Raw genomic sequence first — 144,179 nt, forward strand, 5'->3', positions numbered from 1 at the left:
AACAACTTGTGCACAGCATGCACTTGCAGCAATGTATTCAGCTTCCACCGTAGATAGTACAACTGAATTTTATTTCTTGGAATTCCAAGAAACAAGTGCATGTCCTAAGGATTGGCATGTTTCGGTTTTTCTTTTTCTATCTATCCTGCATCCACCAAAATCGGCATCTGCATAAGCTATTAAATCGAATTTATCAGATTTTGGATACCACAATCCTAAATTTGGAGTTCCCTTAAGATATCTAAATATTCTTTTAACACTCTTAAGATGAGATAATTTAGGATTGGATTGAAATCTAGAGAAAAGTCCTACACTAAACATGATATCCGGTCTAGTTGCGGTGAGGTAGAGTAGACTACATATCATTCCCCTATATGTTTTTTTATCAAAATTTTCACTATTTTCATCCATATCTAATTTAGTCTAAGTACTCATAGGGATGTTTATCGCTTTTGAATTATTCATATTAAATCGTTTTAACAATTCTAATGTATATTTAGATTGGTTAAAAAATATACCATCACTAAGTTGTTTGATTTGTAATCCTAGAAAGAAGGTTAATTCACCCATTAAACTCATTTCAAATTCATGACTCATACATTTGGCAAATGATTCACATAGCGATTCATCCGAAGAACCAAAAATAATATCGTCAACATAAATTTGTATCATAAGAAAATTGTTTTCAAAGTGTTTGATAAACAATGTAGTATCAACCTTGTCTTTGGTAAAATTATTTAAAATAAGAAAGGAACTAAGTCTTTCATACCAAGCTCTAGGAGCTTGTTTCAAGCCATAGAGAGCCTTAGTCAATTTGAATACATGATTAGGAAGAAGAGAGTTTTCAAATCCGGGAGGTTGTTCAACATATACTTCTTCAAAAATAAAACCATTCAAGAATGCACTTTTGACATCCATTTGAAATAGTTTAACATTATTACTACTAGCATAGGCAAGGAGCATCCTAATGGCTTCTAATCTTGCCATAGGAGCGAAGGTTTCTTCGTAGTCGATACCTTCTTCTTGGTTGAAACCTTTGGCCACTAATCTAGCCTTGTTTCTAACCACGATACCGCATTCGTCTTGCTTGTTTCTAAAGACCCATTTAGTACCAATGACTAAATGGTCACTAGGTCTAGGAACAAGCTTCCATACCTCATTCCTCTCAAATTGGTTCAATTCCTCTTGCATTGCTATGACCCAAAAATCATCTTTTAAGGCCTCGTCAATGCAATTAGGTTCAATTTGAGAAAGGAAGGCGGCGTTAGCACAAAAATTCTTGAAAGAAGAATGAGTTTGAATCCCTTTTGATGTATATCCTATAATTAGCTCCTTTCGATGAGCATCTATATACTTCCATTCCTTGGGTAAGAAAATTTCGGAAGAAGATGCCTCCAAGTTGCCATTTTTAGGAGGGGGTTCATTTAAATTCAAATTATCAAAACCAAAATCATCATCAAAATCATTTTTCTTTAAATCAGAAATTTTATTAAAAACTAATGAATAGACTCTTCTATAACTAAGGTTCTCTTGTTGAAAACACGAAAAACCTTAGAAACGGAAGAGTAACCAAGAAAGATGCCTTCATCGGATTTAGGATCAAAATTTCCTGAGGCATCCTTTTCATTCAAAATAAAGCATTTGCAACCGAAAACTTTAAAATAAGAAACATTTGGTTTTTTGTTATTCCATAATTCATAGGGAGTTTTTGATGAAAACGATCTTATTAGAACCCTATTCATGATGTAGCAAACCGTATTCATGGCTTCGGCCCAAAAATACTTGGGTAGACTATGTTCATTTAACATAGTCCTTGCCATTTCTTGTAGGTTTCTATTTTTTCTTTCAACTACTCCATTTTGTTGAGGATTTCTTGGAGTGGAGAAGTTATGCTTGTATCCATTAACTTCACAAAGATTTTGGAAATCACGGTTTTGAAATTCGCCACCGTGATCACTCCGAATTGATGAAATCATGAAGCCTTTTTCGTTTTGACTGAGTTTACAAAAGTTAGAGAAACACTTGAAATAATCACTTTTGTGAACTAAGAAATAGGTACAAGTGTACCTAGTATAGTCATCCACAATTACAAAAGCATATTTGCTTCCTCCTAGACTTGTCGTGTCAATTGGTCCAAACAAGTCCAAATGGATCAATTGTAATGGTCTAGTGGTGCTAATTTGATTTTTTGGTTTGAAACTAGTTTTTATTTGTTTACCTAGTTGACATGCATCGCATACTTTGTCCTTATTAAACTTCATATATGGAATCCCTCGTACTAATTCTCTAGATGAGATCTTAGATATCAGTTTCATGCTTGCATGGCCTAATCTCCTATACCAAAGCCAAGCATCATCATTTAGAGCAGAGAAGCACATCTCATTACTTAGTTCATCAAGGTTGATGGTGTAGACATTATTTTGTTTTAATGCAATCATAGTCATGTTATTGTTTGGTTTTTTAATAATATACATATTTGATTCGAATTTAATGATATAACATTTATCGCATAATTGACTAATACTCAAGAGATTATGTTTCAATCCATCAACTAGTAAAACATCATCAATAGAAAAACTTAATTTGTTACCTATAGTTCCCTTGCTAATGATTTTGCCTTTGTTGTTGTCTCCGAATGTGACGTACCCTTCTTCTTTGCTAGTGAGCATAGAGAAATGAGATGGATCTCCAGTCATATGTCTTGAGCATCCACTATCGAGATACCATCTCTTGCTCCTAGCTTGTGGGTTTGTCTACAAAAGAGGATGATTTTTAGGTACCCATTTGATTTTGGGTGCCTAAAAAATTGATCCACTAATTTTGTTATTCATTATTGAATTATTTATAGTTCCTTTAGGAACCCATATTAATTTATGTGGACTAATTTTCCTAAATGGACATTTGTAGGCAATATGTCCGGATTTGCAACAAAAGTTGCATTTCATATAAGATGAAACATGTAATGTAGGTCCTTTTATGAAAGTGGTAGGATTTTGATGTGATCCTTTTACAAATCCAATTCCACTTCTATTTGCGACGTGACCCTTGTTTGCAAGGATCATGTCTAATCCTTTGCTACCAACCTTAAACTTGTTTAAGGTTTCTTTAAGAAGCAAATTTTTATTTTTTATTGCTTCTACCAACCTTAGAGCATGGAGGAGTTTGAAGACTATCAAACTTATTTTGTAGTAAAACATGCTCTTTTTTAAGATATTTAACTTCTTACTAATAGTTCTACATTCATCAAATAATTCATGAAAAGCGATAGAGAGTTCTTCAAAAGATAAATCTTCATTAATTAAATCACATACCTCTTCTCCTAAAGCCATTAGTGCGAAGTTTGCCTCCTCTTTGTTGCTAGCTTCTTCACTTTCGGAATCACTTGAATCGTCCCAAGTTGCTTTTAGAGCTTTCTTCTTCTTTGGTTGCTTCTTCTTGGCTTGGGGGCATTCATTTTTGAAATGCCTTGGCTTCTTGCATTCATAGCATATCACTTGGTCCTTTTTATGTTCAAGTCTGTTTTTAGTGTTATTTTTAAATTTATTCTTTCTTAAAAAAATTTTAAATTTTTGAGTCAAGAGTGCAATGTCATTTTCACTGTCCTCATCACTTGATGTTCCTTTCAAGTGATCTTCTTGTGATGTGAGTGCCATATCCTTCCTGTTCTTTGGAAGAGGGTTCTCGAGTTCGTCATGATCTTGACACATCATTTCGTAGGTCATTAGAGACCAAATAAGTTCTTCAAGAGGGAATGTTTTAAGGTCCTTAGCCTCTTGAATGGCCGTAACTTTTGGATCCCAACTTTTAGGAAGGGATCTTAAGATTTTAATTACTAGTTCGAAGTTAGAGAAATCTTTACCAAGAGCTTTGAGTCCATTGATGACATCCGTGAAACGGGTGTACATGTCTCCAATGGACTCACTTGGTTTTATTCGGAAGAGTTCATAGAGTGCACAAGGATGTTAATTTTGGACTCTTTCACTTGGCTAGTGCCTTCATGAGTGACCTCAAGAGTTCTCCAAATATCAAAAGCCGAATCACAAATTGAAACACGATTAAATTCATTTTTGTCTAGTGCACAAAATAAGGCATTCATAGCCTTTGTGTTTAAAGCAAAAACCTTCTCCGATTCCTTCCATTCGCTCATCGGAAGAGAAGATTTTTTAAATCCGTTTTCGACAATAGTCCAAAGCTCGAAATCCATGGAAATGAGTAAGATCCTCATACGGGTCTTCCAATATGTGTAATTCGACCCATTAAACATAGGTGGACGTGTGATATAATGACCCTCATGCATGCCGGAGTAAGCCATCTCTCTTGGGTATTAAACCAAATATGAGAGTGAGCCTCGCTCTGATACCAATTGTTAGGATCGGAGCGGCACTAAGAGGGGGGGTGAATTAGTGCAGCGGATTAAAACTTGTAAGTTCGAAAATGATTCCGTACAATGCAAGGAGATTTCGCTTTGATTGTAACTTGAGTAAAGTAAGAAACCGGAAATGATTGCAGAAAGGTAAATACTCACAGATTCAATGAACACGCCAATTTAAAGTGGTTTGGTCAAATGACCTATATCCACTTGCGAAGCCTTCTTCAATGAGGCTCCCAACTTACACTAGCAAATCACTTTGAAGGGGAAGGACTAATACCCCTCTTACAACCTTTACAAGTGGTTCACACTCTTTCAATTTTTTTCAACAAGAAGAAAGGAGGTGAACACTCAAGCAATTTGAAAATAAGACTTGCTAAGACTTTGCTAAGGCTCTTATCTCAAACTATTGCTTTGCAAAAGTTGTATTCTTTGCTGAGAATTGAGGGGTATTTATAGGCCCCAAGAGGATTCAAATTTGGGCTCCAAATTTTGAATTCTCTTGGGTTTCCGAGACTGGCGGTGCCACCGCCTAATCTCGGGTGCTGGGCGGTGCCACCGCCTGACACTTCGGGCTCTGGGCGGTGCCACCGCCTAGTCCGGCGGTTCCATCGCCCGTCCTTAAAGATCTCTGGTTGGGCTTCACGTTCGTCCCAAACCAGGTCATTTTTGGGCCCAATTGGCTCCTGACCAAGATATAGGATTGTCCCTTAATCCTAACCCTAATTACATGTGAACTACATACCTAAAAATATAATCCTAAGCAAGTTTTTAATCGGCCAACGTTGAGTTTTGTTTCGGCGAGCTTTCCTGCGATCTTCTGGTGGACTTCCAATACGCCCTCGGTTTCTTCCGGCGAACTCCCAGCATGTTCCTGATCTTGTGACAAATTCAATGAGTAGCTGAGCCTTCTCGGTGATCTCTGCGAACCTCTGACTATGGGTAGAGTAAACCTATTTTTATTTTATTTGAAATTAACGTCCTCTTCCTTTGCACGTAGGAAATGAATAAAATAAATCAATTAAATCATGAGAAGTGCTTCCATAGAAGTTAAACTTCCATTTATCTACATCTCTTGTTTTTTATTCCCATTCCCATAAGAATGAATACTATGATTCGCATTTCGAATAGGCATAGATATATCATCTTTAAGATAACTTCTATCTTGAGAGTTAGTAACAATCTCACCTAATGTATAATCTAATATATAAATCAATTGATTCTGTCAGGTTAGTTATATGTTGTGTTGTGTCAACTATATCCACATAAGGTGGTGAGATGATATCTGGAGCAGTTATATATTTAGGGCCCTTTATGCAAATGGATGTATCTCTAACTCTATATATATTACTTCTCAATACAATTTCTTTCAAATTTAGTAAAATTTTATGTATCGATTTTTCAATACTTATTATTGTAGAATATTCATGCAATACTTTTTCAGAGTTTGCACATGGGATACATGTTCCTTCTAATTCTCAAGTAAAGCCCTTTGCATTGCAATAGCTATGGTATTGGCTTGACCTTTCGTAAGCGAGGATAGAATGAAAATACTATTATAAAAATATTTATGTCTACTCTTGATTCAACATACCTCTACTGTAGTGTTCTAGTGGATCCTGCTACTTCCTCTCAAATCATACTATACTAATACTATTATTTAATCATATCATTGAATCATTTATTTCTCATGAAATCATTTGTTATATCACGTACAAAACTTAATTATATACCACTTCTACGAATGGCTCGTAATATGACTAGCAATTGCCACTAATCATTATATCATCACATTATAGTTCATGCCTTAATGGTATAAACTATAATGTCTTGATATAAGAAGTGGGGCAAATAATGTTAGTCAAGAAAGCCAGGTAAGAAAGAAAAATAAATTTAAACTAAAACATAAAAATGAACCATGTCATAACTTCTCAACGAAAGTGATATTGCCACAAAGAAAGAAGAAAAAATGCCTATCAAGGAGCAAGAACTTGGGAGATCTAATCTAATCACAAGCTAAGTAAAAGGATCAACATGCAAGGCAGTCTCGCCATTAAAATATATCCTACATAAAACATTATAGAAGTCCAACAAAAAATGAAAGTGTTAAAAGGGTGCAATCTGATGTAAGACGTGGAAAGATGCTATATTATACAAGTCTACTGTATCAGATGATGTGAGCACCAATGAAATATTTTTTTTCACATTTGGATAAGAATTTAAAATGATAATATACATGAATAATTTATGCATCATAAATAAGAAAAGAAAAGATATAAGGTATTTAATCTTAAGAACTTAGGTTCTGATATCAATTGTAAACATAAAATCTGTAATATGCTATATGTAATATGAAAAAAATTTAATTCAGAATTAATATTAAATAATAATATATCGGATCTACAATGCATATCTTTCGAGGTCATTTGGAAAGAACTTTATGAAATTTACAGGGACACCATCTTCAGATCTGAAACCCACTATATATCAATCTAAAAAGAGAATTAGATTCTCTTTTTTCACTCTTTATTTTTTTTTTTCATATGACGACTTAGATTCGGAAGTCCAATAAAACAAAATAAGTATTAAAAAGGTATAATCTTGCAATTTACCCTAGTTGGATGTGATACTAGTTACAAGGCTACTGTATCAGATAATGTAAGAACCAATTAAAAAAGAAATTCACATGATATGGTTCAACGTATTGTTAGAGTAACAATAATTTCAGAAAAAAAAAATGCTAAAAGGTCAAGCCAAAACATTATAATGATAACAAATAGGGCTGAAAATATTATAATGATAACAAATAGGTCTGGTGTCATGATTAAGAAAGTAGCAACCATTGTACAAGCCTATAAGGGCCAACTTGAAACAAATTAATCTTAATATGATGATAATCAATCCATTTAAGTTTATTAGAGCAGAGAGACATATTAATTCATGATAGCTTTTATCAAGTACAAATGGTTAAGACTTTACGATTTTATTATTGTGGTAACAAAAGACTTATGTGTTGCTCAATAATATGTCAACAAAAATATATCATTGGAGTAGGACAAATCACATTTTAAAGGAGAGACCAGACTTGTCTCAACAAACATGCTATTTTCAACCAAGGACAATATAACTATCTAAAGTTATGCATACTCTAGTTTGCAGTATAGGATCAAGACGACCATCGGAAGGGGAGCTTACGTGAAGGACATATTCGTGAGAAGAATGAATCTGCACATGATGAAGTGGGTCTTCTGGATGACGGGCACCTACGAGCAGCACCCGGACGACAAATTTGATCCAAAAGCCATTCCGGTGGTGCAGAATATCAGTTACAGCAACGTGGTGGCCGAGAACGTGACCATGGCCGCGAAGCTGGAGGGGATTCCCGGCGCGCCCTTCACCGGAATATGCATCTACAATGTGACGACGGATGTGGTGAAGTCGAAGAAGCCAATTTGGAACTGCACCGACGTGGAGGGCGTATCGAGTCACGTGGCTCCCACTCCCTGTGCGCAGATTCCGGAATATCCAGATCGTATAACGCATTGCCCCTTCCCTGAAGATGATCTACCTGTGAATGGTGTTGGGCTAGAGGAGTGTGCTTATCAATGAGCCAAACCATGAGTTGAGATGCTTTCTACAACTCATGGTTTAATGGCATAACCTATGATGTCCTGAAGCTTGGCAGATTAAAATGTTTGCCTTGAACAAAGGCAGATGTAATTCATCATATATCATACTTGGGAGGAACAAAGGCAGATGAAATATCCAATAATATTTCATTGCTATAAATATGGATTATTGAAAAAATAAGACATGTTATTTATTTGAATACTTTTCTTCAACTTGGAAGTGTTATATTCTTTATTTGATACGAATAGTTGAAATGAATTTTTCAAAGAGAGAATGACTTATGATTGTCACTAAAACGATTGATTTTATCCCTAACATTTGAATTCATAACCAAATGTATCTTCACTTTGTAAGCACCCTATGTTATAGAGGACAGGTCGATTTATTTGAGGAGAACTTTTTCTATGATCATATCTGAATCATGTTATGCATGAACAGGCTTCGTTAGATCCTATAGAATAAAATAAGTGAGGTGGGATGATTCAATATTCTAATTATTCTACTTCCTTATTTACAGTATGGAAACATATTCATTTCCTCTTCATCGATCCAAATCTATAACACATTCAAAGTGAAATAAGATATCTAAGGAAGAACATAGGTTGGACTTTATTAGTAACAAGTAAATATTTTGTACGTAAAAAAATCAAGATATTAGGGGGATAAACACCAATCAAAAAATATGAGGCAATCCAAAAAACACTTGATTATGATCAAATTTATAAGCCGACTTGGATATCGAGCATTTACCTATAAGAACTAAATTAGTTGCAATAAATAGTTGCAACCCTAGAAAATAGAATTGAGTAAATATTTTCTTACATAGAGTCATTATATACGATATGTGAAGATATGTATGAAAAGTAGATTTTATACGGATCTATTTTTGCCATTCATTTCATTCTTGCTCGAGTCGAATGATGAAAAATTATCATATTTGGTTCCTTCAGGGGGTGGATCCATAAGAATTCACCTATCCCAATAACAAAAAAACTTGACTAGAACGATACTATATTAAGAGGAAGTTCGCAGGGTAGCCATGGAAGGCCTAGGTCGCACGTTGGTGAGGAAGTTCTGCTCGAACTCCCTGGTGAGCTAGTCAAAGGATAAGACCGAAGCTTGGCACAGTCGATTGAACCACGCTCGTACCGATCCCCTTAGGGTGGTCGGAAATGCCCGGCACATCAATACAACGGAGGTGCCATAGAGGGCCATCTGAGCTCGAAATGCGGAGACATGCTCCGCGGGATCCGAGCCGCCGTCATATGTCTCCAATACCGATAGCTTGAAGTTGAGGGGTACCGAATTGTCCTGTACTTCCTGTGTGAAATGGGACCTGCCTGAGCCGCCTTCGCTAGACTCGCTTGGTGATTTTTGGAACTCACGCTAGAACTCGTCCAAGCGTTGGTTGACCCGGGACAGCTGGGCCCTGAGCGAGTCGTCCACCAAGTCAAATGATACGGTGTCAGGCTCAAAGTGAGGTAGTGTGACTTAGCAGGGTGCGGGTATGCTCTGCTCGGGCGAACCTCTCATGTTCGTCTCTTGCTCTCGGGCTTCCCCCATCCCAACTTGCTACCCACTCGGCCTCTGTCGGGTCGAGTCAGTTGGCTCACTTGTTTGAGGAATGAGCAGAGCGAGCGTCTGCATCATGCCCACCATGGCTTGCACTTGTTTGGTCAGGCTGACGAATGCCTCGGGTGTCATGGCCGAGGGTCCCATGGTTAGTCCAATAAGATGTGTATATTGGATCTTTTGAGACAATTATTGGTCTTAGAATGTAATTCTGATCGGTTAATAAAAATACATGTCAATATAAATTTTTTTTTAATTAGTTAATCTATCTTGGAAGGTAAAAATGGGTAGAGTAAACCTATTTTTATTTTATTTGAAATTAATGTCCTCTTCCTCATCATGTAGGAAATGAATAAAATAAATTAATTAAATCACAAGAAGTGCTTTCATAGAAGTAAAACTTCCATTCATCTACATCTCTTGTTTCTTATTCCTATTCCTCCTTCCTATTGCAAGCTTTCTAATCTTTCCTATTGCAAGTGTCCTAACCTTTCCTTACTGCAATTTTATCTCTAAATTTGCTTTGAATATGATGAACTTTGAATTGTTCTAACCTTGCATTTGATATATCTCCTGTTTAGACATATCATTTGAATCTATGAAACTTCCAAGATTCTGATCTTTCTATCTTGTTATGGTTATAACTTTATGCACTGACCTCTGATTTAGACAAAACTTATTTAATCTGAATATAGAGTCATAAACCTTTCTTTCTATAGCTTATATTAAGAATTTGGTGTAAGTTTGCCAATCCAAACTTCTTTTTCAAATAAGCCTACAAATTCTGCAAAACAGGGATCGTAATTTCTGACCTTTTAATACTGAATAGCCTATAAGTCCTTGTTGGAAACTTTTATTTATTCCATACTTATTTCATTTTAAACTAGACACGTAGATCTTTCATTTGATACTTAGATTGAAAGATTTAGAGTCCAAATGCCTGCCCAGTTTTCTGTTGAATCTAACCCTGTGAATTCTAAAAAATTGAGATTTGTTCTTTGATCTTGGGTTACTAAATCTATTGTAACTCTTTTTTGAAAACTTCGATTCATACGAAAATTATTTTATTTGAAATAAGATTGAAATATCTTTCACAATAGCTTTCTTGAGTATATTGGAGCACGATTGATAGTTTGAATCATTTGTTCAATGTGCCTCTTGAATTCTGCTAGAAATCGAGCTTTGGTCGATATCTCATATTCTAGTTTCATTCCTTTAGAAATTTATTTCATTTAGCTTTCTTGTCCAATTGAGCTTTATATTACTACTTTGAATTCTTTTATGCTCTTGTCCATAAAATTATTTGAATTCTTGAAAACTATTGTGTAACGTTTATGCTATATCATATTAACTCAGTTAGGCACATGTATATCCCATTGTTCCACATTTGCTTTCGATATGTGCCTATTCCAGTTTCATTCCTTTGGACATTGAATTCTATATAACCTTTTTATTTGAATTGAGTTATATGTGATTGCTTGGAATCCTTGAATGATCTTGCTTTCATTTCCTTTCAAATCAGAAAACATTTGTGAAAATTTATGCTTGCATCGTATTGACTCGTAAAGTCGCATGTACGTTTTATTATTCCGTGTGTGCTTCCGATATGTGCTATTTAATGTTCATACTATCCTTTTGTACTTTGGTGTTAATGGGATACTGTGAACCTTTGTCAGAAATGGTAAAGAGAGTTATGCATAGAGCCTGCGATGCTTTACCTGCCCCCTCTGACTTCACCTAGACGTGGATGGATGGAGCTCCCAGATGTGGGAGACTTCTGTCTGGTGGTCATTCAGAAATGGATGAAACACATTCTGTTTGTGGTCCACTAAACTTTCTGTATGTTTGATATGATATTCAGAGCTTTGGTTATGTATTTATGTATACGCTTTGGACAAGAAAGATATGACTGCAACGTCAAATACGACGTTTCAGCTTATGTTTCATATTCGTTCTTTGATATGCTCTGAAATGGTTCATATGCCGTTGATATGTTCTGAAATATTTCCTACTCTATTGATATGTTCCAAAATGCTCCCTGTGCCTCTGAAATGTTCCTACGTTAGTGATAAGCTTTGAAATATTCCATATACCATTGATATGTTCCGAAATGTTCCATTTGTCATTTATATGCTCCGAAACATTTCATACGCCGTTGATAAGCTCCGAAATGTTTCATTCGTTATTGATATGCTTCAATGATTCAATATTATATTTATTCCACTTCCTTATTTATAGTATGAAAACATATTCATTTCCTCTTCATCTATCCAAATCTATAACACTATCAGAGTGAAATAAGAGATCTAAGGAAGAACAAAGGTTGGACTTTATTAGTAATAAGTAAATATTTTGTACGTAAAAAATTCAAGATATTAGGGGGATAAACACCAATCAAAAAATATGAGACGATCCAAAAAATCCTTGATTATGATCAAATTTATAAGCCGACTTGGATATCGAGCATTTCCCTATAAGAACTAAATTAGTTGCAACCCTGGAAAATAGAATTTAGTAAATCTTTTCTAACATAGAGTCATTATATATGATATGTGGAGATATGTATGAAAAGTAGATTTTATACGGATCTATTTTTACCATTCATTTCATTCTTGCTCGAGTCGAATGATGAAAAATTATCATATTTGGTTCCTTCAGGGGGTGGATTCATAAGAATTCACCTATCCCAATAACAAAAAAACTTGACTAGAATGATACTATATTAAGAGGAAGTTCACAGGGTGGCCATGGAAGGCTTAGGTCGCACGCTGGTGAGGAAGTTATGCTCGAATTCCTGGTGAGCTGGTCAAAGGACAAGATCGAAGATTGGTGCAGTCAGCTAAACCACGCTCATACCGGTCCCCTCAGGGTGGTCGAAAATGCCCGGAACATCAATGCATCGGAGGTGCCATAGAGGGCCATCTGAGCCTGAAATGCGGAGACATGCTCCGCGGCATCAGAGCCGTCGTCATATGTCTCCAATGCCGACAGCCTAAGGTTGAGGCGTACCGACTTATCCTGTACTTCCTGTGTGAAAGGGGACCTGCCTGAGCCGCCTTCGCTAGACTCGCTCGGTGATTTTTGGAACTCGCACTAGAACTCGTCCAGGTGTTGGTTGACCCGGGACAGTTGGGCCCTGAGCGAGTCGTCCACTAAGTCAAACGATACGGTGTCGGGCTCAAAGTGGGGTAGTGTGATTTAGCATGGTGCGGGTATGCTCTGCTCGGGCGAACCTCTCGGGTTCATCGCTTGCTCTCGGGCTTCCCCCATCTCGACTTGCTATGCACTCGGCGTCTATCGGGTCGAGTCAATTAGGGGAGCCGCTAGCCACACGATCTGAGTAATGAGCAGAGCGAGCGTCTGCATCATGCCCACCATGGCTTGCACTTTTTTGGTCAGGCTGACGAATGCCTCAAGTGTCACGGCCGAGGGTCTCATGGTTAATCCAATAAGATGTGTACATTGGATCTTTTGAGACAATTATTAGTCTTAGAATGTAATTCTGATCGGTTAATAAAAATACATGTCAATATAATTTTTTTTTATAGATTTGTTAATCTACCTTGGAAGGTAAAAATGGGTAGAGTAATCCTATTTTTATTTTATTTGAAATTAATGTCCTCTTCCTCTGCATGTAGGAAATGAATAAAATAAATCAATTAAATCACGAGAAGTGCTTCCATAGAAGTTCAACTTCCATTCATCTACATCTCTTGTTTCTTATTCCCATTCCTCCTTCCTATTGCAAGTTTTCTAATCTTTTCTATAGCAAGTGTTCCAATCCTTTCTATTGCAAGTGTTCCGATCCTTCCTATTGCAAGCTTTCTAATCTTTCCTACTACAAGTGTCCTAACCTTTCCTTACTGTAATTTTATCTCTACATTGGCTTTGAATATGAAGAACTTTGAATTGTTCTAGCCTTGTATTTGATATATCTCCTGTTTAGACGTAACGATTTGAATCTATGAAACTTCCGAGATTCTGACCTTTTTACCTTGTTATGGTTATAACTTTATGCACTAAACTCTTATTTGGACAAAACTATTTAATCTGAATATAGACTCATAAACCTTTCTTTCGATAGCTTATTTTAAGAATTCGGAGTAAGTTTGCCTATCCAAACTTCTATTTCATATAAGCCTACGAATTCTACAAAACAGGGATCGTAATTTCTAACCTTTTGATACTGAACTACCTATAAGTCCCTATTGGAAACTTTGATTTATTCCAAACTTATTTCATTTTAAACTAGACGCGTAGATCTTTCATTTAATATTTAGATAGAAAGATTTAGAGTCCAAATGCCTTCCTAGTTTTCTATTGAAGCTAACCCTGTGAATTCTATAAAATTGAGATTTGTTCTTTGATCTTGGGTTACTAAATCTATTGTAACTCTTTGTTGAAAACTTTGATTTATACGACAATTATTTTATTTAAAATAAGATTGAAATATCTTTCACAATAGCTTTCTTGAGTATACTGGAGCACGATTTATAGTTTGAATCATTTGTTCAATGTGCCTCTCGAATTCTGCTAGAAATCGAGCTTTGGTCGATTTCACATATTCTGGATTCATTCCTTTGGATATTGATTTCATTTAGCTTTCTTGTCTAATTGAGCTTTATATTACTGCTTTGAATTCTTATATGCTCTTGTCCTTAAAATTATTTACATTCTTGAAAACTATTGTGTAACGTTTATGCTATATCGTATTCACTCAAATAGGCACATGTATATCCCATTGTTCCGCATTTGCTTTCGATATGTGCCTATTCAAGTTTCATTCCTTTGGACATTGAATTATATCTAACCTTTTTATTTGAATTGAGTTATATGTGATTGATTGGAATCCATGAATGATCTTGCTTTCATTTCCTTTCAAATCTGAAAACATTTGTGAAAATTTATGCTTGCATCGTATTGACTTGTAAAGTCGCATGTACGTTTTATTATTCCGTGTGTGCTTCCGATATGTGCTATTTAATGTTCATACTATCCTTTTGTACTTTGGTGTTTATGGGATACTGTGAACCTTTGCCAAAAATGGTAAAGAGAGTTATTCATAGAGCCTGCGATGCTTTACCGGCCCCCTCTGACTTCACCTAGACGTGGGTGGATGGAGCTCCTAGACGTGGAAGACTTCTGTCTGGTTGTCATTCAGAAATGGATGAATCACGTTTTGTCTGGGGTCCCACTAAACTTTCTCTATGTTTGATATGATATTCAGAGCTTTGGTTATGTATTTATGTATACGCTTTGGACAAGAAAGATATGACTGCAACGTTAAATACAATATTTCAGCTTCTGTTTCGTATTCGTTCTTTGATATGTTCTGAAATGGTTCATATGACGTTGATATGTTCTGAAATATTTCCTACTCTATTGAAATGTTCCGAAATGCTCCCTATGCCTCTGAAATGTTCCTACGCCATTGATATGCTTTGAAATATTCCATATGCTATTGATATGTTCCGAAATATTCCATTTATCATTGATATGCTCCAAAACATTTCATACGCCGTTGATAAGCTCCGAAATATTTCATTCGTTATTGATATGCTTCAATGATTCAATATTGTATTTATTCCACTCCCTTATTTACAGTATGGAAACATATTCATTTCCTCTTCATCTATCCAAATCTATAACACTATCAGAGTGAAATAAGAGATCTAAGGAAGAACATAGGTTGGACTTTATTAGTAATAAGTAAATATTATGTACATAAAAAAAGCAAGATATTAGGGGGATAAACACCAATAAAAAAATATGAGACAATCCAAGAAAACACTTGATTTTGATCAAATTTATAAGCTGACTTGGATATCGAGCATTTCCCTATAAGAACTAAATTAGTTGCAACCCTGGAAAATAGAATTTAGTAAATCTTTTCTTACATAGAGTCATTATATATGATATGTGGAGATATGTATGAAAAGTAGCTTTTATATGGATCTATTTTTACCATTCATTTCATTCTTGCTCAAGTCGAATGATGAAAAATTATCATATTTGGTTCCTTCAGGGGGTGGATCCATAAGAATTCATCTATCCCAATAACAAAAAAACTTGACTAGAACGATACTATATTAAGAGGAAGTTCGCAAGGTGGCCATGGAAGGCCTAGGTCGCACGCTGGTGAGGAAGTTCTGCTCGAACTCCCTGGTGAGCTGGTTAAAGGACAAGACTGAGGATTGGCGCAGTCGGCTGAACCATGCTCGTACCGGTCCCCTCAGGATGGTTAGAAATGCCCGGCATAATAATGCATCGGAAGTGCCATAGAGGGCCATCTGAGCTCGAAATATGAAGACATGCTCTGCGGGATCGGAGCCACCATCATACGTCTCAAATACCGGCAGCCTAAAGTTGAGGGGTACCGACTTGTCCTATACTTCCTGCGTGAAAGGGGACCTGCCTGAGCCACCTTCGCTAGACTCGCTCGGTGATTTTTGGAACTCGCACTAGAACTCGTCCAGGCATTGGTTGACCCGGGACAGTTGGGCCCTGAGCGAGTCATCCACCAAGTCAAACGATACGGTGTCAAGCTCGAAGTGGGGTAGTGTGACTTAGCAGGGTGCGGGTATACTCTGCTCGGGCAGACCTCTCGGGTCCATCGCTTGCTCTCGGGCTTCCCCCACCTTGACTTGCTACCCACTCGGCCTCTATCGGGTCGGGTCAGTTTGGGGAGCCGCTAGCCACACGATCTGAGGAATGAACGGAGCGAGCGTCTGCATCATGCCCACCATGGCTTGCACTTGTTTGGTCAGGCTGAGGAATGCCTCGGGTGTCACATCCGAGGGTCCCATGGTTAGTTCGAGGGGTGACAACCCCGGGTCATTGAAAAGGTGCCAGTAGCGATCTGGCGTCGAGGTCGGGATCCCCCCATCTCCGAGGGTGGGGAGAGACTGATTTCCAGGCTCGACGGAGGGGAGACTGGTCGGTGGTTCTCCCTCGGGGAGAGCGTCAACGACATGCTTCTGTGACATGGCCCTCCTTCTAGCACTAAAATGTTAGTGAACAAGTATACCATGGCTGATGAGTTAGCACGGTTTGGTCCACGGGTCAATGTCGGGAGCCTTCTATCGAGTGAGCTAGATGACGAGGTGGTCGTGCCCTCGGGAAGGGATGCTTGTTGGCATTGGTCGGGCTCTGGTCGATTGACAGCTCGTCCTTGCGCGTTGGATTGCGACCCCTGGGTTGAGACGCTCGTGGCTCGCGAGTGGTCATTCGCCTGCATAAATGGCCCTCGTCGGGTGATCCCCAACTTTGGCCCCTTCGATGAGCAAGTCAGTAGTGGGTGGATTGTTTTCTATTTTTGTTCCCTCCTCTCCCCTCTGGCCGGATGCTGGCCAGGGGCTTTATACTATTATACAAGGGTTAATAGCATGTCGGTTCGGCGTGGCCGCTGACTCTCGAGGGATGGGACAACACTTATGACCGAGCTCTCTGGATGGGACATGTGGAACAGCTTCTTGGTACGGTTCTGTCTTGACGTGTGGCTTCAATTGTGACGTATCTTGGGCCCAAAATACGCCGTATCAAATAATACTATATTAAGAGCTAAAATGGCTAAAGAGATATGGCATAATTATTATGGAGAACCCGCATGACCCTATGATATTTTATATTTTTTTCAGTAGTAATTCTAGGTACTATTGCATAGGCTTGGTAATTCTAAAACCATCATTAGTAATGTAGGCTTTCAAAATATTACCCAAATGGTACTTCGTTCCCGTATTATAAATACTCCATACAATGCCCAATAAGTTATTAGGTGTTTTTTTTAATGGTTTCAATACCAATGAGATTGTTGACAGAACTTTTTTTTAAGAATATTAATAAATTTTAAAATCGCTAACTTTACGTATTTTTTTAACTTAATTCAACTATGAAATACCTGGATATAAGTATCTAAGAATAGTGACTTCAAAGTTACTATTCTTAGATACATTAATTTGATTATAATTATTTCATGAAAATATATATTGTGCTAAAAAGATTAAAAATAAAATTTCTTCTTTCTTTACAAATTTTTCTTTCTATTTTTATTAGAAAAAGAAGATGAAATAATTGTAATGGATTTAAAATGAAAACTAATTCTTAGGCAAATCAATTGTGAAATGCTTTTGTAGAGTGTCCAATATCTCTTTTACATCTTCTATGTGAACATATTCAATTCTCATAGGTTCTTCTTGACTCTTAATTAAAGGGTCCAATAATATGTGTATATTGGATCTTTTGAGACAATTATTGGTCTTAGAATGTAAGTCTGATTGGTCAATAAAAATACATGTCAATATAATTTTTTTTATTTTTTTTAGATTAGTTAATCTATCTTGGAAGGTAAAACTGGGTAGAGTAAACCTATTTTCATTTTATTTGAAATTAATGTCCTCTTCCTCTGCATGTAGGAAATGAATAAAATAAATTAATTAAATCACGAGAAGTGCTTCCATAGAAGTTAAACTTCCATTCATCTATATCTCTTGTTTTATATTCCCATTCCCATAAGAATGAATACTATGATTCACATTTCGAGTAGGCATAGATTTATCATCTTTAAGATAATTTTCATTTTGAGAGTTATTCACGATCTCACCTAATTTATAATTCAATATCTAAATCAATTGATTCCGTCAGGTTAGTTATATGTTGTGTTGTGTCAACTATATCCACATAAGGTGGTGAGATGATATCTGGAGCAGTTATGTATTTAGGGCCCTTTATGCAAATGGATGGATCTCTAACTCTATATATATTACTTCTCAATACAATTTCTTTCAAATTTAGTAAAATTTTATGTATCGATTCTTCAATACTTATTATCGTAGAATATTCATGCAACGCTTTCTCAGAGTTTGCACATGGGATACATGTTCCTTCTAATTCTCAAGTAAAGCCCTTTGCATTGCAATAGCTATGGTGTTGGCTTGACCTTTCATAAGCGATGATAGAACGAAAAGACTATTACAAAAATATTTATGTCTACTCTTGATTCAACATACCTCTACTCTAGTGTTCTAGTGGATCCTGCTACTTCCTCTCAAATCATACTATACTGATACTATTATTTAATCATATCATTGAATCATTTATTTCTCTTGAAATCATTTGTTACATCACATACAAAACTTAATTATATACTACTTCTACGAATGGCTCGTAATATGACTAGCAATTGCCACTAATCATTATATCATCACATTATAGTTTATGCCTTAATGGTATAAACTATATTGTCAAGATATAAGAAGTACTGTAGGAGCAAATAATGTTAGTCAAGAAAGCCGGGTAAGAATCATGACATAGGTAAGAAAGAAAAATAAATTTAAACTAAAACATAAAAATGAACCATGTCATAACTTCTCAACGAAAGTGATATTGCCACAAAGAAAGAAAAAAAAATGCCTATCAAGGAGAATGAACTTGGTAGATCAAATCTAATCACAAGCTAAGTAAAAGGATCAACATGCAAGGCAGTCTCGCCAATAAAATATATCCTACATAAAACATTATAGAAGTCCAACAAAAAATGAAAGTGTTAAAAGGGTGCAATCTGATGCAAGACCTGTGGAAAGATGCTATATTATACAAGGCTACTGTATCAGATGATGTGAGCACCAATGAAATTTTTTTTTTTTACATTTAGATAAGAATTTAAATCGATAATATACATGAATAATTTATGCATCATAAATCAAAAAAGAAAAGATCTAAGGTATTTAATCTCAAGAACTCAGGTCTGATATCAATTGTAAACATAAAATCTGTAATATGCTATATGTAATATGAAAAAAATTTAATTCAGAATTAAAATTAAATAATAATATATCGGATCTACAATGCATATCTTTCGATGTCATCCGGAAAGAACTTTATGAAATCTACAGGGACACCATCTTCGGATCTAAAACCCACTATATATCAATCTAAAAAGAGAACTAGATTCTCTTTTTTCACTCTTTATATTTTTTTTTCATATGACGACTTAGATTCAGAAGTTCAATAAAAGAAAATAAGTATTAAAAAGGTATAATCTTGCAATTTACCCTAGTTGGATGTGATACTAGTTACAAGGCTACTATATCAGATAATGTAAGAACCAATTAAAAAAGAAATTCCCATGATATGGTTCAACGTATTGTTAGAGTAACAATAATTTCAGAAAAAAAAAATATGCCAAAGGGTCAAGCCAAAACATTATAATGATAACAAATAGGGCTGAAAATATTATAATGATAACAAATAGGTCTGGTGTCATGATTAAGAAAGTAGCAACCATTGTACAAGCCTATAAGGGCCAACTTGAAACAAATTAATCTTAATATGATGATAATCAATCTATTTAAGTTTATTAGAGCAGAGAGACAGATTAATTCATGATAGCTTTTGTCAAGTACAAATGGTTAAGACTTTACGATTTTATTATTGTGGTAACAAAAGACTTATGTGTTGCTCAATAATATGTCAACTAAAATATATCATTGGAGTAGGACAAATCACATTTTAAAGGAGAGACCAGACTATCTCAACAAACATGTTATTTTCAACCAAGGACAATATAACTATCTAAAGTTATGCATACTCTAGTTTGTAGTATAAATAATCTATAATTAGCTAGAATCAACATACTGAAATTAACTAATTACATAACATAATTTATAATTAGCCTTCCTCTCTCTCTCTCTCCATCTCTCTCTATATATAGAACAAGAGCCGAGCTGTGGAAGCATTCTGTTTCCGACACATCTCTCTGACAATGGAGCACTCGCAACCAATATTCTGTGTAACACCTCTTCTCCTTTTCTTTTCTTTTTCCCAGTAATCCTATCTCAAAGCTTTAATCCTTTAAACTCCAACTTTTCTCGGTTACGTGTAGGTGTTGATGATTTTAGTGCTGTGGACGGTGGTAACAGCGGCGTTCATAGGGATCGCTGAGGGCCATCGCCACCACCGGCGGGCAGGTGGTGCGACGGAGCTAGAAACCTTCCACTACGCGGCGGCGGTGGCAGGAGGATGCCGGGCCCACGTGGCCAGGCTGACGGACTTCGGCGGGGTGGGCGATGGGGTGACCTCCAACACGGCGGCCTTTGCGGCGGCCGTGGCCAACCTCAGTAAGGTGGCGTACGACGGCGGCGCGATGCTGGTGGTGCCAGGCGGCCGGTGGCTCACCGGGCCCTTCAACCTCGCCGACCACTTCACCCTCTTCCTCGACCACGACGCCGTCATCCTCGCCACTCAGGTCCGCCTCCCTCCTCCGCCCCCTTCCCCCACCTTCTCCTCCATCTATTTCGATGTAGAGTGCATGTTCATAATCGTTCACGGCTTGTTTGCCATTACCATCGCCTCTATCATCCGCGTTGCCTTCATCCTCGGTGGTGATTATGGCTAGTAGCCCTTCCCATCGAGTCCGTTCATCTGACAGCTCTCGCCAGATGAACGGTGACGATGAAGAATAGATTCGTCACTGGTGAGCCCCACCAGAACGTTACATAGCGAGTGTATACTATTCTACCGTTTCCTTCATCTCATCTCCGAGGAGAATTCACAAGTCTAATCCGATGTGCATAGTCACCGCTTTGGACTGATGAGGGAAAAGAAGTGAACTAAGCCACTACAAATCTAAATTTGTCTTGATAATATTAATTTCTGAAATATTTGCAATTTGTATGGTAGATTTTTGACTATTTAGTATCTCTACTTTGATCTCTCAAAATAAGAAAACAGTAATATTTGTTTTGTTTTATTATTATTATTATTATTATTATTATTATTATTATTATTATTATTATTATTTCTCTTGTATGTCATATCCTTGTATGTGAACATTAATAATCTTGGATTAGAATCCACATAAAAAATTTCCTTTCAAATTTCAAGATCTAGAAGATTACGCTCCAAAATTAATAAGTTTTAATTGAGAATGGCATTCTTTTGTTCAATCTGCATCAACTAAGACAATTCATATCATGGTGATATGCTTGTGCAGGATATCAACGAGTGGCCGATCATTGACCCTTTGCCCTCCTACGGTAGAGGAAGAGATGCGGCTGGGGGTAGATACAGTAATCTCATCATGGGATATAACCTAACCGATGTGGTCATAACAGGTAGTATATACGTTGCATATTTTCAGTACTTCTATCACATTACTTCTAAATTAATAAAGCCTGCGTCGTGTTGTCATTCCATGATCCCCTAAAATTTAGATAAAAAAATTATTTTTAGTCAAAAACTATAACATTTAATTATGTTTTGGCGTGCTTTGATTGACAAGAAGACACATATAACTATATCATCATCTAACTTGTTTGCATCATAGATGGGGAACAGAATATAATTTGATTGTGATGCTAACAAGTTTTATTGTTATTTTTAGGGAATAATGGAACTATCGATGGACAAGGTGAAACCTGGTGGAAAATGTTCCGTAACAAAGAACTCAATTACACTCGTGGATACCTCATTGAATTGATGTACTGCAAACAAGTGCTGATTTCCAACATTACATTGGTTAACTCTCCATCGTGGAATGTCCATCCAGTGTACAGCAGGTTTATATTAATAATCTACTTTCAGAACACTTGAAGGCTTCTTTTGCTTTCCATTCTATTGTTACAATCTGATGTTAACGTGAATGAATGCACTGTGCAGCCACGTAATCGTCTCAGGCATCACAATTCTTGCACCGGTCAACTCTCCCAACACTGATGGGATCGATCCAGGTGGATATCTAACCTACATTTACTTGGGTTGTAGATTCTATGTTGCTGTTTCGATTGATTCTTTTTGGTGGTTTCTCTCTTCTTCGCAGACTCATCCTCCAATGTCCGCATTGAGGACTGCTACATAGTCTCAGGCGATGACTGCATCGCCATTAAAAGCGGTTGGGATGAGTACGGGATTGCATTCAACATGTCAAGCAAACACATAGTGATCAGACGGCTCACCTGCATCTCCCCCACGAGCGCTGTCATCGCCCTGGGAAGCGAGATGTCGGGAGGAATCCAAGATGTCCGGGCCGAAGACATCACGGCCATCCACTCCGAATCCGGCGTCAGGATCAAGACGACCATCGGAAGGGGAGCTTACGTGAAGGACATATTCGTGAGAAGAATGAATCTGCACACGATGAAGTGGGTCTTCTGGATGACGGGCACCTACGGGCAGCACCCGGACGACAAATTTGATCCGAAAGCCATTCCGGTGGTGCAGAATATCAGTTACAGCAACGTGGTGGCCGAGAACGTGACCATGGCCGCGAAGCTGGAGGGGATTCCCGGCGCGCCCTTCACCGGAATATGCATCTACAATGTGACGGCGGAGGTGGTGAAGTCGAAGAAGCCGATTTGGAACTGCACCGACGTGGAGGGCGTATCGAGTCACGTGACGCCCACTCCCTGTGCGCAGATTCCGGAATATCCAGATCGTATAACGCATTGCCCCTTCCCTGAAGATGATCTACCTGTGAATGGTGTTGGGCTAGAGGAGTGTGCTTATCACAGAGCCAAGCCATGAGTTGAGATGCTTTCTACAACTCATGGTTTAATGGCATAACCTATGATGTCCTGAAGCTTGGCAGATTAAAATGTTTGCCTTGAACAAAGGCAGATGTAATTGATCATATATCATACTTGGGAGGAACGATATCCAATAATATTTCATTGCTATAAATATGGATTATTGAAAAAATAAGACATGTTATTTATTTGAATACTTTTCTTCAACTTCCAAGTGTTATATTCTTTATTTGATACGAATAGTTGAAATGAATTTTTCAAAGAGATTGATTTTATCCCTAACATTTGAATTCATAACCAAAAGTATCTTCACTTTCAAATACCACGTAAGCACCCTATGTTGTAAAGGACAGGTCGATTTATTTGAGGAGAACTTTTTCTATGATCATATCTGAATCATGTTATGCATGAACAGGCTTCGTTAGATCCTATAGAATAAAATAAGTGAGGTGGGATGATTCAATATTCTATTTATTCCACTCCCTTATTTACAGTATGGAAACATATTCATTTCCTCTTCATCGATCCAATTCTATAACACTATCAGAGTGAAATAAGAGATCGAAGGAAGAACATAGGTTGGACTTTATTAGTAACAAGTAAATATTTTGTTCGTAAAAAAATCAAGATATTAGGGGGATAAACACCAATCAAAAAATATGAGGCAATCCAAAAAACACTTGATTATGATCAAATTTATAAGCCGACTTGGATATCGAGCATTTACCTATAAGAACTAAATTAGTTGCAATAAATAGTTGCAACCCTAGAAAATAGAATTTAGTAAATCTTTTCTTACATAGAGTCATTATATATGATACGTGAAGATATGTATGAAAAGTAGATTTTATACGGATCTATTTTTGCCATTCATTTCATTCTTGCTTGAGCCGAATGATGAAAAATTATCATATTTTGTTCCTTCAGGGGGTGGATCCATAAGAATTCAACTATCCCAATAACAAAAGAACTTGACTAGGACGATACTCTATTAAGAGGAAGTTTGCAGGGTGGCCATGGAAGGCTTAGGTCGTACGTTGGTTAGTAAGTTCCGCTCGAACTCCCTGGTGAGCTGGTCAAAGGACAAGACCGAAGATTGGCGCAGTCGACTGAACCACGCTCGTACCGATCCCTTCAGGGTTGTCGAAAATGCCCGGCACATCAATGCATCGGAGGTGCCATAGAGGGCCATCTGAGCCCAAAATGCAGAGACATGCTCCGTGGGATCGGAGCCGTCGTCATATGTCTCCAATACCGACAGCCTGAAGTTGAGGGGTATCAACTTGTCCTGTACTTCTTGTGTGAAATGGGACCTGCCTGAGTCGCCTTCGCTAGACTCGCTCGGTGATTTTTGGAACTCGCGCTAGAACTCGTCTAGGCGATGGTTGACCCGGGACAACTGGGCCCTGAGCGAGTCGTCCACCAAGTCAAACGATACGGTGTCAGGCTCGAAGTGGGGTAGTGTGACTTAGTAGGGTGCAGGTATGCTCTGCTCGAGCGGACCTCTCGGGTCCGTCGCTTGCTCTCGAGCTTCCCCTATCTCGATTTGCTACCTACTCGGCCTTTGTCGGGTCAAGTCAGTAGGGGGAGCCGCTAGCCACATGATCTGAGGAATCAGCGGAGCGAGCGTCTGCATCATGACCACCATGGCTTGCACTTGTTTGGTTAGGCTGACGAATGCCTCGGGTGTCACGGTCGAGGGTCCCATGGTTAGTCCAATAAGATGTGTATATTGGATATTTTGAGACAATTATTGGTCTTAAAATGTAATTCTGATTGGTTAAATCACATGTCAATATAAATTTTTTTTTTAATTAGTTAATCTATCTTGGAAGGTAAAAATGGGTAGAGTAAACCTATTTTTATTTTATTTGAAATTAATGTCCTCTTCCTCTACATGTAGGAAATGAATAAAATAAATCAATTAAATCACGAGAAGTGCTTCCATAGAAGTTAAACTTCCATTCATCTACATCTCTTGTTTCTTATTCCCATTCCTCCTTCCTATTGCAAGCTTTTCTATTGCAAGTATTCCTATCCTTTCTATTACAAGTGTTCCGATCCTTCCTATTGCAAGCTTTCTAATCTTTCCTATTGCAAGTGTCCTAACCTTTACTTACTGTAATTTTATCTCTACATTTGCTTTGAATATGAGGAACTTTGAATTGTTCTAGCCTTGCATTTGATATATCTCCTGTTTAGACGTAACGATTTGAATCTATGAAACTTCTGAGATTCTGACCTTTCTACCTAATTATTGTTATAACTTTATGCACTAACCTCTGATTTGGACAAAACTTATTTGATCTGAATATAGACTCATAATCCTTTCTTTTAATTGCTTATTTTAAGAATTCGGAGTAAGTTTGCCTTTCCAAACTTTTGTTTCAAGTATGCCTACGAATTCTGCAAAACAGGGATCGTAATTTCTGACCTTTTGATACTGAACTGCCTATAAGTCCCTGTTGGAAACTTTGATTTATTCCAAACTTATTTTATTTTAAACTAGACACGTAGATCTTTCATTTGACACCTAGATTGAAAGATTTAGAATCCAAATGCCTGCCCAGTTTTCTATTGAAACTGACCCTGTGAATTTTATAAAATTGAGATTTGTTCTTTGATCTTGGGTTACTATATCTATTGTAACTCTTTGTTGAAAACTTCGATTCATACGAAAATTATTTTATTTGAAATAAGATTGAAATATCTTTCACAATAGCTTTCTTGAGTATATTGGAGCATGATTGATAGTTTGAATCATTTGTTCAATGTGCCTCTCGAATTCTGCTAGAAATCGAGCTTTGGTCGATTTCACATATTCTGGTTTCATTCCTTTGGAAATTGATTTCATTTAGCTTTCTTGTCCAATTGAGCTTTATATTACTGCTTTGAATTCTTGTATGCTCTTGTCCTTAAAATTATTTACATTCTTGAAAACTATTGTGTAACGTTTATGCTATATCGTATTAACTCATATAGGCACATGTATATTCCATTGTTCCACATTTGCTTTCGATATGTGCCTATTCTAGTTTCATTCCTTTGGACATTGAATTCTATCTAACCTTCTTATTTAAATTGAGTTATTTGTGATTGCTTGGAATCCTTGAATACTCTTGCTTTCATTTTCCTTTCAAATCTGAATACATTTGTGAAAGATTATGCTTGCATCGTATTGACTCGTAAAGGTGCATGTATGTTTTGTTGTTCTGCATGTGCTTCCGATATGTGCTATTTATTGTTCATACTGTCCTTTTGTACTTTGGTGTTTATGGGATACTGTGAACCTTTGCCAGAAATGGTAAAGGGAATTATGCATAGAGCTTGCGATACTTTACCGGCCCCCTCTGACTTCACCTAGACATGGGTGGATGGAGCTCCCAAACATGGGAGACTTTTGTCTGGTGGTCATTCAGAAATGGATGAATCACATTCTATCTATGGTCCCACTACACTTTCTGTATGTTTGATATGATATCCAGAGCTTTGGTCATGTATTTATGTATGCGCTTAGGATAAGAAAGATATGAATGCAACGTCAAATACGACGTTTCAGCTTCTGTTTCGTATTCGTTCTTTGATATGCTCTGAAATGGTTCATATGCCGTTGATATATTCTGAAATAATTCCTACGCTATTGATATGTTCTGAAATGCTCCCTATGCCTTTGAAATGTTCCTACGCCATTGATATGCTTTGAAATATTCAATATGCCATTGATATGTTCTGAAATATTCCATTTATCATTGATATGCTCCGAAACATTACATACGCCGTTGATAAGCTCCGAAATGTTTCATTCGTTATTGATATGCTCCGATGATTCAATATTGTATTTATTCCACTTCCTTATTTATAGTATAGAAACATATTCATTTCCTCTTCATCTATCCAAATCTATAACACTATCAGAGTGAAATAAGAGATCTAAGGAAGAACATAGGTTGGACTTTATTAGTAATAAGTAAATATTTTGTACGTAAAAAAATCAAGATATTAGGGGAATAAACACCAATAAAAAAAATGAGACAATCCAAAAAACACTTGATTATGATCAAATTCATAAGCCAACTTGGATATCGAGCATTTACCTATAAGAACTAAATTAGTTGCAACCCTGGAAAATAGAATTTAGTAAATCTTTTCTTCCATAGAGTCATTATATATGATATGTGGAGATATGTATGAAAAGTAAGATTTTATACGGATCTATTTTTACCATTCATTTTGTTGAATCTCGGATTTTGATGATATAATCAATTGGTGGGTTAATTGATCTAATCCATATTATTGAGTTAAGTGTGCAGGATTAACTACGATAACCAGAAAACATAAAGCAAGGATACCGGAGTCAAGTTCGATGGACGTTTAAGAGTCCGAAGAATCGTCGGAGATGCTGCCGGAACCAACCGAGAAGAAATCGGGAACCTGTCGGAATTTTCGGAAGTTCGTCGAAGAGATTGTCGGAGGTTCACGGAGATCACCGAGAAGGCTCGGCTACTCATTAAAGTCATCACAAGTTCGGGAGCTTGATGGGAGTCCGTCGAAAGAAGTTCGTCGGAAAGCTCGCCGGAACAAGACTCGACGTTCGCGGTTGAAAACTTGCTTAGGATGTGTTTTGTTATGTAGTTCACTTGTAATTAGGATTAGGATTAAGAGATAATCCTATATCCTAGTTAGGGGCCAACTGGGCCCAAAGTCAGATTTGGTTTGGGCTAAAATTAAGCCAAACCAGTGAACCGGAGAGCCAGGCGGTGACACCGCCTGGCTCGGCGGTGACACCTCCTTGGCTGGGCGGTTGCACCGTCCAGCACCCGAGCGCTGGGCGGTGGCACCGCCAGCATCGGGAACATAAGAGAATTCAAATTTTTGGAGCCCAAATTTGAATCCTCTTGAGGCCTATAAATACCCCTCAAGTCTCAGCTGAGAACACAACTTTTTGAGCAGCAAGTGATTGAGAGAAAAGTCTTAGAAGAGTCTTTGCCTTTCTTGTTTTCAATTTGCTAGTGTTCACCTCCTTCTTTCTTGCTGAAAATCTGTAAGAGAGTGAACCGCTTGTAAAAGTTGTAAGAGGGGTATTTACCCTTCCCTTTCAAGAGATTTGCTAGTGGAAGGTGGGAGCCTCATCGAAGAGGGGCCTCACAAGTGGATGTAGGTCACTTGACCGAACCACTTTAAAAACGGCGTAATCTCTGGTTTGCATTTCAGTACTGCTATTTACATTACTGCAAACCCTCTTACTTGCTTTATTTCCTCATTACATTTACTGCACAGCTTTGTGAATACGCTTTCAAGTTAAGCACTTCCGATTCCGATTTTTATCGTACGAAAGATTTGTCGAAACCAACGTTTTAAGCCGCTGCACTAATTCACCCCCCCCCCCCTCTTAGTGCCGCTCCGATCCTAACAATTGGTATCAGAGCAAGGCTCACTCTCATATTTGGTTTAATACCCAAGAGAGATGGCTTACTCCAGCATGCATGAGGGTCATTCTATCACACGTCCACCCTTGTTTAATGGGTCGGATTATACTTATTGGAAGACTCGGATGAGGATCTTCCTCATTTCTATGGATTTCGAGCTTTGGACTATTGTTGAAAACGGATTTCAAAAATCTTCTCTTTCGATGAGCGAATGGAATGAATCGGAGAAGAAGGTTTTTGCTTTAAATGCAAAGGCTATGAATGCCTTGTTTTGTGCACTAGACAATAATGAATTTAATCATATTTCAATTTGTGATTCAACTTTTGATATTTGGAGAACTCTTGAGGTCACTCATGAAGGCACTAGCCGAGTGAAAGAGTCCAAAATCAACATCCTTGTGCACTCTTACAAACTTTTCCGAATGAAACCAAGTGAGTCCATCGGAGACATGTACACCCGGTTTACGGATGTCATCAATGGACTCAAAGCTCTTGGTAAAGATTTTGCTAACTTTGAACTAGTAACTAAAATCTTAAGATCCCTTCCTAAAAGTTGGGATCCAAAAGTTACGACCATTCAAGAGGCCAAAGACCTTAAAGCATTCCCTCTTGAAGAACTCATTGGGTCTCTAATGACCTACGAAATGACATGTCAAGCTCATGACGAGCTCGAGAACCCCCTTACAAAGAACAGGAAGGATATGGCACTCAAATCACAAGAAGACCACTTGAAAGGAACATCAAGTGATGAGGACAGTAACAATGACATTGCACTTTTGACTCAAAAATTTAAAAAATATTTAAGAAAGAACAAATTTAAAAATAATACAAAAAATAAATTTGAACAAAAGAAAGACCAAGTGATTTACTATGAATGCAAAAAACCGGGACACTACAAGAACGATTGTCCTCAAGCCAAAAAGAGAACATCAAAGAAGAAGGCGCTCAAGGCAACGTGGGATGATTCAAGCACGTCCGAAGAAGAGGAGTCCAACACCGAGCAAGTTGCTCATTACGCGCTAATGGCTTTAGGAGAAGAGGTATGTGATTTATTTAATGAAGATTTATCTTTTGAAGAACTCTCTATCGCTTTTCATGAATTATTTGATGAATGTAGAACTGTTAGCAAGAAGTTAAGTATCTTAAAGAAAGAGCATGCTTTGCTACAAGATAAGTTTGATAGTCTTCAAACTCCTCCATGCTCTAAGTGTGAGCATTTAGAAGCAATAAAAAATGAAAATTTGCTTTTTAAAGAAACCTTAAACAAGTTTAAGGTTGGTAGCAAAGGATTAGATATGATCCTTGCACACAAGGGTCACGTCGCAAATAGAAATGGAATTGGATTTGTAAAAGGATTACATCAAAATCCTACCACTTTCATAAAAGGACCTACATTACATGTTTCCTCTTATATGAAATGCAACTTCTGTTGCAAATCCGGACATATTGCCTACAAATGTCCATTTAGGAAAATTAGTTCACAAAAATTAATATGGGTTCCTAAAGGAACTATAAAGGATTCAATAATAAATAACAAAGTTAGTGGATCAATTTTTGAGGCACCCAAAATCAAATGGGTACCTAAAAGTCATCCTCTTTTGTAGACAAACCCACAAGCTAGGAGCAAGAGATGGTATCTCGATAGTGGATGCTCAAGACATATGACTGGAGATCCATCTCATTTCTCTATGCTCACTAGCAAAGAAGAAGGGTACGTCACCTTCGGAGACAACAACAAAGGCAAAATCATTGGCAAGGGAACTATTGGTAACAAATTTAGTTTTTCCATTGATGATGTTTTACTAGTTGATGGATTGAAACATAATCTCATGAGTATTAGTCAACTATGTGATAAAGGTTATATCGTTAGATTCGAATCAAATATGTGTATTATCGAAAAACCAAACAATAACTTGACTATGATTGCATTAAAACAAAATAATGTCTACACCATCAACCTTGATGAACTAAGTAATGAAATGTGCTTCTCCGCTCTAAATGATGATGCTTGGCTTTAGCATAGGAGATTAGGCCATGCAAGCATGAAACTAATATCTAAGATCTCATCTAGAGAATTAGTACGAGGGATTCCAAATATGAAGTTTACTAAGGACAAAGTATGTGATGCATGTCAACTAGGTAAACAAATAAAAACTAGTTTCAAACCAAAAAATCAAATTAGCACCACTAGACCACTACAATTGATCCATTTGGACTTATTCGGACTAATTGACACAACAAGTCTAAGAGGAAGCAAATATGCATTTGTAATTGTGGATGACTATACTAGGTACACTTGGACCTATTTCTTAGTCCACAAAAGTGATTGCGTCAAGTGCTTCTCTAAATTTTGTAAACTCACTCAAAACGAAAAAGGTTTCATGATTTCATCAATTCGGAGTGATCACGGTGGCGAATTTTAAAACCGTGACTTTCAAAATTTTTGTGAAGTTAATGGATACAATCACAACTTCTCCACTCTGAGGAATTCCCAACAAAATGGAGTAGTTGAAAGAAAAAATAGAAACCTACAAGAAATGGCAAGAACTATGTTAAATGAACATAGTTTACCTAAGTATTTTTGGGCCGAAGCCGTAAATACGGCTTGCTACATCATGAATAGAGTCTTATTAAGACCATCTGTATCAAAAACTCCCTATGAATTGTGGAATAACAAAATACCAAATATTTCCTATTTTAAAGTTTTCGGTTGTAAATGCTTTATTTTGAATGAAAGAGATGTCTTAGGAAAATTTGATGCTAAATCCGATGAAGGCATCTTTCTTGGTTACTCTTCCGTTTCTAAGGCTTTTCGGGTTTTTAACAAAAGAACGTTAGTAATAGAAGAGTCTATTCATGTAGTTTTTAATGAAATTTCTAATTTAAAGAAAAATAATTTTGATGATGATCTTGGTTTTGATAATTTGAATTTAAATGAACCTCCTCCTCAAAATAGCAACTTGGATGCACCTTCTTTCGAAATTTCCTTACCCAAGGAATGGAAGTATATAGATGCTCATCCAAAGGAGCTAATTAGAGGAGATACATCAAAAGGGGTTCAAACTCGTTCCTCTTTCAAGAATTTTTGTGCTAATGCCACCTTCCTTTCTCAAATTGAACCTAAATGCATTGACGAGGCCATAAAAGATGATTTTTGGGTTATTGCAATGCAAGAGGAATTGAATCAATTTGAGAGGAATAAGGTATGGAAGCTTGTTCCTAGACCTAGTGACCATTTAGTCATTGGTACTAAATGGGTCTTTAGAAATAAGCAAGACGAAAATGGTATCGTGGTTAGAAACAAGGCTAGATTAGTGGCCAAAGGTTTCAACCAAGAAGAAGGTATCGATTATGAAGAAACCTTCGCTCCCGTGGCTCGATTAGAAGCCATAAGGATGCTCCTTGCCTATGCTAGTAGTAATAATTTTAAACTATTTCAAATGGATGTCAAAAGTGCTTTCTTGAATGGTTTTATTTCCGAAGAAGTATATGTCGAACAACCTCCCGGATTTGAAAATTCTCTTCTTCCTAATCATGTATTCAAATTGACTAAAGCTCTCTATGGCTTGAAACAAGCTCCTAGAGCTTGGTATGAAAGGCTTAGTTCCTTTCTTATTTTAAATAATTTTACCAAAGGCAAGGTTGATACTACATTGTTTATTAAACATTTTAAAAATAAGTTTCTTATTGTGCAAATTTATGTTGACGATATTATTTTTGGCTCTTCGGATGAATCACTATGTGAATCATTTGCCAAATGTATGAGTCATGAATTTGAAATGAGTTTAATGGGTGAATTAACTTTCTTTTTAGGATTACAAATCAAACAACTTAGTGATGGTATATTTCTTAACCAATCCAAATATACATTAGAATTGTTAAAACGATTTAACATGGATAATTCAAAAGCAATAAACACCCCTATGAGTACTGCGACTAAGTTAGATATGGATGAAAATAGTGAAAATTTCAATCAAAAAACATATAGGGGAATGATAGGTAGTCTACTCTACCTCACCGCGACTAGACCAGATATTATGTTTAGTGTAGGACTTTGTGCTAGGTTTCAATCTAATCCTAAATTATCTCATCTTAAGAGTGTTAAAAGAATATTTAGGTATCTTAAAGGAACTCCAAATTTAGGACTATGGTATCCAAAATCAGATAAATTCGATTGAATAGCCTATGCAGATGCCGATTTTGGCGGATGCAGAATAGATAGAAAAAGTACATCTGGAACATGCCAGTTTTTAGGTCATGCACTTGTTTCTTGGACATCTAAGAAACAAAATTCAGTAGCTCTATCTACGGCCGAAGCCGAGTACATTGCTGCAAGTGCATGTTGTGCGCAAGTTGTCTGGATGAAAAATACACTAGAAGACTATGGAATTCACTTGAAAAATATTCCTATAAAGTGTGATAATACTAGTGCCATATGTCTCACCAAAAATCCAATTCAGCACTCTGGGACTAAACATATCGACATTAGGCATCATTTCATACGTGATCATGTCCTTAACAACAATGTGGTATTAGAATTTATTGACACAAAGCATCAATTAGCAGATATTTTTACAAAAGCCTTAAATGAAGACCAATTTGAATTCATCCGAAGGGAATTAGGCATGTTAAATTGTCCCTAAAATGAGCTTCACGAAAAATGACTCGTCCTTTTCCTTTCTTTTATGAATTTGATTTCTTCCTTCTTCTTCAATTCAAAATGATCCATTAAAGTATAACTTATTATCTTGAGGGAAGAAGCTAAACAAAAGGGAGGAAGAAAATTTTTTTTTCTTCCTCCGCGGGATGCCAGCGGTGGCACCGCCTGAGCGCTCGAGCGCCAAGCGGTGACACCACTCGGTTTGGCGGTGGCACCGACCGAGTGACCCTTATTAACCCGAGGGGTTAGGGCCGGCGGTGACACCGCCCCCAACCCGACAAAAAAGCTCTCAAAACCCTCTCCCATTCCCTCTAACCCTCATTCTAACTCTTAGAAGCATTGGAGAAGGATTCTTGGTGGTCCAAGCTCTCCATCTCTCAACATAATCTCCATAAGGTAACACTTGAAATCCCTCTTTTCTTTTCTCTTTCCCTTGTTTATTTTTCACAATTTCATCATCATCTTGTCTAGAAAATGGCTCCTAAGAGATCAAAGAGAAAAAGGATTGAAGGAGATTCATATAACCATGACCTTTTTAGATCAAAAGAGGTAGCCCTTAGCTTTCCAAAATTTGAAACACGATGTGTCCATAAGGGAAAATACGTTGATCTGGATGAACTAGAGGACTTAGATCTCATTAGGTGGTTTGCACACCTAGAAGCTCTACCTCTACTACAAATAGATGAACCAATCTATCCGCGGCTAGTGAGATTGTTCTATGCCAACCTATATGAGGACAACGATAGCCTAAGCACTTACCTTCTAGGAACACCCATTAGAATATTTGACAGCACTATTTGTGAGGTAATTGGCATAACTGAAAAAAATAGGGGATGCTATTTTAAAGGTAAATGGGACGTCAATACAATAGGAGCAACCTATACCGAAGCCGCAGAAACAATTTTTGCAAATCCAAACCTTGGCTTCCTACCCAAGAGCTGTGAACACTTACTGCCTTTCAACTCTAAAATTCTTCATCACATTATCACAAGCATCATATTCCCCAAACAATTTCATCTTGACGAAATAAGTCAAATAGAGATAAGTACCATGTATTGGATTATGACCGGTCAGCATAATTGCTTTGGGTACTCAATTCGGCAACACATGTAGGATATTATGGCTAAAGATACTATGTTGCCATATGGGAGGTTAATCACTAGATTTCTTCATGCCTATGATATTTGCATCCCACCCGATGAAGAATCTATTCAAAATGATCGATATAACATAATAAATAAAAACCTACTGAAAAGACTTAGGTGCACATTTAGCAATGGCATATGGGTTAGGTAGCCTAGAAGGACTGATCCAATTCCTCCACCAATAGAACACCTCGAAACACCAATTCTTATGGGAAATGAATCTCCTCCTCCTAGTTCCTTTGGCGCAGCACCTTCAGCTCCTATTTCCTCCTCTGAAGATCTCATTATGGCGGAACTGTCTCAGATCAAATCATAGCAAGAACAAATTCAAAATCAACAAGTTGAAATTTTGAAGACACTACGACAAATGAATGAAAAAACAGATATCATGTATCAGCACTGTGGATTACCTCCTAAGGATTAAATTGATGTATCTTTTTATTATGTTCTGTTTACTTTTAACAGCAAGTTCAAAGGCTGTCATCGTTTGAACGATAACTGATCCTTCCTTTTAGATAACTACTGTTTTGATCTGCATTAATGATGATTTCTTTTGGATAAACTATTTCTGGCAAATTTGAATGATGAATTTTGTTTTAAATGCTAAACTTTTTTAATGATTCAATGATCATCAATTAGTTGGCTTGTCTCTTTTTGTTGATGACAAAGGGGGAGAAGTGATGACTTACACCATATCGATAGCATGACTTATATGAATTACAAAAACTTGTGTGATATGAATGACTTATATGCCTTGCAAAATCCTTGAAAATATCACAAGATTGATTGATTATATTGAAAGCATGCCTTACATCTATATCATGAAATTTATATTGAAAATCTTTATCTTCTGTCGTAGTAAAATTCGTCCCTTATCATTTAACTTATGATTTTTATCGAAGTTTCGTACTTACTATTGTTTAATGAGGATTACGATAAGCTCTACGGTTAGAACTTATCGGGTTATGCTTGAATCCAATGGGATGGAATTCAAGTGTTTTTTATCTTCTCATAATATGGCATATAGATAGGGGGAGTTATGTTTAACTCCGTCATCAATTGATTGTCATCATCAAAAAGGGGGAGATTGTTGAATCTCGGATTTTGATGATATAATCAATTGGTGGGTTAATTGATCTAATCCATATTATTGAGTTAAGTGTGCAGGATTAACTACGATAACTAGAAAACATAAAGCACGGATACCGGAGTCAAGTTCGATGGACGTTTAAGAGTCCGAAGAATCGTCGGAGATGTTGCCGGAACCAACCGAGAAGAAATCGGGAACCTGTCGGAATTTTTGGAAGTTCGCTGAAGAGATTGTCGGAGGTTCACGGAGATCACCGAGAAGGCTCGGCTGCTCGTTAAAGTCATCACAAGTTCGGGAGCTTGATGGGAGTCCGTCGGAAGAAGTTCGTCGGAAAGCTCGCAGGAACAAGACTCGACGTTCGCGGTTGAAAACTTGCTTAGGATGTGTTTTGTTATGTAGTTCACTTGTAATTAGGATTAGGATTAAGAGATAATCCTATATCCTGGTTAGGGGCCAACTGGGCCCAAAGTCAGATTTGGTTTGGGCTAAAATTAAGCCAAACCAGTGAACCGGAGAGCCAGGCGGTGGCACCGCCCAGCACCCGAGAGCTGGGCGGTGACATCTCCTTGGCTGGGCGGTTGCACCGTCCAGCACCCGAGCGCTGGGCGGTGGCACCGCTTGGCTGGGCGGTGGCACCGCCAGCATCGGGAACATAAGAGAATTCAAATTTTTGGAGCCCAAATTTGAATCCTCTTGAGGCCTATAAATACCCCTCAAGTCTCAGCTGAGAACACAACTTTTTGAGCAGCAAGTGATTGAGAGAAAAGTCTTAGAAGAGTCTTTGCCTTTCTTGTTTTCAATTTGCTAGTGTTTCACCTCCTTCTTTCTTGCTGAAAATCTGTAAGAGAGTGAACCGCTTGTAAAAGTTGTAAGAGGGGTATTTACCCTTCCCTTTCAAGAGATTTGCTAGTGGAAGGTGGGAGCCTCATCGAGGAGGGGCCTCGCAAGTGGATGTAGGTCACTTGACCGAACCACTTTAAAAACGGCGTAATCTCTGGTTTGCATTTCATTACTGCTATTTACATTACTGCAAACCCTCTTACTTGCTTTATTTCCTCATTACATTTACTGCACAACTTTGCGAATATGCTTTCAAGTTAAGCACTTCCGATTCTAATTTTTATCGTACGAAAGATTTGTTGAAACCAACGTTTTAAGCCGCTGCACTAATTCACCCCCCCCTCTTAGTGCCGCACCGATCCTAACACATTTCATTCTTGTTCGAGCCGAATGATGAAATATTATCATATTTGGTTCCTTCGGAGGGTGGATCCATAAGAATTCACCTATCCCAATAACAAAAAAACTTGACTAGAACGATACTATATTAAGAGGAAGTTCGCAGGGTGGCCATGGAAGGCCTAGGTCGCACGCTGGTGAGGAAGTTCTGTTCGAACTCCCTGGTGAGCTAGTCAAAGGACAAGACTGAAGATTGGCACAGTCGGCTGAACCACGCTCGTACCGGTCCCCTCAGTGTGGTCGGAAATGCCCGGCACATCAATGCATCGGAGGTGCTACAGAGGGCCATCTGAGCCCAAAATGCGGAGACATGCTCCGCGGCATCGGAGCCGCCGTCATATGTCTCCAATGCCGACAGCCTAAAGTTGAGGGGTGCCGACTTGTCCTGTACTTCCTGTATGAAAGGGGACCAGCCTGAGCCGCCTTCGCTAGACTCGCTTGGTGATTTTTGGAACTCGCGCTAGAACTCGTCCAGGCATTGGTTGACCCGGGACAGTTGGGCCCTAAGCGAGTCGTCCGCCAAGTCAAACGATACGGTGTCAGGCTCGAAGTGGGGTAGTGTGACTTAGCAGGGTGCGGGTATGCTCTGCTCGGGCGGACCTCTTGGGTCTTTTGCTTGCTCTCAGGCTTCCCCCATCTCGACTTGCTACCCACTCAGCCTCTGTCGGGTCGGGTCAGTTGGGGGAGCTGCTAGCCACATGATCTAAGGAATGAGCGGAGCGAGCGTCTGCATCATGCCCACCATGGCTTGCACTTGTTTGGTCAGGCTGAGGAATGCCTCGGGTGTCACAGCCGAGGGTCCCGTGGTTAGTTCGAGGGGCGACAACCCCGGGTCATTGAAAAGGTGCCAATAGCAATCTGACATCGAGGTCGAGATTCCCCCATCTCCGAGGGTGGGTAGGGACTGATTTTCGGGCTCAACGGAGGGTAGACCGGTCGGTGGTTCTCCCTCGGGGAGAGCTTCTACGACATGCTTCTATGACATGGCCCTCCTTCTAGCGCCAAAATGTTAGTGAACAAGTATGCCATGGCTGATGAGTTAGCATGGTTTGGTCCACGGGTCAATGTCGGGAGCCTTCTGTCGAGTGAGCTGGATGACGAGGTGGTCGTGCCCTCGGGAAGCGATGCTTGTTGGCATTGGTCGGGCTCCGGCTGATTGACGGCTTGTCCTTGCGCGTTGGATGGCGACCCCCGGGTTGAGACGCTCGCGGATCGCGAGTGGTCATTCGCCTACAAAAACGGCCCTCGTCGGGTGATCCTCGACTTTGGCCCCTTCGATGAGCAAGTCAGTAGTGGGTGGATTATTTTCTATTTTTCTTCCCTCCTCTCCCATCTGGCTGGATGCTGGCCAGTGGCTTTATACTTTTGTACAAGGGTTAATAGCACATTGGTTCAGCGTGACCGCTGACTCTCGAGGGATGGGATATGTGGAACAGCTTCTTGGTATGGTTCTGACTTGACGTGTGGCTTCAGATGTGACGTATCTTGGCCCCAAAATATGTCGTATCAAATAATACTATATTAAGAGCTAAAATAGCTAAAGAGATAGGGCATAATTATTATGGAGAACCCGCATGGCCCAATGATATTTTATATTTTTTTCAGTAGTAATTCTAGGCACTATTGCATAGGCTTGGTAATTCTAGAACCATCATTAGTAATATAGGCTTTGAAAATATTACCCAAATGGTACTTCGTTCTGTATTATAAATACTTCAAACAATGCCCAATAAGTTATTAGGTGTTTTTTTTAATGGTTTCAATACCAATGAAATTATTGACAGCACTTTTTTTTAAGAATATTAATAAATTTTAAAATCTATTTCATCATCCAATAGCTACAATAGTCTTTTTGATTAGTAGCTCTTTGGTTAGGTATTGGGGCAACATTATCTATTGATAAATCGCTAACTTTAATTATTTTTTAACTTAATTCAACTGTGAAATACCTGGATATAAGTATCTAAGAATAGTGACTTCAAAGTTACTATTCTTAGATACATTAATTTGATTATGATTATTTCATGAAAATACATATTGTGCCAAAAATATTAAAAATAAAATTTCTTCTTTCTTTACAGATTTTTCTTTCAATTTTTATTAGAAAAAGAAGATGAAATAATTGTAATGGATTTAAAATGAAAACTTATTCTTAGGTAAATCAATTGTGAAATGCTTTTGTAGAGTGTCCAATATCTCTTTTACATCTTCTATGTGAACATATTCAATTCTCATAGGATCTTCTTGACTCTTATTTAAAGGGTCGAATAATATGTGTATATTGGATCTTTTGAGACAATTATTCGCCTTAGAATGTAATTATGGTTGGTCAATAAAAATACATGTCAATATAATTTTTTTTATTTTTTTTAGATTAGTTAATCTATCTTGGAAGGTAAAAATGGGTAGAGTAAACCTATTTTTATTTTATTTGAAATTAATGTCCTCTTCCTCTGCATGTAAGAAATGAATAAAATAAATCAATTAAATCACGAGAAGTGCTTCCATAGAAGTTAAACTTCCATTCATCTACATCTCTTGTTTTTTATTCCCATTCTCATAAGAATGAAGACTATGATTCACATTTCGAATAGGCATAGACATATCATCTTTAAGATAACTTCTATTTTGAGAGTTATTCACGATCTCACCTAATGTATAATCTAATATATAAATCAATTGATTCCGTCAGGTTAGTTATATGTTGTGTTGTGTCAACTATATCCACATAAGGTGGTGAGATGATATCTGGAGCAGTTATGTATTTAGGGCCCTTTATGCAAATGGATGCATCTCTAACTCTATATATATTACTTCTCAATACAATTTCTTTCAAATTTAGTAAAATTTTATGTATCGATTCTTCAATTCTTATTATCGTAGAATATTCATGCAACACTTTCTCAGAGTTTGCACATGGGATACATGTTCCTTCTAATTCTCAAGTAAAGCCCTTTGCATTGCAATAGCTATGGTATTGGCTTGACCTTTCATAAGCGAGGATAGAACGAAAAGACTATTATAAAAATATTTATGTCTACTCTTGATTCAATATGCCTCTACTTTAGTGTTCTAGTGGATCCTGCTACTTCCTCTCAAATCATACTATACTAATACTATTATTTAATTATATCATTGAATCATTTATTTCTCTTGAAATCATTTGTTACATCACGTACAAAACTTAATTATATACCACTTCTACGAATGGCTAGTAATATGACTAGCAATTACCACTAATCATTATATCATCACATTGTAGTTCATGCCTTAATGTGATAAACTATATTGTCATGATATAAGAAGTACTGCAGGGGCAAATAATGTTAGTTAAGAAAGCCAGGTAAGAATCATGACGTAGGCAAGAAAGAAAAATAAATTTAAACTAAAACATAAAAATGAACCATGTTATAACTTCTTAACGAAAGTGATATTACCACAAAGAAAGAAGAAAAAAATGCCTATCAAGGAGCACGAACTTGGTAGATCCAATCTTATCACAAGCTAAGTAAAAGGATCAACATGCAAGGCATTCTCGTCGATAAAATATATCCTATATAAAACATTATAGAAGTCCAACAAAAAATGAAAGTGTTAAAAGGGTGCAATCTGATGAAAGACCTATGGAAAGATGCTATATTATACAAGGCTATGGTATCAGATGATGTGAGCACCAATGAAAATTTTTTTTTTTTTCACATTTAGATAAGAATTTAAATCGATAATATACATGAATAATTTATGCATAATAAATCAGAAAATAAAATATCTAAGGTATTTAATCTTAAGAACTTAGGTTCTGATATCAATTGTAAACATAAAATCTGTAATATGCTATATGTAATATGAAAAAAATTTAATTCAGAATTAAAATTAAATAATAATATATCGGATCTACAATGCATATCTTTCGATGTCATTTGGAAAGAACTTTATAAAATCTACAGGGACACCATCTTCGGATCTAAAACCCACTATATATCAATCTAAAAAGATTCTCTTTTTCACTCTTTATATTTTTTTTTCATATGACGACTTAGATTCAGAAGTTCAATAAAACAAAATAAGTATTAAAAATGTATAATCTTGCAATTTACCCTAGTTGGATGTGATACTAGTTACAAGGCTACTGTATCAGTTAATGTAAGAACCAATTAAAAAAGAAATTCCCATGATATGGTTCAACGTATTGTTAGAGTAACAATAATTTCAGAAAAAAAATATGCCAAAGGATCAAGCCAAAAAATTATAATGATAACAAATAGGGTTGAAAATATTATAATGATAACAAATAGGTCTGGTGTCATGATTAAGAACGTAGCAACCATTGCACAAGCCTATAAGGGCCAACTTGAAACAAATTAATCTTAATATGATGATAATTAATCCATTTAAGTTTATTAGAGCAGACCAGACTATCTCAACAAACATGTTATTTTCAACCAAGGACAATATAACTATCTAAAGTTATGCATACTCTAGTTTGCAGTATAAATAATCTATAATTAGCTCGAATCAACATACTGAAATTCCTTCATCTCATCTCCAAGGAGAATTCACAAGTCTAATCCGATGTGCATAGTCACCGCTTTGGACTGATGAGGGAAAAGAAGTGAACTAAGCCACTACAAATCTAAATTTGTCTTGATAATATTAATTTCTGAAATATTTGCAATTTGTATGGTAGATTTTTGACTATTTAGTATCTCTACTTTGATCTCTCAAAATAAGAAAACAGTAATATTTGTTTTGTTTTATTATTATTATTATTATTATTATTATTTCTCTTGTATGTCATATCCTTGTATGTGAACATCAATAATCTTGGATTACAATCCACATAAAAAATTTCCTTTCAAATTTCAAGATCTTGAAGATTACGCTCCAAAATTAATAAGTTTTAATTGAGAATGACATTCTTTTGTTCAATCTGCATCAACTAAGACAATTCATATCATGGTGATATGCTTGTGCAGGATATCAACGAGTGGCCGATCATTGACCCTTTGCCCTCCTACGGTAGAGGAAGAGATGCGGCTGGGGGTAGATACAGTAATCTCATCATGGGATATAACCTAACCGATGTGGTCATAACAGGTAGTATATACGTTGCATATTTTCAGTACTTCTATCACATTACTTCTAAATTAATAAAGCCTGCGTCGTGTTGTCATTCCATGATCCCCTAAAATTTAGATAAAAAAATTATTTTTAGTCAAAAACTATAACATTTAATTATGTTTTGGCGTGCTTTGATTGACAAGAAGACACATATAACTATATCATCATCTAACTTGTTTGCATCATAGATGGGGAACAGAATATAATTTGATTGTGATGCTAACAAGTTTTATTGTTATTTTTAGGGAATAATGGAACTATCGATGGACAAGGTGAAACCTGGTGGAAAATGTTCCGTAACAAAGAACTCAATTACACTCGTGGATACCTCATTGAATTGATGTACTGCAAACAAGTGCTGATTTCCAACATTACATTGGTTAACTCTCCATCGTGGAATGTCCATCCAGTGTACAGCAGGTTTATATTAATAATCTACTTTCAGAACACTTGAAGGCTTCTTTTGCTTTCCATTCTATTGTTACAATCTGATGTTAACGTGAATGAATGCACTGTGCAGCCACGTAATCGTCTCAGGCATCACAATTCTTGCACCGGTCAACTCTCCCAACACTGATGGGATCGATCCAGGTGGATATCGTACCTACATTTAGTTGGGTTGTAGATTCTAAGTTGCTGTTTCGATTGATTCTTTTTGGTGGTTTCTCTCTTCTTCGCAGACTCATCCTCCAATGTCCGCATTGAGGACTGCTACATAGTCTCAGGCGATGACTGCATCGCCATTAAAAGCGGTTGGGATGAGTACGGGATTGCATTCAACATGTCAAGCAAACACATAGTGATCAGACGGCTCACCTGCATCTCCCCCACGAGCGCTGTCATCGCCCTGGGAAGCGAGATGTCGGGAGGAATCCAAGATGTCCGGGCCGAAGACATCACGGCCATCCACTCCGAATCCGGCGTCAGGATCAAGACGACCATCGGAAGGGGAGCTTACGTGAAGGACATATTCGTGAGAAGAATGAATCTGCACACGATGAAGTGGGTCTTCTGGATGACGGGCACCTACGGGCAGCACCCGGACGACAAATTTGATCCGAAAGCCATTCCGGTGGTGCAGAATATCAGTTACAGCAACGTGGTGGCCGAGAACGTGACCATGGCCGCGAAGCTGGAGGGGATTCCCGGCGCGCCCTTCACCGGAATATGCATCTACAATGTGACGGCGGAGGTGGTGAAGTCGAAGAAGCCGATTTGGAACTGCACCGACGTGGAGGGCGTATCGAGTCACGTGACGCCCACTCCCTGTGCGCAGATTCCGGAATATCCAGATCGTATAACGCATTGCCCCTTCCCTGAAGATGATCTACCTGTGAATGGTGTTGGGCTAGAGGAGTGTGCTTATCACAGAGCCAAGCCATGAGTTGAGATGCTTTCTACAACTCATGGTTTAATGGCATAACCTATGATGTCCTGAAGCTTGGCAGATTAAAATGTTTGCCTTGAACAAAGGCAGATGTAATTGATCATATATCATACTTGGGAGGAACGATATCCAATAATATTTCATTGCTATAAATATGGATTATTGAAAAAATAAGACATGTTATTTATTTGAATACTTTTCTTCAACTTCCAAGTGTTATATTCTTTATTTGATACGAATAGTTGAAATGAATTTTTCAAAGAGATTGATTTTATCCCTAACATTTGAATTCATAACCAAAAGTATCTTCACTTTCAAATACCACGTAAGCACCCTATGTTGTAGAGGACAGGTCGATTTATTTGAGGAGAACTTTTTCTATGATCATATCTGAATCATGTTATGCATGAACAGGCTTCGTTAGATCCTATAGAATAAAATAAGCGAGGTGGGATGATTCAATATTCTATTTATTCCACTTCCTTATTTACAGTATGGAAACATATTCATTTCCTCTTCATCGATCCAAATCTATAACACTATCATAGTGAAATAAGAGATCTAAGGAAGAACATAGGTTGGACTTTATTAGTAACAAGTAAATATTTTGTCCGTAAAAAAAATCAAGATATTAGGGGGATAAACACCAATAAAAAAATATGAGACAATCCAAAAAACACTTGATTATGATCAAATTTATAAGCCGACTTGGATATCGAGCATTTACCTATAAGAACTAAATTAGTTGCAATAAATAGTTGCAACCCTAGAAAATAGAATTTAGTAAATCTTTTCTTACATAGAGTCATTATATATGATACGTGAAGATATGTATGAAAAGTAGATTTTATACGGATCTATTTTTGCCATTCATTTCATTCTTGCTCGAGCCGAATGATGAAAAATTATCATATTTGGTTCCTTCAGGGGGTGGATCCATAAGAATTCACCTATCCCAATAACAAAAAAACTTGACTAGAACGATACTATATTAAGAGGAAGTTCGCAGGGTGGCTATGGAAGGCCTAGGTCGCACGTTGGTGCGGAAGTTCTGCTCGAACTCCCTAGTGAGCTAGTCAAAGGACAAAACCGAAGATTGGCACATTCGGCTGAACCACGCTCGTACTGGTCCCCTCAGGGTGGTCGGAAATGCCCTGCACATCAATGCATCGGAGATGCCATAGAGGGCCATCTGAGCCCGAAATGCGGAGACATGCTCCGCGGCATCGGAGCCGCCGTTATATGTCTCCAATGCCGACAGCCTAAAGTTGACGGGTACCGACTTGTCCTGTACTTCCTGTGTGAAAGGGGACATACCTGAGCCGCCTTCGCTAGACTCGCTCGGTGATTTTTGGAACTCGTGCTAGAACTCGTCCAGGCATTGGTTGACCCGGGACAACTAGGCCCTGAGCGAGTCATCCACCAAGTCAAACGATACGGTGTCAGGCTTGAAGTGGGGTAGTGTGACTTAGCAGGGTGCGGGTATGCTCTGCTTGTGCGAACCTCTCGGGTCCGTCGCTTGCTCTCGGGCTTCTCCCATCCCGACTTGCTACCAACTCGGCCTCTATCGGGTCGAGTCAATTGGGGGAGCCGTTAGCCACACGATCTGAGGAATGAGTGGAGCGAGCGTCTGCAACTTGCCCACCATGGCTTGCACTTGTTTGGTCAGGCTGAGGAATGCCTCGGGTGTCACGGTCGAGGGTCCCATGGTTAGTCCAATAATATGTGTATATTGGATCTTTTGAGACAATTATTGGTCTTAGAATGTAATTCTGATCGGTCAATAAAAATACATGTCAATATAATTTTTTTTTTTTTTTTTAGATTAGTTAATCTATCTTGGAAGGTAAAAATGGGTAGAGTAAACCTAATTTTATTTTATTTGAAATTAATGTCCTCTTCCTCTGCATGTAGGAAATGAATAAAATAAATCAATTAAATCACGAGAAGTGCTTCCATAGAAGTTAAACTTCCATTCATCTACATCTCTTGTTTCTTATTCCCATTCCTCCTTCCTATTGCAAGCTTTCTAATCTTTTCTATTGTAAGTTTTCCGATCCTTTCTATTGCAAGTGTTTCGATCTTTCCTATTGCAAGCTTTCTAATCTTTCCTATTGCAAGCATCCTAACCTTTCTTTACTACAATTTTATCTCTACATTTGCTTTGAATATGAGAAAATTTGAATTGTTCTAGCCTTGTATTTGATATATCTCCTGTTTATATGTAACAATTTGAATCTGTGAAACTTTCGAGATTCTGACCTTTCTACCTTGTTATGGTTATAACTTTATGCACTGACCTCTGATTTGGAGAAAACTTATTTGATCTGAATGTAGACTCATAATCCTTTCTTTCGATTGCTTATTTTAAGAATTCAGAGTAAGTTTGCCTGATCGAACTTCTATTTTAAATAACCCTACGAATTCTACAAAACAGGGATCGTAATTTTTGACCTTTGGATACTGAACTGTCTATAAGTCCCTGTTGGAAACTTTGATTTATTCCAAACTTATTTCATTTTAAACTAGACACGTAGATCTTTCATTTGATACTTAGATTGAAAGATTTAGAGTCCAAATACCTGCCCAGTTTTCTATTGAAGCTAACCCTATGAATTCTAAAAAATTGAGATTTGTTCTTTGATCTTGGGTTACTAAATCTATTGTAACTCTTTGTTGAAACTTCGATTCATACAAAAATTATTTTTTTTAAAATAAGATTGAAATATCTTTCACAATAGCTTTCTTGAGTATATTGGAGCATTATTGATAGTTTGAATCATTTATTCAATGTGTCTCTCAAATTCTGCTAGAAATCGAGCTTTTGTCGATTTCACATATTCTGGTTTTATTCCTTTGGAAATTGATTTCATTTAGCTTTCTTGTCCAATTAAGCTTTATATTACTGCTTTGAATTATTGTATGCTCTTGTTCTTAAAATTATTTACATTCTTGAAAACTATTGTGTAACGTTTATGTTATATCGTATTAACTCATATAGGCACATGTATATCCCATTATTCCGCATTTGCTTTCGATATATGCCTATTCCAGTTTCATTCCTTTGGACATTGAATTCTATCTAACCTTCTTATTTGAATTGAGTTATATATGATTGCTTGGAATTCTTGAATGCTCTTGCTTTCATTTCCTTTCAAATCTGAATACATTTGTGAAAGATTATACTTGCATCGTATTGACTCATAAAGGCGCATGTACATTTTGTTGTTTCGCATGTGCTTCCGATATGTGCTATTTATTGTTCATACTGTCCTTTTGTACTTTGGTGTTTGTGGGATACTGTGAACCTTTGCCAGAAATGGTAAAGGGAGTTATGCATAGAGCCTGCGATGCTCTTCTGGCCCCCTCTGACTTCACCTAGATGTGGGTGGATGGAGCTCCCAGACGTGGGAGACTTCTGTCTGGTGGTCATTCAAAAATGGATGAATCACATTCTGTCTGTGGTCCCACTACACTTTCTATTTATTTGATATAATATCCAGAGCTTTAGTTATGTATTTATGTATGCGCTTTGGATAAGAAAGATATGAATGCAACGTCAAATACGACGTTTCAGCTTCTATTTCGTATTCGTTCTTTGATATGCTCTGAAATGGTTCATATGTCATTGATTTGTTCTGAAATATTTCCTACGCTATTGATATGTTTCGAAATGCTCCCTATGCCTCTGAAATGTTTCTACGCCATTGATATGCTTTGAAATATTTCATATGCCATTGATATGTTCCGAAATGTTCTATTTGTCATTGATATGCTCCGAAACATTTCATACGCCGTTGATAAGCTCCGAAATGTTTCATTCGTTATTGATATGCTCCGATGATTCAATATTGTATTTATTCCACTTCCTTATTTATAGTATGGAAACATATTCATTTCCTCTTCATCTATCCAAATCTTTAACACTATTAGAGGGAAATAAGAGATCTAAGGAAGTGTTGGGTCCAGCCCATATGTGGGCTTGGACAATTGGGCCTATTGAGCCCAAATCACTAATTGAAAGAAAGGGCAAAAGGTGAGGGTAGCAAAAAAAATGAGAGCGTGCAGCGTGTGTGCAGATGAGCGTGCAGCAAGCGGCGGGGCAGAGAGAGAAAAGAGGAGAGAGAAGAAGAGAGAAAGATTAGGTTTCTGAGCTTTTTGCTTGACGATCGGTAGCCAAACGTTGTCGGTTCTAGCCCAAATTTTATGTGGAGAATCCTTGTAGCAAACTCTACAATCGTAACGGTGTTGATCTATAGTTTACCCTCTCTAAGGCACTTTCTTATCATATCCACTCTGTGAGACCTAGAATTCTCTTTTGAGGAGATCCATCCGATATGCTAGAGCCAAGATCTATGTTCTTGATGTTATTGTGATCCTCTGATTATTCTAAAGAAGACCTATTGTAAACCTATTATTATTATTATTGATAGTGGAAGTTTAAAATGGACTACGGTCCCGTGGATTTTCCCAGGGTTTTCCATGTTAAAAGATTTGGTCTCACTATGTGATTGATTATTTGCTCTATTATTTATGTTATGCTGGTTGATATTTTCATTTGGATATCAAGTTGGTATTTTGATGAGAAACCCATTTTGATACACAAAGAGGGAAAAGAATATTCTGCTTTAACAGGTTTTTTCCCAACAAGTGGTATCAAAGCAATAGGTTGTTTGGTGCTAGTTTTTCTTGTGTGATTGAAATGGAGTAATCAGATTGTATGATTAAATTGAACTCATCAAATTATTCCACTTGGAGGCGTCTAATGGAAGATTTGCTCTATTGCAAAGATTTATATAAGCCTATCAAGGTTAAAGATAAACCTTCTACTATGGATGATGAAGAATGGTAAGTTAAACATAGAAAAGCTATTGCCTATATTAGAAGATGGATGGATATAAACTTGCATGAGCATATTTCTGTTGAAACCAGAGCTGATGTTGTTTGGCAAAGGTTAGAAAATCTCTTTGCGAAAAAGACAGTGGGAAATATAATTTCTCTCCTCATAAGGCTTGTAAATTTGAAGTATAAAGATGGTGGTAACATTGTTGAGCATATAAGCCTATTTCAGAGTCTTGCAAACAAGTTGGTTGCTATGAAAATGAATATAGATGATGAGATGCAAGGATTACTACTTCTTAGCTCTTTACCAGAAAGTTGAGAAACTTATGTGGTGACTATTTGTAACTCCATGCCAGAGGGAACTCTTAATATAGATATGGTTAAAGATAGTTTGCTAAATGAAGATACTAGAAGGAAAGAACAGGGTGAATCTTCTTTTGGGGCATTTGTTACTGAAAAACGAAAAAAACGTGGAAGAAGTCATAGCAGAAACCCACATGGATATAGAAGAAGACCTAAGTCTAAAAGAGATATAAAATGTTTTCACTGTAACAGGCCAGGTCACATGAAGAAAGAGTGTAGGTTTTGGAAGCGAGAACAGAATGAAATGAAGAAAAATGTGAAAGAGACCAATACAGTTGCTGCTGAAGGTAATATCACTATTGTTTGTGATGAAGGTTGTGTTAGTCTTGTAGCTCAGGACAGTAACTAGATAATTGACTCTGGTGCTTCATTTCATGTTACTTCTCATGGTGATTTCTTTAGATCTTACACTGCTGGTGATTTTGGTAATGTCAGAATGGGAAACAGTGGTACATCTAAGATTGTGGGTATTGGAGATATTTGCTTGGAGACCAGTATTGGGAGCAAATTGATACTCAAAGATGTAAGGCATGTTCCAGATATTCGTCTTAACTTGATATCTACAGGTAGACTTGATGATGAGGGCTTTGCACACTATTTTGGTGAAAGCAAATGGAAACTCACTAAACGTTCTCTGATTGTGGCAAGAGGAAAGAAACTTAACTCTTTTTATGTCATGGAAGCTAAGTTACACAAAGGAGAGATTAATGAAATTCAAAAACGTGAAAGTATAGATCTTTGGCATAAGAGGCTTGGATATATCAGCGAGAAGGGACTTCAAACTCTTGCTAGAATGCAGTTCTTACCAGAGTTGCAAGGTACATCTCTTAAATCTTGTAATCATTGCTTAGCTGGAAAAACACAGAGTTGCATTTCAGACATATCCATCATCTAGAAGATCAGATGTTATTGATTTAGTTTATACTGATATTTGTACTATGCAAACTATAACTCTTGGAGGTGTTCTTTATTTTGTTACTTTTATTGATGACTATTCTAGAAAAGTGTGAGCTTTTGCTTTGAAATCTAAAGACCAAGTACTCGATGTTTTCAAGGAGTTTCATGTAAGTGTTGAAAGAGAAACTAGCAGAAAACTAAAGTGTATTCGATCAGATAATGATGACAAGTACAGGGGTCCTTTTGAGAATTATTATAGGTTTCATAATATCAGGCTTGAGAAAACAATTCCTAAAACTCCTCAACAGAACGGTGTGGCAGAAAGGATGAATAGAATCATTTAAGAAAGGATTACGTGCATGCTTTCCCATGCCAAGTTACCAAAGTCATTTTGGGGGGAGGCTATGAGAACTACAGTTGATCTGATAAATCTTTCTCCATCAGTTCCACTGAAAGGTGATGTTCTAGAGAGAGTATGGAGAGGAAAAGATATATCTTATAATTACTTAAGAGTCTTTGGGTGTAAAGCATTTGTTCATATTCCCAAAGATGAGAAGTCCAAGCTTGATAGTAAAGCAAAAGCATGTATCTTCTTGGGATATGGTCATGAAGAGTTTGGGTACAGATTATTGGATCCAGTGAACAAGAAGATTATTAGAAGCAGAGATGTTGTGATTCTTTAAGACCAATTGTTTGATGATGGTGATAATATTAAGCAGCCAGAAACTTCTGTTTATATTCCTTGGAGTCTGGGTCCAGTTCCTTCACCTATAGTTCATGATGATCATGGGGGAGATGAACAAGAAGATTGTAGTGAGAATACCAGTGATGAAACACCAACAGTTGATGATACTGAACTAACTAAACAAGCACCTCCACCACCAGTTGAGATTCCATTAAGAAGATCCACTAGAGAGTGACAACCATCTACCAGATATCCTCCACTTGAGTATTTTATGCTTACTGATGGGGGAGAGCCAGAAACTTACCAAGAAGCTATTCTACATGAGAATAAGAATGAATGGGTTAAAGCCATGCAAGAAGAGATGAGATCCTTGCTTGAGAACCACACCTATGACTTGGTAAATGTTGAATCTCGGATTTTGATGATGAAGTCAATTGTCATTTGTTGTCTAATGTATGTGTTGAGATAAGTGTGCAGGATTAACTACGATGAAAGTAAGACATGCAGCAGGAGTTGCGCCGGAGTCATGACAATGATCACGTTGGGAGTTCGAGAGCTCGACGGAAGTTCGGACAGTCGTCGGAGGTTCTGTAGGAACAAATCCGAGAAGTCCAAAAGCTTGCCAAAGGAGCTCGTCGGAACTTGCCAAGTGGATCGTCGCAGTCCAGGAGTTTGCCGGAAGTCCGCAGGAGCATCACCGAGGGTTCATCGGATGATCGACGGAAGTTCGCCGGAAACTCGCCGGAAGAAGCGAGTGACGCACCGAAGCAAGCTGCAGAATATGTATTAGGAAATAATCGTAGTTAGCACTTTGATTAAGTTAGAAATGGGAGGTGATCCCATTAGCTTAATCCTGGGGCAATTGGGCCCCTGAAGAACTCAAATTGGGTCGAATGGTTCAACCCATTTTGACCCAGGTTGCTGTGGGAGGTGCAACCGCCCAAGCAGGGAGGTAGCACCGCCCAGGCTATGTCTCCCAGCGAGACTGGGCGGTGCAACCGCCCCAACCAAGAGGTGCAACCGCCCAGGGCTCAGTCTCCGAGCGAGACTGGGCGGTGCAACCTCCTCTGTCAGGAGGTAGCACCGCCAGAGCTCAAGTTTCGAGCTCTGCCAGGCGGTGCAACCTCTCCAGTCAGGCGGTGCAACCGCCTGAGCTCGGTCTTCGAGCTCTAGCAGAGAGGTGCAACCGCCCCTGACAGAGGTGGCACCGCCCAGAGGCTCAGTCTTCGAGCTCTGCCAAGCGGTGCAACCTCTCCAGTCAGGAGGTGCAACCGCCTGATCCCGGAATTCCGAGATTTGATCGTTTTGAGCTCCAAATTTGAACTGGGTTGGGGCTTATAAATACCCCACCCAATCAGCACTGAAAAGATACAGACCTACACTGAATTCTTGATCTTTTCTGTGATTCTAAGAGCTCAAATTTGTATAAAGTCCAAATGTTCTCCTCTTTCTGTTCTTCAAGTCTTGAGTTGTAAAGAGAGGAGAGAAAGGTTCTGTAAGGGTTGTCTCCTGAGCCCGTCAAAAGGAGTGAAACTGTAAAAGGGCAGTTGGCCTTCGCCTATTGAAGGAAGGCCTCTAGTTGACGTCGGTGACCTCGTCGGTGGAGGAAGCCACAAGTGGAGTAGGTCAAGACTGACCGAACCACTCTAAATCTCTGGTTTGCTTTTATTTTGAGCACGTTATCATTACTGCAAACCTCCTACATAGCTACTGCTCTCTGCGCTTTTACGAAAAAGTTTCTAAGTTCTGATCTTTCCGAATCTGCATTCAGACGTAAATCGGTGTTTTCATACGATCTTTACATTGCAGTTTACATTTACGTTTTGATTCTACTTATAACTGCAAACTATCTTCTGCGCTTTTACGAACGAGTTTCCTTGTAGTTTACGTTTACGTTTTGATTTATAACTGCAAACTGTCTTCTGCGCTTTTACGTACGAGTTTCTTTGCAGTTTACGTTTACGTTTTGATTCCATTTATAACTACAAACTGCGCTTAGACGCAATCTGATCTTAGACGTAAACTGCGCTTAGACGCAAACTGTGTTTAGACGCAAACTGTGCTTAGACGCAAACTGCGCTTAGACGCAATCTGAGCTTAGACGCAATCTGTATTTAGACGCAAACTGCGTTTAGACACAAACTGTGTTTAGACGTAAACTGCACTTAATCATAAGTAATCTTAGAATCAGCTTTTGCATCAAAATAGTTTTTATCGAACGAATGCAGCTTTCGTTTTTAATCGCTGAAAGATTTCCGCTGCACTAATTCACCCCCCCCCCCTCTTCGTGCTCTCGATCCTAACAGTAAAGTTGCCTAAAGAGAAGAAAGCTCTCAAGAATAAGTGGGTTTACAAATTGAAGACTGAAAACAATAGCTCACAACAAAGATACAAGGCACGACTAGTTGTGAAATGATTCAGTCAGAAAAAAAGGTATTGACTTTGAAGAAATATTTTCTCCAATTGTGAAAATGTCCTCTATCCGAGTTGTTCTTGGTTTGGCTGCCCGCTTGAATTTAGAAGTTGAGCAACTTCATGTAAAAACAGCATTTCTTCATGGTGAGTTAGAAGAAGAAATTTATATGGAGCAACCAGAAGGTTTCAAAGTCAAGGGAAAAGAAAATATGGTGTGTAAGCTTAGGAAAAGCTTATATGGACTCAAATAGGCACCTAGACAGTGGTATAAGAAGTTTGATTCCTTTATGATGAGCCAAGGGTATGATAGAACCACATCTGATCATTGTGTGTTTATGAAGAAATTTTCAGATGATGATTTTATTATTTTATTATTATATATTGATGATATGCTGATTGTTGGCCATGATGTTGGAAAAATCGGAAAGCTTAAAAGAGAGCTAAGTAAGTCTTTTGCCATGAAAGACTTGGGATCGGTGAAACAAATACTTGGCATGAAGATTCTTCGTGATAGGAAGAAAAGGAAGATTTGGCTATCTCAGGAGACTTACATTGAAAAGGTTCTTGAAAGATTCAACATGAGTAAAGCCAAAGCAGTTTGTTCTCCACTTGCAGGACATTTCAAGCTTAGTTCGAAACAATGTCCTACAAGTAGAAAGAAAGAAAAATGTCCAGAGTGCCTTACTCATCTGCAGTAGGCAGTTTGATGTATGCTATGGTTTATACTAGGCCAAATATAGCTCATGCAGTTGGAGTTGTCAACCGATTTCTCTCTAATCCTGAAAAGGAATATTGGGCAGCAATGAAATGGATATTAAGATATCTAAGAGGTACTTCCAAGTTATGTTTATGTTTTGGCAGTGATGAACCTGTGTTAGAAGGTTACACAGATGCAGACATGGCAGGTAATACTGATTCCAAGAAGGCTACTTCGGGATTCTTGATGACATTTGCAGGAGGAGCAGTCTCTTAGCAGTCTAAGTTACAGAAGTGTGTTGCTTTATCAACCACAGAATCAAAATACATAGCAATTACTGAAGCCTGTAAGGAAGTTTTATGGATGAAAAAGTTTCTACAGGAATTGGACTTGAAACAGGAAGGATATACTATTTACTGTGACAGTCAGAGTGTCATTCACCTCTCCAAGAATTCAACATATAATTCTAGATCCAAGCATATTGATATGAGATATCATTGGATTCGTGATGTGCTTGAGTTGAAAGAATTACAATTGGAAAAAGTGCATACCAATGAGAATGGTTTAGATATGTTGACAAAGTCTTTACCTAAAGAGTAGCTTGAAGCATGTAAGCAAAGTGCGGGCTTGGTACAGCCCATCATATGAGCTGGAGGGGGAGAATTGTTGGGTCCAGCCCAAATGTGGGCTTGGAGAATTGGGTCTATTAAGCCCAAATCAATAATTGAAAGAAAGGGCAAAAGGTGAGGGTAGCAAAAAAAATGAGAGCGTGCAGCGTGTGTGTGTGCAGATGAGCATGCAGCAAGCTGCGGCGCAGAGAGAGAAAAGAGGAGAGAGAAGGAGAGAGAAAGATTAGGTTTCTGAGTTTTCTGCTTGATGATCGGCAGCCAAACGTTGTCAGTTTTGGCCCAAATTTTATGTGGAGAATCCTTGCAGCAAACTCTACAATCCTAACGGTGTTGATCTATAGTTTACCCTCTCTAAGGTACTTTCCTGCTATATCTACTCTTTGAGACCTAGAATTCTCTTTTTAGGAGATCCATCCGATATGCTAAAGCCAAGATCTATGTTCTTGATGTTATTGTGATCCTCTGATTATTCTAGAGAAGACCTATTGTAAACCTGTTATCATTATTATTGATAGTGGAAGTTTAAAATGGACTACGGTCTCGTGGTTTTTTCCACACTGGGTTTTCCACGTTAAAAGATTTGGTCTCACTGTGTGATTGATTATTTACTCTATTATTTATGTTGTGCTAGTTGATATTTTCATTTAGATATCAAGTTGGTATTTTGATGAGGAACCCATTTTGATACACAAAAAAGGGAAAAGAATATTCCGCTTTAATAGGTTTTTTCCCAGTAGGAAGAACATAGGTTGGACTTTATTAGTAATAAGTAAATATTTTGTACGTAAAAAAATCAAGATATTAGGGGGATAAACACCAATCAAAAAATATGAGACAATCCAAAAAACACTTGATTATGATCAAATTTATAAGCTGACTTGGATATCGAGCATTTACTTATAAGAACTAAATTAGTTGCAACCCTAGAAAATAGAATTTAGTAAATCTTTTCTTACATAGAGTCATTATATATGATATGTTGAGATATGTATGAAAAGTAGATTTTATACGGATCTATTTTTACCATTCATTTCATTCTTGCTCGAGTCGAATGATGAAAAATTATCATATTTGGTTCCTTTAGGGGGTGGATCCATAAGAATTCACTTATCCCAATAACAAAAAAACTTGACTAGAACGATACTATATTAAGAGGAAGTTCGCAGGGTGGCCATGGAAGGCCTAGGTCGCATGCTGATGAGGAAGTTCTACTCGAACTCCCTAGTGAGCTGGTCAAAGGACAAGACCGAAGATTGGTGCAGTCAATTGAACCACGCTCGTACCGGTCCCCTAAGAGTGGTCGGAAATGCCCGGCACATCAATGCATCGGAGGTGCCATAGAGGGCCATCTAAGCCCAAAATGCGGAGACATGCTCCGCGGCATCGGAGCCGTCGTCATATGTCTCCAATGCCGACAGCCTAAAGTTGAGGGGTACCGACTTGTCCTGTACTTCCTGTGTGAAAGGGGACCTACCTAAGCCGCCTTCGCTAGACTCGCTCGGTGATTTTTGGAACTCGCGCTAGAACTCGTCCAAGCGTTGGTTGACCCGGGATAGTTGGGCCCTGAGCGAGACGTCCGCCAAGTCAAACGATACGGTGTCAGGCTCGAAGTGGGGTAGTGTTACTTAGCAGGGTGCGGGTATGCTCTGCTCGGGCAGACCTCTCGGGTCCGTCGCTTGCTCTCGGGCTTCCCCCATCCCGACTTGCTACCCACTCGGCCTCTGTCGGGTCAGGTCAATTGGGGGAGCCGCTAGCCACACGATATGAGGAATGAACGGAGCGAGCGTCTGCATCATGCCCACCCTGGCTTGCACTTATTTGGTTAGGCTGAGGAATGCCTCAAGTGTCACAGCCGAGGGTCCCGTGGTTAGTTCAAGCGGTGACAACCCTGGGTCATTGAATAGGTGCCAGTAGCGATCTAGCGTCGAGGCCGGGATCCCCCCATCTCCGAGGGTGGGGAGGGACTGATTTCCGGGCTCGACGGAGGGGAGACCGGTCGGTGGTTCTCCCTCGGGGAGAGCTTCTACGACATGCTTCTACGACATGGCCCTCCTTCTAGCGCCAAAATATTAGTGAACAAGTATACCATGGCTGATGAGTTAGCACGGTTTGGTCCATAGGTCAATGTTAGGAGCCTTCTGTCGAGTGAGCTGGATGACGAGGTGGTCGTGCCCTCGGGAAGGGATGCTTGTTGGCGTTGGTCAGGCTCCGACCGATTGACGGCTCGTCCTTGCGCATTGGATGGCGACCCTTGGGTTGAGACGCTTGCGGCTCGCGAGTGGTCATTCGCTTGCAGAAATGGCCCTCATAGGGCGATCCCCGACTTTGGCCCCTTCGATGAGCAAGTTAGTAGTGGGTGGAATGTTTTCTATTTTTCTTCCTTCCTCTCCCCTCTGGCCGGATGCTGGCCAGGGGCTTTATACTATTGTACGAGGGTTAATAGCACGTCGGTTCGACGTGGCCGCTGACTCTCGAGGGATGGGACGACACTTATGACCCTCTCGGGATGGGACATATGGAATAACTTCTTGGTACAGTTCTGACTTAACATGTTGCTTCAGCTGTGATGTATCTTGGGCCCAAAATACACCGTATCAAATAATACTATATTAAGAGCTAAAATGGCTAAAGAGATAGGGCATAATTATTATGAAGAACCCGCATGGCCCAATGATATTTTATATTTTTTTCAGTAGTAATTCTAGGTACTATTGCATGTAATGTAGGCTTGGTAATTCTAGAACCATCATTAGTAATGTAGGCTTTGAAAATATTACCCAAATGGTACTTCGTTCCTGTATTATAAATACTCCGTACAATGCCCAATAAGTTATTAGGTATTTTTTTTAATGGTTTGAATACCAATGAGATTATTCACAGCACTTTTTTTAAAGAATATTAATAAATTTTAAAATCTATTTCATCATCCAATAGCTACAATAGTCTTTTTGATTAGCAGCTCTTTTGTTAGGTATTGGGGCAACATTATCTATTGATAAATCGCTAACTTTAAGTATTTTTTAACTTAATTCAACTGTGAAATACCTGGATATAAGTATCTAAGAATAGTGACTTCATAGTTACTATTCTTAGATACATTAATTTGATTATGATTATTTCATGAAAATACATATTGTACCAAAAAGATTAAAAATAATATTTCTTCTTTCTTTACAAAATTTTTCTTTCTATTTTTATTAGAAAAAGAAGATGAAATAATTGTAATGGATTTAAAATGAAAACTTATTCTTAGATAAACCAATTGTGAAATGCTTTTGTAGAGTGTCCAAAATCTCTTTTACATCTTCTATGTGAACATATTCAATTCTCATAGGATCTTCTTGACTCTTATTTAAAGGGTCCAATAATATGTGTGTATTGGATCTTTTGAGACAATTATTGGTCTTAGAATGTAATTCTGATTGGTCAATAAAAATACATGTCAATATAATTTTTTTTAGGTTAGTTAATCTATCTTGGAAGGTAAAAATGGGTAGAGTAAACCTATTTTTATTTTATTTGAAAATAATGTCCTCTTCCTCTACATGTAGGAAATGAATAAAATAAATCAATTAAATCACGAGAAGTGCTTCCATAGAAGTTAAACTTCCATTCATCTACATCTCTTGTTTTTTATTCCCATTCTCATAAGAATGAATACTATGATTCACATTTCGAATACTATACTAATACTATTATTTAATCATACAATACTAATACTATTATTTAATCATATCATTGAATCATTTATTTCTCTTTAAATCATTTGTTACATCACATACAAAACTTAATTATATACCACTTGTATGAATGGCTCGTAATATGACTAGCAATTGCCACTAATCATTATATCATCACATTATAGTTTATGCCTTAATGGTATAAACTATATTGTCATGATATAAGAAGTACTGTAGGGGCAAATATTGTTAGTCAAGAAAGCCAGGTAGAATCATGACGTAGGCAAGAAAAAAAATAAATTTAAACTAAAAAATAAAAATGAACCATGTCATAACTTCTCAACGAAAGTGATATTGCCACAAAGAAAGAAGAAAAAAATGCCTATCAAGGAGCACGAACTTGGTAGATCCTACATAACATTATAGAAGTCCAACAAAAAATGAAAGTGTTAAAAGGGTGCAATCTGATGTAAGACATGTGGAAAGATGCTATATTATACAAGGCTACCGTATCAGATGATGTGAGCACCAATGAAATTTTTTTTTTTTCACATTTAGATAAGAATTTAAATCGATAATATATATGAATAATTTATGCATCATAAATCAGAAAATAAAAGATCTAAGGTATTTAATCTCAAGAACATAGGTTATGATATCAATTGTAAACATAAAATCTGTAATATTCTATATGTAATATGAAAAAAAATTAATTCAGAATTAAAATTAAATAATAATATATCGGATCTACAATGTATATCTTTCGATTTCATCTGGAAAGAACTTTATGAAATCTACAAGGACACCATCTTCGAATCTAAAACCCACTATATATCAATCTAAAAAGAGAACTAGATTCTCTTTTTTCACTCTTTATATTTTTTTTCATATGACAACTTAGATTCGAAAGTTCAATAAAACAAAATAAGTATTAAAAAGGTATAATCTTGCAATTTACCCTAGTTGGATGTGATACTAGTTACAAGGCTTCTATATCAGATAATGTAAGAACCAATTAAAAAAGAAATTCTCATGATATGGTTCAACGTATTGCTAGAATAACAATAATTTCAGAAAAAAAAATATGCCAAAGGGTCAAGCCAAAACATTATAATGATAATAAATAGGGGTGAAAATATTATAATGATAACAAATAGGTCTAGTGTCATGATTAAGAAAGTAGCAACCATTGTACAAGCCTATAAGGGCCAACTTAAAATAAATTAATCTTAATATGATGATAATCAATCCATTTAAGTTTATTAGAGCAGAGAGACAGATTAATTCATGATAGCTTTTGTCAAGTACAAATGGTTAAGAGTTTACGATTTTATTATTGTGGTAACAAAAGACTTATGTGTTGCTCAATAATATGTCAACTAAAATATATCATTGGAGTAGGACAAATCACATTTTAAAGGAGAGACCAGACCAGACTGTCTCAACAAACATGTTATTTTCAACCAAGGATAATATAACCAAGGTTCGCCGTACCGTACCGTACCGGCGTTTCGACCCGCGCTCGGTACGGTACGGTACGGGTGTGCCGACCGGTATACCGAGGTGTACCGAGCGGTACACCCGGGTATGCCGAGCACTGTAGTAGTGCTACAGTGCTACAGTACTGCTACAGTACCGGAACGGTAAGAGGCGGTCCGCGTACCGAATGTCTGTCGGACCGGTACGTACCGCCCGTACCGGGCGGTACTGTTCGGTACGGCAAACCATGAATATAACTATCTAAAGTTATGCATACTCAAGTTTGCAGTATAAATAATCTATAATTAGCTCGAATCAACATACTGAAATTAACTAATACATAATTTATAATTAGCCTTCCTCTCTCTCTCTCTCTCTCTCTCTCTCTCTCTCTCTCTCTCCATCTCTTTCTATATATAGAACAAGAGCCGAGCCGTGGAAGCATTCTGTTTCTGACACATCTCTTTGACAATGGAGCACTCGCAGCCAATATTCCGTGTAACACCTCTTCTCCTTTTCTTTTCTTTTTCCCAGTAATCCTATCTCAAAGCTTTAATCCTTCAAACTCCAACTTTTCTCAGTTACGTGCAGGTGTTGATGATTTTAGTGCTGTGGACGGTGGTAACGACGGCGTACATAGGGATCGCTAAGGGCCATCGCCACCATCGGCGGGCAGGTGGTGCGACGGAGCTAGAAGCCTTGCACTTCGCGGCGGCGGGGGCAGGAGGATGTCGGGCCCACATGGCCAGCCTGACGGACTTCGGCGGGGTGGGCGACGGGGTGACCTCCAACACGGCGGCCTTTGCAGCGGCCGTGGCCAACCTCAGTACTTCATGAGTGAAAGGGGACTTGCCTGAGCCACCTTCGTTGGACTCACTCTGTGATTTTTGGAACTCGCGCTGGAACTCGTCTAAGAATTGGTTGACCCGGGACAGCTAGGCCCTGAGCGAGTCGTCCGCCGAGTCAAACGATACGATGTCACGCTCGAAGTGGGGTAGTGTGACTTAGTAGGGTGCGGGTATGCTCTGCTCGGGCGAACCTCTCGGGTCTGTCGCTTGCTCTTGAGCTTCCCCTATCCCGACTTGCTCTCCACGCGACCTCTGTCGGGTCAGGTCAGTTGGGGGACCCGCTAGCCACACGATATGAGGAATGAGTAGAGTGGGCGTCTACATCATGCCTGCCATGGCTTGCATTAGCTTGGTCAGGCTGAGGAACACCTTGGGTGTCACGACCGAGGGTCCCATGGTTAGTACGAGGGGCGACAACCCTGAGTCATTGAAAAGGTGCCAGTAGCGATCTGGCGTCGAGGCCGGGATCCCCCCATCTCCGAGGGTGGGGAGGGGCTGATTTTCGAGCTCGACGGAGGGGAGACTAGTCGGTGGTTCTCCCTCGGGGAGAGCTTCTACTGATGGGGATATAAAGAGGAATAACATTTGTATATGAACAAATACTAGAAGACCATAATACGCAACGGAATTAAATAGAAGCACAATCAAACAGAACACCAAGATATACGTGGAAAACCCCTTCAATGTGAAGGGTAAAAACCACGGGGCAAACTAGAGATAATCCACTATGAGAATAATGAATATACAAATCTCAATCTCTTGCCCTAAACCCTAGCAACAATCACAAGAGAATAACTAGGATACAAGGATCACGTCACTATCCACAATATCTAAAACCTCCCCAAGTAATCACAGCAAGAGTCTACTGTAGATTTGATCTAACCTGAGATGAGAACACTTCTAGATAATTGAGAACAGTCTCTCTACGTTGTCCTTGTCTTCTTCCCTTTCTTTCTCTACCTTTTCTGCCTTGTTCTCCTTCTTCTCTTTGGAATCCCATGGCTGTGAAGATCTGCCTCGTTGCTGCCTTTTTATAGCCTTTTTCTGCTTCTAAAACGCAGCCACCACACCCCCTAATCTTAATTAGGGTTAGGTTAAGAGGGGGTGTGGGCTGCCCTAGCCCACATGGGCTGAATATGGGCTATCAGCCCAACAACCTCCCCCTTCAGCCCATAAGGGAGGCTGTCCCATGACTCCTCAATGTGAAGCCATGCCAACCAGCTATCGGCATATCTCCTGTCTTTCTTTTGGTAAGGTCTTCGTCAACATGTCTGCTCCGTTGTCATCTGTATGAATTTTCTGAAGCTGCAACTGCTTCTCTTCAAATACATTTCGAATCCAGTGGTATGTGACATCTATATGCTTTGATTTTGAATGAAACATTGGGTTCTTACACAAATGGATGGCACTCTGGCTGTCACAATGCACCACATAATTTTTCTGTTTCAGCCCCAATTCTTGTAAGAATTCTTTCATCCATAACATTTCTTTGCATACCTCTGTAGCAGCAATATATTCTGCTTCTGTGGTAGAGAGAGCAATACACCTTTGCAACCTAGATTGCCATGACACAGTTCCCCCTGCAAAAGTAAGTACATAACCTGAAGTAGACTTTCTCGTATCTATATCTCTTGCCATATCTGCATTTGTGTAACCTGTCAACACATGTGGTCCACCTCCAAAGCTTAAACAAACCTTAGAGCTCCCTCTGAGATATCTAAAAATCCACTTCACTGCTGCCCAGTGCTCTTTGCCTGGATTTGCAAGAAATCTGCTAGTAACACCCACTGCATATGCGATGTCCGGCCTCGTACATACCATTGCATACATTAAACTTCCAACTGCTGAAGCATAAAGAACCTTTTGCATTTTCTCCTTCTCCTCATCACTTGACGGACTCTGTTCTGAGCACAACTTGAAGTGACCTGCAAGAGGAGAACCAACTGGTTTTGCGTTGCTCATACTAAATCTTTCCAATACCTTCTCGATGTATTTCTCCTATGACAACCAAATCTTCTTGTTTTCCCTATCACGGAAAATCTGCATGCCTAGTATTTGCTTTGCTGGCCCCATGTCCTTCATTGCAAAAGTCTCACTCAGTTCCTTCTTCAACCTGTCAATTTTAGACATCTTTCCCAAGAATAAGCATGTCATCAACATAAAGTAAGAGAATAATAAAATACTCACCAAACCATTTGATGTACACACAATGATTTGAAGTCATTCTTTTGTATCCATTTTCTGTCATAAATGAATCAAATTTTCTATACCACTGTCTTGGAGCTTGCTTTAGCCCATACAAGCTATTCTTCAACTTGCAGACAAAATTATCTTTACCTTTGACTTTGAAGCCTTCTGGTTGCTCCATATAAATTTCCTCCTCCAAATCACCATGAAGGAAAGCTGTCTTCACATCTAGCTGCTCATCCTCCAAGTCATGGCTAGCAGCAATACCAAGAGCAACACGAATAGAAGACATTTTAACAACAGGAGAGAAAATCTCTTCAAAGTCAATACATTTCTTTTGACAAAAGCCTTTCACAACCAATCTAGCTTTGTACTTTAGTTGAGAACAATATTCTTGAGTCTTCAACCTAAAAACCCACTTGTTCTTCAAGGCCTTCATTCCATTTGGTAGCAGCACCAAATTATAAGTGTGGTTCTTCTGAAGAGCATCCATCTCTTCCTGCATAGCAACTAACCACTTCTCTTTCTGCTCACTTTCAATTACTTCTTGGTAACTCTCTAGTTCATCTGCATCAGTAAGCATCACATACTCATCTGTAGAGTATCTTCTAGAAGGTTGACGTTGTCTAGAAGATCTTCTCAACTGAGGTTCTGTTGGAACTTGCTCTCCTACTTCTTCTTACTCAACATGTCTTGCAGGTAGGTCAACATCATGCTCTACACTATCTTCCTGCACATCTCCCCCATCACCATGATATACTGGAGGAATAACTAGGTCACAATCTGCTAATCCTTCTGCAGAAGTCTTGGCCTGTGTCTTCTGTTGGGAAATCATGGGGGGGCGACATCATATGCGCGGCGGAAAAACAAGAAAACAAAATCCCCGATTCCCAAAAAGATGTTCGTCGTCGTGCGAAGATTGGTGCGCAAAATCCGCGAAACATAAAACTGCGTATAGAGTATATTGTGTTACCTTGGGAGATCGTATATCCCTGTTTCCTTGCAGATCCTTAGGAGAGGGTGAAGGAGGTCAAGCGTCCTCCTCTCTAGCGGTGATCCACACAGCAGGGTTGCGACGACGCTCCTCAAAACTCCAGGCCTGCTCTGAGGTGGAGAGGGAGAGGAGAATAGGAAAGGCAAGCAAAGACTCCAGCCTATGAGGCTCTAAATACCTCCTATTTATAGAGGTCCCCTGTCAAACCCTAATGGGTCCTCCCCTAGTGGGTATTGGATCTGCATCCAATAAGACAAGGGCTCCGTCGGATATCTTATATCCGAACCTCTACTCATCGCAATACCTACCGTATGTGTGTGACCCTCTAGGCCCAATATCGAGCTGGCCGTGAGTCATACCCGTCAGAACTCCTTCTAACTCAGTGAATTATTATCTCTGTAATAATTCACTTGACTCATCGACTACGGACGTACTAGGCCACTACGCCATAGTCCCCAGACGATACAGGGGAATCCAATCCATTGGACCTGTTTGTCCTTAGTTACCGTGTACCTATAGTCGCTCATCCATCTAATATCCTAGAGACCGTATATCGAGCATGGTGTTGTCAGACCCATACGGTTTCTACTCGAGTCTCGCTCTAATCGGATTCTCCCGGAGAACTCTTTCTCTCTCAACCCGTATGACCCTGGCCAGAGATTTGTCTGAGCAAGAACACATGGGATATTCCTCTCATGACGCCGAGAGTGGATGATCCTCTATCGACACTCAATAGCCCTCGTAAGGTCGACTACCACTCCCAATGACCAGCTGTACTAGATCTGGGACAGCCAAACCTATAAGTCTGGTATCAAAGAGTGGAGCACTCATACAGGACATCCTTGGTGTCTCAAGTTTAAGGACCAGATACACCACTAGGACTACGGAATCGCTGTCTGACAATAAGGCATCATCAACCATCCAGCATTTCGTAAGCGGATCAATCAGTGAACTCATTCTCCAATGAGCACCTGTACTGTATCCCTAGTGTCCCTACACGAGCAGCTATGAGACCAACTGCATTTATCATATGGACGGGTATACAGCACACCAGTCTATCCGGTTATCACGATGTCCCTCTCGAGTAACCTATGACCGGGATTATTTAGGATATGTGTTTAAAGGTGAATCGATCTCATTATCGTGATCTCATCACGATCTGATTCCCATTGCACAAATCCAAGGACATCACAATATATATATGCACATATGCAATAGTTATAAAGTGATATACGCCAAAATATAATAAGCAAAAAGATTCTGTATCAAGTCACACGTGCCATCACTCACGTGATTGGCTTGCTGGGTACCTATGACTAGCAATCTCCCACTTGACCTAAAGCCAATCACCTATGTGTATGATCCCCATCAGACCCCTGTGACGCTCAAAGACAATCTGAGACAACGGCTTTGTCAGTGGATCTACAATGTTATCTTCGGATGGAACTCTTTCCACTGCTATATCTCCTCGGGTTACGATCTCTCTGATAAGCTGGAACCTCCTCAGAACACTTCTGATGAGACCCGGGTTCCCTTATTTGAGTAATCGCCCCGTTGTTGTCGTAATATAAGGAGATCGGCTCCTCGCTACCCAATACGAATCCCAAATCTGTGATGAACTTCTTCACCCAGACTCCCTCCTTTGCTACATCTAATGCAGCAATGTACTCCGCCTCTGCGGTCGAGTCAACAGTGGTATCTTGCTTGGAACTCTTCCAGCACACTGCTCCTCCATTTAAGGTGTACACATACCCTGAATTCGACTTGCTATCATCGACATTAGACTGAAAACTTGAGTCCGTGTAACCTTTAACCTTAAGGCTACTACCTCCATATACTAGTAAAAGATCCTTAGTCCTTCTCAAGTACTTAAGGATACACTTTACTGTTTTCCAATGCTCCAAGCCTGGATCCGCCTGGTACCTGCTCGTGACACTCAGAGCATGCGCTATATCAGGCCTAGTACATAGCATGACATACATGATAGACCCTATTGTTGAGGCATAAGGTATCATATACATGTTCGCCTTTCTTCTGGAGTCTTTGGGGACATACTTGTAGAAAGTGATATCCCATGTCTCATCTGTATGAGACCTCTCTTGGAATTTTCCATGCCAAACCTTTTGACAATGGTTTCTATGTACCTGGACTGGGACAAGCCAAGCATCCTTTTGGATCTATCTCTATAGATTCTAATCCCCAAGATATAGGATGCTTCCCCTAAGTCCTTCATGGAGAAGTGTCTAGATAACCAAACCTTTACTGTGGATAGCATTCCTACGTCATTCCCAATGATCAGGATGTCATCCACATATAACACCAAAAAGGTGATAGCGCTCCCACTTACCTTTCTGTATACACAAGGCTCATCTTCGTTCTTAACAAAGTCATAAGATCTGATTGCCTCATCAAATCTTATGTTCCAACTTCGGGAAGCTTGCTTTAGTCCATAAATGGATCTAAGCAACCTACACACCTTATCTGGGCAGTTCTTGGACACGAATCCCTTAGGTTGCATCATAGACACCTCCTCCTCGAGGTTCCCGTTGAGGAATGCGGTTTTCACATCCATCTGCCAGATCTCATAATCATAGTGTGTTGCAATAGCCAATAGAATTCTGATGGATTTTAGCATTGCTACGAGTGAGAAGGTTTCGTCGTAGTCAACACCTTGCCTTTGACGATACCCCTTAGCCACTAGCCTTACTTTATAGGTCTCTACCTTTCCATCTACTCCGATCTTTTTCTTAAAGATCCACTTGCAACCGATGGGTACAATACCTTCGGGCACATCAACTAGGTTCCAAACCTTATTGGAGTACATAGAATCCATCTCAGAATTCATGGCTTCTTGCCACTTCCCGGAGTCTATACTCATAATAGCCTCGTCGTAGGTCTAAGGATCAATATCCTCTACATCCTCTCCTCTAATATGTCCCACATATCTTTCAGGAGGATGGGATACTCCATCAGACCTGCGTAAAGTTGATACTTGTGTATTAGGTACCTGAACAGACTCGGGCTGTAGAATGGTGCTTGAACTTGGTTCTCCAACTTCGCTCAACTCTATCATTCTCCCACTGTCTCCGCCAAGAATGTGTTCCTTCTCAAGGAACACTACTCTCTTAGCTACAAAGACCTTTTGGTCCTCGAGATGATAGAAATAATACCCACAAGTTTCCTTGGGGTATCCCACAAATTTGCATCACTCTGTCCTTGATTCTAACTTATCGGGGTTGTGTCTTTTAACGTGGGCAGGGCAGCTCCAAATCTTAACAACCTTAAGATCAGGCTTCTTCCCTTTCCATATCTCATATGGTGTAGACACTACCGACTTAGTTGGAACTCTGTTCAGAAGGTAAGCTACGGTTTCTAGGGCATATCCCCAGAATGAGATGGGTATGTCAGCGAAACTCATCATGGACCGTACCATATCTAATAATGTACGATTTCTCCTTTCAGAGGCACCATTGAGCTAAGGTGTATAAGGAGGTGTCCATTGGAATAATATCCCATGGTCCTTGAGGAACTGAGTAAACTCTGTACTTAAGTACTCACCTCCTCGATCTGATCGAAGAGTTTTGATACTCTTTCCAGTCTGGTTCTCCACCTCATTCTTATACTCTCTGAATTTCTCAAAGGCCTCGGACTTGTACTTCATTAAGTACACATATCCATACCTTGAGAAATCATCAGTAAATGTAATGAAGTAGGAGTAACCTCCAATGGCATGAGTTGACATGGGTCCACATACATCACTATGTATGAGTTCCAACAACTCAGTGGCTCTCTCTCCAGTTCTACTAAATGGAGAGTTGGTCAATTTTCCACGAAGGCAAGGCTCGCAAGTTGCATATGACACATAGTCGAATGGATCTAGATATCCATCATTTAGCAACTTTTGAATCATTCCCTCATGGATATGACCTAGCCTACAATGTCATAGGTATACATTGTTCACCTCCTCTCGTTTCCTCTTAGATACTTACATTCATGATATGTGGAGTAGTGTCTTGCATAAACAAACCTTTATGCAATATTCCTCTCGTCAATCTCCCCTCGGCTTTGCTAGAATTTACAATAAATTGTAGATGTGATAAGCAATATTGGTATCCAATACCAATGCACTATCACAAAAATCTAACAATTGGAGATTGATCATGAATGTACCTGAAGCTTCACTAAGCTTCTTGTTTCGCCCTTTTTGCAAGGTACTCTTTGCAGTTCCTCTTCCAGTGCCCATCTTTACCACAGTGGAAGCATTGGCCTTTGTCCTTTACTAGGTCTTTCTTAGCAACCTTTGCTTTACCTAGTCTGCCCTTGCCCTTTCCCTTCTTAAGGGATCTTTCTACTTTCCTTTTCTTTTTGGTCTCACCAGTGTAGAGAACTGGCTTCTCTTTCTTAATAGTACTCTCTGCCTCCCTCAACATATTGAGGAGTCTGGGAGAGTCACCTCAAGCTTGTTCATATTAAAATCCATTATGAACTATGAAAAGGAATCTGGTAGGGACTGAAGTACAATGTCCACACACAAGTTATCCTCTAGGACCATTCCTAGACCTGTGAGTTTCTCTATCCACTCAATCATCTTTAGGACATGATTATAAACCAGTGTCCCCTCAGTCATCCTAGCGTGGAAGAGACTCTTAGATATCTCATATCGCTGAGTCCTTCCTCGTTCCTCAAACAATTTGCGGACATGTAGGAGAATGGATCTGGCATCCATCTTTTCATGTTGTCTCTGTAACTCAGGAGTCATAGAGCCCAACATATAGCATTGAGCAAGAGTGGAGTCATCAATGTACTTCACGTAGCGAGCGATCTCATCCTCGCTTGCCCCTTCTTCGGGCGTAGGCATCACTGTATCAAGGACGTACACGATTTTCTCCGCTGTGAGAACAATTCTCAAGTTACGGAACCAATCCGTATAATTTGGACCAGTGAGGTGGTTGACATCAAGTATGTCACGTAAGGGATTTGAAAGCGACATTTTCTGAAAATATAGATGCAGCAGAAATGAATAACATGCAGATTTTGTAAGAAATAAACTATCAAGATATGGACTTCTATCTTAATATACTCCCACTATTTTACTAACGAGTCACGCGACACCCTCAGCACGTGAAACGGAAGTCTCCGGCAGACTTCTAGTGGGGATCAGGATCCAATCAGCGTCTTAGTGTAACCTCGAGGGACTCGACCAATCACACTAAGCCTAAAAGGTAGGCAACTCTTGCCGATCACAACTCCTTGTGATTCCCGTCCTGTTCGGCCTCCGAATCACCATGGCCTCGAGGGACTCGACCAACCATGATGCTCGGTTAAGTCAACACCTTCGTTACAAGATGAGTCTGATTTGATGATATACCCTCGAGGGACTCGACCAAGTATACCATGCCCTCAGGTCACCAGTGACATCTCTATGTCGTAAGCAAGATAGCGAATCACGATATAGGTGAGTCTCGAGAGACTCGACCAACTCAACCTACATCGGGAATCGGTTACTACTTATAACGATGGAAGGCCACGTGGGTCAATCTAATTGCCTCACGTTTACCGACTTAATATTATCGAGAGATGTTTCTAAGATTTGGTATCCTAATATGACATGTCACACATATACATATTTAATATATATCTACATCGCATGCAAATATATATACTTATCTAGTATGTGTATAATCAATTACACCAGATGATCATGGACCACAACCTAATGTGATTAGGCCCGAGCCAGTAGGCCTAATCACTCACATCAAGATCTATGTGTGCAACGGTGCATCTCCATGCCCTGTGATCGTCCATCTCATCCTCGTCGGTTCCGTCGACATCTTGATGCATCTCCATGCATCACGATCGTCCGTCTCGTGGGTCCCGCTATCGCATCCACGCTCCCGCTGCGCCTCCTCATGTGATTACAACTTAATTATAGGCACGCAGGCCCGACAATAAATGAGAAATATAATGGAGGCTCGCAGACCTCAATAATAATAATCACAAGTACACACATCACACGGTCCATGATCATCCGTCCACACATCATACATCACATGTATAAATAATCATCATCATGTAGGACAACTAGATAATAATCAACTAAACCTTTTAATTAATTAATATTTTCTGAAATCAGGGACATGTAGGGAATTTCTGAATTTATAGGGGTATTTTCCTAATTTGGACAAAAGACAGAAACTGGAATTTCTCAAATTCCAAGGGGCAAAACTGTCTTTTGCCCAGAAAACCCTAATGCCCTTTCCCCCTTTCGCTGCTGCCGCCGCCACCCTGCCGGCGGCGGCCTGTGCGGCGGGGCGAGGGCACTGCCCTCGCCTGTAGGCGGCATGCCCGCTGGCGGCGATGCCGCTACGGGTGGGCGCCCCCTTCGGGCGCCGCTGCCTCCGCAGGCGGTGCTGTCCCGCCGGGCGGCCGCCCCTGTGGGGGGGGGTTTCGCCCGCGGGAGCAGCGGCGGCAGGCGTCGCTGCCCTACGGCGGCAGGCGCCGCTGCCCTTGTTAGGATCGAGAGCACTAAGAGGGGGCGGGGGTGAATTAGTGCAGCGGATAACTTTGTACGATTAAAATCGAAAGCTGCGTTTGAACGATAAGGACAGTTCTATATGAAAGTTGATACTAAGCAAGATTGCAGTCAATCTATGCAGGCAGTTTGCAGCTATGAAGAAAACCAGAATATCGGCGCAAACTGAAATCCGACGTTCTGTCACGGACAAACTTTGAAACAGGATGTTTGATGTAATGCTTATATCTGTCCGTGTCTTTTGGCATGTTCATGCCTTGTACAAAATGTAGAGGGGTGGCCGAAGGCTTAATAGTCCCACTTTAGTTGGGTTGGTGGCCTCTTTAGGCTTGTAAATAAAGGTTGTGTCATGTGGACACGTGAGAGAGCTTTTCGGTCTGTAATGGACCATTTTACCCTTTGTTGTGCCACTGTTCAGAGCTTGTAAAGTCTGTTTGTAATTTGCATTGTCTATGAAGTATTTTTCGGACATGTTTGCTTGTGGATCCCGATTGAGGCGTTCTCTCTAACCCGTTCTCTCTTTTGGAGGTCCTAAGGGATAATGGGAGGCTTCGGGGAGGCTGACCTTTGCGGACGAACACGCAAGGGTGCCGCACGACTTAGGCAAAACCAGCTAAGTCCGTGTCATATGGTATCAGAGCGGGACAAGCACTCATAGAAACACTTGACATGCAAACGTGGGGGACCTAGCGGGGCTGCGTTGCGGGCAGTCAGCACACGCGCGACCGTTTGAGGGAAAACGGGCATGGAGATGTAGGGAAAAGAGTCGCTCAGAGGAGCGGGCATCTGAGATTGGCATTCAGAGGAATGGCCAACCCTTCGCGCAAGAGGCACCACGAGAACAGGCAAGCTTGGAAGAATTTGGAGCGCACAAAGGTTGGGATGGCTGAGTTTGAGCTACGGCTCAACGTTGACAACTATACTTGATGGTGCTCTAGGCAAGCGAGGCGCTTGGCAAGAATGAGACCATCCAAGGTGAAATGAGTTGCTCAACGACCAAAAGAGTTATGCAAAGCTCACAGAGGTGAGGGGAATTGCTAACTCGAAGAAGTTGGTACTCATGCATGGGTTTGTATGCGGACGATGGAATGTTCGTGGCCATCCCAAGGCGGTCGAGACTCGGCGCCATGGAGCATTGAAACTTTCTCTTCGGCATGCGAAGGATACGTCCGGAGGAGGCTGAAGCGTGCAACGAGTTCAGCATGTTGCTAGGCCTTGAGGGGTGCAGCGGTGGCTGTATTGACGTGGAGGCGCAATCTAGCAAGTGCGTTTGCAAGAGGCATAACAATGCATAGTTTGTTCAGCAGATCGAAGTAGTCCAAGGGGATGGTGGTCTTTGAAACGAAGAGAGATGTTGCTCCAATGGGACAGTTATCCAGGAGGGATAAGTCTCGGCACTCCAGAGGGAGAATCATGTGAGATGGACTTCACATGTTGAGGAGGAGTACCTCACAAACAACAACTCCACGAAGCTCGATGGACTGAGCAAGCGGCGAGGAGTCGTCGCATGATCTCGCTCGAGAGAATGCATTGGTGGATGCATTGCGAGATCAAGTGGGGGAGCGACCTGAAGCAACTTAAATGAAGGCACACTTAGAGTCGATATGGAGATCGGACTCGAGGGAGGGCTGACCCGTGGAATGGTGGGCGAGGGCCACCATCGACTCAATGCGAAAACGAGGAGCGGAGCAACTTGGGTGTAACTTGGCGAAGTTCCCAAGCCGCATGAAGGGAGCCAGCAGAGAAGTTGGAACATGGAGCAGAGGCACAGTGCTTTTCTTAGACAGAGGTCTGTTAGGATCGAGAGCACTAAGAGGGGGGGTGAATTAGTGCAGCGGATATTTTTCAGCGATTAAAAAACGAAAGCTGCGTTCGTTCGATAAAGACTATTTTGATGCAAAAGCCGATTCTAAGATTACTTATGATTAAGTGCAGTTTACGTTTAAACACAGTTAGCGTCTAAACACAGTTTGCGTCTAAATGCAGATTGCGTCTAAACTCAGATTGCGTCTAAGCGCAGTTTGCGTCTTAGCGCAGATTGCGTCTAAGCGCAGATTGCGTCTAAACGCAGATTGCGTCTAAGCGCAGATTGCGTCTAAACACAGTTTACGTCTAGGAGCAGTTTAAGCAGAAGTATAAAGACAATGTGCTGCTGTTGTACAGCTCAAAAAATAATCTGCAAATAACAGATTTACGTCTAAACGCAGATTTACGTCTAGACGCAGATTTACATCTAAACGCAGATTTACGTCTTAAACGCAGATTTACGTCTGAACTTTGAAACTCGTTTGTATACTCGCAGAAGGCAGTATGCAGTTGAAATCAAGACGTAAACGTGAACTGAGATCTGATGATTGTGCGAGGAAAGCCGATTTACGTCTAAATGCAGTTTTACGTCTAAATGTTGAAACTCGTTCGTAAAATTGTTGAGGACAGTTTGCAGTTATCAATAGGATCAAAATGTAAGTGTAAACTGCAAAGAAACTCGTTTGTAAAAGCACGGAAGACAGTTCTGCAGAATCAAACGTAAACGTAAACTGTAATGTACGAAAATACGAATTTACGTATGAATGCAGATTCGGAAGAACAGCACTTAGAACTTGTTCGTGAAAGCGCAGAGAGCAGTAGTAATGAAGGAGGTTTGCAGTAATGATAAAGTGCTAAAAAATAAACGCAAACCAGAGATTTAGAGTGGTTCGGTCAGCCTTGACCTACTCCACTTTTGGCTTCCTCCACCGACGAGGTCGCCGACGTCAACTAGGGGCCTTCCTTCAATAGGCGAAGGCCAAACTGCCCTTTTACAGTTTCTCTCCTTTTGACAGGCTCAGGAGACAACCTTTACAGACCTTTCTCTCCTCACTTTACAACTGAAAACTTGAAGAACAGAAGGAGGAGACTTAAAGGCTTTACAACACTTTTGAGCTCTTAGAATCACAGAAAAGATCAAGATTTCGGTGTAGGTCTATATGTTTTCAGTGCTGAATGGGTGGGGAATTTATAGGCCCCAACCCAATTCAAATTTGGAGCTCAAAACAATCAAATCCCGGAATTCTGGGATCAGGCGGTTGCACCTCTTGACTGGAGAGGTTGCACCGCCTGGCAGAGCTCGAAGACCGAGCTCAGGCGGTGCCACCTCTCTGCCAGGGAGGTTGCACCGTCCAGTCTTGCTCGAAGACTGAGCTCAGGCGGTGCCACCTCTCTGTCAGGGAGGTTGCACCGCCCAGTCTAGCTCGAAGACTGAGCTCAGGCGGTGCCACCTCTCTAATGGGGAGGTTGCACCGCCCAGTCTCGCTAGGAGGCCTAGCCCAGGCGGTGCCACCTCCTGGCCTGGGCGGTTGCACCTCCTGGTGCAATCAGGGTCCGAATGGTTCATTCCATTCGGCCCAATTTCAGTCTTTTAGGGGCCCAATTGCCCCAAGATTAAGCCAATGGGATCACCTCCCATTTTCCAACTTAATCAACATGCTAACTACGATTAAATCTAAGACAACTTCTGCAGCTTTGCTTCGGTGCGTCAATCGCTCCTTCCGGCGAGTTTTCGGCGAACTTCCGTCGATCATCCGATGAACCCTCGGTGATGCTCCTGCGGACTTCCGGCAAACTCCTGGACTTTGCGACGATCCACTTGGCAAGTTCCGACGAGCTTCGCTTGGCAAGCTTCTGGACTTCTCGGATCTGTTCTTGCAGAACCTCCGACGACCGTCCGAACTTCCGTCGAACTCTCGAACTCCCAACGTGATCATTAACTTGACTCCGGCGCAACTCCTGCTGCTTGTCTATCTTTCATCGTAGTTAATCCTGCACACTTATCTCAACACATAGATTAGATAACAAATGACAATTGACTTCATCATCAAAATCCGAGATTCAACAATCTCCCCCTTTTTGATGATGACAATCAATTGATAATGGAGTTATCCTTAACTCCCCCTGTCTATATGCCATAGTTGAGATAAGTCAACCTTGAATTCAAGACCTAAGAATTCAAGTGACGTATTGATAAGTTAGATCAGTTAAACTTATCAATACTCCCATCATGATACTCATCATGATGTATCTCTTCAAGGATGATGTCAGGGTTTGACATACATCAATAAGTTTGTATGATTGTGTTTGTAACTATTCATCATGTAGTTTGAACATTATCATATAAAGCTATGAAACTTATTACATGATGCACACATTTGAAATATTCTAGCAAGTTTTGCATTTTCTTCACATGATAAGATATCAACTCAGGGCATAATGCAAACTTTAGCACATGTTCATATATCTCTTGGTGATGCAAGGATGGCATAATCATAGCAGTGTTTATAGCATCATTCATAGTATTTCTAATCATGGCAGTGTTTATCAATTCATATATATCTCCCCCTTTGTCATCAACAAAAAGCATAGTAACTATGATACCAGAAAATAATAATGGCAAGCTTATAGAGGAATTTTACATAGATTGCTTTAAATACTTCTTCCCCTTTGTGTTATAATCCATTGTAAAGATTTTGCAGGATGGAATACATACACATGAATCACTTCATCAAATCTATTTCAGAAACTCAATTTTCATGAAGGTGTACGAGAAAATCTGTTTCATAAATAAGATGCATTCGGACAAGATTTTGTTGCAGATTTTCACATATAATCATGGAAATCAAGTGATTTGATCATACAATATAGTCCGAAAGAAAATGATTTTAACAAATTTATCTGTTCGGACACATCAACATTCCTAGTTCTCTTCGAATGAAATCAAAACACAAGATTTTCAAAACTTTTAGTTTCAAAGCACAACATTCTTAATTTGGACACATCACATACCAAACAGTAATGATACCATAAAAATCTGAGATAACTTTTACCACAATAGATGTTTACAGCCAGTACATCAGAAGTGAGTAAGAAGTTTACAACAACAACAGGTGTTCAACAAGTTCATTGATGAGGTGGAAAATTAAAGTGCCTAAACAAGGAGTCAAATTGACTATGAATTTGCTGCAGCTCAGATAGGATTTGATCTTGTCTTTGTTCAATCTGTTCTTGTCTCTGTTCGAATCGATCCATACGAATCCCAATTTCTTCGATGGATGTATGAGTTTGCTCAACTGGATGTGTTTCCTCAAAGGGAAGGGTCAGAGGAGATTGAGTACCCCTAAATACTGGTGTTTCCGGTTCTGGTTTAGGTTGAGGGTGATCAGTCCTTCTAGGGATTCTAACCCAGTTACCGTTTCTATAGTAACATCTTAGTCGGTGAAGTAGATTTTTGTTTATTATGCTGAATCGATCTACTTTAATTACTTCTTCTTCTGGTGGTATTAGAATGTCGTAAGCTTTCATTATTCTTGTGATTATACCACCATATGGGAGCATCATATCTTTCTTAGATAATTCTAACATATTTTGTTGAATAAGATAGCCAAGACAGATGTCATGTCCCTTCATGATTGAGTACATAGTTCCTAATTCTAATTGACTTATTTCATCATGATGGTATTGTTTAGGAAGAATTATACTAGTCATGATATAATGAAGTATCTTAGTGTTCAAAGGCAATAGATGTTCACAACTTTTAGGAACTAATGCTATGTTAGGATTGGCAAAGATTGTTCCTAAGGCTTCAACATAGGATGTTCCAATACTTTCATCATCCCATGATCCTCTAAAGTAGAGTCCTATGCTTTTTATGGGAATGCCTTTCATATCACAAATGAACCTATCAGTGATTGTGATGTGTTGTCCTAAAAGATAAGTGGACATCCTTTCTTCATCATCTATTTGTATGTTATTGTAAAATAATCTAACAAGCCTAGGATAGATGGGTTCGTTAATCTGCAAGATTGGAAGTAGACCTAGGTTTGCAAACCATTGGATGGTCTCTAAGTCTCTTAGTTCATTTAGATCTACGTATTTTCCCTTACTAATACATCTAAGTTCGAAAGAGGGAAATTTTTCAGCATGGTATTTCGAATCGAAAAGAGTGAAATCAAACTCTTCTACTAATCTCCTCTTTCCCTTGTCCCTTGAGGATCTTCTAGATCCCATAACTACTGCTGTTTAGAGGGATGATGATGAGCTAGAGTAAATGAAGAACAAAACAGAATTTAAGAGCCTTTTCGAGAGTACCTTTGTGAGATCTTCAAGAGAAGGAAGGATTCTTGATGTTTTGCTCCGAAATGGGAGGTATTTGGAAGGCTTAGAGGAGTGAAATGGGAATGGAGGAGACTTGGAAGAGTAGAGGAGGAAATGGGAGTGAGTTGGGGTCGGTTCCATAGCCGGCCCTAGTGTGGGTTTAAAAAGGCAGAGTTGCGGGCGGTTGCACCTTTGGCTGGAGCGGTGCAACCTCTGGCAACCCGTGATAGCTGGAGGTGCCACCGCCAGCTGGAGAGGTGCCACCGCCTGCAGCCAGTGAGCACCTAATATGATTTGATCAGGGAGCCTTTGCCTTGAGGAGAGTTTCAGAGCAATTAATGTTTGTTACATGATTTCGTATGAGTTTTTATTTAAGGAAGAAGCTCTTGTACGATCAAGATAGATCTTTTAACGTGCATACGTATGTTGATAGTTTGTTTGGTATCCCTTTTAAGATCATGACATATTTAGTTTCTTCATGATACAAGAATTAATTCGTAGATGATAGTGTTAACGGGTTTTGAAGATCAAGGGGGTATGTGAATTTGGATATCATATGTTTCTAATAAGGTTGTATCCAAATCGTATTTGTGATTTCATAACTTCCACTTGTTACTTAAGCGTTGCGAGTTCCTTTTTTGATTCTTGGTTTCTGACCATCGAGAGTCAAGGAGCAGAATATTATTTCTTGCTCCGGCCTAAAATTTTAATGTTTTTATAGGAAGGGATGATCTTTAGGAACCCATTTGCTTTTGGGATGATCATAAATAGATCTACATTTCTTATCATGTTGCATAGAATTTGTCATGGTTCCTTTAGGAACTCAGATTAGTTTGTTTGGACTTATTTTCTTGAATGGACAACAATGTGTCTTGTATCCAGATTTGCAACAAAAGTTGCACTTGGTTTGGTGTTGAACATGTAAGATGGAGCCTTTTATGAAGGTGGTTGGATTTTGGTGAGGACTTCTCACAAATCCAATTCCGCTCCTTTTTGGAATGTGACCCTTGTTTGCAAGGATCATGTTTAATGACTTGCTACCAACCTCGAATTTCTTCAAGGTGTCCTTGAGTAGCAGGTTTTCTTTTTGCAAAGTTTCTAAATCATGACATTTGATACATGAATTTAAACTATCATGATGTTCGACTTTTAACTTATCAAACTCACAAGTAAGACTATCATGCATCTTTTTCAGCAATTTATATTTTCTACTTATACTCTTGCATTCGTCAAATAAGTCATTGAAAGCATTTAATAATTCATCGAAAGATAAATCAGCATCTATTGAATTTGTTACCTCATCTTCGATGGCCATTAAGGCGTAATGAGCAACTTGCTCGGTGTTGGACTCCTCTTCCTCAGATGCGCTCGAATCATCCCATGTTGCTTGGAGCGCCTTCTTCTTTGTTGTTCTTTTCTTGACTTGGGGACAATCACTCTTGTAGTGTCCTGGCTTTTTGCATTCATAGCAGATTACTTGGTCCTTTTTGGGTTCAAGTTTATTTTTTGCATCATTCTTAAACTTGTTTCTTTTAAAGAACTTTTTAAACTTTCTTGTTAGAAGTGCCAAGTCATCATCACAGTCCTCATCACTTGAGTTTTCTCTCAAGTGGCATTCTGAAGTTTTGAGTGTCATATCCTTCCTGTTCTTTGGAAGGATGTCTTCTTGCTCTTCATGAGCTTTACAAGTCATTTCGTAGGTCATTAATGACCCGATTAGTTCTTCAAGAGGGAAATTTCGCAGATCTTTTGCCTCTTGAATAGCGGTGACTTTAGGATCCCAACTCTTAGGAAGGGATCTTAGTATCTTATTAACAAGCTCAAAATCCAAAAAGCTCTTTCCGAGTCCTTTTAGACCGTTGACGACATCCGTGAAACGGGTAAACATGTCGCCAATGGTTTCACTCGGTTTCATCCGAAAAAGTTCGAAAGAATGTAACAGCAAATTGATTTTTGACTCTTTTACTCTACTTGTGCCCTCATGGGTCACTTCGAGCGTGTGCCAAATATCAAACGCAGTTTCACAAGTTGAAACACGGTTAAACTCGTTTTTATCAAGTGCACAAAATAAGGCATTCATAGCCTTGGCATTAAGAGCGAAAGCCTTCTTCTCCAAATCATTCCAATCGATCATTGGAAGAGAAGACTTTGAAAAACCATTCTCGACAAGATTCCAAAGATCAATGTCCATAGAAATAAGAAAGATTCTCATTCGGGTCTTCCAATAGGTGTAGTCCATCCCATTAAACATGGGTGGACGTGTAATGGAATGGCCCTCTTGGTTTCCGGCGTAAGCCATCTCTCTTGGGTTTTAATCCTTTTGAGAGTTAACCGGGCTCTGATACCAATTGTTAGGATCGAGAGCACTAAGAGGGGGGGTGAATTAGTGCAGCGGATATTTTTCAGCGATTAAAAAACGAAAGCTGCGTTCGTTCGATAAAGACTATTTTGATGCAAAAGCCGATTCTAAGATTACTTATGATTAAGTGCAGTTTACGTTTAAACACAGTTAGCGTCTAAACGCAGTTTGCGTCTAAATGCATATTGCGTCTAAACTCAGATTGCGTCTAAGCGCAGTTTGCGTCTTAGCGCAGATTGCGTCTAAGCGCAGATTGCGTCTAAACACAATTTGCGTCTAGGAGCAGTTTAAGCAGAAGTATAAAGACAATGTGCTGCTGTTGTACAGCTCAAAAAGTAATATGCAAATAACAGATTTACGTCTAGACGCAGATTTACGTCTAAACGCAGATTTACGTCTTAAACGCAGATTTACGTCTGAACTTTGAAACTCGTTTGTATACTCGCAGAAGGCAGTATGCAGTTGAAATCAAGACGTAAACGTGAACTGAGATCTGATGATTGTGCGAGGAAAGCCGATTTACGTCTAAATGCAGTTTTACGTCTAAATGTTGAAACTCGTTCGTAAAATTGTTGAGGACAGTTTGCAGTTACCAATAGGATCAAAATGTAAGTGTAAACTGCAAAGAAACTCGTTCGTAAAAGCACGGAAGACAGTTCTGCAGAATCAAACGTAAACGTAAACTGTAATGTACGAAAATACGAATTTACGTCTGAATGCAGATTCGGAAGAACAGCACTTAGAACTTGTTCGTGAAAGCGCAGAGAGCAGTAGTAATGAAGGAGGTTTGCAGTAATGATAAAGTGCTAAAAAATAAACGTAAACCAGAGATTTAGAGTGGTTCGGTCAGCCTTGACCTACTCCACTTTTGGCTTCCTCCACCGACGAGGTCGCCGACGTCAACTAGGGGCCTTCCTTCAATAGGCGAAGGCCAAACTGCCCTTTTACAGTTTCTCTCCTTTTGACAGGCTCAGGAGACAACCTTTACAGACCTTTCTCTCCTCACTTTACAACTGAAAACTTAAAGAACAGAAGGAGGAGACTTAAAGGCTTTACAACACTTTTGAGCTCTTAGAATCACAGAAAAGATCAAGATTTCGGTGTAGGTCTATATGTTTTCAGTGCTGAATGGGTGGGGAATTTATAGGCCCCAACCCAATTCAAATTTGGAGCTCAAAACAATCAAATCCCGGAATTCTGGGATCAGGCGGTTGCACCTCTTGACTGGAGAGGTTGCACCGCCTTGCAGAGCTCGAAGACCGAGCTCAGGCGGTGCCACCTCTCTGCCAGGGAGGTTGCACCGCCCAGTCTTGCTCGAAGACTGAGCTCAGGCGGTGCCACCTCTCTGTCAGGGAGGTTGCACCGCCCAGTCTAGCTCGAAGACTGAGCTCAGGCGGTGCCACCTCTCTGCTGGGGAGGTTGCACCGCCCAGTCTCGCTGGGAGGCCTAGCCCAGGCGGTGCCACCTCCTGGCCTGGGCGGTTGCACCTCCTGGTGCAATCAGGGTCCGAATGGTTCATTCCATTCGGCCTAATTTCAGTCTTTCAAGGGCCCAATTGCCCCAAGATTAAGCCAATGGGATCACCTCCCATTTTCCAACTTAATCAACGTGCTAACTACGATTAAATCTAAGACAACTTCTGCAGCTTTGCTTCGGTGCGTCAATCGCTCCTTCCGGCGAGTTTCCGGCGAACTTCCGTCGATCATCCGATGAACCCTCGGTGATGCTCCTGCGGACTTCCGGCAAACTCCTGGACTTTGCGACGATCCACTTGGCAAGTTCCGACGAGCTTCGCTTGGCAAGCTTCTGGACTTCTCGGATCTGTTCTCGCAGAACCACCGATGACCGTCCGAACTTCCGTCGAACTCTCGAACTCCCAACGTGATCATTAACTTGACTCCGGCGCAACTCCTGCTGCTTGTCTATCTTTCATCGTAGTTAATCCTGCACACTTATCTCAACACATAGATTAGACAACAAATGACAATTGACTTCATCATCAAAATCCGAGATTCAACAAGGTCAAGGACATGAGCTCTTGCAGAGGCAAGAGCAGGATCATGTTGTTCCATGGGTCCTTCATTCTGACGGAGTGGACTCATCTTGCATGGTGCCAAAGACGAAGGGAGCTTCAGGGCACATGCACCTTATCTCGGAGGAGCATTTGAGGGAGGAACTAAGGCGACTCAATTTGCGGAGGCGAAGTTGGGTTCAGAAGGCCTTAGCACAGGGCAAGAGGACGCAGAGGCGGGTGCTCTTGAAAAATATGCCACAGTGTTGCCATTCAAGTTGCCGTGAAGGAAGCGGTGCGCAGCGGAGATTGTGCTGGTAGGGGCAGAGGCCCAGGATCCAGGCAATGGTGCACAAATTACAGCGAAGTCGGTGGACTTCGGGAGCTACTAGGCGACGGACTGTCCTAGAGCAGTGCTTCATCTAGGTGTGACCCAAGAGTGGGTGGATGAAGGTCGATTGCCAGAGGAGCGAACAAAATCGAAGGTGGAGGAGACCCTGCGATGTTTTGGCAGAGGCCACACATGGAGGGTTCACAATTCGAGTTTATTCCACAAGGATCAAAATGGAATGGAGATGTCACCAGGAGGCGACATGGTGCAGCGGATCGTGGTGGAACAGTTCGTGGCAATGCGATACACACGACTAGTGTCCCGTGAGGGATGAGATCATATGGAGGTATGATCGGGAGCTACTGGGAGCTCCGCTTTGGTGAACAACACGACGGCAAGAAGGGCTATGGATTCAAGGAGTGAAGGCCATGGTACCGTAGAGGCGGGTCTTCCGGGCGTGCACCGAATTTTGCATCGGATGAAAACCTTGGTCATCAGCATATGGGGGCTGGGTTCCACCAAGGGAAAAGTTCGAATGCAAGTACCAGTGAGTTCCATGGGAGGGACTTGATCATGCAGAGGTATGATCGAAGCAGCTAGAGAGTTGGACTGCTCCAGAGCTCATATTCGCTTAAGGGAGCCCGACAAGTCAGAGGACAAGGTCGAGTAAGCGAACGTTGCTACCAAGGAAGCTAAGGAGAACAAAATTGGTGCAAACCCTACAACGCGATGGCAGAGGCCATGCATGGGAGTTGCAATCTGTCTTTCCATCGACCAAACAGACTGCTTGGAGAACACAGAGGTGTTGAAGCAGGGGGTCGAAAGGGGCGAGGAAGCGACGATGAGTCCAGAGGGACTTAGCTACCCAAAATCAAGCATCAGTTAGAATGGAGGTGGACTCAGAGGAGTGCCACGGAGACATATCTACTAATCGGGAAGAAAAGGGATGCAGATGCGAGGCGACAGATAGTAGGGCCATGGGCTTGGCAGCGCCATGGTACCGCAGAGGCGGGACTTCCGTCAAAGTCATTGATCCCTTGCTCTCATGGAGGGAGAGCGCTTGGTCGTGAAAGGGGCCGAGGAGGTGGAGCATGTAGAGGCAATCTCCAAGTACCGAGACAAGGCTGAAGGGTAGAGGCCGAGGAACTTCGTAAGACCGGTGTCAACAAGTTTCTCATCAAGATTGCCATAAGTGAAGGACTTCGGGTCATGCAAGAGTGCACGACCAAGGAACGAAGCAGGCAGTACGCGGTGCTGTACCTTTGCTACTCAGGGGAGTAGGCGGCAGGGTTGATGGAGAAGACGGTACAATCCCAAAGGCGACCAAACTGATGAGAAAATTACTCCAAGTTGGGGTGAAAACTTCCTGCATTCCAGAAGTTCAATGGCATTGAGAAGGTGAATCACAGTAGCTAACTCAACGCAAGGAGTGCAAACACTTCAAGTGCTTCAGAAGTGTGAGCAAAGAGCAGGCGAAGGCCAGTAACCAGCTCGATGCATGAAGTACAACCTCGAGGAGGCGGGCGAAGTCAAGTAACCTTTACCTTCTCAACTCTTAAGAGAATGGGCGAAACCGAGTACCCCAGTTCTCTTATCTATCCAGCAGAGGAGCTCTGCACAAGTTCAAAGACCCTTCGAAGATAAAGGAAGACAATAGTTGTCAAATCCTCACCAACGGTGATCAGTGCTACTGAGAGTAGATTGTCCGCTTCATTTCCCAACGAAATGCCAATCGAAAGCGGAAGTGATGCGAACCTACTTGGATGTGACAACTAACTGAAAGAAGAGTCAATGAGTAGATTTTGTGGAGGAAGGACCCAAAACTTTAGAAGTTTGCGAGGCGATGCTCGTTAAAGCTCCAACAAGCATCCACCCAGTTCAAGCAGCATGTGGAAATTTTGAGAGACTGGCGCAGTAAGGATGGTCTTTTCCTTCATTTGATGGATCCGCAGTAATCAACGAGGATCAACACAACTCAGCCAACCCCACACCAGAGTCAGAGTCATTGGCGAGTTGAAGCAGCATGGTGGATCAAAGGTTCGACTACTAAAAAACAGCAGCGGAGAGCAGCTGGGAGCCAGGAAGCGCATTGCAGCTGGAGCAGAAGATTGAAGACTCAGCAAAGGCGAAGAGTTGCAGTGTTCACAAAGGCTTCGACGAGGATGTCGAAGGGATAAGTGGGGGAGAATGTCACTGACAAACTTTGAAACAGGATGTTTGATGTAATGCTTATATCTGTCCGTGTCTGTTGGCATGTTCATGCCTTGTACAAAATGTAGAGGGGCGGCCGAAGGCTTAATAGTCCCACTTTAGTTGGGTTGGTGGCCTCTTTAGGCTTGTAAATAAAGGTTGTGTCATGTGGACACGTGAGAGAGCTTTTCGGTCTGTAATGGACCATTTTACCCTTTATTGTGCCACTGTTCAGAGCTTGTAAAGTCTGTTTGTAATTTGCATTGTCTATGAAGTGTTTTTCGGACGTGTTTGCTTGTGGATCCCGATTGAGGCGTTCTCTCTAACCCGTTCTCTCTTTTGGAGGTCCTAAGGGACAATGGGAGGCTTCGGGGAGGCTGACCTTTGCGGACGGACACGCAAGGGTGCCGCACGACTTAGGCAAAACCAGCTAAGTCCGTGTCAGTTCGTATGAAGAAATAGGTTTACGTCTAAGTGCCGATTCGTAAATCACTTGTTTAGATCAAAAGCAATTTAAGCAGAAGTATAAAGACAGTGTGCTGCTATTGTACAACTCAAAAAGTAATCTGCAAAAAGCAGATTTACGTCTAAATGCAGATTTACGTCTAAATGCGGATTTACGTCTGAACTTTGAAACTCGTTTGTAAACTCGCAGAAGGCAGTATGCAGTTGGAATCAAAACGTAAACGTAAACTGAAACCTGTTGATTGTACGAGGAAAGTCGATTTACGTCTAAATGCAGTTTTACGTCTAAATGCATATTTTCATCTAAACCTTGAAACTCGTTCGTAAAATTGCAGAAGACAGTTTGCAGTTATAAATAGATTCAAAACGTAAATGTAAACTGCAAAGAAACTCGTTCGTAAAAGCGCAGAAGACAGTTTGCAGTTACAAGTGGAATCAAGACATAAACGTAAACTGTAAAGAAACTCGTTCGTAAAAGCGCAGAAGAGCAGTAGCTATGTAGGAGGTTTGCAGTAATGATAAAGTGCTCAAAATAAAAGCAAACCAGAGATTTAGAGTGGTTCGGTCAGTCTTGACCTACTCCACTTTTGGCTTCCTCCACCGACGAGGTCACCGACGTCAACTAGGGGCCTTCCTTAAATAGGCGAAGGCCAACTGCCCTTTTACAGTTTCACTCCTTTTGACGGGATCAGGAGACAACCCTTACAGAACCTTTCTCTCCTCTCTTTACAACTCAAGACTTGAAGAACAAAAAGAGGAGAACTTTTGGACTTTACACAAATTTGAGCTCTTAGATTCACAGAAAAGATCAAGAATTCGATGTTGTTCTGTATCTTTTCAGTGCTGAATGGGTGGGGTATTTATAGGCCCCAACCCAGTTCAAATTTGGAGCTCAAAACGATCAAATCCCGGAATTCCGGGATCAGGCGGTTGCACCTCCTGACTGGAGAGGTTGCACCGCTTGGCAGAGCTCGAAGACTGAGCCTTTGGGCGGTGCTACCTCTGTTAGGGGCGGTTGCACCTCTCTGCTAGAGCTCGAAGACCGAGCTTAGGCGGGTGCACGGCCTGACTGGAGAGGTTGCACCGCCTGGCAGAGCTCGAAACTTGAGCTCTGGCGGTGCTACCTCCTGACAGAGGAGGTTGCACCGCCCAGTCTCGCTCGGAGACTGAGCCCTGGGCGGTTGCACCTCTTGGCTGGGGCGGTTGCACCGCCCAGTCTCACTGGGAGACATAGCCTGGGCGGTGCTACCTCCCTGCCTGGGCGGTTGCACCTCCCACAGCAACCTGGGTCCGAATGGGTTGAACCATTCGACCCAATTTGAGTTCTTCAAGGGCCCAATTGCCCCACGATTAAGCTAATGGGATCACCTCCCATTTCTAACTTAATCAAAGTGCTAACTATGATTATTTCCTAAGACATATTCTGCAGCTTGCTTCGGTGCGTCACTCGCTTCTTCCGGCGAGTTTCCGGCGAACTTCCGTCGATCATCCGATGAACCCTCGGTGATGCTCCTGCGGACTTCCGGCAAACTCCTGGACTGCGACAATCCACTTGGCAAGTTCCGACGAGCTCCTTTGGCAAGCTTCTGGACTTCTCGGATTTGTTCCCGTAGAACCTCCGACGACTGTCCGAACTTCCGTCGAGCTCTCGAACTCCCAACGTGATCATTGTCATGACTCCGGCGTAACTCCTGCTGCATGTCTTACTTTCATCATAGTTAATCCTGCACACTTATCTCAACACATAGATTAGACAACAAATGACAATTGACTTCATCATCAAAATCCGAGATTCAACAATCTCCCCCTTTTTGATGATGACAATCAATTGATAATGGAGTTAACCTTAACTCCCCCTGTCTATATGCCATACTTCTTGAATTTAAAAACTTTATAAATTCAAGAGACATATTCCCATCATGATTCCTATCATATGTATCTCTTTGAAGATGATGTCAAGGCTTGATATACATTTTCAAATATAACAAGTTTTAATGATGGTTATTGTAGCAATTCATCATATTGTAAGATATCGACATGTAAAGCTGTGAAGCAAGATTTTGATATCATTACATGATGTACACATTTCGAATATTTTAGCAAGTGTAGCATTGCATCATATGGTAAGATATCAATTCGTAAGATGCAAATTTTTGTTTGATATCTTGATACAGGGCATATGGCAATCATATATTTCTTGGTGATGCAAGTATGGCCTAATTATAGCATCAGTGATAGCAACCATATCAACATCAGTAATAGCAACCATATCATTATCAGTGATAGCAGGTATGGCCTAATCATAACATCAGTAATAGCAACCATATCAATTCATATTTTTCTCCCCCTTTGTCATCAACAAAAAGCATGGTAGCATTATAAAAAAGAATGGTAGATGTGATTCCAGCAGGTTATCAAGCATATAAAGGAAGGCATGACACATATAATGCTTTGAATATCTCTTCTCCTTGTTATGTTATAGTTCGTTGCTTGAAGGAAGAAACTCATTTTTCAAAAAGTTTTCATAAGAGTGTACAGGAAAATCTACTAGCATTCAAATAGAAAATAAGATGAACTTCTTACATGCATTCGGATATGAGTAAGCTACTGATTTTCAAAAACATTTGTCACATAATTTCCAACATGTTATTTGATCAAGTGATACCAAGTCATTTAATCAATAACGTCCGAAAAATAATTTTAGCTAGTTTAAGTATTCGGACACATCAACATTCCTAATTCTCTTCTTATGAAATCAAATTGTTCTTCACTTAGAGGTTTTGTAAAGATATCAGCTAGTTGATGTTTCGTATCAATGAATTCTATGATTACATCATGATTCGTAACATGATCTCGTATAAAGTGATGTCTGATATCAATATGTTTTGTTCTTGAGTGTTGTATAGGGTTTTTTGTTAGGCATATTGCACTTGTGTTATCACATTTAATGGGAATGTTTTTAAGATGAACTTTTATAATCTTCTAAGGTATTTTTCATCCAAACAACTTGTGCATAGCATGCACTTGCTACAATATATTCAGCTTCGGTTGTTGATAGTGCAACCGAGTTTTGTTTCTTAGATGACCAGGAAACAAGGGCATGTCCTAAGAATTGACATGTTCCTGATGTGCTTTTTCTATCTAATCTACAGCCTGCGAAGTCCGCATTAGCATAAGCAATTAACTCAAGCTTCTCTGATTTTGGGTACCATAATCCTAGATTTGTGGTACCATTAAGATATCTGAGTATTCTTTTAACTGCTTTGAGATGAGATATCTTAGGGTTTGATTGAAATCTAGCACAAAGTCCTACACTGAACATTATGTCTAGTCTAGTTGCAGTGAGGTAAAGTAAACTTCCTATCATACCCCTATAGGTTTTTTGATCGACGCTTTCTCCACTTTCATCAATTTCTAACTTAGTGGAGGTGCTCATAGGAGTGTTAATAGCTTTTGAGTTATTCATATTAAACTTCTTTAGTAAACTCATAGCATATTTAGTTTGACTAATAAAGATGCCATTGCTTAGTTGTTTGATTTGTAGACCTAAAAAGAATGTTAACTCTCCCATTAGACTCATTTCGAATTCAAGACTCATAGTTTTAGCAAAGGATTCACAAAGAGATTCATTCGTAGAACCAAAGATAATATCATCAACATAAATTTAAAAAATTATTTTCAAAGTTCTTGATGAATAATGTAGTATCAACCTTGCCTTTTATGAAATTATTTTTAATAAGAAAAGAACTAAGTCTCTCATACCAAGCCCTTGGAGCTTGTTTTAAGCCATAGAGAGCTTTAGTTAATCTAAACACATGATTAGGGAGACTATTATTTTCAAATCCAGGAGGTTGTTCAACATAGACTTCTTCGGAGATAAAGCCATTAAGAAAAGCGCTTTTAACATCCATTTGAAATAATTTAAAATTATTACTACTAGCGTAGGCAAGGAGCATTCTTATGGCTTCTAATCGAGCCACAGGAGCGAAGGTTTCTTCATAATCGATACCTTCTTCTTGGTTGAAACCTTTGGCCACTAATCTAGCCTTGTTTCTAACCACGATACCATTTTCATCTTGCTTGTTTCTAAAGACCCATTTAGTACCAATAACTAAATGGTCATTTGGCCTAGGAATAAGCGTCCACACCTCATTTCTCTCAAATTGATTCAATTCATCTTGTATTGCGATAATCCATGAATCATCTTTCATGGCTTCATCAACACATTTGGGTTCAATTTGGGAGAGAAAGGCGGCGTTGGCACAAAAATTTTTAAAGGAAGATCATGTTTGAACCCCCTTTGATGTGTCTCCTAAGATTAGCTTCTTAGGATGAGCATCTACATACTTCCAATCCTTGGGTAAGGAAATCTGGGAAGTGGATGCATCCAAGTTGCTAGTTGGAGACGGGGTTTCGTTTAAATTCAAAGAATCAAAATTAACATCATCGTCAAGATCATTTTTCCTAATTTCGGAAATCTCATTGAAAACAACATGGATGGATTCTTCAATAATTAAAGTTCTTTTATTGAAAATACGAAAAGCTTTAGAAACCGAAGAATAACCAAGAAAGATTCCTTCATCAGATTTAGCATCGAATTTTCCTAAGTTATCCTTTTCATTTAAGATAAAACATTTACACCCAAAGACTTTAAAATATGAGACATTGGGTTTTTTGTTATTCCATAACTCATAAGGAGTTTTGGTGAGTAAGGGTCTTACTAGAACTCTATTCAAAATATAGCATGCAGTGTTTACGGCTTCGGTCCAAAAATATTTGGGTAGGCTATGTTCATTCAACATGGTTCTTGCCATTTCTTGTAGATTTCGATTTTTTCTTTCTACTACCCCATTTTGTTGAGGATTTCTTGGAGTAGAGAAGTTATGGTTGTATCCATTGAGTTCACAGAATTCTTGGAAGTCATGGTTTTGAAATTCTCCACCATGATCACTTCTAATTGACGAAATCATATAACCCTTCTGATTTTGAACAAGTTTACAAAACTTGGTAAAGTATTTAAAGCATTCATTTTTTTGTTTTAAGAAGTAGGTCCATGTATATCTGCTATAGTCATCAACAATGACAAAGGCGTACTTGCTACCTCCAAGACTCGATGTAGAGATTGGTCCGAATAAGTCCATATGGATCAATTGTAAGGGCCTAGAGGTGCTTATTTGATTCTTAGCTTTGAAACTACCCTTAATTTGTTTACCTAATTGGCAAGCATCACATACATTATCTTTGATGAACTTGATATTAGGAATTCCTCTTACAAGTTCTCTAGATGATATTTGAGTGATTAGTTTAATGCTAGCATGACCTAATCTTCTATGCCATAGCCAAGCATCCTCATTCATAACCGCAAAACACATTTCATCACATAAATCACTGATGTTAATAGTGTATACGTTATTTTGTTTTAATGCAATCATAGACATGTTCTTATGTGGTTTTTCAATGATGCAAGCATTAGATTCGAATTTGACAGTATATCCTTTATCACATAATTGACTAATGCTCAAGAGGTTATGTTTTAAACCATCAACTAACAAAACATCTTCAATAAAGAAGTTGGATTTGTTACCTATGGTTCATTTGCCAATGATTTTACCCTTGTTGTTGTCTCCGAAGGTGACATAGCCTTCGTCTATGCTAGTGAGCTTAGAGAATTGAGATGGATCTCCGGTCATATATGCCTTGAGCATCCACTATCAAGGTACCATCTCTTGCTCCTAGCTTGCGATGGTGTGGGTTTCTACAAGAAAGGATAATTTTTAGGTACCCATTTGCTTTTGGGTGCCTGAAGGATAGATCTACATTGTTTATCATGTTGCATAGAGTTTATCATGGTTCCTTTAGGAACCCAAATCAATTTGTTTGGACTAATTTTCTTGAATGGACAATAATGCGTCTTATGTCCAATTTTGCAACAAAAGTTACATTTTGCTTGGTGTTGAACATGTAAGATGGGGCCTTTTATAAAGGTGGTTGGATTTAGGTGAGGACTTCTCACAAATCCAATTCCACTTCTTTTTGGAACGTGACCCTTGTTTGCAAGGATCATGTTCAATGACTTGCTACCAACCTCGAATTTCTTCAAGGTGTCCTTAAGTAGCAGGTTTTCTTTTTGGAGAGTTTCTAGATCATGACATTTGATACATGAATTTAAACTATCATGATATTCAATTTTTAACTTATCAAAATCACAAGTAAGACTTTCATGCTCCTTTTTTAGCAATTTGTATTTTCTATTGATAATTTTGCATTCATCAAATAAGTCATGGAAGGCATTTAATAATTCATTGAAAGATAAATCAGTATCTAATAAATTCGTTACCTCCTCTCCGATGGCCATTAAGGCGTAATGAGCAACTTGCTCGGTGTTGGACTCCTCTTCTTCAGACGCGCTCGAATCATCCCATGTTGCTTTGAGCGCCTTCTTTTTTGTTGTTCTCTTTTTGGCTTAGGGACAATCACTCTTGTAGTGTCCCGGCTTTTTGCACTCATAGCAAATAACTTGGTCTTTCTTGGGTTCAAGTTTACTTTTAGTGTCATTCTTAAACTTGTTTCTTTTAATGAATTTTTTAAATTTTCTTGTTAGAAGTGCCAAGTCATCATCACAGTCCTCATCACTTGAGTTTTCTTTCAAGTGATCTTCCAAAGTTCTAAGTGCCATATCCTTCCTGTTCTTTGGAAGGATGTCTTCTTGCTCTTCATGAGCTTTGCAAGTCATCTCGTAGGTCATTAATGACCCAATTAGTTCTTCAAGAGGGAAGTTGTTTAGATCTTTTGCCTCTTGAATAGCAGTGACTTTAGGATCCCAACTCTTAGGAAGGGATCTTAGAATCTTATTTACGAGCTCAAAATCCGAAAAACTTTTTCCGAGTCCTTTTAGACCGTTGACAACATCCGTGAAACGGGTAAACATGTCGCCAATAGTCTCACTCGGTTTCATCCGAAAAAGTTCGAAAGAGTGTAACAAAAGATTGATTTTTGACTCTTTCACTCTACTTGTGCCTTCATGAGTCACTTCGAGTGTGTGCCAAATATCAAATGCAGTTTCACAAATCGAAATACGATTAAACTCGTTTTTATCAAGTGCGCAAAATAAGGCATTCATAGCCTTTGCATTAAGAGCGAAAGCCTTCTTCTCCGAATCGTTCCAATCGATCATTGGAAGAGAAGACTTTGAAAAACCATTCTGGACAAGATTCCAGAGTTCAACGTCCATAGAAATAAGAAAGATCCTCATTCGGGTCTTCCAATAGGTGTAGTCCATCCCATTAAACATGGGTGGACGTGTAATGGAATGGCCCTCTTGGTTTCCGGCGTAAGCCATCTCTCTTGGGTTTTAATCCGTTTGAGAGTTAACCGGGCTCTGATACCAATTGTTAGGATCGAGAGCACTAAGAGGGGGGGGGGGGTGAATTAGTGCAGCGGATAACTTTGTACGATTAAAATCGAAAGCTGCGTTTGAACGATAAGGACAGTTCTATATGAAAGTTGATACTAAGCAAGATTGCAGTCAATCTATGCAGGCAGTTTGCAGCTATGAAGAAAACCAGAATATTGGCGCAAACTGAAATCCGACGTTCGTACGAAGAAACAGGTTTACGTCTAAGTGTCGATTCGTAAATCACTTATTTAGATCAAAAGCAGTTTAAGCAGAAGTATAAAGACAGTGTGCTGCTATTGTACAGCTCAAAAAATAATCTACAAAAAGCAGATTTACGTCTAAACGTAGATTTACGTCTTAACGTAGATTTATGTCTAAATGTAGATTTACGTCTGAACTTTGAAACTCGTTTGTAAACTCGCAGAAGGCAGTATGCAGTTGGAATCAAGACGTAAACGTAAACTGAAACCTGATGATTGTACGAGGAAAGCCGATTTACGTCTAAATGCAGTTTTACGTCTAAATGCAGATTTTCGTCTAAACCTTGAAACTCGTTCGTAAAATTGCAGAAGACAATTTGCAGTTATAAATAGAATCAAAACATAAATGTAAACTGCAAAGAAACTCGTTCGTAAAAGCGCAGAAGACAGTTTGCAGTTACATGTAGAATCAAGACATAAACGTAAACTGTAAAGAAACTTGTTCATAAAAGCGCAGAAGAGCAGTAGCTATGTAGGAGGTTTGTAGTAATGAGAAAGTGCTCAAAATAAAAGCAAACAAGAGATTTAGAGTGGTTCGGTCAGTCTTGACCTACTCCACTTTTGGCTTCCTCCACCGACGAGGTCACCGACGTCAACTAGGGGCCTTCCTTCAATAGGCGAAGGCCAACTGCCCTTTTACAGTTTTACTCCTTTTGACGGGATCAGGAGACAACCCTTACAGAACCTTTCTCTTCTCTCTTTACAACTCAAGACTTGAAGAACAAAAAGAGGAGAACTTTTGGACTTTACACAAATTTGAGCTCTTAGATTCACAGAAAAGATCAAGAATTCGATGTTGTTCTGTATCTTTTCAGTGCTGAATGGGTGGGGTATTTATAGGCCCCAACCCAGTTCAAATTTGGAGCTCAAAACGATCAAATCCCGGAATTCCGGGATCAGGCGGTTGCACCTCCTGACTAGAGAGGTTGCACCGCTTGGTAGAGCTCGAAGACTGAGCCTCTGGGCGGTGCTACCTCTGTCAGGGGCGGTTGCACCTCTCTGCTAGAGCTCGAAGACCGAGCTCAGGCGGTTGCACGGCCTGACTGGAGAGGTTGCACCGCTTGGCAGAGCTCGAAACTTGAGCTCTGGCGGTGCTACCTCCTAACAGAGGAGGTTGCACCGCCCAGTCTCACTCGGAGACTGAGCCCTGGGCGGTTGCACCTCTTGGCTAGGGCGGTTGCACCGCCCAGTCTCGCTGGGAGACATAGCCTGGGCGGTGCTACCTCCCTGCCTGGGCGGTTGCACCTCCCACAGCAACCTGGGTCCGAATGGGTTGAACCATTCGACCCAATTTGAGTTCTTCAAGGGCCCAATTGCCCCACGATTAAGCTAATGGGATCACCTCCCATTTCTAACTTAATCAAAGTGCTAACTACGATTATTTCCTAAGACATATTCTGCAGCTTGCTTCGGTGCGTCACTCGCTTCTTCCGGCGAGTTTCCGGCGAACTTCCGTCGATCATCCGATGAACCCTCGGTGATGCTCCTGCGGACTTCCGGCAAACTCCTGGACTACGACAATCCACTTGGCAAGTTCCGACGAGCTCCTTTGGCAAGCTTCTGGACTTCTCGGATTTGTTCCCGCAGAACCTCCTACGATTGTCCGATCTTCCGTCGAGCTCTCGAACTCCCAACGTGATCATTGTCATGACTCCGGCGCAACTCCTGCTTCATGTCTTACTTTCATCGTAGTTAATCCTGCACACTTATCTCAACACATACATTAGACAACAAATGACAATTGACTTCATCATCAAAATCCGAGATTCAACAGCCCTGCGGCGGCAAGCGCCGCTGCCTTGCGGTGCCTCTGCCCGTGGGCTGCCAGCCCCGCCGGCAGCAAGCCTGCTGCAAGTAGGCCGCCAGCCGACTGCTGCAGACGCAGCCCCTGTGCTGCCCGCCTTCGGCTGCGCTTCCCGCCTTCGGCTGCGCTTCACGCACGCAGATCGAGGGCAGTAACTGTTGCAGCCCTTTCTCGCTTTTGCGTCAACGATTTTGACGTCAAAATTCTTCCTAAACACAACACACGCAGTTCAAAACCAATCATTCGCACGAACAACCTGTCTCTGATACCACTGTTGGGAAATCTTGGGGGCGACATCACATGCGCAGCGGAAGAACAAAAAAAATAAAATCCCCGATTCCCGAAAAGATGTTCGTCGTCTGCGAAGATTGGTGTGCAAAATCCGCGAAACTTAAAACTGCATATAGAGTATATTGTGTTACCTAGGGAGATCGTGTATCCCTGTTTTCTTGCAGATCCTTAGGAGAGGGTGAAGGAGGTCAAGCGTCCTCCTCTCTTGCGGTGATCCACACAGTAGGGTTGCGACGACGCTCCTCAAAACTCCAGGCCTGCTCTGAGGTGGAGAAGGAGAGGAGAATAGGAAAGGCAAGCAAAGACTCTAGCCTATGAGGCTCTAAATCCCTCCTATTTATAGAGGTCCCCTGTCAAACCCTAATGGGTCCTCCCCTAGCGGGTATTGGATCTGCATCCAATAAGACAAGGGCTCCGTCGGATATCTCATATCCGAACCTCTACTCATCGCAATATCTACCATATGTGTGTGACCCTCTAGGCCCAATATCGAGCTGGTTGTGAGTCATACCCGTCAGAATTCCTTCTAACTCAGTGAATTATTATCTCTGTAATAATTCACTTGACTCATCGACTACGGACGTACTAGGCCACTACGCCGTAGTCCCCAGACGATACAGGGGAATCCAATCCATTTGACCTGTCTGTCCTTAGTTACCGTGTACCTATAGTCGCTCATCCATCTAATATCCCAGAGACCGTATATCGAGCATGGTGTTGTCAGACCTATACTGTTTCTACTCGAGTCTCGCTCTAATCGGATTCTCCCGGAGAACTCTTTCTCTCTCAACCCGAATGACCCTGACCAGGGATTTGTCTGAGCAAGAACACATGGGATATTCCTCTCATGACGCCGAGAGTGGATGATACTCTATCGACACTCAATAGCCCTCGTAAGGTCGACTACCACTCCCAATGACCAGCTGTACTAGATCTGGGACAACCAAACCTTTAAGTCTGGTATCAAAGAGTGGAGCACTCATACAGGACATCCTTGGTGTCTCAAGTCTAAGGACAAGATACACCACTAGGACTACGGAATCGCTGTCTGATAATAAGGCATCATCAACCATCCAGCATTCCGTAAGCGGATCAATTAGTGAACTCATTCTCCAATGAGCACCTGTACTGTATCCCTAGTGTCTCTAAACGAGTAGCTATGAGATCAGCTGCATCCATCATATGGACGGGTATACAGCACACCAGTCTATTCGGTTATCACGATGTCCCTCTCGAGTAACCTATGACCGGGATTATTTAGGATATGTGTTTAAAGGTGAATCGATCTCATTATCGTGATCTCATCACGATCCGATTCCCATTGCACAAATCCAAGGACATCACAATATATATATGCACATATGCAATAGTTATAAAGTGATATACGCCAAAATATAATAACAAAAAGATTCTGTATCAAGTCACACGTGCCATCACTCACGTGATTGGCTTGCTAGGCACCTATGACTAGCATCTTCTTCTTTAAATCTTCAAAGGTTTGATCCTCAAAGAAGACTACATCTCTACTTCTGAATACCTTCTGCTTTTCTGGATCCTAAAGCCTGTAACCAAAATGATCATGTGAGTAACCAAGAAAAATACATTCTTTAGACTTACCATCCAGCTTGGACCTCTCATTGTTTGGAATATGTGCAAATGCGCGACAACCAAATACTCTCAAATGCCTGTAGGAAACATCTTTCTCTGACCATACATGCTCTGCAACATCACCATCTAGGGCTGTACATGGTGATAAGTTAATCACATCAACCGTAGTCCTCAAAGCCTCATCCCAAAACCTTTTAGGTAGCTTGGCCTGTGAAAGCATACATTTAATTTTTTCCATGATGGTGCGGTTCATCCTCTTTGCAATTGCATTATGCTGAGGTGTACCAGGAACTGTCATCTCATGTTGGATCCCATGTGACCTGCAATAGTCATTAAACAATCCTGTATACTCACCACCATTTTTATCTGATCTTATGCATTTCAATTTCCTTTCTGTCTCCCTTTCAACCCTGGCATGAAACTCTTTGAAGACATTAATAACTTGATCTTTGGTCTTCAAAGCATAGGCCCAAACTTTCCTGAAAAAATCATCTATAAAAGTGACAAAATAAAGTGTACCACTTATACCAAGAACATCAACAGATCTACCAAGAGTTTTTGTCCTCAAAGGACCACATACATCTGTATAAATATGGTCTAAGGCATGTATTTTTCTAGACAAAGCAACACTAGCAAATGAAACTCTATGTTGTTTACCAGCCAAACAATCAATACAAGGGTTCAGATGTATACCTCTGAGGTCTGGCAATACCTCTCTCTTGGAAAGAGCTTGCAGCCCCTTCTCACTCATGTGTCCCAATCGCCTATGCCACAACTCCATACTGAAGTCTTTCTCTGTAGCATTTAACTGCTCACCAGAAGCTTTAGCCTGCAACCTGTATAAAGTATGACATTTCTTTCCACTAGCTATAACAAGAGAACCTTTACTGAGCTTCCATTGCCGTCTGTGAAATCTGCTTTCATAGTCTTCATCATCTAGTCTTCCAACTGAAATTAAATTCAGCCTCAAGTCAATCACATGCCTCACATCCTTAAGCACCAACTTGCAGCCAAGGTTGGTCTTTAAATGGATATCACCCATGCCAATGATGTCTGTTGTGCCATAGTTGCCCATCTTGACAACACCAAAGTTTCCAGACCTGTAAGTAGCAAAAAACTCCCTCTGTGGTGTAGCATGATAAGAAGCACCTGTGTCAATCACCCACTCAAGATCCTGACACACACAAGAAAAAATATCATCAGAAGGAGACAAAATCAAATAATCACCACCCTGCACTATAGCTACAGTATTATCCTTTGACTTTGTAGACTCCACTTCTTTTCCCTTTTTCTTGTTCTTCTTAGGTTGCTTACATTGGTTCTTGTAATGTCCTTTCTCACCACAGTTATAGCAAACAATATCTTTTCTTGATCTTGACTTGCTCCTATCCATACGTGAACTACTTCTAGACTTTGACCTTCCTCTGTTCTCTGAGATAAGTGCTTGTGAATCATTCTGAGATGTTGCTGAACTCTTTCTTCTCAACTCCTCATTCAACAAACTGCTTGTTACTTGACTCATAGTGACAATACCATCTGGCGCAGAATTACTAAGGGAAACCACCAGTGTCTCCCAACTTTCTGGTAATGAACTGAGAAGTAACAATGCCTGCAACTCATTATCAAGAGACATTTTCATAGAGGATAACTGGTTAGTAATACTCTGCATTTCATTCAAATGCTCAGCAATAGAAGCACCCTCTCTATATTTTAGGTTCACAAGTTTTCTGATAAAAAAAGCTTTGTTGCCAGCTGTTTTTCTTTCATAGAGACTTTCCAATTTTTTCCAAAGAGAATATGCAGAAATTTCAGTAGAAACATGGTGAAAGACACTATCATCAAGCCACTGTCTAATAAACCTAATTGTTTTTCGATCTAACCTCTTCCACTCATCATCTGTCATAGTTGTAGGTTTTGCACTATCCCCCTGCAAAGGTCCATACAAATCTTTGCAATATAAGAGATCTTCCATTCTTGGTTTCCATATCATCCAATTATTTCCATTCAAACTAATCATGCGAGAAATATTTCTGACCTCCATGTTCAAATACAAAAATTAAATCACCAAAACCCCGCTCTGATACCAGTTGATGGGGATAAAAAGAGGAATAACCTTTGTATATGAACAAATACTAGAAGACCAAAATACGCAGCGGAATTAAATATAAGCACAATCAAATAGAACACCAAGATATACGTGGAAAACCCCTTCAATGTGAAGGGTAAAAACCACGGGGCAAACTAGAGATAATCCACTATGAGAATAATGAATATACAAATCTCAATCTCTTGCCCTAAACCCTAGCAACAACCACAAGAGAATAACTGGGATACAAGGATCACGTCACTGGCCACAATATCTAAAACCTCCCCAAGTAATCACAACAAGAGTCTACTATAGATTTGATCTAACCTGAGATGAGAACACTGCTAGATGATTGAGAATAGTCTCTCTGTGTTGTCCTTGTCTTCTTCCCTTTCTTTCTCTTCCTTTTCTGCCTTGTTCTCCTTCTTCTCTTTGGAATCCCGTGGCTGTGAAGATCTGCCTTGTTGCTGCCTTTTTATAGCCTTTTTCTGCTTCTAAAACGTAGCCACCACACCCCCCTAATCTTAATTAGGGTTAGTTAAGAGGGGGTGTGGGCTGTGGGCTACCCTAGCCCACATGGGCTGAATATTGGCTATCAGCCCAACATCTACGACATACTCTTGCGACATGGCCCTCCTTCTAGCACCAAAATATTACTGAACAAGTATACCGTGCCTGATGAGTCAGCACGGTTTGGTCCACGGGTCAATGTCGGGAGCCTTCGGTCGAGTGAGCTGGATGACGAGGTGGCTGTGGCCACGGGAAGGGATGCTTGTTGGCATTGGTAAAGCTCCGGCCGATTGACAGCTCGTCCTTGCACATTGAATGGTGACCCCTGGGTTGAGATGCTCGCGGCTTGCGAGTGGTCATTCGCTTGCAAAAATGGCACTCGTTGGGTGATCCTCGACTTTGGCCCCTACGATGAGCAAGTCAGTAGTGGGTGGATTGTTTTCTATTTTTCTTCCCTCCTCTCCCCTCTTGCCGGATGCTGGCTAGGGGCTTTATACTATTGTACGAGGGTTAATAGCACGTCGGTTCGGCGTGGCCGCTGACTCTCGAGGGATGGGACGACACTTATGACCGAGCTCTCGGGATGGGACATGTGGAACAGCTTCTTGGTACGGTTATGACTTGACATGTGGCTTCAGTTGTGATGTATCTTGGGCCCAAAATACATCGTATCAAATAATACTATATTAAGAGCTAAAATGGCTAAAGAGATAGGGCATAATTATTATGAAGAACCCGCATGGCCCAATGATATTTTATATTTTTTTCAGTAGTAATTCTAGGTACTATTGCATGTAATGTAGGCATGGTAATTGTGGAACCATCATTAGTAATGTAGGCTTTGAAAATATTACCCAACTGGTACTTCGTTCCCGTATTATAAATACTCCGTACAATGCCCAATAAGTTATTAGGTGTTTTTTTTTAATGGTTTCAATACCAATGAGATTATTGACAGCACTTTTTTTTAAGAATATTAATAAATTTTAAAATCTATTTCATCATCCAATAGCTACAATAGTCTTTTTGATTAGCAGCTCTTTGGTTAGGTATTGGGGCAACATTATCTATTGATAAATCGCTAACTTTAAGTATTTTTTAACTTAATTCAACTATGAAATACCTGGAATAAGTATATAAGAATAGTGACTTCAAAGTTACAATTCTTAGATACATTAATTTGATTATGATTATTTCATGAAAATACATATTGTGCCAAAAAGATTAAAAATAAAATTTCTTCTTTCTTTACAAAATTTTTCTTTCTATTTTTATTAGAAAAAGAAGATGAAATAATTGTAATGGATTTAAAATGAAAACTTATTCTTAGGTAAATCAATTCTGAAATGCTTTTGTAGAGTGTCCAAAATCTCTTTTACATCTTCTATGTGAACATATTCAGTTCTCATAGGATCTTCTTGACTCTTATTTAAAGGGTCCAATAATATGTGTATATTGGATCTTTTGAGACAATTATTGGTCTTAGAATGTAATTCTGATTGGTCAATAAAAATACATGTCAATATAATTTTTTTTAGGTTAGTTAATCTATCTTGGAAGGTAAAAATGGGTAGAGTAAACCTATTATTATTTTATTTGAAAATAATGTCCTCTTCCTCTACATGTAGGAAATGAATAAAATAAATCAATTAAATCACGAGAAGTGCTTCCATAGAAATTAAACTTCCATTCATCTACATCTCTTGTTTTTTATTCCCATTCCCATAAGAATGAATACTATGATTCGCATTTCGAATAGGCATAGATATATCATCTTTAAGATAACTTCCATTTTGAGAGTTATTCATGATCTCACCTAATGTATAATCTAATATATAAATCAATTGATTCCGTCAGGTTAGTTATATATTGTGTTGTGTCAACTATATCCACATAAGGTGGTGAGATGATATCTAGAGCAGTTATGTATTTAGGGCCCTTTATGCAAATGGATGCATCTCTAACTCTATATATATTACTTCTCAATACAATTTCTTTCAAATTTAGTAAAATTTGATGTATCGATTCTTCAATTCTTATTATCGTAGAATATTCATGCAACACTTTCTCAGAGTTTGCACATGGGATACATGTTCCTTCTAATTCTCAAGTAAAGCCCTTTGCATTGCAATAGCTATGGTATTGGCTTGACCTTTCATAAGCGAGGATAGATCGAAAAGACTATTATAAAAATATTTATATCTACTCTTGATTCAATATACCTCTACTTTAGTGTTCTAGTGGATCCTGCTACTTCCTCTCAAATCATACTATACTAATACTATTATTTAATTATATCATTGAATCATTTATTTCTCTTGAAATCATTTGTTACATCAAGTACAAAACTTAATTATATACCACTTCTACGAATGGCTAGTAATATGACTAGCAATTACCACTAATCATTATATCATCACATTATAGTTCATGCCTTAATGTGATAAACTATATTGTCATGATATAAGAAGTACTGCAGGGGCAAATAATGTTAGTCAAGAAAGCCAGGTAAGAATCATGACGTAGGCAAGAAAGAAAAATAAATTTAAACTAAAACATAAAAATGAACCATGTTATAACTTCTTAACGAAAGTGATATTACCACAAAGAAAGAAGAAAAAAATGCCTATCAAGGAGCACGAACTTGGTAGATCCAATCTTATCATAAGCTAAGTAAAAGGATCAACATGCAAGGTATTCTCGCCGATAAAATATATCCTATATAAAACATTATAGAAGTCCAACAAAAAATGAAAGTGTTAAAAGGGTGCAATCTGATGAAAGACCTATGGAAAGATGCTATATTATACAAGGCTATGGTATCAGATGATGTGAGCACCAATGAAATTTTTTTTTTTTCACATTTAGATAAGAATTTAAATCGATAATATACATGAATAATTTATGCATCATAAATCAGAAAATAAAATATCTAAGGTATTTAATCTTAAGAACTTAGGTTCTGATATCAATTGTAAACATAAAATCTGTAATATGTTATATGTAATATGAAAAAAATTTAATTCAGAATTAAAATTAAATAATAATATATCGGATCTACAATGCATATCGTTTGATGTCATCTGGAAAGAACTTTATAAAATCTATAGGGACACCATCTTCCGATCTAAAACCCACTATATATCAATCTAAAAAGATTCTCTTTTTCTCTCTTTATATTTTTTTTTCATATGACGACTTAGATTCGGAAGTTCAATAAAACAAAATAAGTATTAAAAATGTATAATCTTGCAATTTACCCTAGTTGGATGTGATACTAGTTACAAGGCTACTGTATCAGTTAATGTAAGAACCAATTAAAAAAGAAATTCCCATGATATGGTTCAACGTATTGTTAGAGTAACAATAATTTTATAAAAAAAATATACCAAAGGGTCAAGCCAAAACATTATAATGATAACAAATAGGGCTGAAAATATTATAATGATAATAAATAGGTCTGGTGTCATGATTAAGAAAGTAGCAACCATTGTACAAGCCTATAAGGGCCAACTTGAAACAAATTAATCTTAATACGATGATAATCAATCCATTTAAGTTTATTAGAGCAGAGAGACATATTAATTCCAGATAGCTTTTGTCAAGTCCAAATGGTTAAGACTTTACGATTTTATTATTGTGGTAACAAAAGACTTATGTGTTGCTCAATAATATGTCAACTAAAATATATCATTGGAGTAGGACAAATCACATTTTAAAGGAGAGACCAGACCAGACTATCTCAACAAACATGTTATTTTCAACCAAGGAGAATATAACTATCTAAAGTTATGCATACTCTAGTTTGCAGTATAAATAATCTATAATTAGCTCGAATCAACATACTGAAATTAACTAATTACATAACATAATTTATAATTAGCCTTCCTCTCTCTCTCTCTCTCTCTCCCCAAGGAGAATTCACAAGGCGAGTGTATACTATTCTAACGTTTCCTTCATCTCATCTCCAAGGAGAATTCACAAGTCTAATCCGATGTGCATAGTCACCGCTTTGGACTATGAGGGAAAAGAAGTGAACTAAGCCACTACAAATCTAAATTTGTCTTGATAATATTAATTTCTGAAATATTTGCAATTTGTATGGTAGATTTTTGACTATTTAGTATCTCTACTTTGATCTCTCAAAATAAGAAAACAGTAATATTTGTTTTGTTTTATTATTATTATTATTATTATTATTATTATTATTATTATTATTATTATTTCTCTTGTATGTCATATCCTTGTATGTGAACATCAATAATCTTGGATTAGAATCCACATAAAAAATTTCCTTTCAAATTTCAAGATCTAGAAGATTACGCTCCAAAATTAATAAGTTTTAATTGAGAATGGCATTCTTTTGTTCAATCTGCATCAACTAAGACAATTCATATCATGGTGATATGCTTGTGCAGGATATCAACGAGTGGTCGATCATTGACCCTTTGCCCTCCTACGGTAGAGGAAGAGATGCGTCTGGGGGTAGATACAGTAATCTCATCATGGGATATAACCTAACCGATGTGGTCATAACAGGTAGTATATACGTTGCATATTTTCAGTACTTCTATCACATTACTTCTAAATTAATAAAGCCTGCGTCGTGTTGTCATTCCATGATCCCCTAAAATTTAGATAAAAAAATTATTTTTAGTCAAAAACTATAACATTTAATTATGTTTTGGCGTGCTTTGATTGACAAGAAGACACATATAACTATATCATCATCTAACTTGTTTGCATCATAGATGGGGAACAGAATATAATTTGATTGTGATGCTAACAAGTTTTATTGTTATTTTTAGGGAATAATGGAACTATCGATGGACAAGGTGAAACCTGGTGGAAAATGTTCCGTAACAAAGAACTCAATTACACTCGTGGATACCTCATTGAATTGATGTACTGCAAACAAGTGCTGATTTCCAACATTACATTGGTTAACTCTCCATCGTGGAATGTCCATCCAGTGTACAGCAGGTTTATATTAATAATCTACTTTCAGAACACTTGAAGGCTTCTTTTGCTTTCCATTCTATTGTTAAAATCTGATGTTAACGTGAATGAATGCACTGTGCAGCCACGTAATCGTCTCAGGCATCACAATTCTTGCACCGGTCAACTCTCCCAACACTGATGGGATCGATCCAGGTGGATATCTAACCTACATTTACTTGGGTTGTAGATTCTATGTTGCTGTTTCGATTGATTCTTTTTGGTGGTTTCTCTCTTCTTCGCAGACTCATCCTCCAATGTCCGCATTGAGGACTGCTACATAGTCTCAGGCGATGACTGCATCGCCATTAAAAGCGGTTGGGATGAGTACGGGATTGCATTCAACATGTCAAGCAAACACATAGTGATCAGACGGCTCACCTGCATCTCCCCCACGAGCGCTGTCATCGCCCTGGGAAGCGAGATGTCGGGAGGAATCCAAGATGTCCGGGCCGAAGACATCACGGCCATCCACTCCGAATCCGGCGTCAGGATCAAGACGACCATCGGAAGGGGAGCTTACGTGAAGGACATATTCGTGAGAAGAATGAATCTGCACACGATGAAGTGGGTCTTCTGGATGACGGGCACCTACGGGCAGCACCCGGACGACAAATTTGATCCGAAAGCCATTCCGGTGGTGCAGAATATCAGTTACAGCAACGTGGTGGCCGAGAACGTGACCATGGCCGCGAAGCTGGAGGGGATTCCCGGCGCGCCCTTCACCGGAATATGCATCTACAATGTGACGGCGGAGGTGGTGAAGTCGAAGAAGCCGATTTGGAACTGCACCGACGTGGAGGGCGTATCGAGTCACGTGACGCCCACTCCCTGTGCGCAGATTCCGGAATATCCAGATCGTATAACGCATTGCCCCTTCCCTGAAGATGATCTACCTGTGAATGGTGTTGGGCTAGAGGAGTGTGCTTATCACAGAGCCAAGCCATGAGTTGAGATGCTTTCTACAACTCATGGTTTAATGGCATAACCTATGATGTCCTGAAGCTTGGCAGATTAAAATGTTTGCCTTGAACAAAGGCAGATGTAATTGATCATATATCATACTTGGGAGGAACGATATCCAATAATATTTCATTGCTATAAATATGGATTATTGAAAAAATAAGACATGTTATTTATTTGAATACTTTTCTTCAACTTCCAAGTGTTATATTCTTTATTTGATACCAATAGTTGAAATGAATTTTTCAAAGAGATTGATTTTATCCCTAACATTTGAATTCATAACCAAAAGTATCTTCACTTTCAAATACCACGTAAGCACCCTATAGTGTAGAGGACAGGTCGATTTATTTGAGGAGAACTTTTTCTATGATCATATCTGAATCATGTTATGCATGAACAGGCTTCGTTAGATCCTATAGAATAAAATAAGCGAGGTGGGATGATTCAATATTCTATTTATTCCACTTCCTTATTTACAGTATGGAAACATATTCATTTCCTCTTCATCGATCCAAATCTATAACACTATCATAGTGAAATAAGAGATCTAAGGAAGAACATAGGTTGGACTTTATTAGTAACAAGTAAATATTTTGTCCGTAAAAAAAAAAAAGATATTAGGGGGATAAACATCAATAAAAAAATATGAGGTAATCCAAAAAAACACTTGATTATGATCAAATTTATAAGCTGACTTGGATATCGAGCATTTACCTATAAGAACTAAATTAGTTACAATAAATAGTTGCAACCCTAGAAAATAGAATTTAGTAAATCTTTTCTTATATATGTATGATATGTGCAGATATGTATGAAAAGTAGATTTTATATGGATCTATTTTTGCCATTCATTTCATTCTTGCTCGAGCCGAATGATAAAAAATTATCATATTTGGTACCTTCATGGGGTGGATCCATAAGAATTCACCTATCCCAATAACAAAAAAACTTGACTAGAACGATACTATATTAAGAGGCAGTTCGCAGGGTGGCCATGGAAGGCCTAGGTCGCACGTTGGTGAGGAAGTTCTGCTCGAACTCCCTGGTGAGCTGGTCAAAGGACAAGATCGAAGATTGGCGCATTCGGCTGATCTATGCTCGTACCGGTCCCCTCAGGGTGGTCGGAAATGCCCGGCACATCAATGTATTGGAGGTGCCATAGAGGGCCATTTGAGCCCGAAATGCGAAGACATGCTCTGTGGGATCGTAACCGCCGTCATATGTCTCCAATACCGACAGCCTGAAGTTGAGGGGTACCGACTTGTCTTGTACTTCTTGTGTGAAATGGGACCTGCCTGAGCTGCCTTCGCTAGGCTCGCTCGGTGATTTTTGGAACTCGTACTAGAACTCGTCGAAGCGTTGGTTGACCCGGGACAACTGGGCCCTGAGCGAGTCGTCCACCAAGTCAAACAATACGATGTCAAGCTTGAAGTGGGGTAGTGTGACTTAGTAGGGTGCGGGTATGCTCTGCTCGGGCGAACCTCTCGGGTCCGTCGCTTGCTCTCGGGCTTCTCCCATTCCGACTTGCTACCCACTCAGCCTATATCGGGTCGAGTCAGTTGGGGGAGCCGCTAGCTACACGATCTGAGGAATGAGCGAAGCGAGTGTCTACATCATGCCCACCATGGCTTGCACTTGTTTGGTCAGGCTGAGGAATGCCTCGGGTGTCAAGGTCGAGGGTCCCATGGGTGTTGAATCTCGGATTTTGATGATGAAGTCAATTGTCATTTGTTGTCTAATGTATGTGTTGAGATAAGTGTGTAGGATTAACTACGATGAAAGTAAGACATGCAGCAGGAGTTGCGCCGGAGTCATGACAATGATCACGTTGGGAGTTCGAGAGCTCGACGGAAGTTCGGACAGTCGTCGGAGGTTCTGCGGGAACAAATCCGAGAAGTCCAGAAGCTTGCCAAAGGAGCTCGTCGGAACTTGCCAAGTGGATCATCGCAGTCCAGGAGTTTGCCGGAAGTCCGCAGGAGCATCACCGAGGGTTCATCGGATGATCGACGGAAATTCGCCGGAAACTCGCCGGAAGAAGCGAGTGACGCACCGAAGCAAGCTGCAGAATATGTCTTAGGAAATAATCGTAGTTAGCACTTTGATTAAGTTAGAAATGGGAGGTGATCCCATTAGCTTAATCCTGGGGCAATTGGGCCCCTGAAGAACTCAAATTGGGTCGAATGGTTCAACCCATTCGGACCAAGGTTGCTGTGGGAGGTGCAACCGCCCAGGCAGGGAGGTAGCACCGCCCAGGCTATGTCTCCCAGCGAGACTGGGCGGTGCAACCGCCCCAGCCAAGAGGTGCAACCGCCCAGGGCTCAGTCTCCGAGCGAGACTGGGCGGTGCAACCTCCTCTGTCAGGAGGTAGTAGTGCCAGAGCTCAAGTTTCGAGCTCTTCCAGGCGGTGCAACCTCTCCAGTCAGGCGGTGCAACCGCTTGAGCTCGGTCTTCAAGCTCTAGCAGAGAGGTGCAACCGCCCCTGACAGAGGTAGCACCGCCCAGAGGCTCAGTCTTCGAGCTCTGCCAGGCGGTGCAACTGCCCCAGTCAGGAGGTGCAACCGCCTGATCCCGGAATTCCGGGATTTGATCGTTCTGAGCTCCAAATTTGAACTGGGTTGGGGCCTATAAATACCCCACCCATTCAGCACTGAAAAGAAAAAGACCTACACCGAATTCTTGATCTTTTCTGTGATTCTAAGAGCTCAAATTTGTGTAAAGTCCAAAAGTTCTCCTCTTTCTGTTCTTCAAGACTTGAGTTGTAAAGAGAGGAGAGAAAGGTTCTGTAAGGGTTGTCTCCTGAGCCCGTCAAAAGGAGTGAAACTGTAAAAGGGCAGTTGGCCTTCGCCTATTGAAGGAAGGCCTCTAGTTGACGTCGGTGACCTCGTCGGTGGAGGAAGCCAAAAGTGGAGTAGGTCAAGACTGACCGAACCACTCTAAATCTCTGGTTTGCTTTTATTTTGAGCACTTTATCATTACTGCAAACCTCCTACATAGCTACTGCTCTCTGCGCTTTTACGAACAAGTTTCTAAGTTCTGATCTTTCCGAATCTGCATTCAGACGTAAATCGGTGTTTTCGTATGATATTTACATTGCAGTTTACATTTACGTTTTGATTCTATTTATAACTGCAAACTGTCTTCTGCGCTTTTACGAACGAGTTTCTTTGCAGTTTACGTTTACGTTTTGATTCCATTTATAACTGCAAACTGCCTTCTGCGCTTTTACGAACAAGTATCTATCTTTCCGAATCTGAGCTTAGACGTAAACTGTGTTTAGACGCAAACTGCGCTTAGACGCAATCAGCGCTTAGACGCAAACTGCGCTTAGACGCAAACTACGCTTAGACGCAATCTGAACTTAGACGCAAACTGCGCTTAGATGCAATCTGAGCTTAGACGCAATCTGCATTTAGACGCAAACTGCATTTAGACGCAAACTGCGCTTAGACGCAAACTGTGTTTAGACGTAAACTGCACTTAATCATAAGTAATCTTAGAATCGGCTTTTGCATCAAAATAGTTTTTATCGAACGAACGCAGCTTTCGCTTTTAATCGCTGAAAGATTTCCGCTGCACTAATTCACCCCCCCCCTCTTAGTGCTCTCGATCCTAACAATTGGTATCAGAGCCTGGTTAACTCTCAAATGGATTAAAACCCAAGAGAGATGGCTTACGCCGGAAACCAAGAGGGCCATTCCATTACACGTCCACCCATGTTTAATGGGACGGACTACACCTATTGGAAGACCCGAATGAGGATCTTTCTTATTTCTATGGATGTTGAACTCTGGAATCTTGTCGAGAATGGTTTTTCAAAGTCTTCTCTTCCAATGATCGATTGGAACGATTCGGAGAAGAAGGCTTTCGCTCTTAATGCAAAGGCTATGAATGCCTTATTTTGCGCACTTGATAAAAACGAGTTTAATCGTGTTTCGATTTGTGAAACTGCATTTGATATTTGGCACACACTCGAAGTGACTCATGAAGGCACAAGTAGAGTGAAAGAGTCAAAAATCAATCTTTTGTTACACTCTTTCGAACTTTTTCGGATGAAACCGAGTGAGACTATTGGCGACATGTTTACCCGTTTCACGGATGTTGTCAACGGTCTAAAAGGACTCGGAAATAGTTTTTCGGATTTTGAGCTCGTAAATAAGATTCTAAGATCCCTTCCTAAGAGTTGGGATCCTAAAGTCACTGCTATTCAAGAGGAAAAAGATCTAAACAACTTCCCTCTTGAAGAACTAATTGGGTCATTAATGACCTACGAGATGACTTGTAAAGCTCATGAAGAGCAAGAAGACATCCTTCCAAAGAACAGGAAGGATATGACACTTAAAACTTTGGAAGATCACTTGAAAGAAAACTCAAGTGATGAGGACTGTGATGATGACTTGGCACTTCTAACAAGAAAATTTAAAAAATTCATTAAAAGAAACAAGTTTAAGAATGACACTAAAAGTAAACTTGAACCCAAGAAAGACCAAGAAATGCCCGGCACATCAATGCATCAGAGGTGCCATTGTGGGCCATCTGAGCCCGAAATGCGGAGACATGCTCCGCGGCATCGGAGCCGCCGTCATATGTCTCCAATGCCGACAGCCTAAAGTTGAGGGGTACCGACTTGTCTTATACTTCTTGTGTGAAATGGGACCTGCCTGAGCTGCCTTCGCTAGACTCACTCGGTGATTTTTGGAACTCGTGCTAGAACTCGTCCAGGCGTTGGTTGACCCGGGACAACTGGGCCCTGAGCGAGTCGTCCACCAAGTCAAACGATACGGTGTCAGGCTTGAAGTGGGGTAGTGTGACTTAGTAGGGTGCGGGTATGCTCTGCTCGGGCGAACCTCTCGGGTCCGTCGCTTGCTCTCGGGCTTCTCCCATTCCGACTTGCTACCCACTCAGCCTATATCGGGTCGAGTCAGTTGGGGGAGCCGCTAGCTACACGATCTGAGGAATGAGCGAAGAGTCAGTTGGGGAAGCAGGGTGCAGGTATGCTCTGCTCGGGCGAACCTCTCGAGTTCGTCTCTTGCTCTAGGGCTTCCCCCATCCCAACTTGCTACCCACTCGGCCTCTGTCGGGTCGAGTCAGTTGGGGGAGCTGCTAGCCACACGATTTGAGGAATGAGCGGAGCGAGCATCTGCATCATGCCCACCATAGCTTGTACTTGAATGGTTAGTCTAATAAGATGTGTATATTGGATATTTTGAGACAATTATTGGTCTTAGAATGTAATTCTGATTGGTTAATAAAAATACATGTCAATATAATTTTTTTTTTAATTAGTTAATCTATCTTGGAAGGTAAAAATGGGTAGAGTAAACGTATTTTTATTTTATTTGAAATTAATGTCCTCTTCCTCTGCATGTAGGAAATGAATAAAATAAATCAATTAAATCACGAGAAGTGCTTCCATAGAAGTTAAACTTCTATTCATCTACATCTTCTGTTTCTTTTTCCCATTCCTCCTTCCTATTGCAAGCTTTCTAATCTTTTCTATAGCAAGTGTTCCAATCCTTTCTATTGCAAGTGTTCCGATCCTTCCTATTGCAAGCTTTCTAATCTTTCCTACTGCAAGTGTCCTAACCTTTCCTTATTGCAATTTTATCTCTACATTTGCTTTGAATATGAGAAACTTTGAATTGTTCTAGCCTTGCATTTGATATATCTCCTGTTTAGACGTAACGATTTGAATCTATGAAACTTTCGAGATTCTGACCTTTCTACCTTGTTATGGTTATAACTTTATCCACTAACCTCGAATTTGGACAAAACCTATTTAAACTGAATATAGACTCATAAACCTTTCTTTCAACAGCTTATTTTAAGAATTCGGAGTAAGTTTGCCTGTCCAAACCTCTATTTCAAATAAGCCTACGAATTCTACAAAACAGGGATCGTAATTTCTAACCTTTTAATACTGAACTACCTATATGTCCCTGTTGGAAACTTTGATTTATTCCAAACTTATTTCATTTTAAACTAGACGCGTAGATCTTTCATTTGATACTTAGATTGAAAGATTTAGAGTCCAAATGCCTGCCCAATTTTCTATTGAAACTAACCCTGTGAATTCTATAAAATTGAGATTTGTTCTTTGATCTTGGGTTACTAAATTTATTGTAACTCTTTGTTGAAAACTTCGATTCATACGAAAATTATTTTATTTGAAATAAGATTGAAATATCTTTCACAATAGCTTTCTGGAGTATATTGTAGCACGATTTATAGTTTGAATCATTTATTCAATATGCCTCTCGAATTCTGCTAGAAATCGAGCTTTGGTCGATTTCACATATTCTAGTTTCATTCATTTGGAAATTGATTTCATTTAGATTTCTTGTCCAATTGAGCTTTATATTACTACTTTGAATTCTTGTATGCTCTTGTCCTTCAAATTAGTTACACTCTTGAAAACTATTGTGTAACGTTTATGCTATATCGTATTAACTCATATAGGCACATGTATATCCCATTGTTCCGCATTTGCTTTCGATATGTGCCTATTCGAGTTTCATTCCTTTGGACATTGAATTCTATCTAACCTTTTTATTTGAATTGAGTTATATGTGATTACTTGGAATCCTTGAATGATCTTGCTTTCATTTCCTTTCAAATCTGAAAACATGTGTAAATTTATGCTTGCATCGTTTTGACTTGTAAAGTCGTATGTACGTTTTATTATTCCATGTGTGCTTCCGATATGTGCTATTTAATGTTCATACTATCCTTTTGTATTTTGGTGTTTATGGGATATTGTGAACATTTGCCAAAAATTGTAAAGAAAGTTATGCATAGAGCCTGCGATGCTTTACCGGCCCCCTCTAACTTCACCTAGACGTGGGTGGATGGAGCTCCTAGACGTGAGAGACTTCTGTCTGGTGGTCATTCAGAAATTGATGAATCATATTCTGTCTGTGGTCCCACTAAACTTTCTGTATGTTTGATATGATATTCAGAGCTTTGGTTATGTATTTATGTATGCGCTTTAGACAAGAAAGATATGAATGTAATGTCAAATACGGCGTTTCAGCTTCTGTTTCGTATTCGTTCTTTGATATGTTCTGAAATGGTTCATATGCCATTGATATATTCTGAAATATTTCCTACTCTATTGATATGTTCCGAAATAATCCCTATGCCTCTGAAATGTTCCTACGTCATTGATATGCTTTGAAATATTCCATATGCTATTGATATGTTCCGAAATATTCCATTTGTCATTGATATGCTCCGAAACATTTCATACGCCGTTGATAAGCTCCGAAATATTTCATTCGTTATTAATATGCTCCGATGATTCAATATTATATTTATTCCACTTCCTTATTTACAGTAGGGAAACATATTCATTTCCTCTTCATCTATCCAAATCTATAACACTATCAGAGTGAAATAAGAGATCTAAGGAAGAACATAGGTTGGACTTTATTAGTAATAAGTAAATATTTTGTACGTAAAAAAATCAAGATATTAGGGGGATAAACACCAATAAAAAAAATGAGACAAGCCAAGAAAACACTTGATTATGATCAAATTTATAAGCTGACTTGGATATCGAGCATTTCCCTATGAGAACTAAATTAGTTGCAACCCTGGAAAATAGAATTTAGTAAATCTTTTCTTACATAGAGTCATTATATATAATATGTGGAGATATGTATGAAAAGTAAATTTTATACGGATCTATTTTTACCATTCATTTCATTCTTGCTCGAGTCGAATGATGAAAAATTATTATATTTGGTTCCTTCAGGGGGTGGATCCATAAGAATTCACCTATCCCAATTACAAAAAAACTTGACTAGAACGATACTATATTATGAGGAAGTTCGCAGGGTGGCAATGGAAGGCCTAGGTCGCACGCTGGTGAGGAAGTTCTGCTCGAACTCCCGGTGAGCTAGTTAAAGGACAAGACCGAAGATTGGCGCAGTCGGCTGAACTACGCTCGTACCGGTCCCCTCAGGGTGGTCGGAAATGCCCGGCACATCAATGCATCAGAGGTGCCATTGTGGGCCATCTGAGCCTGAAATGCGGAGACATGCTCCGCGGCATCGGAGCCGCCGTCATATCTCCAATGCCGCAGCCTAAAGTTGAGGGGTACCGACTTGTCCTGTACTTCCTGTGTGAAAGGGGACCTGCCTGAACCGCCTTCGCTAGACATGCTCAGTGATTTTTGGAACTCGCGCTAGAACTCGTCCAGTCGTTGGTTGACCCGGAACAGTTGGGCCTTGAGCTTGTCATCCACCAAGTCAAACGATACAGTGTCAGGTTCAAAGTGGGGTAGTGTGACTTAGCAGGGTGCGGGTATGCTCTGCTCGGGCGAACCTCTCGGGTCTGTCGCTTGCTCTCGGGCTTCCCCCATCTTGACTTGCTACCCACTCGGCCTTTATCGGGTTGAGTCAGTTCGGGGAGACACTAGCCACACGATCTGAGGAATGGTCAGGCTTGCACTTGTTTGGTCAGGCTGACGAATGCCTCGGGTGTCACGGCCGAGGGTCCCATGATTAGTCCAATAAGATGTGTATGTTGGATCTTTTGAGATAATTATTGGTCTTATAATGTAATTCTGATCGGTCAATAAAAATACATGTCAATATAATTTTTTTTTTAGATTAGTTAATCTATCTTGGAAGGTAAAAATGGGTAGAGTAAACCTATTTTTATTTTATTTGAAATTAATGTCCTCTTCCTTTACATGTAGGAAATTAATAAAATAAATTAATTAAATCACGAGAAGTGCTTCCATAGAAGTTAAACTTCCATTCAACTACATCTCTTGTTTCTTATTCCCATTCCTTCTTCCTATTGCAAGCTTTCTAATATTTTCTAGTGCAAGTGTTCCGATCCTTTCTATTGTAAGTGTTCCGATCCTTAATATTGCAAGCTTTCTAATCTTTCCTATTACAAGTGTCCTAACCTTTCCTTACTGTAATTTTATCTCAACATTTGCTTTGAATTTGAGGAACTTTGAATTGTTCTAGCCTTGCATTTGATATATCTCCTATTTAGACATAACGATTTGAATCTATTAAACTTCCGAGATTCTGACCTTTCTACCTTGTTATGGTTATAACTGTATGCACTGACCTCTGATTGGGACAAATCTTATTTAATCTGAATATAGACTCATAAACCTTTTTTTCGATAGCTTATTTTAAGAATTCGAAATAAGTTTGTCTGTCCAAACTTCTATTTCAAATAAGCCTACGAATTCTGTAAAACAAGGATCATAATTTCTAACCTTTTGATACTGAACTACATATAAGTCCCTGTTGGAAACTTTGATTTATTCCAAACTTATTTCATTTTAAAATAGACATGTAGATCTTTCATTTGATGATTGAAAGATTTAGAGTCCAAATGCCTGCCCAATTTTCTATTGAAACTAACCCTATGAATTCTATAAAATTAAGATTTGTTCTTTGATCTTGGGTTACTAAATCTATTGTAACTCTTTGTTGAAAACTTCTATTCATACAAAAATTATTTTTTTTGAAATAAGATTGAAATATCTTTCACAATAGCTTTCTTGAGTAGATTGGAGCACGATTGATAGTTTGAATCATTTGTTCAATGTGACTCTCGAATTCTGCTAGAAATCGAGCTTTGGTCGATTTCATATATTCTGGTTTCATTCCTTTGGAAATTAATTTCATTTAGCTTTCTTGTCCAATTGAGCTTTATATTACTGCTTTTAATTCTTGTATACTCTTGTCCTTCAAATTATTTACATTCTTCAAAACTATTGTGTAACATTTATGCTATATCATATTAACTCATATAGGCACATATATATCACATTGTTCCGTATTTGTTTTCGATATGTGCCTATTCCAGTTTCATTCCTTTGGACATTGAATTCTATCTAACCTTCTTATTTGAATTGAGTTATATGTGATTGCTTGGAATCCTTCAATGCTCTTGCTTTCATTTCCTTTCAAATCTGAATACATTTGTGAAAGATTATGCTTGCATCATATTGACTCGTAAAGGCGCATGTACATTTTATTGTTCCACGTGTACTTCCGATATGTGCTATTTATTGTTCATACTATCCTTTTGTACTTTGGTGTTTATGGGATACTAAGAACCTTTGCTAGAAATGGTAAAGAGAGTTATGCATAGAGCCTGCGATGCTTTACCGGCCCCTTCTAACTTCACCTAGACGTGGGTGGATGGAGATCCCAAACGTGGGAGACTTATGTCAGGTGGTCATTCAGAAATGGATGAATCACATTCTGTCTGTGGTCCCACTACATTTTCTCTATGTTTGATATGATATCTTTTCTCTATGTTTGATATGATATCCAGAGCTTTGGTTATGTATTTATGTATGCGCTTTGGATAAGAAAGATATGAATGTAACGTCAAATACGACGTTTTAGCTTCTGCTTCGTATTCGTTCTTTGATATGCTCTGAAATGGTTCATATGCCGTTGATATATTCTGAAATATTTCCTACGCTATTGATATGTTCTGAAATGCTCCCTATGCCTCTGAAATAATCCTACGCCATTGATATGCTTTGAAATATTCCATATGCCATTGATATGTTCCGAAATATTCCATTTGTCATTGATATGCTCTGAAACATTTCATACGCCGTTGATAAGCTCCGAAATATTTCATTCGTTATTGATATGCTCTGATGATTCAATATTATATTTATTCCACTTCCTTATTTACAGTATGGAAACATATTAATTTCCTCTTCATCTATCCAAATCTATAACACTATCAGAGTGAAATAAGAGATCTAAGGAAGAACATAGGTTGGACTTTATTAGTAAAAAGTAAATATTTTGTACGTAAAAAAATCAAGATATTAGGGGGATAAACACCAATAAAAAAATATGAGACAATCCAAGAAAACACTTGATTATGATCAAATTTATAAGCTGACTTGGATATCGAGCATTTCCCTATAAGAACTAAATTATTTGCAACCCTGGAAAATAGAATTTAGTAAATCTTTTCTTACATAGAGTCATTATATATGATATGTGGAGATATGTATGAAAAGTAGATTTTATACGGATCTATTTTTACCATTCATTTCATTCTTGCTCGAGTCGAATGATGAAAAATTATCATATTTGGTTCCTTCAGGGGGTGGATCCATAAGAATTCACCTATCCCAATGACAAAAAAACTTGACTAGAATGATACTATATTAAGTGGAAGTTCGCAGGGTGGCCATGGAAGGCTTAGGTCGCACGCTGGTGAGGAAGTTTTGTTCGAACTCCCTGGTGAGCTGGTCAAAGAACAAGACTGAGGATTGGTGAAGTCGGCTAAACCATGTTCGTACCGGTCCCCTTAGGGTGGTGGTCAGAAATGCCCGTCATATCAATGCATCGAAGGTGCCATATGTTGAATCTCGGATTTTGATGATGAAGTCAATTGTCATTTGTTATCTAATCTATATGTTGAGATAAGTGTGCAGGATTAACTACGATGAAAGTAAGATATGCAGTAGTAGTTGCGCCGGAGTCAAGACAATGATCACGTTGGGAGTTCGAGAGTTCGACGGAAGTTCGGACAGTCGTTGTAGGTTCTGCGGGAACAAATCCGAGAAGTCCATGAGCTTGCCAAAGAAGCTCGTCGGAACTCGCCAAGTGGATCGTCGCAAGTTCAGGAGTTTGCCGGAAGTCCGCAGGAGCATCACCGAGGGTTCATCGGATGATCGACGGAAGTTCGCCGTAAGCTCGCTGGAAGAAGCGATTGACGCACCGTAGCAAGTTGCCGTAAATGTCTTAGGAAATATCGTAGTTAGCACAATGATTAAGTTGGAAATGGGAGGTGATCCCATTAACTTAATCTTGGGGCAATTGGGCCCCTGAAAAACCCAAATTGGGCCGAATGGATCAACCCATTCGGACCCTGATTTCTGCTAGGCGGTTGAACCGCCCGAGCCAGGAGGTGGCACTGCTTGGGCTAAGTCTCTGAGCAAGACTGGGTGGTGCAACCACCCCAGCCAGGAGGTGGCACCGCCTGGGCTCAGTCTCCGAGCGAGACTGGGCGGTGCAACCTCCCCTAACAGGAGGTGGCACCGCCTTAGCTCGGTCTTCGAGCTCTGGCAGGAGGTGTAATCGCCTCAGTCAGGCGGTGGCACCGCCTGAGCTCGGTCTTCGAGCTCTACAGGAGGTGCAACCGCCCCTGACAGGAGGTGGCACCGCCCAAAGGCTCAGTCTTCGAGCTCTGCTAGGCTGTGCAACCGCTCCAGTCAGGAGGTGCAACCGCCAGATCCCGGAATTCCGAGAATTGACAGTTTTGAGCTCCAAATTCAAACTGGGTTGGGGCCTATAAATACCCCACCCATTCAGCACTGAAAGGCAACAAAACATACACCGAAATCCTGATCCTGTTTTGTGATTTTTAGAGCTCAAAATTGTTATAAAGGCCAAAAGTTCTTCTCCCTCTTTTCTTCCAAGTTCTGAGCTTTAAAGAGAGGAGAGAAAATTCTATAAGGGTTGTCTCCTAAGCCCGTCAAAAGGAGTGAAACTGTAAAAGGGTGGTTGGCCTTGGCCTATTGAAGGAAGGCCTCTAGTTGACGTCGGTGACCTCGTCGGTGGAGGAAGCCAAAAGTGGAGTCGGTCAAGATTGACTGAACCACTCTAAATCTCGGTTTGCATTTACTTTGAGCATATTATCTTTACTGCAAACCTCCTCTAAAACTTACTGCTTTTTGCACATATATGATCGGGTTTCAAGCTTTGCACTTTCCAAATCGGCGTTTAGACGTAAATCAGTTTTATCGTACGATCATCATATTTCTGTTTGCGTTTATGTTTTGATTTCTATCATAACTGCAAACTACCTTTATATCCTTGCTTAAACTGCATCTCGCTTAATTAAGTGATTGACGAATCAGCATTTAGACGTAAATCAGTTTTTTCGTACGAATATCATATTTCAGTTTGCGCCTACTATCTGATTAGAATCATAACTGCAAACTACATTTATATCTTTGCTGCATCTCGCTTAAACAAAAGTTAAAGTGATTTACGAATTGGCTTTCTTACCAAAATTACTTTTAACGAACGAACGCAGTTTTTATTTTTCGTAGAAGGTTTTCCGCTGCACTAATTCACCCCCCACCCCCACCCCCCTCTTAGTGCTCTTGATCCTAACACCATAGAGGGCCATCTGAGCTCGAAATGCGAAGACATGCTCTACGGGATCGGAGTCGCTATCATACGTCGGAAATGCCGGCAGCCTAAAGTTAAGGGGTACCGACTTGTCCTGTACTTCATGTGGCTAAATGTGCCACAAACTGGGAGAGCAACTCACCTTCGCACTGAGATAACACGAGCAGGGTGGCCATGGAAGGCCTAGGTCGCACGCTAGTGAGGAAGTTCTGCTCGAACTCCCTGGTGAGCTGGTCAAAGGACAAGACTGAGGATTGGCGTAGTCAGCTGAACCATGCTCGTACCGATCCCCTCAGGTTGGTCAGAAATGCCCAGCATATCAATGCATCGGAGGTGCCATAGAGGGCCATCTGAGCTCGAAATGCGAAGACATGCTCTACGGGATCGGAGCCGACATCATTCGTCTCAAATGCCGGCAGCCTAAAGTTGAGGGGTACCGACTTGTCCTGTACTTCCAGTGTGAAAGGGGAGCTGCCTGAGCTGCCTTCGCTAGACTCGCTCGGTGATTTTTGGAACTCGCACTAGAACTCGTCCAGGCATTGGTTGACCCGGGACAGTTGGGCCCTGAGCGAGTCGTCCGCCAAGTCAAACGATACGGTGTAAAGCTCGAAGTGGGGTAGTGTGACTTAGCAGGGTGCGAGTATGCTCTGCTCGGGCAGACCTCTCGGGTCCATCGCTTGCTCTGGGGCTTCCCCCATCTCGACTTGCTACCCACTCGGCCTTTGTCGGGTCGGGTCAGTTTGGGGAGCCGCTAGCCACACGATCTGAGGAATGAACGGAGCGAGCATCTGCATTATGCCCACCATGGCTTGCACTTGTTTGGTCAGGCTAAGGAATGCCTCGGGTGTCCCATCCGAGGGTCCCATGGTTAGTTCGAGGGGTGACAACCCCGGGTCATTGAAAAGGTGCTAGTATCGATCTGGCGTCGAGGCCGGGATTCCCCCATCTTCGAGGGTGGGGAGGGACTAATTTCCGGGCTCGACGGAGGGGAGACTAGTCGGTGGTTCTCCCTCGGGGAGAGCTTCTATGACATGCTTCTGCGACATGGCCCTCCTTCTAGCGCTAAAATATTAGTGAACAAGTATACCATGGCTGATGAGTTAGCACGGTTTGGTCCACGGGTCAATGTCGGGAGCCTTCTATCGAGTGAGCTGGATGTCGAGGTGGTCATGCCCTTGGGAAGGGGTGCTTGTTGGCATTGGTCGGGCTCCAGTCGATTGACGGCTCGTCCTTGCGCATTGGATGGCGACCCCTGGGTTAAGACGCTCGTGGCTCGCGAGTGGTCATTCGCCTGTAGAAATGGCCCTCGTCGGGTGATCCCTGACTTTGGCCCCTTCGATGAGCAAGTCAGTAGTGGGTGGATTGTTTTCTATTTTTCTTCCCTCCTCTCCCCTCTGGCCGGATGCTGGCCAGGGGCTTTATACTATTATACAAGGGTTAATAGCACGTCGGTTCGGCGTGGCCGCTGACTCTCGAGGGATGGGACGACACTTATGACCGAGCTCTCGGGATGGGACATGTGGAACAGCTTCTTGGTACGGTTCTGACTTGACGTGTGGCTTCAACTGTGACGTATCTTGGGCCCAAAATACGCCGTATCAAATAATACTATATTAAGAGCTAAAATGGCTAAAGAGATATGGCATAATTATTATGGAGAACCCGCATGGCCCAATGATATTTTATATTTTTTTCAGTAGTAATTCTAGGTACTATTGCATGTAATGTAGGCTTGGTAATTCTAGAACCATCATTAGTATTGTAGGCTTTGAAAATATTACCCAAACGGTACTTCGTTCCCGTATTATAAATACTCCATACAATGCCCAATATGTTATTAGGTGTTTTTTTTAATGGTTTCAATACCAATGAGATTATTGACAACACTTTTTTTTAAGAATATTAATAAATTTTAAAATCTATTTCATCATCCAATAGCTACAATAGTCTTTTTTATTAGCAGCTCTTGGTTAGGTATTGGGGCAACATTATCTATTGATAAATCGCTAACTTTAAGTATTTTTTAACTTAATTCAACTGTGAAATACCTGGATATAAGTATCTAAGAATAGTGACTTAAAAGTCGCTATTCTTATATACATTAATTTGATTATGATAATTTCATGAAAATACATATTGTGCCAAAAAGATTAAAAATAAAATTTCTTCTTTCTTTACAAATTTTTCTTTCTATTTTTATTAGAAAAAGAAGATGAAATAATTGTAATGGATTTAAAATGAAAATTTATTCTTAGGTAAATTAATTGTGAAATGCTTTTGTAGAGTGTCCAATATCTATTTTACATCTTCTATGTGAACATATTCAATTCTCATAGGATCTTCTTGTTAGGATCGGAGCGGCACTAAGGGGGGGTGAATTAGTGCAGTGGATTAAAACTTGTAAGTTCGAAAATGATTCCGTAAAATGCAAGGAGATTTCGCTTTGATTGTAACTTGAGTAAAGTAAGAAACCGAAAACGATTGCAGAAAGGTAAGTACTCACAGATTCAATGAACACGCCAATTTAAAGTGGTTCGGTCAAATGACTTACATCCACTTGCGAAGCCTTCTTCAATGAGGCTCCCAACTTTCACTAGCAAATCACTTTGAAGGGGAAGGACTAATACCCCTCTTATAACCTTTACAAGTGATTCACACTCTTACAATTTTTTTCAACATGAACAAAGGAGGTGAACACTCAAGCAATTTGAAAACAAGACTTGCTAAGACTTTGCTAAGGCTCTTATCTCAAACTATTGCTTTGCAAAAGTTGTTTTCTCTGCTAAGAATTGAGGGGTATTTATAGGCCCCAAGAGGATTCAAATTTGGGCTCCAAATTTTGACTTCTCTTGGGTTTCCGAGACTAGCGGTGCCACCGCCTATCAATGTCTATCAAACGGTGTACTAGCGGTGCCACCGCCTGATCTCGGGTGCTGGGTGGTGCCACCGCCTTACACTTCGGGCTTTGGGCGGTGCCACCGCCCATCCTTAAAGATCTCTGGTTGGGCTTCACGTCCGTCCCAGACCAGGTCACTTTTGGGCCCAGTTGGCCCCTAACCAAGATATAGGATTGTCCCTTAATCCTAACCCTAATTACATGTGAACTACATACCTAAAAACATAATCCTAAGCAAGTTTTTAACCGGCCAACGTCGAGTTTTGTTTCGGCGAGCTTTCCTACGATCTTCCGGTGGACTTCCGATACGCCCTCGGGTTTCTTCCGGCGGACTCCCAACAGGCTCCCGATCTTGTGACGAATTCAACGAGTAGTCGAGCCTTCTCGGTGATCTCTGCGAACCTCTGACGATCTCGTCGGCAGACTTCCGAAAGTTTCGACAAGTCTTCGATCTTTCTTGGTTGGTTCCGACAGCATCTCCGACGAATCTTCGGACTCTCAAACGTCCATCGAACTTGACTCCGGTATCCTTGCTTTATGTTTTTAGGCTATCGTAGTTAATCCTGCACACTTAACTTCAATAATATGGATTAGATCAATTAACCCATCGATTGATTTCATCATCAAAATTCAAGATTCAACAATCTCCCCCATTTTGATGATGACAATCAATTGATGACAGAGTTAAACATAACTCCCCCTATCTATAGCCATATTGTGAGAAGATAAAACCACTTGAATTCCATCCCTTTGAATTCAAGCATAAATCGATAAGTTCTAACCGTTGAACTTATCGTTGTCTTATTAAGCATGAGCAAATACGAAACTTCGTATTTCTTATAATTTTCAGCAATTGAAAATTATTTTCAAGTCAAATGATAAGAGACAATTTTCACTTCGACGAGAGATAAAAAATTTTCAACATGATAAAGATTTTCAACATGAATTTCATGATATAAATGTGAGGAATGATTTCATATGATCAACCAATCTTGCGATATACTCAAAGATTTTGCAAGGCATATAAGACAAGCTTTTGCAATTCATATAAGTCATGCTATCGATGCACATAAGTCGTACAAGTCATCACTTCTCCCCCTTTGTCATCAACAAAAAATAAGGAGATGTGACTTGAAACACACAGTTTGTGATCATATCATACAAAATTCGAATTCATCATACAAAGTTAATCTCGCAAGAAATATTTATCCAGATTCCAAAACAAATCAGCAATTATCCAGAATTTAACAATACATCTCAAACAAAGGTTTAGTTTTTGTTCAAAAGAAGACGACAAACTTCTAACTTGACATTAAGAGTAATCAGAACAGAATAAGAAACTACATTGATTAATCCTTAGGAGGTAATCCACAGTACTGATATATGACATCTATTTTTTGATTCATTTGTCGTAGTTCCTTCAAAATTTTAATTGGCTAGATTTGAATTTGTTCTTACTGCGATTTGATCTGATATAATTATGCCATAATGAGTTCTTTGGAGGATGAAACAGGAGCCGAAGGTGTTGCGCCAAAGGGACTAGGAGGAGGAGATTAATTTCCCCAAAGAATTAGTATTTCGGGGTGTTCTACTGGTGGGGGAATTGGATTAGTCCTTCTAGGTTGCCTAACCCATATACCATTGCTAAATATGCACCTAAGTCTTTTCAGCAGATTTTTATTGATGATGTTATACCGATCACTTTGAATTGTTTCTTCATCGGGTGGGATACAAATGTCATGGGTAAGTAGGAATCGAGTGATTAACCCTCCATATGGCAACATAGTATCTTTAGCTATAATATCCTTCATGTGTTGCCGGATTGAGTATCCAAAACAGTTATATTGACCGGTCATAATCTAATACATGGTGCTTATTTCTATTTGACTCATTTCATCAAGATGAAATTGCTTAGGGAATAGTATGGTTGTTATGATATGATGAAGGATTTTAGAGTTCAAGGGCAGTAAGTGCTCGCAACTCTTGGGTATTATGCCGAGGTCCGGATTTGCAAAAATAGTTTCGACGGCTTCGGAGTAAGTTGCTCCGATTATATTGACATCCCATTTACCTCTAAAATAATAGCCCCTATCTTTTAAAGTGATTCCAATTAGTTCACAAATAGTACTATCAAAAATTCTAATTTGTGTTCCTAGTAGGTAAGTACTTAGGCTATCATTATCCACATATAAGTTTGCATAAAATAGCCTAACTAACCTAGGATAAATTGGTTCATTTATTTGTAGCAGAGGTAGGGCATCTAGATGTGCAAACCACCTAATGGGTTCTAGGTTTCCTAGTTCATTGAGATCAATGTATTTACCCTTATGGATACCTCTTGTTTCGAAGTTTGGAAACCTAAGAGCTACTTCTTTGGATCTAAAACGGTCTTGGTCATATAAATCTCCTTCAACCCTTTTCCCTTTTGATCTCTTAGGAGCCATTATCTAGACAAGATAGATGAAACTGTAAAGAGTAGGTAAAATAATGAGAAGAGAGGAAAGATTTCAGATTTTACCTTATTGAGAATCTCTTGGAAGATGGAGAGCTTGGACCAACAAGAATCCCTCTCAAAGGCTTCTAAATGTTGGAATGAAGGTTTAGAGAGGTTGTGGGAGAGCTTGAGGCAGTTTCTCACGGGTTGGGGGCAGTGTCACCGCCGACCCTAACCGCGCGACTTATAAAGGGGCTCTCGGGTGGTGCCACCGCCAAAACGAGCGTTTCACTGCCTGGAGCCTGAGCGCTCAGGCGGTGCTACCGCCGATTCTGGCGGTGCCACTGCTAGCTTGCCGCGAAAGAGAAGAAAAAATTCTTTCTTCCCCCCTTTTGTTTTTCAGAGGTGTTTGACTCAAGATAGGTTGAGATATTGGGTTGTACTTTAATATATCATTTGGAATCAAAAGAGAAGGATGAAATCAACTCCATAAAAGAACGGAACAAGGATGAGACATTTTTCGAAAAATACATTCAAACAAGCTTATATTTAGGGACAATTTAACATACCTAGTTCCCTTCTAATTAATTCAAATTGATCTTCATTTAAGGCTTTTATAAAAAAGTCTGCTAATTGATGCTTTGTGTCAATAAATTCTAGAACGACATTATTGTTAAGGACATGATCGCATATGAAATGATGCCTAATATCGATATGCTTAGTTCTAGAGTGCTGAATTGGATTTTTGGTAAGACATATGGCACTTGTATTATCACATTTTATGGGAATGTTTTTCAAGTGAATTCCATAGTCTTCTAATGTATTTTTCATCCAAACAACTTGTGCACAGCATGCACTTGCAGCAATGTATTCAGCTTCCACCGTAGATAGTACAACTGAATTTTGTTTCTTGGAATTCCAAGAAACAAGTGCATGTCCTAAGGATTGGCATGTTTCGGTTTTTCTTTTTCTATCTATCCTGCATCCACCAAAATCGGCATCTGCATAAGCTATTAAATCGAATTTATCAGATTTTGGATACCACAATCCTAAATTTGGAGTTCCTTTAAGATATCTAAATATTCTTTTAACACTCTTAAGATGAGATAATTTAGGATTGGATTGAAATCTAGAGAAAATTCCTACACTAAATATGATATCCGGTCTAGTCGCGATGAGGTAGAGTAGACTACATATCATTCCCCTATATGTTTTTTTATCAAAATTTTCACTATTTTCATCCATATCTAATTTAGTCGAAGTACTCATAGGGATGTTTATCGCTTTTGAATTATTCATATTAAATCGTTTTAACAATTCTAATGTATATTTAGATTGGTTAAAAAATATACCATCACTAAGTTGTTTGATTTGTAATCCTAGAAAGAAGGTTAATTCACCCATTAAACTCATTTCAAATTCATGACTCATATATTTGGCAAATGATTCACATAGCGATTCATCCGAAGAACCAAAAATAATATCGTCAACATAAATTTGTATAATAAGAAAATTATTTTCAAAGTGTTTGATAAACAATGTAGTATCAACCTTGTCTTTGGTAAAATTATTTAAAATAAGAAAGGAACTAAGTCTTTCATACCAAGCTCTAGGAGCTTGTTTCAAGCCATAGAGAGCCTTAGTCAATTTGAATACATGATTAGGAAGAAGAGAGTTTTCAAATCCGGGAGGTTGTTCAACATATACTTCTTCAGAAATAAAACCATTCAAGAATGCACTTTTGACATCCATTTGAAATAGTTTAACATTATTACTACTAGCATAGGCAAGGAGCATCCTAATGGCTTCTAATCTTGCCATAGGAGCGAAGGTTTCTTCGTAGTCGATACATTCTTCTTAGTTGAAACCTTTGGCCACTAATCTAGCCTTGTTTCTAACCACGATACCGCATTCGTCTTGCTTGTTTCTAAAGACCCATTTAGTACCAATGACTAAATGGTCACTAGGTCTAGGAACAAGCTTCCATACCTCATTCCTCTCAAATTGGTTCAATTCCTCTTGCATTGCTATGACCCAAAAATCATCTTTTAAGGCCTCGTCAATGCAATTAGGTTCAATTTGAGAAAGGAAGGCGGCGTTAGCACAAAAATTCTTGAAAGAAGAACGAGTTTGAATCCCTTTTGATGTATCTCCTATAATTAGCTCCTTTCGATGAGCATCTATATACTTCCATTCCTTGGGTAAGAAAATTTCGGAAGAAGATGCCTCCAAGTTGCCATTTTTAGGAGGGGGTTCATTTAAATTCAAATTATCAAAACCAAAATCATCATCAAAATCATTTTTCTTTAAATCAGAAATTTCATTAAAAACTAATGAATAGACTCTTCTATAACTAAGGTTCTCTTGTTGAAAACACGAAAAAACTTAGAAACAGAAGAGTAACCAAGAAAGATGCCTTCATCGGATTTAGGATCAAAATTTCCTGAGGCATCCTTTTCATTCAAAATAAAGCATTTGCAACCGAAAACTTTAAAATAAGAAACATTTGGTTTTTTGTTATTCCATAATTCATAGGGAGTTTTTGATGAAAACGGTCTTATTAGAACCCTATTCATGATGTAGCAAACCGTATTCACGGCTTCGGCCCAAAAATACTTCGGTAGACTATGTTCATTTAACATAGTCCTTGCCATTTCTTGTAGGTTTCTATTTTTTCTTTCAACTACTCCATTTTGTTGAGGATTTCTTGGAGTGGAGAAGTTATGCTTGTATCCATTAACTTCACAAAGATTTTGGAAATCACGGTTTTGAAATTCGCCACCGTGATCACTCCGAATTGATGAAATCATGAAGCCTTTTTCGTTTTGACTGAGTTTACAAAAGTTAGAGAAACACTTGAAACAATCACTTTTGTGAACTAAGAAATAGGTACAAGTGTACCTTGTATAGTCATCCACAATTACAAAAGCATATTTGCTTCCTCCTAGACTTGTCGTGTCAATTGGTCCAAACAAGTCCAAATGGATCAATTGTAATGGTCTAGTGGTGCTAATTTGATTTTTTGGTTTGAAACTAGTTTTTATTTGTTTACCTAGTTGACATGCATCGCATACTTTGTCCTTATTAAACTTCATATATGGAATCCCTCGTACTAATTCTCTAGATGAGATCTTAGATATCAGTTTCATGCTTGCATGGCCTAATCTCCTATACCAAAGCCAAGCATCATCATTTAGAGCAGAGAAGCACATCTCATTACTTAGTTCATCAAGGTTGATGGTGTAGACATTATTTTGTTTTAATGCAATCATAGTCATGTTATTGTTTGGTTTTTTAATAATATACATATTTGATTCGAATTTAATGATATAACATTTATCGCATAATTGACTAATACTCAAGAGATTATGTTTCAATCCATCAACTAGTAAAACATCATCAATAGAAAAACTTAATTTGTTACCTATAGTTCCCTTGCTAATGATTTTGCCTTTGTTGTTGTCTCCGAATGTGACGTACCCTTCTTCTTTGCTAGTGAGCATAGAGAAATGAGATGGATCTCCAGTCATATGTCTTGAGCATCCACTATCGAGATACCATCTCTTGCTCCTAGCTTGTGGGTTTGTCTACAAAAGAGGATGATTTTTAGGTACCCATTTGATTTTGGGTGCCTAAAAAATTGATCCACTAATTTTGTTATTCATTATTGAATTATTTATAGTTCCTTTAGGAACCCATATTAATTTATGTGGACTAATTTTCCTAAATGGACATTTGTAGGCAATATGTCCGGATTTGCAACAAAAGTTGCATTTTATATAAGATGAAATATGTAATGTAGGTCCTTTTATGAAAGTGGTAGGATTTTGATGTGATCCTTTTACAAATCCAATTCCACTTCTATTTGCGACGTGACCCTTGTTTGCAAGGATCATGTCTAATCCTTTGCTACCAACCTTAAACTTGTTTAAGGTTTCTTTAAGAAGCAAATTTTTATTTTTTATTGCTTCTAAATGCTCACACTTAGAGCATGGAGGAGTTTGAAGACTATCAAACTTATTTTGTAGTAAAACATGCTCTTTTTTAAGATATTTAACTTCTTACTAATAGTTCTACATTCATCAAATAATTCATGAAAAGCGATAGAGAGTTCTTCAAAAGATAAATCTTCATTAATTAAATCACATACCTCTTCTCCTAAAGCCATTAGTGCGAAGTTTGCCTCCTCTTTGTTGCTAGCTTCTTCACTTTCGGAATCACTTGAATCGTCCCAAGTTGCCTTTAGAGCTTTCGTCTTCTTTGGTTGCTTCTTCTTGGCTTGGGGGCATTCATTTTTGAAATGCCTTGGCTTCTTGCATTCATAGCATATCACTTGGTCCTTTTTATGTTCAAGTCTGTTTTTAGTGTTATTTTTAAATTTATTCTTTCTTAAAATTTTTTTAAATTTTTGAGTCAAGAGTGCAATGTCATTTTCACTGTCCTCATCACTTGATGTTCCTTTCAAGTGATCTTCTTGTGATGTGAGTGCCATATCCTTCCTGTTCTTTGGAAGAGGGTTCTCGAGTTCGTCATGATCTTGACACATCATTTCGTAGGTCATTAGAGACCAAATAAGTTCTTCAAGAGGGAATGTTTTAAGGTCCTTAGCCTCTTGAATGGCCGTAACTTTTGGATCCCAACTTTTAGGAAGGGATCTTAAGATTTTATTTACTAGTTCGAAGTTAGAGAAATCTTTACCAAGAGCTTTGAGTCCATTGATGACATCCGTGAAACGGGTGTACATGTCTCCAATGGACTCACTTGGTTTTATTCGGAAGAGTTCATAGAGTGCACAAGGATGTTGATTTTGGACTCTTTCACTTGGCTAGTGCCTTCATGAGTGACCTCAAGAGTTCTCCAAATATCAAAAGCCGAATCACAAATTGAAACACGATTAAATTCATTTTTGTCTAGTGCACAAAATAAGGCATTCATAGCCTTTGTGTTTAAAGCAAAAACCTTCTTCTCCGATTCATTCCATTCGCTCATCGGAAGAGAAGATTTTTTAAATCCGTTTTCGACAATAGTCCAAAGCTCGAAATCCATGGAAATGAGTAAGATCCTCATACGGGTCTTCCAATATGTGTAATCCGACCCATTAAACATAGGTGGACGTGTGATATAATGACCCTCATGCATGCCGGAGTAAGCCATCTCTCTTGGGTATTAAACCAAATATGAGAGTGAGCCTCGCTCTGATACCAATTGTTAGGATCGGAGCGACACTAAGAGGGGGGGTGAATTAGTGCAGCGGATTAAAACTTGTAAGTTCGAAAATGATTCCGTACAATGCAAGGAGATTTCGCTTTGATTGTAACTTGAGTAAAGTAAGAAACCGGAAATGATTGCAGAAAGGTAAGTACTCACAGATTCAATGAACACGCCAATTTAAAGTGGTTTGGTCAAATGACCTATATCCACTTGCGAAGCCTTCTTTAATGAGGCTCCCAACTTACACTAGCAAATCACTTTGAAGGGGAAGGACTAATACCCCTCTTACAACCTTTACAAGTGGTTCACACTCTTACAATTTTTTTCAACAAGAAGAAAGGAGGTGAGCACTTAAGCAATTTGAAAATAAGACTTGCTAAGACTTTGCTAAGGCTCTTATCTCAAACTATTGCTTTGCAAAAGTTGTATTCTTTGCTGAGAATTGAGGGGTATTTATAGGCCCCAAGAGGATTCAAATTTGGGCTCCAAATTTTGAATTCTCTTGGGTTTCCGAGACTGGCGGTGCCACCGCCTAATCTCGGGTGCTGGGCGGTGCCACCGCCTGACACTTCGGGCTTTGGGCGGTGCCACCGCCTAGTCCGGCGGTTCCATCGCCCGTCCTTAAAGATCTCTGGTTCGGCTTCACGTTCGTCCCAAACCAGGTCATTTTTGGGCCCAATTGGCTCCTGACCAAGATATAGGATTGTCCCTTAATCCTAACCCTAATTACATGTGAACTACATACCTAAAAATATAATCCTAAGCAAGTTTTTAATCGGCCAACGTTGAGTTTTGTTTCGGCGAGCTTTCCTGCGATCTTCTGGTGGACTTCCAATACGCCCTCGGTTTCTTCCGGCGAACTCCCAGCATGTTCCTGATCTTGTGACAAATTCAATGAGTAGCTGAGCCTTCTCGGTGATCTCTGCGAACCTCTGACTATGGGTAGAGTAAACCTATTTTTATTTTATTTGAAATTAATGTCCTCTTCCTTTGCACGTAGGAAATGAATAAAATAAATCAATTAAATCACGAGAAGTGCTTCCATAGAAGTTAAACTTCCATTTATCTACATCTCTTGTTTTTTATTCCCATTCCCATAAGAATGAATACTATGATTCGCATTTCGAATAGGCATAGATATATCATCTTTAAGATAACTTCTATCTTGAGAGTTAGTCACAATCTCACCTAATGTATAATCTAATATATAAATCAATTGATTCTGTCAGGTTAGTTATATGTTGTGTTGTGTCAACTATATCCACATAAGGTGGTGAGATGATATCTGGAGCAGTTATATATTTAGGGCCCTTTATGCAAATGGATGTATCTCTAACTCTATATATATTACTTCTCAATACAATTTCTTTCAAATTTAGTAAAATTTTATGTATCGATTTTTCAATACTTATTATCGTAGAATATTCATGCAATACTTTTTCAGAGTTTGCACATGGGATACATGTTCCTTCTAATTCTCAAGTAAAGCCCTTTGCATTGCAATAGCTATGGTATTGGCTTGACCTTTCGTAAGCGAGGATAGAATGAAAAGACTATTATAAAAATATTTATGTCTACTCTTGATTCAACATACCTCTACTGTAGTGTTCTAGTGGATCCTGCTACTTCCTCTCAAATCATACTATACTAATACTATTATTTAATCATATCATTGAATCATTTATTTCTCATGAAATCATTTGTTATATCACGTACAAAACTTAATTATATACCACTTCTACGAATGGCTCGTAATATGACTAGCAATTGCCACTAATCATTATATCATCACATTATAGTTCATGCCTTAATGGTATAAACTATAATGTCTTGATATAAGAAGTGGGGCAAATAATGTTAGTCAAGAAAGCCAGGTAAGAAAGAAAAATAAATTTAAACTAAAACATAAAAATGAACCATGTCATAACTTCTCAACGAAAGTGATATTGCCACAAAGAAAGAAGAAAAAATGCCTATCAAGGAGCAAGAACTTGGGAGATCTAATCTAATCACAAGCTAAGTAAAAGGATCAACATGCAAGGCAGTCTCGCCATTAAAATATATCCTACATAAAACATTATAGAAGTCCAACAAAAAATGAAAGTGTTAAAAGGGTGCAATCTGATGTAAGACATGTGGAAAGATGCTATATTATACAAGTCTACTGTATCAGATGATATGAGCACCAATGAAATATTTTTTTTCACATTTGGATAAGAATTTAAATTGATAATATACATGAATAATTTATGCATCATAAATCAGAAAAGAAAAGATATAAGTTATTTAATCTTAAGAACTTAGGTTCTGATATCAATTGTAAACATAAAATTTGTAATATGCTATATGTAATATGAAAAAAATTTAATTCAGAATTAAAATTAAATAATAATATATCGGATCTACAATGCATATCTTTCGAGGTCATTTGGAAAGAACTTTATAAAATTTACAGGGACACCATCTTCAGATCTGAAACCCACTATATATCAATCTAAAAAGAGAATTAGATTCTCTTTTTTCACTCTTTATTTTTTTTTTTTCATATGACGACTTAGATTCGGAAGTCCAATAAAACAAAATAAGTATTAAAAAGGTATAATCTTGCAATTTACCCTAGTTGGATGTGATACTAGTTACAAGGCTACTGTATCAGATAATGTAAGAACCAATTAAAAAAGAAATTCCCATGATATGGTTCAACGTATTGTTAGAGTAACAATAATTTCAGAAAAAAAAATGCTAAAAGGTCAAGCCAAAACATTATAATGATAACAAATAGGGCTGAAAATATTATAATGATAACAAATAGGTCTGGTGTCATGATTAAGAAAGTAGCAACCATTGTACAAGCCTATAAGGGCCAACTTGAAACAAATTAATCTTAATATAATGATAATCAATCCATTTAAGTTTATTAGAGCAGAGAGACATATTAATTCATGACAGCTTTTATCAAGTACAAATGGTTAAGACTTTACGATTTTATTATTGTGGTAACAAAAGACTTATGTGTTGCTCAATAATATGTCAACAAAAATATATCATTGGAGTAGAAAAAATCACATTTTAAAGGAGAGACCAGACTTGTCTCAACAAACATGCTATTTTCAACCAAGGACAATATAACTATCTAAAGTTATGCATACTCTAGTTTGCAGTATAGGATCAAGACGACCATCGGAAGGGGAGCTTACGTGAAGGACATATTCGTGAGAAGAATGAATCTGCACATGATGAAGTGGGTCTTCTGGATGACGGGCACCTACGAGCAGCACCCGGACGACAAATTTGATCCAAAAGCCATTCCGGTGGTGCAGAATATCAGTTACAGCAACGTGGTGGCCGAGAACGTGACCATGGCCGCGAAGCTGGAGGGGATTCCCGGCGCGCCCTTCACCGGAATATGCATCTACAATGTGACGACGGATGTGGTGAAGTCGAAGAAGCCAATTTGGAACTGCACCGACGTGGAGGGCGTATCGAGTCACGTGACTCCCACTCCCTGTGCGCAGATTCCGGAATATCCAGATCGTATAACGCATTGCCCCTTCCCTGAAGATGATCTACCTGTGAATGGTGTTGGGCTAGAGGAGTGTGCTTATCAATGAGCCAAACCATGAGTTGAGATGCTTTCTACAACTCATGGTTTAATGGCATAACCTATGATGTCCTGAAGCTTGGCAGATTAAAATTTTTGCCTTGAACAAAGGCAGATGTAATTCATCATATATCATACTTGGGAGGAACAAAGGCAGATGAAATATCCAATAATATTTCATTGCTATAAATATGGATTATTGAAAAAATAAGACATGTTATTTATTTGAATACTTTTCTTCAACTTCCAAGTGTTATATTCTTTATTTGATACGAATAGTTGAAATGAATTTTTCAAAGAGAGAATGACTTATGATTGTCACTAAAACGATTGATTTTATCCCTAACATTTGAATTCATAACCAAATGTATCTTCACTTTGTAAGCACCCTATGTTATAGAGGACAGGTCGATTTATTTGAGGAGAACTTTTTCTATGATCATATCTGAATCATGTTATGCATGAACAGGCTTCGTTAGATCCTATAGAATAAAATAAGTGAGGTGGGATGATTCAATATTCTATTTATTCTACTTCCTTATTTACAGTATGGAAACATATTCATTTCCTCTTCATCGATCCAAATCTATAACACTTTCAAAGTGAAATAAGAGATCTAAGGAAGAACATAGGTTGGACTTTATTAGTAACAAGTAAATATTTTGTACGTAAAAAAATCAAGATATTAGGGGGATAAACACCAATCAAAAAATATGAGGCAATCCAAAAAACACTTGATTATGATCAAATTTATAAGCCGACTTGGATATCGAGCATTTACCTATAAGAACTAAATTAGTTGCAATAAATAGTTGCAACCCTAGAAAATAGAATTGAGTAAATCTTTTCTTACATAGAGTCATTATATACGATATGTGAAGATATGTATGAAAAGTAGATTTTATACGGATCTATTTTTGCCATTCATTTCATTCTTGCTCGAGTCGAATGATGAAAAATTATCATATTTGGTTCCTTCAGGGGGTGGATCCATAAGAATTCACCTATCACAATAACAAAAAAACTTGACTAGAACGATACTATATTAAGAGGAAGTTCGCAGGGTGGCCATGGAAGGCCTAGGTCGCACGTTGGTGAGGAAGTTCTGCTCGAACTCCCTGGTGAGCTAGTCAAAGGATAAGACCGAAGCTTGGCACAGTCGATTGAACCACGCTCGTACCGATCCCCTTAGGGTGGTCGGAAATGCCCGGCACATCAATGCAACGGAGGTGCCATAGAGGGCCATCTGAGCTCGAAATGCGGAGACATGCTCCGCGGGATCCGAGCCGCCGTCATATGTCTCCAATACCGATAGCTTGAAGTTGAGGGGTACCGAATTGTCCTGTACTTCCTGTGTGAAATGGGACCTGCCTGAGTCGCCTTCGCTAGACTCGCTTGGTGATTTTTGGAACTCACGCTAGAACTCGTCCAAGCGTTGGTTGACCCGGGAAAGCTGGGCCCTGAGCGAGTCGTCCACCAAGTCAAATGATATGGTGTCAGGCTCAAAGTGGGGTAGTGTGACTTAGCAGGGTGTGGGTATGCTCTGCTCGGGCGAACCTCTCATGTTCGTCTCTTGCTCTCGGGCTTCCCCCATCCCAACTTGCTACCCACTCAGCCTCTGTCGGGTCGAGTCAGTTGGCTCACTTGTTTAAGGAATGAGCGGAGCGAGCGTCTGCATCATGCCCACCATGGCTTGCACTTGTTTGGTCAGGCTGACGAATGCCTCGGGTGTCATGGCCGAGGGTCCCATGGTTAGTCCAATAAGATGTGTATATTGAATCTTTTGAGACAATTATTGGTCTTAAAATGTAATTCTGATCGGTTAATAAAAATACATGTCAATATAAATTTTTTTTTAATTAGTTAATCTATCTTGGAAGGTAAAAATGGGTAGAGTAAACCTATTTTTATTTTATTTGAAATTAATGTCCTCTTCCTCTGCATGTAGGAAATGAATAAAATAAATTAATTAAATCACAAGAAGTGCTTCCATAGAAGTAAAACTTCCATTCATCTACATCTCTTGTTTCTTATTCCTATTCCTCCTTCCTATTGCAAGCTTTCTAATCTTTCCTATTGCAAGTGTCCTAACCTTTCCTTACTACAATTTTATCTCTACATTTGCTTTGAATATGATGAACTTTGAATTGTTCTAACCTTGCATTTGATATATCTCCTGTTTAGACATATCATTTGAATCTATGAAACTTCCGAGATTCTGATCTTTCTATCTTGTTATGGTTATAACTTTATGCACTGACCTCTGATTTAGACAAAACTTATTTAATCTGAATATAGAGTCATAAACCTTTCTTTCTATAGCTTATATTAAGAATTTGGTGTAAGTTTGCCAATCCAAACTTCTTTTTCAAATAAGCCTACGAATTCTGCAAAACAGGGATCGTAATTTCTGACCTTTTGATACTGAATAGCCTATAAGTCCTTGTTGGAAACTTTTATTTATTCCAAACTTATTTCATTTTAAACTAGACAAGTAGATCTTTCATTTGATACTTAGATTGAAAGATTTAGAGTCCAAATGCCTGCCCAGTTTTCTGTTGAATCTAACCCTGTGAATTCTAAAAAATTGAGATTTGTTCTTTGATCTTGGGTTACTAAATCTATTGTAACTCTTTTTTGAAAACTTCGATTCATACGAAAATTATTTTATTTGAAACAAGATTGAAATATCTTTCACAATAGCTTTCTTGAGTATATTGGAGCACGATTGATAGTTTGAATCATTTGTTCAATGTGCCTCTTGAATTCTGCTAGAAATCGAGCTTTGGTCGATATCACATATTCTAGTTTCATTCCTTTAGAAATTTATTTCATTTAGCTTTCTTGTCCAATTGAGCTTTATATTACTACTTTGAATTCTTTTATGCTCTTGTCCATAAAATTATTTGAATTCTTGAAAACTATTGTATAACGTTTATGCTATATCGTATTAACTCAGTTAGGCACATGTATATCCCATTGTTCCACATTTGCTTTCGATATGTGCCTATTCCAGTTTCATTCCTTTGGACATTGAATTCTATATAACCTTTTTATTTGAATTGAGTTATATGTGATTGCTTGGAATCCTTGAATGATCTTGCTTTCATTTCCTTTCAAATCAGAAAACATTTGTGAAAATTTATGCTCGCATCGTATTGACTCGTAAAGTCGCATGTACGTTTTATTATTCCGTGTGTGCTTCCGATATGTGCTATTTAATGTTCATACTATCCTTTTGTACTTTGGTGTTAATGGGATACTGTGAACCTTTGTCAGAAATGGTAAAGAGAGTTATGCATAGAGCCTGCGATGCTTTACCTGCCCCCTCTGACTTCACCTAGACGTGGATGGATGGAGCTCCCAGACGTGGGAGACTTCTGTCTGGTGGTCATTCAGAAATGGATGAAACACATTCTGTTTGTGGTCCACTAAACTTTCTGTATGTTTGATATGATATTCAGAGCTTTGGTTATGTATTTATGTATACGCTTTGGACAAGAAAGATATGACTGCAACGTCAAATACGACGTTTCAGCTTCTGTTTCATATTCGTTCTTTGATATGCTCTGAAATGGTTCATATGCCGTTGATATGTTCTGAAATATTTCCTACTCTATTGATATGTTCCAAAATGCTCCCTGTGCCTCTGAAATGTTCCTACGTTAGTGATAAGCTTTGAAATATTCCATATACCATTGATATGTTCCGAAATGTTCCATTTGTCATTTATATGCTCCGAAACATTTCATACGCCGTTGATAAGCTCCGAAATGTTTCATTCGTTATTGATATGCTTCAATGATTCAATATTGTATTTATTCCACTTCCTTATTTATAGTATGAAAACATATTCATTTCCTCTTCATCTATCCAAATCTATAACACTATTAGAGTGAAATAAGAGATCTAAGGAAGAACAAAGGTTTGGACTTTATTAGTAATAAGTAAATATTTTGTACGTAAAAAATTCAAGATATTAGGGGGATAAACACCAATCAAAAAATATGAGACAATCCAAAAAATACTTGATTATGATCAAATTTATAAGCCGACTTGGATATCGAGCATTTCCCTATAAGAACTAAATTAGTTGCAACCCTGGAAAATAGAATTTAGTAAATCTTTTCTAACATAGAGTCATTATATATGATATGTGGAGATATGTATGAAAAGTAGATTTTATACGGATCTATTTTTACCATTCATTTCATTCTTGCTCGAGTCGAATGATGAAAAATTATCATATTTGGTTCCTTCAGGGGGTGGATTCATAAGAATTCACCTATCCCAATAACAAAAAAACTTGACTAGAATGATACTATATTAAGAGGAAGTTCACAGGGTGGCCATGGAAGGCTTAGGTCGCACGCTGGTGCGGAAGTTATGCTCGAATTCCTGGTGACCTGGTCAAAGGACAAGATCGAAGATTGGTGCAGTCAGCTAAACCACGCTCATACCGGTCCCCTCAGGGTGGTCGAAAATGCCCGGAACATCAATGCATCGGAGGTGCCATAGAGGGCCATCTGAGCCTGAAATGCGGAGACATGCTCCGCGGCATCAGAGCCGTCGTCGTATGTCTCCAATGCCGACAGCCTAAAGTTGAGGCGTACCGACTTATCCTGTACTTCCTGTGGGAAAGGGGACCTGCCTTAGCCGCCTTCGCTAGACTCGCTCGGTGATTTTTGGAACTCGCACTAGAACTCGTCCAGGTGTTGGTTGACCCGGGACAGTTGGGCCCTGAGCGAGTCGTCCACTAAGTCAAACGATACGGTGTCGGGCTCAAAGTGGGGTAGTGTGATTTAGCATGGTGCGGGTATGCTCTGCTCGGGCGAACCTCTCGGGTTCATCGCTTGCTCTCGGGCTTCCCCCATCTCGACTTGCTACGCACTCGGCGTCTATCGGGTCGAGTCAATTAGGGGAGCCGCTAGCCACACGATCTGAGTAATGAGCAGAGCGAGCGTCTGCATCATGCCCACCATGGCTTGCACTTGTTTGGTCAGGCTGACGAATGCCTCAAGTGTCACGGCCGAGGGTCTCATGGTTAGTCCAATAAGATGTGTATATTGGATCTTTTGAGACAATTATTGGTCTTAGAATGTAATTCTGATCGGTTAATAAAAATACATGTCAATATAATTTTTTTTTATAGATTTGTTAATCTATCTTGGAAGGTAAAAATGGGTAGAGTAATCCTATTTTTATTTTATTTGAAATTAATGTCCTCTTCCTCTGCATGTAGGAAATGAATAAAATAAATCAATTAAATCACGAGAAGTGCTTCCATAGAAGTTCAACTTCCATTCATCTACATCTCTTGTTTCTTATTCCCATTCCTCCTTCCTATTGCAAGTTTTCTAATCTTTTCTATAGCAAGTGTTCCAATCCTTTCTATTGCAAGTGTTCCGATCCTTCCTATTGCAAGCTTTCTAATCTTTCCTACTACAAGTGTCCTAACCTTTCCTTACTGCAATTTTATCTCTACATTGGCTTTGACTATGAAGAACTTTGAATTGTTCTAGCCTTGTATTTGATATATCTCCTGTTTAGACGTAACGATTTGAATCTATGAAACTTTCGAGATTCTGACCTTTTTACCTTGTTATGGTTATAACTTTATGCACTAAACTCTTATTTGGACAAAACTATTTAATCTGAATATAGACTCATAAACCTTTCTTTCGATAGCATATTTTAAGAATTCGGAGTAAGTTTGCCTATCCAAACTTCTATTTCAAATAAGCCTACGAATTCTACAAAACAGGGATCGCAATTTCTAACCTTTTGATACTGAACTACCTATAAGTCCCTATTGGAAACTTTGATTTATTCCAAACTTATTTCATTTTAAACTAGACACGTAGATCTTTCATTTGATATTTAGATAGAAAGATTTAGAGTCCAAGTGCCTGCCTAGTTTTCTATTGAAGCTAACCCTGTGAATTCTATAAAATTGAGATTTGTTCTTTGATCTTGGGTTACTAAATCTATTGTAACTCTTTGTTGAAAACTTTGATTTATACGACAATTATTTTATTTAAAATAAGATTGAAATATCTTTCACAATAGCTTTCTTGAGTATACTAGAGCACGATTTATAGTTTGAATCATTTGTTCAATGTGCCTCTCGAATTCTGCTAGAAATCGAGCTTTGGTCGATTTCACATATTCTAGATTCATTCCTTTGGATATTGATTTCATTTAGCTTTCTTGTCTAATTGAGCTTTATATTACTGCTTTGAATTCTTGTATGCTCTTGTCCTTAAAATTATTTACATTCTTGAAAACTATTGTGTAACGTTTATGCTATATCGTATTCACTCAAATAGGCACATGTATATCCCATTGTTCCGCATTTGCTTTCGATATGTGCCTATTCAAGTTTCATTCCTTTGGACATTGAATTCTATCTAACCTTTTTATTTGAATTGAGTTATATGTGATTGATTGGAATCCTTGAATGATCTTGCTTTCATTTCCTTTCAAATCTGAAAACATTTGTGAAAATTTATGCTTGCATCGTATTGACTCGTAAAGTCGCATGTACGTTTTATTATTCCGTGTGTGCTTCCGATATGTGCTATTTAATGTTCATACTATCCTTTTGTACTTTGGTGTTTATGGGATACTGTGAACCTTTGCCAAAAATGCTAAAGAGAGTTATTCATAGAGCCTGCGATGCTTTACCGGCCCCCTCTGACTTCACCTAGACGTGGGTGGATGGAGCTCCTAGACGTGGAAGACTTCTGTCTGGTGGTCATTCAGAAATGGATGAATCACGTTCTGTCTGGGGTCCCACTAAACTTTCTCTATGTTTGATTTGATATTCAGAGCTTTGGTTATGTATTTATGTATACGCTTTGGACAAGAAAGATATGACTGCAACGTTAAATACGACATTTCAGCTTCTGTTTCATATTCGTTCTTTGATATGTTCTGAAATGGTTCATATGACGTTGATATGTTCTGAAATATTTCCAACTCTATTAAAATGTTCCGAAATGCTCCCTATGCCTCTGAAATGTTCCTACGCCATTGATATGCTTTGAAATATTCCATATGCTATTGATATGTTCCGAAATATTCCATTTATCATTGATATGCTCCAAAACATTTCATACGCCGTTGATAAGCTCCGAAATGTTTCATTCGTTATTGATATGCTTCAATGATTCAATATTGTATTTATTCCACTTCCTTATTTACAGTATGGAAACATATTCATTTCCTCTTCATCTATCCAAATCTATAACACTATCAGAGTGAAATAAGAGATCTAAGGAAGAACATAGGTTGGACTTTATTAGTAATAAGTAAATATTATGTACGTAAAAAAAGCAAGATATTAGGGGGATAAACACCAATAAAAAAATATGAGACAATCCAAGAAAACACTTGATTTTGATCAAATTTATAAGCTGACTTGGATATCGAGCATTTCCCTATAAGAACTAAATTAGTTGCAACCCTGGAAAATAGAAGTTAGTAAATCTTTTCTTACATAGAGTCATTATATATGATATGTGGAGATATGTATGAAAAGTAGCTTTTATATGGATCTATTTTTACCATTCATTTCATTCTTGCTCAAGTCGAATGATGAAAAATTATCATATTTGGTTCCTTCAGGGGGTGGATCCATAAGAATTCATCTATCCCAATAACAAAAAAACTTGACTAGAACGATACTATATTAAGAGGAAGTTCGCAAGGTGGCCATGGAAGGCCTAGGTCGCACGCTGGTGAGGAAGTTCTGCTCGAACTCCCTGGTGAGCTGGTTAAAGGACAAGACTGAGGATTGGCGCAGTCGGCTGAACCATGCTCGTACCGGTCCCCTCAGGGTGGTTAGAAATGCCTGGCATAATAATGCATCGGAAGTGCCATAGAGGGCCATCTGAGCTCGAAATGCGAAGACATGCTCTGCGGGATCGGAGCCACCATCATACGTCTCAAATACCGGCAGCCTAAAGTTGAGGGGACCTGCCTGAGCCACCTTCGCTAGACTCGCTCGGTGATTTTTGGAAATCGCACTAGAACTCGTCCAGGCATTGGTTGACCCGGGACAGTTGGGCCCTGAGCGAGTCATCCACCAAGTCAAACGATACGGTGTCAAGCTCGAAGTGGGGTAGTGTGACTTAGCAGGGTGCGGGTATGCTCTGCTCGGGCAGACCTCTCGGGTCCATCGCTTGCTCTCGGGCTTCCCCCACCTTGACTTGCTACCCACTCGGCCTCTATCGGGTCGGGTCAGTTTGGGGAGCCGCTAGCCACACGATCTGAGGAATGAACGGAGCGAGCGTCTGCATCATGCCCACCATGGCTTGCACTTGTTTGGTCAGGCTGAGGAATGCCTCGGGTGTCACATCCGAGGGTCCCATGGTTAGTTCGAGGGGTGACAACCCCGGGTCATTGAAAAGGTGCCAGTAGCGATCTGGCGTCGAGGTCGGGATCCCCCCATCTCCGAGGGTGGGGAGAGACTGATTTCCGGGCTCGACGGAGGGGAGACTGGTCGGTGGTTCTCCCTCGGGGAGAGCTTCAACGACATGCTTCTGCGACATGGCCCTCCTTCTAGCACTAAAATGTTAGTGAACAAGTATACCATGGCTGATGAGTTAGCACGGTTTGGTCCACGGGTCAATGTCGGGAGCCTTCTATCGAGTGAGCTAGATGACGAGGTGGTCGTGCCCTCGGGAAGGGATGCTTGTTGGCATTGGTCGGGCTCTGGTCGATTGACAGCTCGTCCTTGCGCGTTGGATTGCGACCCCTGGGTTGAGACGCTCGTGGCTCGCGAGTGGTCATTCGCCTGCATAAATGGCCCTCGTCGGGTGATCCCCAACTTTGGCCCCTTCGATGAGCAAGTCAGTAGTGGGTGGATTGTTTTCTATTTTTGTTCCCTCCTCTCCCCTCTGGCCGGATGCTGGCCAGGGGCTTTATACTATTATACAAGGGTTAATAGCATGTCGGTTCGGCGTGGCCGCTGACTCTCGAGGGATGGGACAACACTTATGACCGAGCTCTCTGGATGGGACATGTGGAACAGCTTCTTGGTACGGTTCTGTCTTGACGTGTGGCTTCAATTTTGATGTATCTTGGGCCCAAAATACGCCGTATGAAATAATACTATATTAAGAGCTAAAATGGCTAAAGAGATATGGCATAATTATTATGGAGAACCCGCATGACCCTATGATATTTTATATTTTTTTCAGTAGTAATTCTAGGTACTAATGCATAGGCTTGGTAATTCTAAAACCATCATTAGTAATGTAGGCTTTCAAAATATTACCCAAATGGTACTTCGTTCCCGTATTATAAATACTCCATACAATGCCCAATAAGTTATTAGGTGTTTTTTTTAATGGTTTCAATACCAATGAGATTATTGATAGAACTTTTTTTTAAGAATATTAATAAATTTTAAAATCTATTTCATCATCCAATAGCTACAATAGTCTTTTTGTTCTATTGATAAATCGCTAACTTTACGTATTTTTTTAACTTAATTCAACTGTGAAATACCTGGATATAAGTATCTAAGAATAGTGACTTCAAAGTTACTATTCTTAGATACATTAATTTGATTATAATTATTTCATGAAAATATATATTGTGCCAAAAAGATTAAAAATAAAATTTCTTCTTTCTTTACAAATTTTTCTTTCTATTTTTATTAGAAAAAGAAGATGAAATAATTGTAATGGATTTAAAATGAAAACTAATTCTTAGGCAAATCAATTGTGAAATGCTTTTGTAGAGTGTCCAATATCTCTTTTACATCTTCTATGTGAACATATTCAATTCTCATAGGTTCTTCTTGACTCTTAATTAAAAGGTCCAATAATATGTGTATATTGGATCTTTTGAGACAATTATTGGTCTTAGAATATAAGTCTGATTGGTCAATAAAAATACATGTCAATATAATTTTTTTTATTTTTTTTAGATTAGTTAATCTATCTTGGAAGGTAAAACTGGGTAGAGTAAACCTATTTTCATTTTATTTGAAATTAATGTCCTCTTCCTCTGCATGTAGGAAATGAATAAAATAAATTAATTAAATCACGAGAAGTGCTTCCATAGAAGTTAAACTTCCATTCATCTATATCTCTTGTTTTATATTCCCATTCCCATAAGAATGAATACTATGATTCACATTTCGAGTAGGCATAGATTTATCATCTTTAAGATAATTTTCATTTTGAGAGTTATTCACGATCTCACCTAATTTATAATTCAATATCTAAATCAATTGATTCCGTCAGGTTAGTTATATGTTGTGTTGTGTCAACTATATCCACATAAGGTGGTGAGATGATATATGGAGCAGTTATGTATTTAGGGCCCTTTATGCAAATGGATGGATCTCTAACTCTATATATATTACTTCTCAATACAATTTCTTGCAAATTTAGTAAAATTTTATGTATCGATTCTTCAATACTTATTATCGTAGAATATTCATGCAACGCTTTCTCAGAGTTTGCACATGGGATACATGTTCCTTCTAATTCTCAAGTAAAGCCCTTTGCATTGCAATAGCTATGGTGTTGGCTTGACCTTTCATAAGCGATGATAGAACGAAAAGACTATTACAAAAATATTTATGTCTACTCTTGATTCAACATACCTCTACTCTAGTGTTCTAGTGGATCCTGCTACTTCCTCTCAAATCATACTATACTAATACTATTATTTAATCATATCATTGAATCATTTATTTCTCTTGAAATCATTTGTTACATCACATACAAAACTTAATTATATACTACTTCTACGAATGGCTCGTAATATGACTAGCAATTGCCACTAATCATTATATCATCACATTATAGTTTATGCCTTAATGGTATAAACTATATTGTCAAGATATAAGAAGTACTGTAGGAGCAAATAATGTTAGTCAAGAAAGCCGGGTAAGAATCATGACATAGGTAAGAAAGAAAAATAAATTTAAGCTAAAACATAAAAATGAACCATGTCATAACTTCTCAACGAAAGTGATATTGCCACAAAGAAAGAAAAAAAAATGCCTATCAAGGAGAATGAACTTGGTAGATCAAATCTAATCACAAGCTAAGTAAAAGGATCAACATGCAAGGCAGTCTCACCAATAAAATATATCCTACATAAAACATTATAGAAGTCCAACAAAAAATGAAAGTGTTAAAAGGGTGCAATCTGATGCAAGACCTGTGGAAAGATGCTATATTATACAAGGCTACTGTATCAGATGATGTGAGCACCAATGAAATTTTTTTTTTTTACATTTAGATAAGAATTTAAATCGATAATATACATGAATAATTTATGCATCATAAATCAAAAAAGAAAAGATCTAAGGTATTTAATCTCAAGAACTTAGGTCTGATATCAATTGTAAACATAAAATCTGTAATATGCTATATGTAATATGAAAAAAATTTAATTCAGAATTAAAATTAAATAATAATATATCGGATCTACAATGCATATCTTTCGATGTCATCCGGAAAGAACTTTACGAAATCTACAGGGACACCATCTTCGGATCTAAAACCCACTATATATCAATCTAAAAAGAGAACTAGATTCTCTTTTTTCACTCTTTATATTTTTTTTTCATATGACGACTTAGATTCGGAAGTTCAATAAAAGAAAATAAATATTAAAAAGGTATAATCTTGCAATTTACCCTAGTTGGATGTGATACTAGTTACAAGGCTACTATATCAGATAATGTAAGAACCAATTAAAAAAGAAATTCCCATGATATGGTTCAACGTATTGTTAGAGTAACAATAATTTCAGAAAAAAAAAATATGCCAAAGGGTCAAGCCAAAACATTATAATGATAACAAATAGGGCTGAAAATATTATAATGATAACAAATAGGTCTGGTGTCATGATTAAGAAAGTAGCAACCATTGTACAAGCCTATAAGGGCCAACTTGAAACAAATTAATCTTAATATGATGATAATCAATCTATTTAAGTTTATTAGAGCAGAGAGACAGATTAATTCATGATAGCTTTTGTCAAGTACAAATGGTTAAGACTTTACGATTTTATTATTGTGGTAACAAAAGACTTATGTGTTGCTCAATAATATGTCAATTAAAATATATCATTGGAGTAGGACAAATCACATTTTAAAGGAGAGACCAGACCAGACTGTCTCAACAAACATGTTATTTTCAACCAAGGATAATATAACTATCTAAAGTTATGCATACTCTAGTTTGCAGTGTAAATAATCTATAATTAGCTGGAATCAACATACTGAAATTAACTAATTACATAACATAATTTATAATTAGCCTTCCTCTCTCTCTCTCTCTCTCTCTCCATCTCTCTCTATATATAGAACAAGAGCCGAGCTGTGGAAGCATTCTGTTTCCGACACATCTCTTTGACAATGGAGCACTCGCAGCAAATATTCTGTGTAACACCTCTTCTCCTTTTCTTTTCTTTTTCCCAGTAATCCTATCTCAAAGCTTTAATCCTTCAAACTCCAACTTTTCTCGGTTACGTGCAGGTGTTGATGATTTTAGTGCTGTGGACGGTGGTAACAGCGGCGTTCATAGGGATCGCTGAGGGCCATCGCCACCACCGGCGGGCAGGTGGTGCGACGGAGCTAGAAACCTTCCACTACGCGGCGGCGGGGGCAGGAGGATGCCGGGCCCACGTGGCCAGCCTGACGGACTTCGGCGGGGTGGGCGACGGGGTGACCTCCAACACGGCGGCCTTTGCGGCGGCCGTGGCCAACCTCAGTAAGGTGGCGTACGACGGCGGCGCGATGCTGGTGGTGCCGGGCGGCCGGTGGCTCACCGGGCCCTTCAACCTCGCCGACCACTTCACCCTCTTCCTCGACCACGACGCCGTCATCCTCGCCACTCAGGTCCGCCTCCCTCCTCCGCCCCCTTCCCCCACCTTCTCCTCCATCTATTTCGATGTAGAGTGCATGTTCATAATCGTTCACGGCTTGTTTGCCATTACCATCGCCTCTATCATCCGCGTTGCCTTCATCCTCGGTGGTGATTATGGCTAGTAGCCCTTCCCATCGAGTCCGTTCATCTGACAGCTCTCGCCAGATGAACGGTGACGATGAAGAATAGATTCGTCACTGGTGAGCTCCACCAGAACGTTACATAGCGAGTGTATACTATTCTAACGTTTCCTTCATCTCATCTCCAAGGAGAATTCACAAGTCTAATCCGATGTGCATAGTCACCGCTTTGGACTGATGAGGGAAAAGAAGTGAACTAAGCCACTACAAATCTAAATTTGTCTTGATAATATTAATTTCTGAAATATTTGCAATTTGTATGGTAGATTTTTGACTATTTAGTATCTCTACTTTGATCTCTCAAAATAAGAAAACAGTAATATTTGTTTTGTTTTATTATTATTATTATTATTATTATTATTATTATTATTATTTCTCTTGTATGTCATATCCTTGTATGTGAACATCAATAATCTTGGATTAGAATCCACATAAAAAATTTCCTTTCAAATTTCAAGATCTAGAAGATTACGCTCCAAAATTAATAAGTTTTAATTGAGAATGGCATTCTTTTGTTCAATCTGCATCAACTAAGACAATTCATATCATGGTGATATGCTTGTGCAGGATATCAACGAGTGGCCGATCATTGACCCTTTGCCCTCCTACGGTAGAGGAAGAGATGCGGCTGGGGGTAGATACAGTAATCTCATCATGGGATATAACCTAACCGATGTGGTCATAACAGGTAGTATATACGTTGCATATTTTCAGTACTTCTATCACATTACTTCTAAATTAATAAAGCCTGCGTCGTGTTGTCATTCCATGATCCCCTAAAATTTAGATAAAAAAATTATTTTTAGTCAAAAACTATAACATTTAATTATGTTTTGGCGTGCTTTGATTGACAAGAAGACACATATAACTATATCATCATCTAACTTGTTTGCATCATAGATGGGGAACAGAATATAATTTGATTGTGATGCTAACAAGTTTTATTGTTATTTTTAGGGAATAATGGAACTATCGATGGACAAGGTGAAACCTGGTGGAAAATGTTCCGTAACAAAGAACTCAATTACACTCGTGGATA

The 144,179-nt window shown here is 39.3% G+C and overlaps 4 protein-coding genes across 4 annotated transcripts in view; all 4 read left to right on the plus strand.

The window, feature by feature from the left end:
- The first annotated feature begins 20,711 nt into the window (after positions 1-20,711).
- On the plus strand, positions 20,712-23,089 carry LOC135594707 (probable polygalacturonase). The gene is made up of 5 exons (XM_065085166.1): positions 20,712-20,813; positions 21,561-21,681; positions 21,951-22,125; positions 22,226-22,296; positions 22,386-23,089. Exons 1-5 carry the CDS (start codon positions 20,712-20,714, stop codon positions 23,087-23,089), a joined length of 1,173 nt encoding a protein of 390 aa, XP_064941238.1.
- A 1,648-nt stretch (positions 23,090-24,737) lies between these two features.
- On the plus strand, positions 24,738-43,156 carry LOC135594711 (probable polygalacturonase). Its single transcript, XM_065085176.1, has 5 exons — positions 24,738-24,800; positions 41,628-41,748; positions 42,018-42,192; positions 42,293-42,363; positions 42,453-43,156. Exons 1-5 carry the CDS (start codon positions 24,738-24,740, stop codon positions 43,154-43,156), a joined length of 1,134 nt encoding a protein of 377 aa, XP_064941248.1.
- Positions 43,157-55,457: 12,301 nt separating this feature from the next.
- LOC135594717 (probable polygalacturonase) lies at positions 55,458-102,791 on the plus strand. Its single transcript, XM_065085185.1, has 13 exons — positions 55,458-55,553; positions 55,808-56,032; positions 59,438-59,672; positions 65,629-65,647; positions 71,171-71,196; positions 80,637-80,653; positions 82,738-82,753; positions 94,882-94,896; positions 99,629-99,663; positions 101,263-101,383; positions 101,653-101,827; positions 101,928-101,998; positions 102,088-102,791. The coding sequence occupies exons 1-13, from the start codon at positions 55,458-55,460 to the stop codon at positions 102,789-102,791; spliced, it is 1,755 nt and encodes a 584-aa protein (XP_064941257.1).
- A 40,079-nt stretch (positions 102,792-142,870) lies between these two features.
- Positions 142,871-144,179, plus strand: part of LOC135594722 (probable polygalacturonase) — a 2,366-nt gene continuing 1,057 nt past the window's right edge. Inside the window, exons 1-3 of the mRNA XM_065085196.1 lie at positions 142,871-142,972; positions 143,708-143,828; positions 144,098-144,179. The exon at positions 144,098-144,179 is cut by the window's right edge and continues 93 nt beyond it. Coding sequence (XP_064941268.1) covers positions 142,871-142,972; positions 143,708-143,828; positions 144,098-144,179 — 305 coding nt within the window. The remainder of the gene's footprint in view (positions 142,973-143,707; positions 143,829-144,097) is intronic.

Source organism: Musa acuminata, chromosome BXJ1-2 (genome assembly GCF_036884655.1).
Source record: "Musa acuminata AAA Group cultivar baxijiao chromosome BXJ1-2, Cavendish_Baxijiao_AAA, whole genome shotgun sequence".
NCBI classification, from domain to species: Eukaryota; Viridiplantae; Streptophyta; class Magnoliopsida; order Zingiberales; family Musaceae; genus Musa; species Musa acuminata.

Bases quoted from the DNA above. Each gene is read 5' to 3' on its own strand.
- LOC135594707 (XM_065085166.1), top strand. From the start codon at position 20,712: ATGCTGGTGGTGCCAGGCGGCCGGTGGCTCACCGGGCCCTTCAACCTC. The intron at 20,814-21,560 runs GTCCGCCTCCCT...ATGCTTGTGCAG, and splicing joins CCGTCATCCTCGCCACTCAG to GATATCAACGAGTGGCCGAT. The intron at 21,682-21,950 runs GTAGTATATACG...TGTTATTTTTAG, and splicing joins AACCGATGTGGTCATAACAG to GGAATAATGGAACTATCGAT.
- LOC135594717 (XM_065085185.1), top strand. From the start codon at position 55,458: ATGAACGGAGCGAGCGTCTGCATCATGCCCACCCTGGCTTGCACTTAT. The intron at 56,033-59,437 runs GTTAGTAGTGGG...AGTTACGTGCAG, and splicing joins TTGGCCCCTTCGATGAGCAA to GTGTTGATGATTTTAGTGCT. The intron at 99,664-101,262 runs GTATCAGATGAT...ATGCTTGTGCAG, and splicing joins CTATATTATACAAGGCTATG to GATATCAACGAGTGGTCGAT.
- LOC135594711 (XM_065085176.1), top strand. From the start codon at position 24,738: ATGGCTTGCACTTGTTTGGTTAGGCTGACGAATGCCTCGGGTGTCACG. The intron at 41,749-42,017 runs GTAGTATATACG...TGTTATTTTTAG, and splicing joins AACCGATGTGGTCATAACAG to GGAATAATGGAACTATCGAT. The intron at 42,364-42,452 runs GTGGATATCGTA...TCTTCTTCGCAG, and splicing joins CACTGATGGGATCGATCCAG to ACTCATCCTCCAATGTCCGC.